Source organism: Thermobia domestica, chromosome 11, assembly GCF_964235325.1.
Source record: "Thermobia domestica chromosome 11, izTheDome1.hap1.1, whole genome shotgun sequence".
Classification (NCBI taxonomy): domain Eukaryota; kingdom Metazoa; phylum Arthropoda; class Insecta; order Zygentoma; family Lepismatidae; genus Thermobia; species Thermobia domestica.
This window is the reverse complement of record NC_137464.1, coordinates 77,700,928-77,845,106: the sequence shown is the minus strand read 5'-3', so window position 1 is coordinate 77,845,106 and position 144,179 is coordinate 77,700,928. Positions and strand designations below refer to the sequence as shown.

General features: G+C 35.9%; 2 protein-coding genes across 2 annotated transcripts; one reads left to right on the top strand and one right to left on the bottom strand.

The window, feature by feature from the left end:
- Positions 1-22,288: 22,288 nt before the first annotated feature.
- LOC145665183 (uncharacterized) lies at positions 22,289-23,791 on the bottom strand. Its single transcript, XM_081732468.1, has one exon. The coding sequence runs from the start codon at positions 23,789-23,791 to the stop codon at positions 22,289-22,291; it is 1,503 nt and encodes a 500-aa protein (XP_081588594.1).
- Positions 23,792-40,095: 16,304 nt separating this feature from the next.
- LOC145664200 (1,5-anhydro-D-fructose reductase-like) lies at positions 40,096-116,040 on the top strand. Its single transcript, XM_081730641.1, has 7 exons — positions 40,096-40,465; positions 53,335-53,508; positions 58,505-58,708; positions 60,138-60,385; positions 98,136-98,298; positions 106,722-106,822; positions 115,250-116,040. The coding sequence occupies exons 1-7, from the start codon at positions 40,394-40,396 to the stop codon at positions 115,278-115,280; spliced, it is 993 nt and encodes a 330-aa protein (XP_081586767.1). The 5' UTR covers positions 40,096-40,393; the 3' UTR covers positions 115,281-116,040.
- The last annotated feature ends 28,139 nt before the right edge of the window (positions 116,041-144,179 follow it).

Here is a 144,179-nt window from a genome sequence, read left to right as displayed (position 1 = left end):
TTTAGTTCAAGTTTGTAGAAACAAACGAGCAAATAAATAATCACACTGTAAGTGTTCAGAGATTTCATAGAAATCGAACCAATAAAAAAAAAAAAAAAAAACGGCATAACCGTGGGGACTCAAAAATTTCTAAGTAATCCTGTGACTGGGACCCGCCAGTTATACTGCAAATAGGACTACATAATTTCCTTGTAATACAATACTGTTTAAATCTGGAGGAACCCATAAGTAAGGGGAAGGACCTCCGCCAGTTATAGCTATGTGTTACAATACTCGTACGTAATTCTCTTTTGCTATAATAGTCATACGTAATTCTCTTTTGCTATAATACTGGTAAATCTAGGCAATCTATATAACACGCAAAAGCACCCGTCAGTTATAGGAGCATGGTACAAATAGGAATACCCATACATAATTTCAATTCGTTTCATTATAATACATTACTGCTAAAATCTGTAGGAACCCATAACTACGGGGAGGGAAGGGGGCCCCCGTTACTTGTAAAAATATACTACAAATACCCATACATAATTTCAATTCGTTTCATTATAATACATTACTGCTAAAATCTAGGATCGCCTATAACTAATGGGCCCCGACAGTTATAGCTACGTGATTTTCCTTTTGCTATAATATAATACTGTTAAATCTAAGCAATCTATCTGGCAGGCAAAACCCCCTCATTGAGGGACATGGGCTCTATCTAGGAGGCAAAACCCACTTAGTTGGAGGGACATCATTTCCTTTTGCTTCATTGTAATACAATACTGCTAAAGTCAAAAGACAGTGTTCAATAACCAATGTATTTAACGGGTCCGTCCTTTCTCTGTCTTGACATTAAAGCCAATGTACGCGTTATGTGGCTAGTTTCCACGCAAATAACTAACATTCAGTAATATTTACTATTAAAACACAATAATGTTGGAAAAAAGCGCTCCCCCCAAGACTAAAACATTTCTTTCTGCAAATACTAGTCTTAGTTCAAACATTTGCGTTCCTAAAAAGATTATCAGTTGTATTACCAAAGCGTAGTAGTATGCCATCTATTGGTAAATGAGCTTACTTAAACAGTTCAAGTCCCATCTGTACAACGTACATATATATATATTAGGTATAACTGATTTAAAGTGATCGGTATAACAGTTAAAAAATCGTAACAAATGAATCAAACATATTGTAATTAAGCATCCTATAATTAAGCAAATAAAACTCTACAAGTAAATGGTCCGTCTTTTATTTGTAGGTTCACACTACAGGTGTTCTGAGCTTGCTTCGCAAACGACCCAATAAAATAAATTAACACGGAACTTCTAATGAAGTGATTGAACAAAAAAAGCAAATGAACCAATAAAATATTTTAATAGTTCGCACCGTAGCTGCTATTAGCCTGTGTACCAAGCATGAAAAATGCAAATAAGAAGCAATCCGTAAAAATAATAATAATAATAATAATAATAATAATAATAATAATAATAATAATAATAATAATAATAATAATAATAATAATAATAATAATAATAACTTTAGTAATCGAAAATCGCAATTACATTTCAAGCGTTTTCAGTATATCGCAAAGCTTATCCTCTTGTCATGATTACAAAAATGGTCGTAGGTTTATTTCCCGGATAATGTTTCTCAGAAACAAATCGTGTATTATTTACTTAATTATAATGAATTGAATAATACATGACATTTAAAAAGTTCTCACCTTAAAAAATCAGAGTTCGATCTGTTAAATCACTCCCAAAAAAGTTCAACACCCAAAAGATCAACACACACACACTATAAACGGTGTAAAAACAATAATAACAAACTTTATTTCATTACTGTATATATATATATATATATATATAAGGATTTCATTATGTCCCTCCCCCCAAGCATCATGTTTTTTCAGCGGGTTTTCAACCCGATTTCATTAATTATAAATAAATAAATAAGATCATCATATCCGCTAACATCGTTTATTCAGTGTTACGGTAAGACATCTGAATTTCTTATTTTCAAGTTCGTCAGCCGCTGGAGAAATCTCATTCAGACAGGGTATCGACATTTGGGACTTGTAGCTATGTACGGTTTTCATCTAATTAAGGAAAAAATGCTTACATGTTCATCAGATATTCTGCCAAAAATCAAATATTGTTACAAAAATACATCTTCTAACGGGAGAAGAAACATGAAATTTCTATCTGTCTTCTTCATCACTGCCGATAACTATCGCTGTAACAACCATCGTTAATGGAAAAATATTTCAGTATGTTGCCAGACAGTTTCTCATGGTCAAGGAGAAAGTGTGTAAGGTTATTCCAGTACATGCGGAAATAAAATTAGAAAGTACATTGACACTCAATGTTCTAACGGATGTCAGGAGAAATCGTGTAAGCCAACGACCCTGGCATTTTACAAAAATAAAACTCTATTCATTCTAAAACAGCCTTCTCTCAGAGACGGAAGAACAATTCACTCGCTCCGTATTTCAAACTTGGCTGTAAACACGGAGTTAACTATAAGGAATAAAAACGATGAATATTAACAAAATAAATAAAGCATTCAATCATACATACACAGACTTCGTATTTCCTATATGTTTTTTTTTTCTCGCCAATTTACATGTGAGAATTGCAATAATTCTCAGTACAATACAATATACACCATTAGTGTTTGGGGGTCCCGGGTTCAGTCTCCCGTACAATACAGCGTTCACCGCTGGTGCTTAGGGTCCCCGTACAATATAACGTTCATTTCTGGTGTTAAGGTTCCCATATTCAATCCCCGTACAATGCACCGTTCATTTCTGGTGTTAAGGGTTCCGGGTTTATTCACAGTACAATACAACATTCATCTTTTGTGCTAAAAGTCCCATATTCAATTCCCATAAAATACAACGTTCACCCCTAGTGCTAATGGTACCACGCTCATTTTCAGTACAATACAGCATTTATCTTTGATGCTAAGGCTCCCATATTCAATTCCCATACAATACAACGTTCATCTCTTGTGCTAATGGTACCACGCTCATTTTCAGTACAATACAACATTCATCTCTGTTGCTAAAAGTCCCATATTCAATCCCCGTGCAATGCAACGTTTATCTCTTGTGCTAAGGGTACCAGGCTCATTTTCAGTACAATACATTGTTCACCAATAGTGGTAAGGGTCCCGGGTTCGATTCCAGTGCGTATCACACATTATAAGTGTTCTCACCTTCTTATTTTTAACAATCATCATCTCCTTTAGCCTAACAGGTGGGACTCAAATATTAATTTAATCACTACTACGAAAGTACGTGATACAGAATGACGTATCAACAGATTTAATTCAAATTTCCATTATTATTATTATTTTTAAAAATACCCAGTATAAAGTCTCTAAAAAGAGGACACGACCTTTTACATGTCAGCACAACTAAAAACAGAAATATAACAACTTTCCAAATCCATGTCATCAACCCATAATGACCTACCAAACCGTTTGACAACATCCATTAAAGAAACATGTTAGAACATCATTATTACGTAAAGTACCGCTAACATTCCAGCTTTCGGGTGTAGAAGTTCGTCTATCACTACTCACTTTCAGATTAAAACTTCTTGGGCGAAAATCTCGCAGGACAAATTTTCGTCGTAATGATTTTTTCAGTGTGCACAAAATGTCGTTGTATGTAGGCCTATATACCCTTGAAATAGTTTATACAGTTAAATCTCTATTAAATCTCTATTAACAGATAGCCACTTTCAGATTAAAACTTCTTGGGCGAAAATCTCGCAGGACAAATTTTCGTCGTAATGATTTTTTCAGTGTGCACAAAATGTCGTTGTATGTAGGCCTATATACCCTTGAAATAGTTTATACAGTTAAATCTCTATTAAATCTCTATTAACAGATAGCCACTTTCAGATTAAAACTTCTTGGGCGAAAATCTCGCAGGACAAATTTTCGTCGTAATGTTTTTTCAGTGTGCACAAAATGTCGTTGTATGTAGGCCTATATACCCTTGAAATAGTTTATACAGTTAAATCTCTATTAAATCTCTATTAACAGATAGCCACTTTCAGATTAAAACTTCTTGGGCGAAAATCTCGCAGGACAAATTTTCGTCGTAATGATTTTTTCAGTGTGCACAAAATGTCGTTGTATGTAGGCCTATATACCCTTGAAATAGTTTATACAGTTAAATCTCTATTAAATCTCTATTAACAGATAGCCACATTCATAATACGAACAGATATTTTGTCCCGGCAAGAATATATATTTATTATTACGGAACATATCCCTCTATTTCACGGGCATTTTCAGATATAGACACGAATACTCTTCCCGTCTTCCCTTCCCCCGCGCAACATGTTCCTAACATTCTATTTTACATTTTCAGAATGAATAGAAACTATTCTCAGTTCACACATACTTAGCACAGAAAGCTTCGCCTTTCTTCATTTTAAAAATAAATCCTAGTGCAGTACAGTAGACAGGAAATTCATTTTAAATGGTTCAGTTGTTCACAAATATTGATGGCACAGACAATGTCGATTTAAGTGTGAAGAAAATACTATATTAAGTGCCCTCTTACCTCTTAAAATCTGAATTTTCGATAACGCTAGGACACTTTCCATTTATTTCTAATGAGAAGTTCATATAATGACTTTCATCATAATTTCAAGGATTCGTGATATAGTAGATTTTTGTCATTAATTTTGAACTCAATTCTATTGGTTATTATTATTATTATTATTATTATTATTATTATTATTATTATTATTATTATTATTATTATTATTATTATTATTATTATTATTTTGACCTCAGAATCTCTTTTTATACAACTATAGGCCTATTGTTATGACGAAGTTTTATCCATAAGAGATTCCGGCCTGAGAGTTTTGACCCAGTGAGATTTGATCCGCGAAAGTGTCTTGCTTAGTAAGACAGTGAAATCGGCTCTTGATCCAAAGTGGGTCGCTATTAACCCAAAAGGTTACCCTTGACTTAAAACTACCTGAAAAATTTTTGGCTCCTACCCCCTCCCCTTACCGAATTATGGTATCATACATGCTCAGAATTGAATATTTTTTTAAATTTTGGTCAGGGTGGTCGAAAAATTTTGAAGTTTCACAGATTGTAGATACTATCTAAATGTAAATGTGTATTTTTTTTCAAAACCATCGATGCGTATTTTCTTTATTTTTTTTAATTTTTTAAAATTTTTTTGCGTGTTGAAAATTTCAAAAAATTGTAGAAAAAATTGGGGGGACACGTCGCTGATTTTTTGGTTTAAAAAATTGTTATATCCTTACGTACAACATATATTTTTTTTTTCGGGGCCTGAAAGTGATGGCAACATTGTCAAAAAGAAATAAAACTGAAAACAAACGTGTTTTTCGCACAGTTTTTCCACCATTTTAGGGCCCTCAAGATGAGGGCCCCTTCAAACAATCCTTTGCCAAAGTTCAGAATTTTCATTTCTCTCGCGTCCCTTCCGCTTCTGTCGTTCTTCGGCTGCTTCGATTGTCTCTCTTTCGGAATAGGAACACCAAAAATATCTCCGTAACAGTGCTTCCACTTCTACCGACTCTTACACACACCTCGCTGGTTCCTCGTATCTATCAGTGTTTGCTTCACTGGCCGCACACAGTGGCGCTCTCTACCGGTAAGGCTCTCTACCGGGAGCTCCTTTTGGGTTAATAGCAACCCAATTAGGACCAAGGGCCGATTTCACTATCTTACTAGGAAAGACCCGTTGCCAGATTACACAAGCAAATTTATCATCACAATAACTAAAAATTATCGAATATCAGAAGAAATTATCGTATTTTTCGTGCACTCACAAAGTGTATATGTATATATGGTAGGGAAAAGTGAAAAAGCAGTTAGGATCATCAATTCCCTTGTTCTCCTTGCCCACCAAAAAGAAAATCGAGTTTCACTGTGATTTTATGGGCATCTTGCTGACCTGAGATTTGTGCACTGAAGCGGTTGGGGATTCAAAAAGGAAAATGTCATTTTGTTTGCTCTTTTGTTTTACAGTCGATATTTTTGTTCCTGCCCATCTACGCAGAAACAGCTGTTCTTCCTTAAGTACAAAGAAAATACCAGTGGAAAATGTTCATTCTATTCAACTTTAAAATTATCGTACGTTTTATAATTATTATTTTCTATCAACCGAAGCTCAAAATTATCGTATGTTTTGATAATTATCGTACAGTCTGGCAATTCTGCTTTTGGATGGGAAAAGTCTTGGCCAGGGAAGATTTTGGCCCGAGAGATTTTGTTCCATATACTATAAAACAGTATGAAATGTTTCTTAAACCTAATCATGCACGCCGCAAGTCGTAATGCTTATTTGGTATTTGTGCAGCTAAGGCTAATTTACGAAATCATTATGGTAGTTTATAAAATTACAAAATCAAGAGACACTCCATACAAATTTGACAGCAACCTTTTAAAGCGTTTTTCTTGGTCCCAAACCAAACGTTAAACACCACGAAAAAGGTTTTCTTTTAATTTGTAGACTTGTTTCTAGGTTTTTAAGTACTTAACGTATTTTACCTATTTTACACGTCAAGCAAGCAAGCAAAAAAAAAAAAAAGTGTAATTACCCAACTCTGAGTGTAAATGACTAGATTGCCATTCTTAAGCATTCCTCTGTTATTATTACAGTTTGTACTTGTACAATTTTATTTTATACTATCTTACAGGTTTATTTAATTGTAAAAAAAAAAAAAAAAAAAGGAATTATGATATTGATAAACAGCATTTGATTGCAGCTTACTGGTATGGGAAAAAAACTGTTGTGTAAGTAAATAGAAAATAAAGTATTTGCGTTATATCATTTATATATTAAAAGTACATTTAAAATAAACATGATTTGCAAAAAGGCAAAGCATAGATCTAAGTTTAAAAATAAATAAATAAACTCTGGTAATGACAGTGATTAAAATAAACATGATTTGCGAAAAGGCAAAGCATAGATCTAAGTTTAAAAATAAATAAATAAACTCTGGTAATGACAGTGAAGGGGATCACGCGAAATATATGCATGGGATATGGATATACGCCGTTAAAGTCAACGTTTACTCGTTCCGATATTAACGCATTTACTCCATTAACGATCTCGGCCTAGGTAATGCCTCAAGTTATTTATTGCAAAAATATAATTAAAAAATATGCTTACATGCATGGGGTATGTTCTAAATATTGCCACCGTTAAAGGTCGTTATGCGTTAATATATTAACAGATTCTCTCCATTAACAAATTCGGTCGAGATAATCGCTCTATTTATCTATTGCAAGAAACATAATTATTTATATATATATATATATATATATATATATATATATATATATATGGGATATGGACTCTATATATAATCACCATTCAATTCACCCTTATCTGTGAAGTTGGTAGTGAATAGATTCGTTTAGCAAGGTCGATCCAGGTAATTGTTCTAGCTATCTGTTGCAAAAAAAAAAAAAAAAGAATTAAAAATTATTTTACCATGTATGAATATAAACAGAGAAAAATGTATGTGGAGTACGTAAAAACGTAGGTTACGTGCGTAAATCTGGATTACTTATACTGTCCGTATAAGTATTCCATCTATAAGTACTTTCTGTACGACTGTATATAGACGGTAATGATCTTATATACAGATAGACGTATATTACATATAGCTGACGTGTGTAACACACGTGTACGTATTTAATATACGGAAGAGTGTTGGATGCCAGACAACCTACAACAGGATGATGTAACATCTAAGCAGGAAAAAGGCAGTACGTATGTAGCATATGGATAATGTATGCGCTGTACAAATTTCCGTATAGTAAACATATGAATTCCGTATATTTCTACCACTTACCCCACACAAGTAAATGCTAGGCATGTATAAAGCATGTTCCTCGAGGTACACTCATGTCCAAAATTACTGTCGCATATCTATAACTACCTTCTTGTAAGAATATAATTTGATAATGATATTGCAGGGTACTTTTAATACTGATACTATATTCGGGAAATGTATATTTGTGGTAAATTTCATAGGAAAATACCTATAAATACGAAAATTAGAATGAGTAAAACAAAATGTTGCTAAATGGACAAGAAAGTTTTATTTTCGTTTTATTGTTCTTATTTACTGCTCTTTTCACATGGAATTTGCCACATACATGTCTTTGCCGATTAGAGATGCGCACGATACAAGATTTGTGGCTGTCTCGTCTCGAAAATGTGCTGTAAAAGTGATGTCTCGACTCGAAAAATGTATATTTCTCTATTGGAAGAGCCGTGTCTCGACTCGAATTTTGTCAGGAAAATTCGGTCTCGACTCGTCTCGTGCGCATCCCTATTGCCGATTATACACATACTTGCATTGTAAAAAATACCGGGCGAATTCGTTATCAAAAAATATTCCTACAACAACATATTTATAGACATGCGACAATAATTTTGGACATGAGTGTACATTGAAATATAGGGCTACATGATAGGTACTTGAATAGAAAAATCATGTGAAATTCACATGAAGGGAATAAGGTTACTTCCGCCCTAAAGTACGTGCCTGACACATATCAAAGAATGTATCGGCTATGTGCATATCATGATCCGAGTATATACTTGACACATTTACCAGCATGTGCCATTACTGTACAACGCATGTGTCAGCAATTCTACCAGCTGTTATAAAGACTAGAGCGAAGCCAAGCCCCAGGCTAATTAGATTATAATCTTTAATAATTATACCAGATTTGATATTTTCTTCTAGTGAATATCTACTGTAACATGCAAAAGTTTGAACATGTAAGTGGTATGGAGAACATGTGAAATGAAAACACGTCACGTATATACATCACCAAGTATAGAAAACAATAGCCGTTCGACTTTCATAAGTAACTTACCTCTGAGAAACAGAAATTTTGTAGACGATGTTCTAATTTATTTTATATTAATTAAAACAATCATCTACACACCTCACGATGAACTACTTACTTCTTTCAAACCGTCTTTTTCCTTGACTAACTGCATCTGCGCGAGCGTAGACAAATGTGGGTCGCAATGCGAAGCAACGTAAGCGCGACCGGACCGTGGTACATGAGGTATGTGCTATTCATGTTCCTCACATTCCAGTAAAGCATGTAAAATACCTTTCAGGCGTCAGAAATTCCTCAAAGAGTATTTACCTAGCGACACATACTGGGAACATGAAATGTACATTCCTCAAGTACCAGGTACGTAAATGATTGGTATGGAAGTTAAATGGCATGTTCCTAGTATGTGCCTGGTTGGGTGGGAACATATCGCTGTCTGGCTAACGGATTTTTCTCAGCATAGCTTACAGATAGCCACCCTTAAAGTCACAGTTATCCACTAAGCTATTAACGGATTGATTCTATTAACGAACTCGGCAGAGGTAGTTGAACAAAGCACGGCGAAACTAATTGTTCTACTATCGACTGTGAAAAAAAAAAATCAGTTACATGTATGGAATATAGGATATGGATTGTCAACTGTTAAAAAAGCCTTTATCCGCGAATATTTTAATGTATTGACTCCACCAACAAACTTGGCCAAGATAACCGCACTAGATATCTATTGCAAAGAACAGAATTAAAAAAAAAATCGCATCCATTCAAAAGTTATGGTGCTGGGTAAAGAAGGGACTGATGGACTAAGAACACAATCTTGTAAGTCTCACTGCATAATCCTAATAAAACACAATATGGTTTGCTCTATTCTTTATTGTATTTTACACAGCTTCTGCTCAAATAAACGAAACAACTTCTGGATCTGACAACTCACAGTACATCCAAACTATAGACTCAGAAACTTTGAATAGATTCCCAAGGTACGTTGGTCATTTTTACTCTTCTTTTCATTCTTCAGACGCAGAGTGAGTGTATCAATTATGTTGGTTCGTGAAAGCGAAAATTTGTTGTTAATACATTCTAAGTTTATCCGTAAATAATGAGCGGCGAACTTCTAACAGCTGAAAGAGGTGATTTTTCACAACAATGGTGTGACATTTCTACACCTTTCGTGTTATTTTGCTAGTACAAAGGTGACAAAGAAGTCTCAAAAGGTATTGCAGACAATTGAGAGAAACCTACCTATTCGGAAGCTGTTTAACCCTGTCTTTCCCTTGTCATATAATCTAAACAGTGTTGGTAAAACACCTAAACTATCATAAATATATTTTCAGCTGAAGTTAGTTAACGTGTTTAGTACCTTTCGAGATCTTCTTCCTGGTTAGCCGGAAGATAAAAATTATAACATTTTAGACCAAATAGTACTTTATAAGGGATTAATTTTACAATATTTCGAGAATGAATAAAAAGAAAGAAGAGAGAAAAAGAAGAAAAGTGGGTGAATATCGATGATTAATCTGAACAACTTACCGAGCCAATCGGATTCAAATTATACTCAATTAATAGAAAAACATGTCTGCTAAGTAAATTGATAAGTAATGAATAGAACCAAAGCGTCCAGTCAAACGAAAAAATTAAATAGAAGAAGCTACAAATTGTCGAAAATTCCAATTAGAGAACTTCATTACTTTTATACTGTATCTATACAATCAATTTCAAGGATATGTATATCGTATATGTCAGTGGTTCCCAACCTAATTCCTATCACGACCCCATTTTATCACATCCTCTTGCCAGTGACCCCCTTATAATTTCTGCTTTGTGATAAGCTTGTGTGGAATTTTTAATATACCTATTGCGGAGATCTCACGTTATTTATCTATTTCTATAAAGGTAGGGGTGTAGCCAAGGGGGGCCCATCGGGGCCAGGCCCCCCTAAATGATTTCCTGCCCCCCCCAAATGACCAGCTTTTAAAACATCATAGTAAAATTATCTCGCTTCATTCATTTAAAAGTAACAACGTTTACTGACAATTAATAATTTACCGTAAAATAGTATGGAAAAATACTGTTTTTCCATACCGATCGAAAAATAGGATACTTTTTTATGACAGCAGATTACACAATTTACTGCGATTTATATTTGACAGTGTGAAGACAAACTTTTTAACAAGGTACTATAAATACAGCCATAAAACAAAGGTACTGAACTGATTTGTAAGTACAGTACGTTTTTATATGCTTTAACAGGTATTTTAAAAGACATAAAGGATGGAAAATTTGGTGAGAAACAACGTTTTTATTCAGTTTGGATTTCATTCGCTCTCTTTTATTTCTACTCAGTGTAATACAATAATTGCTTTTTTTCTTTTTTTAGTCACGAATAATAAATAAATATTTTTGTCAGGAAACCGTAAAGAAATTAAGTGAAATTTCAAAGAAAATTAATCTTGTGTAGATAGGTTCTGTATACAAGGTCTTAAATTTAAATACAAAAATAACCAAGAAAAGTTTTGTTGATTTTTCACCCATCATCTTCGAACATCGATATGTCAACTTCGAAGATCGAAAATAGTCCCCATCAGCATCGACGACCTTCTCCCCACATTCTGAAAGGCCATGAATTCCATCGCGGTAGAACATGGTGGGCCGTGAAACGAAGAAGGTATTAGGTGCATTTTGCACTTTTACTAGGGATTTGAACTGGCGTCCTCTAAGGTGATTGTCCAAAGAATGGAACAGGTGATAATCAGACGGTGCAATACCCGGGGAATATAGTGGTTGCAATATTGTTTCCCATCCAAGGTGGTATTGGTCTTCCGGCACGTGGTGTTTTCGGTTGTTTCATCATCGTCCTTGAACTTGTTAAACCATCGCTGCACAGTCCGCGTCGTCACGACACCCTCACCAAAGGCCTGGCATATCTTCTGTCCCACTACAGCGGCGTTTGACCTTCATTTGAACTCGTTCAGCATACATGCTCTTATGACGCTCTGTGGATGTCCCATGTTCCCTCTGTCCTTACGCAAGTTCACGGTGTATCTGAATTGCCACAACCAGGTAGTATGTTGGATATACCAACACCAACAACTGACCTTCGCCTTATTTCCACTCTCATTCAAGTCATGGTGTGAGGACCAATTTAACACAGACCTCCACGAAAAGTGACAGAACTTTCTTGGTTACCTTTATAGTTATGCACAAAAATGGGTCCCGTTTGGCCCCGGGCAGTAGTTCTTGATTAAGCATAATAAAAACTATCTTGAATATAATTTATGGATAATAATAATAATAATAATAATAATAATAATAATAATAATAATAATAATAATAATAATAATAATAATAATAATAATAATAAGCTAAAATAGTGTTTTTAGTTTTCCAGAAGGAAACCAAAATTTTCCTTTTTCAGGCCTCAAAAACACTAGCAGCAACACATTTGTTTTGTCTTTGTACTTTGTAGCTGCCCCACCTCAAATACTACGGCCCCCCCTACATAAACCTGCTGGCTACACCCCTGTATAAAGGTAGAATCCATTTCTTGTATGGGTCAATCCAAATTAAATCGACCGATTTCCAGGTCAAAAGTTGCTGACAACATTTATTTATTTATTTAATTAATTTTTTAAGATTGTACTACATTCAGGGAGTTGAAAACGGGTATTCATTTATTTTTTAGCCGTACAGGTTTGTTTGTGGCGGCCATTTTGTATGGGCGCATGAGCGTATTTTGCATTTTTCAGAAGATTCTGTTAAACGTTTGAGTTCAAACCAAAACCATATGAACGATAATGGAATGGACAACATTCTGTGTTCTGTGCACATTGAGACGTACTTTAGAACGTCGAAGGAAGAAGCTCTGAACATTGAGGTTGGAAATCTAGAAATGGCCATTTTGGAATGTACATTTTGAAACGAAATAAATGAGACTCACCTTCAATTCTTTGTCTACATAGAGACTAGATAATAGACAACGTCCCAAACTAGTTCTAGATCTGAGAACCATATACTTTATTTTTTGAAAACTTTTAAACTTTGCGGATGTTCGAAAATCGTGTATTTTTACCATCAAATATCTCAGGAAGGACAGAAGTGAAAAAAAAAAATTGCACAAAATAGACGATAGTTGTGCAGTAATAACTGGGTAAAAATGGATCGCTGAGACTTGAGTAGTTTCTGAGTTATAAATTACTGCAGTAATATGAAATTCACAATTTTAAAAGCTGATCAGATGTGCAGGTTTTGTGTTGATATGGTATCTCAGCCATACAATTGGTCTCAATAGAAGAAGTGCAGTCAAACAGTAAAAAATTCGACATTTGCTACTTGTAAAAGAATTATTAATACCAGATCATATCATAGATTTGTACCTCTGATGAAAACACAAATCAGATGTTATGAATACTCGCAATCAGATGAATTAACTGATTGCGGTACTTCAGTACTTCAGTACTTGTACCTAATAATACCGTAGCCTGTATTTACGACAGAAATGGTGGATTGGGGGGCATTGAAGACATCAGTCAGGAAAATAACGATATTTTTGATCACTATTTCCATCCCCATATCCAAGAACCTCTTTTACAGGTCGTTGTTTCAATATCAGTGCCAAACTCTGTATACAAATTAGTCAACTATTTACCTCACTGATGTCTTAACAGCAGCGCTATAGGCAGAAAAGAAATAACAGATGACTTTCGTTTTTTTTTCCTTTTTTGTACAAGATATTTATAAATTATGCACACTTTACCCATTTAACATTACTGTCGTGTTATTTTGACTTTTGCTACAAAGTATATATTCACTCCAATGTTGCTTCATAATATTAAGTCCCAGTGAAGAAAAACCTTGTAACTCAGAAACTACTCGCGTCTCAGCGATGCAATTTTACCCAATTATCACTGCTTAACTATCGTCTATTTTGTGCAAATCTGTGATTTCTCACTTCTGTCCTTCCTGAGATATTTGATAGTGAAAATACACGACTTTTGAAAATTAGCAAGGTTTAAAAATTTTCAAAAAAAAATAAAGCACATGGTTCTCAGATTTGAAACTTGTTTGCGACATTGTATATTATCTAGTCTCTGTATAGACAAAAAAAAAAAAAATTGAAAGTGAGTCTCACTTATTTCGTTTCAAAATGCAAATGGTAATTTCTAGGTTTCCAACCTCAATGTTCAGAGCTTTTTTTTTTTTTTTTTTTTTTTTTGGACGTTCTGAAGCACGTCTCAATGTGCACAGAAAATAGAATATTATCCATTCCATTATCTTTCATATGGTTTTGGTTTGAATTCATTATCTTTAAAACCTAAAAAGTTACAACGTTTAACAGAATCCTCTGAAAAGTTCAAAATACGCTCACGCGCCCATACAAAATGGGCACCACAAACAAACCTGCGCAGCTAAAAAATAAATAAACACCCGTTTTCAACTCCTTGAATGTGGTACAAACTTAGGTAGAAAATTAATAAAAAAAAAAAAAACTAAATTTTGTCAGTAACCATCATTGGTAGATTTCATTTGGATTGCCCCGTATATAGTGGAGACAGTAACTTCCTTAGAAGCGAATGGATTTTTAAAAATGGAGTTACAAATATCGAATCCGATCCGTCATAGTGTTTCAAAATGGAGGCCATTTGTAAATTGAAATTATATATATAACTATTGTAAAAGTGCACGATAATATGTTTACTATATTATTATGTATTTGTGTATTATTGTTATTATTATTTATTCTAATGATACTAGTAATAGTTTCTAGAATTAAGTCAAGCAGTATTTTAATACTTATATTTGGTATATAGATTTTCAAAAATAGCACTAGAGAATATTTTTTAAAATATATTTTCGTAAGTATAGAACCTACAGATGAAGATACAATTTTAACAATAGATTCCGGAAACGTGAGAAGATTCCGGGAACAGACAACCGGTTCGAGAGAACCGTCTCAATGACATACTGATCATATCATTTATATACAAAAATGAAAACACTTTCAATCACACCATGGTATACATATTATACATACTTACCTAATTATTGCAAACCAGGCATCTATTATCATTTCTTGAAAAATAGACAAGTTTTTCTATACATAGATCTACAAAAATTAATACAGAAAAATAGAGCTAGATTTTTTTTTTCTAAATCATTTGAAAAAAGGTCCCCTTGTACTACGAGATCTCCGAGTGTTCTGTTACTGCAATTCTAACATATGGCGAAACATATGGCAACTTCTGACATCTGCAGAACTATTTTCAATGTATACACTTAAATTACAGGTGTATTTAAATTATACAATAAAATCGATAGAGCTTATTATCTTGAGTCTTATCATGAGAGAAAAACACAAGCTTCTAGTTACTCAAATATTTTTGTTCGTCTCCCCAGAACATATGTTTAACTGTATTAAGTAACTTTCTAGTCAGTCCATTGTACAGCTACTGCTCTGTTCTGTACTGATTATATATTCTCGTTTGATTGACATGTTGAATATTGATTAGGTTTCTTTATTGTTAATGGTCTTTGATCTCTTCTCTTATGCTTGTGAATATATCTGCATACAATTATAAAAACACGTCAAGGAATAGATATACGCTCACTGATCTCACTATACGGAATTCAACGCTGTAACTCGATCCATAAGAAGTATGGCAACTATGTTAATGACTAAGGGAGTATCATGAAAAGAAGAACGAAAGGCAATATAATGGTGTATGTAACATGACTATTTAGTGCTCCAGTTGTTTTAATAGATATCCTTCGGTTTGTGTGGTCCCGAATTTGATTCTCAGTAAAGTTAAGATTCTTCTCTGCCAGTGTCGTAAGAGGAAAGTTGAAAGCTTTTGAAATTAACGAAATAATGGATCAAAAGAGCCAAAAAAATACACTGAAAAAAAAATTGAAATTAAATTGCCAAACCTCAATGTAAAATCATTTATCCTTTATGTTGTAAGTTGATACACATTTTCTTAGATTAAATTACAAAATTTGCTGGGTTATTTTACAAATTTACAGTAAATTTATAAGAAAGTATGATATTTTTACTGATAAAAATGTAATTTTACATCATTTCATATTAGTTATTTTACTTTATAGGTGTAAATGATTTACATAGAGGAGTGGCAAACAGATTGCCACCGTTTTTTTTGTAAATTTACCTATGAAATTTTTTACAGTGTATATTCCAATATCATGGTCCAAATTCTAATGTGTAGTTGTTGCCCACGAAACGACACGAGCAATGAGGTTTCCTCGTCTCTTCTCGTAAGTTTCGTCGAATTCTCGTGTCGTCTCAATTCTCGAAGAATTCTTTGGAATTTCGTCTCGATTCTTGAACACCTTTTCTTGTCTAGTTTTGTAAATACATGAATAAACTTTATGTCCTAACTTTCTTCTTAATTTCGTCTAGAAACTATAGAATTTTTATATGGAACATAAGAACCACGAAGGGAGTGATCTAACAACGTTTAAATCATATTTATTATTGGAGTATATTATCTTATGTAGGGATGCGCACGAGACAAGATTTGTGGCTGTCTCGTCTCGAAAATATGCTGTAAAAGCGATGTCTCGACTCCAAAAATGTATATTTCTCTATTGGAAGAGCCGTGTCTCGACTCGAATTTTGTCAGTAAAATCCTGTCTCGACTCGTCTCCAGTGATGCTAACCTGTGGAAAAAATCCCATATCGTGGGAATGTTTGACCTTATTTTCTCGGAAAGGGATAATACTTAGCATATATGGGATTTTTCAAGAAGATCGAAATTTACGGCTTATTCATTTAGATATTGTAAAGAGTGACTAACACAAAAAAATTGAATTTTTAATATTCCAGCATACTTTTAATTAGTATAACGTGGGAAATTCACACGTTAAATGGGATTTTTTGCCTCTCGACATGGGATTTCATATTGTTTCAGGTTGGCATCACTGCTCGTCTCGGGCGTATCCCTAATCTTATGACTAGAGTTTCTTTAAACGTTGATGAATGCTCTTCGTCTTATTCTTACCATCGTTTGATCATTTTTTTCCTGTTATTTATCATGTAGTACTAAAACAATGTTTGAGATCTAAAAGTTATGTGAAATAGTGTTGCACACGAAACTCGAGAAATTTCTCGTTTCAACTCGAAAACAAGACGAGAATTGCCATATTTTTCGTGTCATCTCGTATTTGAAAATTCACTTCTCGTCTCATTGGAATACTACTAGTGTGAGTATGTCTCGCCAGTGGGATTTGTGGTTGACAAACACCATGCAGAGGGTCTTCTCATGACTCTCCTGCTTTCTCACAGTTTCGTCATTCTGCGATTGTCGTTTATTTATTATCACCATCTCCCCTAGCCTTGGTGCATGATCATGAGACAATAAACTAAAGAAAAACAAATCATGAGAGTACTTACTGTACTGTAATGTATTTGTGTTACTACACTTTTGAACGGATATCTGCAGGTCAAATTCAGTAATTATCGGAATTCAAAATAATTGAGATTAGTAAGTGTACATTCAAAATTATTGTACAATAATTTTAAAAAAATAGTACAATACGTTTCCGTGTAATGTGGGTTCCTGTCATCACGGCATGGCGCGTTCTCAGGTTGCGGATCGAAAATCTTTAAGTGTTACGTCCCACAATTACATCGGCTAGGCTAGATGAGACGGTGACGATGAGAAATGAAGGAAATGATGGAATGAAGGAAGTGAGAGGAAACGGGAGAAGTCCGAGAAAACCACGCACATGGTGTTTGTCCACCACAAAATTCACTTGGCGCGAGCTGGGATTGAACCAAGGACCCCATGCACCAGAGGTGAACACTCTACCGCGGCCCCAGGTTGGGGATCGGTGAGAAGGCCTCTAGATATAAAGGTTAGCTGTGAATATATTGAATAAACAATCGTGGATAGCCTTTAAGAGATGGTCCTTCAGCTTGGAGTTTGAAGTGAGGCTAACAACCTCATCTTCTGAGGGGAAAAAAAAATACTTTCTTGAGAAACATTGACAGAAGCCTCGGACCAGGATTGATAACTCGGCATGACCTCAGCTAAGTAAAATGGACACGAGATTTGGAACATGGAATATAAGAAGTCCTTATAGGGCAGGCCTGTTAAAATCTATGACAAGTGAGTCAGAGAAATAAAGGATGGGCCTAGTAGGAATTCAGGAATGAATAATTTTTAAAAAAATAATATGAACGAACACTTTGAGTGGGTTCAAACTATGATCCTTCAGATTCGTAGTTGGATGCTTTAAGCATTAGATCATAACCACTTCACCCTGAATGCAGTCATCGATACAGGCCGGTAGCCAGCCCAAAACTGTAGGGGGGGGGGCTGAAGTTTGTGGGGCCCAATCCAACCATATTATATTTCATCGCCATATTATAGTTCATTTGCAAGCCTACTGCGAAAATTTTAGGGGGGCAGCAAAAATTTAGAGGGGCGGCCCCCTAGACCCCCCTGGATACGGGCCTGCATCGATGTCCTTACAGCAAATAAATTATATGTACTGCTTCGAATCTTCCACGATATTTTTCTTTGTTTTTTAGATTCTTTCGTATTTCTCTTATGTTGTTGTCACTTATCTACAATATGCATAATTTGTATCTATAACACTGCCCTCTTACGTAATGTATTCCAGAGCTTCATTGCCTCTCTTCACAAAACCAAGGGCGCCGATTTCTCTGTAAATTTGGGGGTCCCATTCAGATGGAGAAGGCATATATGAGAATTTTAAGACAAATTATGCATTCAAATTATGTCAAATATTGTATATTCATAAATACAATGCGGGGGCCCACATGAGCTTTGGGGGCCCGGGCCCCCAGCCCCAAGTTATAGTTTTATGACTATAGCTTTTATTAATTAAATTTTCATATTCTCTTACCAGTTAGTGCAGGAAGATCAGATTCACACAAAGGTGTATATTTATTTCATTGATAATAACGTACATACATTTTTCATGTAATAATAAGATATATTCAGCGTATTAGTCATATACTTAGGTACAACATTTAGATTTTTATCTGACTCATTCTTCCAGTTTACATGTAAGGTCTTACAGTACAGGTTACCATACAGTAGGAGGGATGGGGGGAGGGAAGCTTGTAATTGTACTGTTATGCAAGAACGAACTAGACAGGTTATTATCAGTGGCGGCGCTACGAGGGGCGAGGATGGGCGATCGCAACCTTAATATCTTTTCTCGTCCCTCCTTCACCTAGCCATTTTTCTATGTACAACCGGTGAACTTATAATCACGAACTGCTGTTGTAGAATTTGCCACTGAAGTCTATATGACATTGAAATCTTTTAATATTGTTACTATGTGTATAATCGGGAAATGTATATTTGTGGTAAATTTTACAGGAAAAGAATTATCAATAAGAAAATTTGAATGAATAAAACAAAATGTTGCTAAATGGACAAGAAAGGTTTCTTCGTTATATTGTTCTTATTTACTGCTCTTTTGACATGACTTCATACGTGTCTTTGCCGATTATACACATAACTAACGTTATAAGAAATACCGGGAGAAATCGTTATCAAATTATAATCCTACAACAACATATTTATAGACGTGACAATCATTTTGGACATGACTGCATTTTTATAGCATGTAGGCTGTAGGCATACGTGCTTCTAGCATTTAGAATTCACTTTACTGTATTTGTGTGATATGCTTCTTTCATTATTTATTGTTCATTATTAAGTTTATGTTCCTGTGTTGTGCTTACATTAAAATGTGTCCAGAAACGTGCCAATGTCCATTTGCTACCCACAAGCATAAAACTGTGCAGTCAGAAATAAATTAGGTTGGTAGAAACTCAGAATTAAATAATAATAATAATAATAATAATAATAATAATAATAATAATAATAATAATAATAATAATAATAATAATAATAATAATAATAATAAAGCAAAACAAGTGTTATTTCCTCGCCTAATTTTTCTTCCCTCCCCTATTGCCCCCTACTATTACGAGCCTCGCCCCGCCATTGGTTGTTCCTGATGTTCATTAGAATATTATGTAGAAACTAAATGAGCGGAAAACATCATCAACTCTTCGTAAAAGACTGTAGATAACATTATTGTTACACATCGAACATACTCACAAGGGAACATTGCGATTCGGTGAATCCAATTGCTGAAAGTGATTGCTAATACTGGATTCAGCGCAAAAAAAAGGGGGTGTTTATTGGCAGACCTTATGCAGGGTGGGAGATACGTGAGGGCAAAGTGCGAAGATAGAACGTAGGAAATGTCTAGAAATGACATGTTAATTTTAAAACGAGTAGAAGGATTAAGATCAAATGTTGAATATGAGGAATGCATGTAGAAATCCACTGAATAAGCGTAATGTGAATCAATTTGGGACATCTGTGAAGCCGCCATGTTGGAACTAGTGCAAGAAGAATATACGAAAAAGGGGTCGGCTCTTGATGCACACCGTCTATTGAAATCAGTAGTGCCCAACATGGTTTAAGACCTCTGTTTAATTGCAACTGTTATGGACCTTAAGAATGATTGTGTGGTTGATACAGAAGTTGAGACAACAGTGGACACATTTGAAAAACGATAAAGATGGACAATCGGGCTCGTCACAGCTATCTGCGGCATTGAAATTGAACCAGTAGTCGACATTTGTCATGAATGCGCCAGGTGTTGTTTGCAGATATCCAGTTTTATAGAAAGCATATCTAATTATAGCTTGGAACCTTGGCACTATAAACTGGAAGTGACTGAGTGATTGCAAGTTAATGAAGTTGTCCCGTTGTCATGTTTTGAAGCCAGTTGACAGAAGAACGGTGTCTGTTATATATTTTACGAAATTCTTATACAGACGGAAGAAGAACACATCCAACGGTTGTATGAGTGACGTGCAACCATTAGGGAAAAGGAGTTCGGTAAGTTCAACACTATCCGGTTTCTTCACCTACTCTTCATCTTTATTGGTTCTCCATGAATCAACGAGGAGCAGCAGTTTTATCTGCTCTATAGAAGGCCAGGAAACGTCAGTCGTGAACTCTTGATCATATTGTCGTGAGGTTGTCCTTGGTCATATCTATACTTTTACCAGCATGGGAACGAATATTGGATGGATCGGGACGTTTGTTGGCTGGAAAGTGGCCTTATTCACGTTTGTGGTTGTTCCTCATTCACGCCACCTTTACAACAGTATTGCTACATTGCCATAGCGTGGAGCACTTCCTGTTACAGAGGTCTCAAACTGTATTGGCCACAATCGATTTCAATAGACTGTGTACGTCAAGAGCCATATGTCACCTGATCCCTTTCCCATATATTCTTGTTGCGCTAAATCCAACATGGCGGCTTTTCAGATGTCCCCCCATGATTCACATTACGCCTATTCAGTGGAGTTCTACATGTATTCCTCATATCCAACATTTGACCTCAATCCTTCTACTCGTTTCAAAATGAACATGACATTTCTAGACATTTTCTACGTTCTATCTTCGCACTTTGTCCTCATTTATCTTCCACCCTGCATAAGGTCTGCCACTAAACACCCTCTTTTTCTCTGTTTCTTTTGGTGCTGAATCCAGTGCTGGCAATCATTTTCAGCAATTGAATTCACCAAATCTGAATGTTCCGTTGTCAGTTTACTAAAAATTACGAAAATGGTTCTTCAGTTTGTTTTTGAATTACATTGTATATACAATTGTAGTTGTATTTACTCGTAGATCTAAGATTTTATGCTAATTTATCTTTCTGAGTGACAAGATTTTCCTCATTGTAAGTGATCTACCATGCCAGGTCAACCAATATTGCTCACAGCTAAAGTAATATGTATGATCTCTATGAAAGCACAATATTTTAGTACTTAATATACCACCAAATGCATAATATACCACCAAGTACAATTCCTTAAAAATCTTTAAGAGTTATTTATGGAAAATAATGTACAGTCGGTAGCAAAAGTTATTTCCGATCTCTGTATTAACTTTTGCCAATAACTTCTGGAATAAACTGACCGACTTGAGTATGGTTTTCGGTCAAATAAGCCCACTTATGTTTTTTCTACTCAAGGAAATTTTATTCAAGTAAGTTAATTTATTCGAAGGCTATTGGCAAGTTAAATCACAATGCTAGAGAAGAACTAAAGAGACTTTTCACCACATTGAATCTTAAAAATATTTCCTTCTTGTTTTAAAATATTTTTTTATTATTACAAAGCTAGAAAACAAATATTTTCGAGTACAAAAATTATTAAAATAGTAGAAAATACAAAATTAATTCAAGGATAGCTGTCGAGCTTTTAAGAAATGAATATGACCCTCCTTTTATAAGCTTTCTACCCGTATCAACAAATAACATGTTTTGATACATAGACGTGCAAGAGAAGATTTAAGAGGCAAATTACATACCTCATGGTTTGTAATCCTATTATATATATATAAATTTAGAGCTTCTGAAGTATTCTTTTGCTGGACCATTGTGTGTATATATATTCTCCAGCAAAAAGTACAAAGGATAATCCAATGCCTATAAGAAAAATTACAAAGGCACCATCAAGGTCACTGATTGATAGAGGTTGAAGTGATATGTTGATCTGATAATTAGAAGTGACAAACGTTATGTGATGCTGATAAATCAATTCCTTATACAGTTGTTCGTATAATCCTGAGTAACGAAGCCGCTGAGCAAACGTATTGATCATATCCACAAGAGGTGATCCTCTGTGGAAAATAAAAGAGAAATGAAAGAAAGTCGCGTATTCTTTCATCAAACGGTATTTGGAAACATGAGATTTATCAAGATAATATGGATAAATGCCCTTTCCAGTGGCAAATTCTTCACTTATAAATGCTAACTTTGCTTCACTAGCTTCTTTGTTCAACCGTTCAACATCCTGTGTAAGAATATGTCGTTGACTAATAGCTTGTAAAGTTTCATCTGTTGTGTCTGATACGAATCCAACCCAAACATCATTAATGACTCCCCACCATAATGCAGAATCCATGAATTGTTGTATAGTATTAATTTCTGGCTCATAGAAAGGGAAAGTCAAATAAGAAACAAGGTTACAGTTGTATGCAGTGGTTAGTAAAGTTGAGACGACAAATAACCATGTGACTATTGGCGTTGTTATTGATGTCAGTCGACACGGAACTCCAAGTCCCACAACTACACCAAATGAGTACAGAAGTGAATACCAGTATTCTAAAAATGGATCATTATTAGAATACTTAAATAGAAGTAAATTACGATGAAGAATAGAAAATAGATGTAAAGTAACTGAAATAAGTATTATAAATATTACAATAGATATCCAAACGTCTGATGAAAGTGGTGTAAATGCAGACCATAAGAACTCTTTCTGCTTTGGCGCTGGTGTTATAAATTTAACGTAAGATCGTCCCACTGAAACTGAAAGATCGAAATGATCATTAAAGTACTGCGTAATAAATATACCAGGTACTCCTGTATGATAAGTGGTACACAATAAATTAAAGAAATTTGTATCGGAACCATCATCATCAAGAACTTTAATATTCCATGTAAAGTTATGTCTGTGAGAGAAATATTCCATTAACTTATAATCAACACCGTCGATAGGTCCCTTATTAGTAATAACCCAGGGAGGTTGGTTGTACATAAGTAATGTTATAGATTCACCATTTAGATCACGCAACTTTGTATCCTGCAGTTCTTGTAATAACGTTATCGAATCTTTTGTTAAAAAATGTATTTCTTCAAATCCTGAAGGTTTCAAATCACTTCCTAACTTGTGAGACAATACACAACATTCATTAATCTCATTTACAAGCGATGGGGTAGATGATTTTAAAACATAAACAGATGGAAAGAACTTTATCCATTCACAATTAAGGAAAGAATCTTGGTCAAATTTCTCACTATTTTGTAAAATGATATACTTCTTAGGCTTTCTTTGCACAGACATTTTACCTGCTTCATAAATTAAAGAGAATGTTGAGCAAATATCGTCGGTAGACAGAATAAAAGTAACACACTTTAGATTCATTGCATCGGTAAACAATTTTTGTGAGTTTGCGGAATTATTTTGAATATTCGTAGAAAGATTAATAACAAATTGAACATAATTTTGAGTAGTCCACTTAGTTTCCACACTATGATTAGTATTGTTTATATGGTTTACAAAGACCATACAATATTTTTCATGGAATGTAATTAAGATCATATTCAAAAATTGTATGCAGAAATCCTGTTGTGGTTTGGCGCTGAACTGAAACGTGCTTGCTTTTAACAAACTCACTGAATTCGATAGCAGAATAAATATCAGGCGTACTTTCATTTCATACATATCCTAAAATATAAAAACAAATGTCTTAGAGCGGTATGTACATTATTTAGTAGTAAAAATTAAGCAGAAAAAATGCTACAAATGTAGTTAATCTTATTTTATACAAATTTCAAATGTTCAGATATATTTTCCCTTCACGATGGGAAGCAAATCCGAGCCGCAAACTACAAATTTTTAATTTGCAAATAAATATGAGAACAAATGACTGGGTTGCGAGAAAGTGCACACACAGCTTAGGAGCAAGATCATCGGATGCCATAAACTTTCTGAGACAAAAGGTTTCTGCAACAATAATAGAACCCAGAAGACCCAGAGGTATTCAGACCAATGACACACCATACGCGGTAATATGGACAGATCCTTGACTCGGAGTAACCCGTACAGATCCGGTATGAACTGAAGGCGACAAAATATTGTAATACACAAGTGAAGTTTGTGAGTGCTAATGTAATTATAACAAACATGATTCTCTCCCCCTCCCCTCTCTCTCTGTCTTCTCACTAAATCTTTAAATTTCTTTCTGATTTGTTGTTTAAGTTTGCATACATCAAAGCATTGTACAGAAATATAACTACAAGGTTTGTTGAAGTATAAACGCTTAAGAATCACAGAAAAGAAAAGCTATATGTTTTTCTTATGAGGGATCGTCAAAGTTTAATCCAAAGAGCCTGTAAAACCCGCAGCTTAGAACGTGAAAAATGCTGTTGAGCCCAGTATTTTGTAAAAATTTTTGTACAATAGTTTGTATATGTTCAAAAACCCATTGTATTATTTTTCAGTATAGAAACAAGAAATATGAAATCATATTTAAAATATTCAAGACGTGTCACACCGGGAGTCAAATAAATGAATGTACAAGCTGGAGTAGTGAACATCACTAACGCACTATAAAATTTTGCAGTAATTGTGCATAGCTAATATTCGTGCTACTTTCGAATCATCGAGTCTGTTCGGGTTACCAGATATTCCGAGTGACAAGATCTGTCTGGGTCTCCGAATCTGTCCTTGTCTAGGAAACAAGATCTAGACTTGGATAACCAGGACAAAAGTCGTGACAAAGTAAGCCAAGTGACTCGCAACCAACGACGTGTTCCATCACTGTTCTGCAAATGTCTATCGGAAGCTTTCTTGCCAGACTGAAAGCTAAAACTAAACTCAGTCCACGAAACTTTGTGGCCTTCTAGAAGAATTTTAATTGGTTAATTAATTTGTTGCTGCTTCTAGGTCATAGCTTGCCACACTGAAATCTAAATTTGTTCATAATTGTTTCACAATGCTGGGTCAATACTAAAACAAATGTATGTTCTCACCATGAGTCAAAGTCTTTGTTGAGTTATCGAATGACACATAATAACATTCAGTTCCCGTAAATATTTAATTCCAATTAATGCATTGATGTTATACCTAAGGCACGTTCATTAAAACTCTTTTAACAGCTGAAACTACGTGTAATGACCAAGCAAGTCATCTACTATTTTCCAAGTTCAATGGGAATAATGAGTTACCAGACGTCTGTACTAGAAATTATGTTTTGTAACCAGACAATTTGATTGATTGCTGTCACCACCTTTATTTTTCTTCTTTCACGAAAAACAGTTGTAATTGGGTTGTTTTGGTCATTGACAACGTATCTAGTGACAAAGAATAATAAACTATTTTTTGACAAATGGGAGAAAAAGATAATTTGTTATTCTATTTACTGACTGAGGGTAAGGGACTAAGTTTAGGCTGTCTGAGACTAAGTTCAGTTGTCTATTATTCGTCCATGTGTATGATTGATGCTTGCCCGACCAAATAATGCATATTCACAAATATTATGCAGAATACTTCAAGTAAACAATAATAACATTGATACTTAAACGCACGTGTTATACTATATTAGCTGAAATGGGTATTCGTGAGAACGAGTGTCCGCATCACTGAGTGATAAATTACAGTTAGACTTACTTAGATTAAATGCTCATTAAAAAGAAAAGAACATGCAAACTATTGCAATTTATTGTTTTAATGGTTACAATAATCAAGCTTTATTACTTCTATTGTTCTGTTAGATACATGATTTAAATTATGGGTGCTGAACTGATATCAAATTAGCCTGAATAATCCTAAAGTAGAATCTCGAAACTAATAGGATTACAATTTTTTCAGAAGCGTTTAATGAAAAAAAAATTTAAAAACTTAAAATATTCAGATATCTTGAAACTACTATATAATGGAAAACTTGTCAATTTCAATCTCTTTTTATTTATCTATGTGTATGCATGTAAAAGAATACGTAAATCCACTGACTTCACTCGATGATTCAGTTCAACAAATCTCCGGAACTATTAAGAATACAAACCTGAAATTTTGCTTAAATATTCTCTTTGCACGTTAGACTGCAGATGACACGAAAAAAAAAAAAAAAAAAGTGGTCCCTAAGAGATTATAGGAGTCTTAAATGGATTTTTGTTGTTTTTCAGATTTCTGAAACTATTAAGCGTAAAACCTTGAATTTTGCATAAGTGTTTCCTCGCACATTAGGTATTAGATAAGATGAGATTTTTCGAAATGTGTCCTTTAAAGGAAGATAGCGGAGCTTGATTTTTTTTTTCTGTTGTGCAAATCCCAGAAACTATTAGGCATAGAACTTTGGGAATTTGTATATAGATATTTCCAACGTGCCCTTGGCCACAAGAACTTGGAAATTCGTACAAATATTTCCGTGAATCCTAAGCGGAGGTGAATCAGAGTAATACGAAATGACATTGAAACTTTCCTTCAATTTCTACCAGATCTTTGGAACTCCTGAGCATAAACTTCAAATTTTCAACAAATTTATTAATTTAATTCTAGGCTGACGGTAGTACGGAGTTTTACGAAATGTGAACTTAAGGAAGAAGGCTTGGACAGATTTTCGCTGATCAGCAGATCACCAAAAATGTTCGGCGTAGGCAAATAAAATTTTCTACAAATATTTTCCCCAGAGTTTGTACTACCGGTAAGATAGAATTTCTGAAATTGAAAATCTAACAGGGCGAAAAATGAGTTAACCCTATTATCAGTCTAGGAATTTGAAATTTTCTGAGACGAAGCTTTGAGTAATTCTTCGTAATTATTATTACGAATTTATTTTAAAACATTCAGTATAAATCCATGAAATCTGTATACCAGTGATCGCCAAACAGTCGATCGCGTTAACGCTCCAGTTGGCTAACTTTCATTTGTTCACTGAGCTGACGCTAACGACAGGGGGCGCTGACGACAACAACTGCTTGTTTCTTCCGCGCAACTGCAATTGTCAGAGTTACCTCACAATTGACTGTATACGCGTGAGGTTGTGCCCGTTATGTTTTTCATGTGTATATTAGACATTTGCTAACTTGTATAGTTTGATTTCATATTAACTAAAAATGTAACGTTATAGGTAGTAAACAAATGTATTTTTTAAAAAAACTTGGTATTTCTTTCGATTGATAGCTCACAATAGGTTTTAAAAACGGCACGGTAGCTCAGAAGTTTCATAAAAATGGTGACCACTGTTGTATACTATCTATTTTGATATACACAATATGAATATCTCATATAAGAAGGCGATTTTGCTAAGTATCGACATTGGGAAAATTACTTAAGGGTGTTCTTTAGAAATGTAAGCTTGAGAGAGAGAAAAAAAAATGAATAGCAATTTCCACGAAATGGAGAAAAATTTTCTGGTTTCTGGTCTAGGAAGGCGAATTAAGTTTATCGTAATTGACAAAATACGTTTATAGACGCCTCAAAAAAAATATTTCTTGTGGAAAAAGGGACTTAATAAAATTTTGCCCTTTTAACGATTTCTGTGAATTGGAATGAATTCACTATTTCGGCATGTGATTCATTCTTGACTTTGTGAAACGTTATTTAAGTATCTTGTGAATCGGATACCACGTTAAACTGTGGGTGCACGTCTCATTTAGCTCCACTGAAAGCGATGCTAAACTCAAATCAAAAAGTTATTTATGTGCAATTTATTGACCACTTATGAACATAATTTCAGTAAAATCAAACTTACATTAACAAGTATTTTGAAACTACAAATATATATATATATATATATATATATATACAGTGGCGGATCTAAAGGGGGGCTATAGGGGCTACAGCCCCCCCCCTTGACGCTCAGATATACACTGGATAAAATGGGCTTCAATCCTGCTTTACACTGGATAAAACAGAAAAATATATTATAACCGCCACCAGGTTATAGAAGGATTTTTTGTGGACACTCTGTATATTTCGTAAAGACAGTGATTATTATTTTCGATTTGTACTTTATTCTGCGACGCATATAAGTTCTTTCTTCGGTGGGAATTGCTTCTTTCCCACACAATTAGACAAAGAAATCTTTCATCATTTTTTCATATATATATTTAAAACATTGCTTTTGGTGAGAACATTTCAGTTAGTGACGAACCATTTCAGTGTTTCTCCCTGACTCATTATATGCACAGTATATATTCTATAGTTATTGGGAACTGAATTAAGTCCTTTCTTTAATCGCTTATGGAAACATTACAATAGATTAGAGAAATACGGGCTGACCAGATGTCCCAGTGGCCAAAGTGGCACCAGCCTCACAGTTTTTGCAGTTCGTTATCTGTACTTTCTCACGCCAGTGTTATCGCCGTGTCTAGTGCATTATAGGCAGTTGACTAAAATTAACATAAATTGTTTTCTATATTCTGTTTGTATGTGCATACAGGTGAGTTAACTGAGTGATTTTTGAAATGAACTGCCAAAGTTGAATTACGATAAATTTGAATTACTTCAAAATTGAACTTGTGAAATGCACAGTATGAGCGTAGCTCAAAGAAAAGAATAAGAATGGTCTTGATTCGAAGCTCGGACCATGCACGTAGAAGTAACTTACGTTAACCATCCACCTAACAGACAATGACGCACAGGGTTTTGCACTGCTTTACCAGATGGTTCTATGAAATGTAGCTTAATTAACAAAATAGTAACAAATTTTACTGCTTTAAAAAGTGTCCTGAAAAAGGGCAAGTTCATTATTCACATTGTAACTAAGTTACAAGAGGTTTACGTCCCATCTGAACGGCGCATCCACCGAATCAACTTTTGGAATATCCCATTAAGTTAGCTTTCAACGTAGCTAAAGGAAACTATGTGAACGAGCACATAGAGTTTTCCGTAGCAGAATGGATAAAGTCATGGTTCGATAACTAGAAAGTACGTGGTTCGAAACCTGTCTCGGAAGCTGGAGATTTCCTAAATTCTTAATTCCTCAGTTCTCGAGATGTTTCTCTCCCTTCGTAATCATCTGATACTCTAAAAGGTGTTCTCCACCTTAATTCGACAACTGCCTAATGTGATCCTCGCGATTCGAAACCTTCCCTTCTTCTGTTTCACAAAATCACAATTTTCGTCATAATACGAAAGCTGTCCGATCATTTCCCCCCAATTCTAAATCTGTGTATATAAACCACCTCTCTCTGTCTCCATACTTGAATGTCTCTCTCTCTCTCTCTCTCAATGTCGCCCAGGAACTCATATGGCTTGAGACCAAACCTTTGACTTTTGAAACCAAATTTAAGCTCTCTAGCAATGTGCTATCGTAACTCTGAAAGCAGTGCTGTGCGTGCTTTGTTGCTAAAAGCAGTGTCTTTTAGATTTTATTCGGGGGGAAGGAAGGGTGATTTCCCCCAACATAAGATTTTCACTTTTTATTAGTGTATTACTATACATTTGATCAAACAATACGCATTTATGAAACTCAAGGGAGGGGGAATCACACCTTCCTGTCCTGCTCAAGTAACGCCCCTGGAACATTTGCTTGCAATTACTGAAAAGAAATTAAATGAATCATTGAATAACACTCGTTTCTGTCAATAGATATTTTAGAGCTCTGTGCGTGCATTACAGATTTTAGGAAGCACAAAACCTACTACCGTTATTGGTAATTTCCATAGATTTTTAGGGAGCATCTTACTAGCTTGCAATCTTTAAAGAAGGGAAAGAATGAAACTAAAGGTATTTATGAAGCTCTGGGAACATTGTGACTTTTTTTTAAAAAAATTTAGGCTCTTAAAAATATTTCAGAACAAACGAATAAAAAAGACTTTTAAAGCTATAACGTTGTAAACTTGATTCTTGTTTCTTTTTCAGTTGAATGGAAAGAGTGTACTACGCCACACACACACTGCTTTAGACAAAGAGAGCTGGAGGAAGGGGGAGGAGTCCGATTGAATACTAGAAGCAACTATTCGATTGAGACATGTATTTCTGGATGCATAAGGAAACGGGGCAAGAGTTTGTTATTAATTTGGACTTAGAATTTGTGTAACGATTTCTATGCCATGAACTGTACAGAGCTGCGTGATAAACAATATTTTTCTTTTCAAGTGTAGAGGAGTACGCTGCGATTTTACGAAACTATTTGATTTTTACAAAACTATTTTTATACCAAAAATACCGTACTATATTCGGACCAATTTTGATATTTTCGGATAGCTGCTCCAAGAAAAAGACGCTACCTCTACATCAAGAAGAGAAAAAAATCAGTAGAGCGAATAGAGGCATGGCCTTCATCAGAGACTTTATGGGGATAAAACCAGCTGATTACCTAACACTTTTACTGTCGATCTTGTTGAGTTTTGTTCCATTTACGGCTAATCTTATCCCCCAGAATAAACTTATCTTTTGAAGATATATTCCGAATAAAGGGCGTGTGGCCCGTTATAGGGTTGTCAATGAAATATTTAGATTTGAAATGTGAACAAAATGACCTGAGCAATTTTTGATTGAAACATCTATAAAACCCATTCCAGGAGTACGTTACCCCTCATGGGTTTCTACTATTGGTAGGCACAAAAACCGGTTTTTCGATTTTCGGTTTTTAGGAAAACCGAAATTTAGAATAGATTTTTTTAGGGCATTCAGAATAGTGTAGTATTCTGCTTTCCTACCATTTACAACTTCTATGACTCTATTCCACGTCACATCAAAGCTGTCCTGGAGAACGAAAGATGGTCCAATGTCATATTAATTTGGTAAGTTGCATTTTTTTTATTGTTTGTTGTATTGTCAAAAACATCTGTACATGACATATGGTCAAAAATCGTTTGAAAAGCCTAACATTCAATAACAAAATTTCCTGGCGTGGGAGACGCGGGTTCGATTCCCGGCGGGAACCCATCTGGCTCGGATTGCACGTTAATCAGTAGGTCCCATCTCATATAGCCTGGCTGCTGAAACGGACGTTAAACTCGAAATCAACTGAACTCAATAACCAACTATTCCTTCTGGATCTTTCAGTGACAAAGAATTGTTATGCCCCAGCATTGAGTCTAACAGTGTCTCGAATTTGTAAACTGTACTTTTGTTCAGTTAATCGTTAATCCTTTTGTTATATTTAATTGGTTAATGTGTTAGTGATTCGTTACGATTACTGTTTATTTTATTTTCTAAACTTAGAATAATCTGTTTAACTGGCTATTGTATTCTTGATCTGTGCCGGATTATTATATTTTATTTAAACTTTCAATTTAAAAAGAAAATTAATTACGCTATTAGGAGAAGAAGAAATTTGAATTTAAAAAAGAGGCTAAAGTATTTAATTTTTATATATTGAAAACAAAACATTGATAATTAACTGACTGGAAAGTATATTTAACGTAATCTCTAAAACATCTGCAAAGATATGAAAAAATAAGTAAGTTTGAGGAGTTATCACGTAACTAATAATAATAATATAATTATTTTTAAAATTAACCTTAAATTTTGAAGTTGGAATGGAAGTAACTAAAATGTCAAGCTAGAAGTTCGTTCCAGGGGCTTAGGCCCTTTCTTTGTATCGTAAGCCACTAAATAATAACCTAAAATGTATATATGATCTGATTCGTACGTAATTTCAATGATAGTAACTTTTGGATATAAACAAAACTCTATATTTCAGTACCTTAGCAGAGTAGCAACATCTATTCAATGGCTATCTTGTGTAATCGCTAAGTGCATCACAACATAATTCTTGCAATATCATTCTTCTTTCAAAAGTATATTTTTGGAATATCAGCATATTCAACTTTGTAATGAAGGTACTAAACGTCTAATATTGAATACTAAAATAATAATATGAAATGTACAAGGTTATGTTTAATGAATATGAATATTATGATTTTGAATTGAAATGGTTATGTACACTATATAATGAAATGTTAATTTTATAAAGTAAGTATTTATATGAAATAAATTTTGAGCCTTGTGGGAAGTTTAAGGAATAATGATAATGATTTGTTAGGTGCCTAGTCGATATGCTGTCGTTTGTTCATAATAGGAGATCTTTAGCAACCTGTATAAATTTCGTCAATCAGCTGAATGGAGATGACGATTATTCTTTGTACTGATAAACATGAATCTTATCAATGATATCAGTGAGAATGTTCATACTTATAGCCAACTGTTAAGGGAAGAGAATATGAAAGAAGTATACAGAATTTCTTACTTTAATAAATACAGTAAAATTTCGTCATACCGTATATAACACACATTTGGACGATTTGGCAAATAATTTCATAAGTACGTATTTATTTGGTTTAAACTATTGTAATTATACTTGGGCACAAAACAGAATAATAATATTCATGAAATATTTAATCTTATTTCTATAAATTAATACTATATTTAGTCAGTATTGGAGTTTCCACGGAAATTAATAAGTCACGGTGTTTGATGTCCCGTGCGATGTGACCCTAATCAAGCTGTACTTTTATTATCTCTGCACTTACCTGATTCTTCTGATCGTATAAGATATAGTCAGATTCGAATTTATCCACGTATATATTAACGTGGTAGCGACCCAAAAGTAAAAGTTTATCCCAACCTTCAGAAGTATTTTTGTGCGCAAGCTTTACGAAATTCTAGTTTGGTCTTGGAGTGTGACACAATTTTACCTTCATTATAGGGTAATTAATGAACTACTTATGAAATATGAACAAAATCATCTGAAAATTTCGTGAGAAATTCATTAAAAAAAAAACCTAATTCCCAAGAGTAAACTACTCCTTGTGGATTTTTCAGAACTGACTTACGTTTTATTATGGGGCTGTTAATGAAATATTTATTTATGGAATATAAACAAAATCACCTTGGTGGTGTTTGAAGCAATCATCGAGAAAGAACTTGCCGCCAAAAATAAACTATACTTGTAAATTTTTCCGAGTAAAACAACTTGTACCATATTATAGTATTTTGATTTAAGATTTGATGCTGATAAACCAAACTAAGGATAGCTTACTTAAGGATGGAAACTTAAAAAGAAAATGCTATCTTTTAGAATGCTATATTTTAGAAAATGGTATCTTATAGAAGAAAATGCTATCATTTGGAAGAAAATGTTATCTTTTAGAAAATGCTTTCTAGAATATTTTAGAATTGATTTTGTTTATACAAGATGGTGCAAAAAGGTAAACGAAACCGTCTTTCAGACGGAAAATCCACAATGTGTCCCGCATGAATAAATATTTCCCTCCCATCATACAGTGTTCACCTGCGATGCTAAGGGTCCCGGGTTCGATCCCAGTACGTATCACATAAACTTTTACACATTATAAGTGTTCTCAGCTTCTTATTTTTAACAACGAGTTTGCACAGCAAACGATTTATCGAACATCTTATTTTTAACAAATAAAACAATTTCCTACCACTTTATGAGATTTCATAGAAATCGAACCGTTAAATATATTAGGAGAATATCTTTTTTATTCTCTCACATATTGTTCGAACATCTTATTTTTTAACAAATAAAATAATCACACTGCAAGTATTCGAGTAATTTATTACGAGCGGTTAAATTAATAGAAATCGATCCGTAAAATAGGTTCACACTTTATATATACTTTTAAGATCTTTCTTTGTAAAGCGATTTATTCTCTCACATATTGTTCGACAAATCTTTTATTCTCTCACATATTGTTCGAACATCTTATTTGTTCTGACTAATTTATTAGGAGAATATTTTTTTATTCTCTCTCTCACATATTGCTCGTGTAATATATTCAATATTAATTTAATCACTACTACGAAAGTACGTGATACAGAATGACGTATCAACAGATTTAATTCAAATCAAACCAATTCAAATTTCCATTATTATTTTTAAATATAGCCAGTATAAAGTCTCTACACACACGCATACAGACTCGAAAAAAGAACACATGATATTCCATGTCAGCACAACTAAAAAAAGAAACATAACAACTTTCCAAACACATGTAACCATGTCATCAAACCCTAATGACCTAACACAACCGGCTGCCAACACAACCCATTACTTTCTATATTATTTATAAAACATAACGGTACCTGTAGAATAATTCAGTCTCACCTACTGTGTTTGTCTCTTTTTGTCTGTATGTCTGTCTGTCTGTCTGTGTGCGGCCTGGGGACCAGGCGAATGAACCGAGAGTTACCAAATTTTGGTCAAGGATAAATTGGTCCAGACCAAACAGAGGCGTTTTTTTTTAAAAAAAAAAAATTCGAGCCAGGGGTCTCAGGCGGAGGGTGTTTACCGTGCCATGTAAAAGTAGTAGAAAATGACCGATAATCCTGTCGAATTCATAGTTTTCGCGGTCGCTGAGGTCAATGGTGAAACTCCGATCGCATTAACTTCCAAATTCACCCCATTCAGCTGCGGGCCGGAGGTCACCAGGGGGGGAGGTACCGAAACATGTAAAAATAATCCAAAATGACCGATGTTAGTGTCAACTCTAGAATTTTCGCGGTCGCTGAGATGGATGGTCGATGTGGGTCGTGCTTCCACAGGCGTTGATTTCCAAATTCAGCTACTACTGTATGCGGGACTAGGGTCACCGGCGGGGGGGCAATACCGAGACATGTAAAAGTAATTTTAAATGACCCATATTAACGTCAAATCTATAATTTTTGAGATCGCTGAGATCAATGGTGATAGTGCCACAGACGTTGACTTCTAAATACAGCCCCCATCGGCTGGGAACTAGGGGGTCTCAGGGGGCGTTTATCGGGATATGTAAAAGTAGTAGAAAATGGCTGATATTAGTGTCGAATCCATAGTTTTCGCGGTCGCTGAGATGAATGGTGATACTTGATACAGGCGTTGACTTCCAAATACAGCCCCCATCAGATGGGAGCCAGATACTTTTTTTTATTTAAAAAAATGCGAACCAGGGGGTCTCCAGTAGTGCTGTTGAATTTTTGTGACATTTGCGGTTTTCGGTTTTTGAGAAAACCGATTTTCTGAAAACCGAAAACCGCAAATGCGGTTTTCAAAACCGAAACCGCAAAAGCGGTTTTCAAAACCGAAACCGCAAAAGCGGTTTTCAAAACCGAAACCGCAAATGCGGTTTTCAAAACCGAAACCGCAAATGCGGTTTTCAAAACCGAAACCGCAAAAGCGGTTTTCAAAACCGAAACCGCAAATGCGGTTTTCCAAACTGAAACCGCAAAAGCTCTTTTCGAAAGCGAAAGCCGCCCGAGATCGTGTTAGCGGTTTTATAAGGATTGTCCTTTTCAAAGCAGAAACAATGTTTGCTGTTTTTAATTACACCTTTTAACAATTGTGAAAGCATCTATCGATCGAGACAAATGTATTGATGTATATGTGTGTTTTAACTTTTTTTATTTGCTCCAAGACTATTATGGTAATATGTGCAGCACAGTGCGAAAGGGATAGTTCGATGGTTGTACAAGTCACAGCTAAATTAGCTTTTTCCTTAGCTTTTTTTTTTTTAGTTATTTCTTTGACGACACTTTCAGTGTACTTTTCGGCTGCAGGGAAGCAAACTGGACCCCACCTGATTTTCATATATGTTGTAAATTAGACCACCAGGAACACGAATCTGAAGGAATTTTGACATTTCGAATGTCAGAACTCGAGATATTCGAACATAAATTGACGATGGAAGCAAACTGGACCCCACCTGATTTTTATATATTTTGTAAAGTAGACCACAAGGAACACGTATCTGAAGGAATTTTGACATTCCGAATTTCGGAACTCGAGATATTCGAACATCAAGTGAAAACGGAAGCAAACTAGACCCCAACTGATTTTTATATATTTTGTAAACTAAACCACGAGAAACACGAATCTGAAGGAATTTTGACATTCCGAATTTCGGAACTCGAGATATTCGAACATAAAGTAACCAGGAAGCAAAAAGGACACTATTTGATTTTTATATATTTTGTAAACTGGACCAAAATTAGCAATTATCTGAACGAATTTTGACATTCCGATTTCCCGATCTCGAAATACTAGAACTTATACAGTAGTTTTATGTAATATGTATAAAAGTAACGAAGAAAGTTCTGTCGCTTTTTGACCTATCACTTAGAGTATCGATATGTCACCTAAGACGTACCTGGAAGATCAAAAATAGTACCCATCAGTATCAATGACCTTCTGCCAATGTTCGGGATGGGCATGGATTCCTTCGCGGTAGAACTTGATTTGCCGTGAAGCGAAGAAGGTATCAAGTGCATTTAGCACCTCTACTACGGAGTTGAACTGGAGTCCTCTAAAGTGAGTGTCCAAGGAAAGGAACAGGTGATAACCGGACGGTATAATGTCCGGACAGTATGGCGAATGCAATAATGTTTCCCATCCAAGGTGTAGGATGGTGTCCCGGCTCATTCTAGCTATGTGGGGCATAGCGTTGTCCCGTAATGGGGAACCCCTTAGCGATTAAGAAGTGTTGGCTCCAGGGTTTTGAGTTTTTCTTGAACACGGCTCAACTGCTGACAGTAGACAGTTGCATTGATGTTCTTCTCTGACCACCCGGTAGCAGTTCCCGATGCACGATGTCGTGAGCAGTCCACCAAACACACAGGAGGAATTTCTGCTGCATTACTGATTTCAGCTGTTTTGGAACCGGTTCATGGAATTTTAACCAATGATGACGACGCCGTGGAGCTTCGTACAGGACCCAGTTCTTATCACATGTCAACATCCTGTCCAGAAATGGCTCCTTCCTCAGACGAGACAGCAAAGAATCACAAGTGTCTGCACGCGTAGCCTTCTGGCCCGGAAACAAATCATCTGGGACACATAGACCCAACTTGTAGTGCTTCCCAAATTAATGGAGGTGCTGGCGAATGGTTTCTCGACTAACATTGAATGTTAGCACCAGTTCCTCACATGTCTGTTCGGTTCAATTGCTACCTGAAGATCCTCATTTTGTACATGTGTTGGTCTTCCGGCACGTGTGGTGCGTCTTTCGTGAGTGTTTCGTCACCGTTCTTAAACTTGCTAAACCACCCTTGCACTGTCTGCGTAATCACGACACCCTCACCGAAGGCCTGAGGTATCTTCCGCCCCGCTACAGTGGCGTTTGATCCAAGTTGGAACTCGTACAGCATACACGCCCCTATGACGCTCTGTGGAGGTTCCATATTCACTCCGTCCTTAAATACATTTACGTTGTAACTGAACTGCCACAACCAGGTAGAATGTCGGATATACCCACACCAACAACTGACCTTCGCCTTATCTCCATTCGCATTCAACTCACGGTATGAGGGTCAATTTTACACAGAACTCCACAAAAAGCGACAGAACTTTCTTGGTTACCTTTATATATCTCACAGGACATAATATGTTTCGTATAGAGAATATTGTGTTTTTTTCATATAGCGTCTATATTAAACTTTAAGTTTTAATATCTCGAGTTCCTGAGGTCGTTATGTCAAAACGCCTTCAGATTCGTGTTCCTCGTGATCTAGTTTACAAAATATATAAAAATCAGGGGAGGTCCAATTTGCTTCTCTGCATCCTACTTTTCAAACGAAACAGTTTTCCAGAGTATACATTTTGCTTCAAACTGAGTTCTTTCCTGGTTAAGAAACGTAAATTCGCTTCTATAAGAGTCTTTAAAGTTACACTTGAAATTGTCGTTCGGCATTCTTGTAGCTTGTGAAAGCATTAATAATTCAAGTATGTTTGTTACAACATCTACAAACGAATATTCATTCGTATAGAACCTCCAATACATTACATAGAAAACACATGAACTATACAAAGAAAACCATTGTGCATTAGAGCAGATCTTTTATTAGCAAATGATTCTGCACACGCGCACTGCTCAGACAGCCCAGAGCCTGAGCCTGAGCGCGAGTCCAAATTTAACTCAATCGCGATTGAGATTGTCAAAGGAGTAGTGGTTTACGTTGAATATACCATACCAACACTTTATCAACTAAGTCCTCTTAGATTTTTCTCCAATCCCAAAAAGCGGGTGGTTTTTCGTGATTAAGATATGTTTAAGCGGGGGACGAATATATAACCTGAAAATCGGGTGGTACCCGCTAAAATAGGGTAATAATCCAACACTAAGCTCAATAGAAATAAGGTATATCCCTATTTAAAATCACTACACATGCAACTCATGAAATTCAATTTGAAATATCATCCACTTAGACTGACATCTTTTGTATTATTATTACTCTTTCCACATATTTTTAAAAATAGTACTGCCACTCTTTCTTTTGTTAACAAAAAGGCACCACCTCCCTTTCTTAATATAAAGAAAGAGAAAAGAAAGAAAGAAAATCTCTATCGCAATACACAATTTTATTGTTGATTTGTTGCCACTCCGATAAATGTGAATGTTGTGGTTTTGCATGTGTCGACTGGCTTCTTATCGCAAGTCCCAGACACCTGCAATAGTTTATACTAGACGGAAACACCGATCATATTGTATTCTGTATCTTTTTACTTCCCAATAATGATAGCGTGCCTCTTTGAGAAATTGCAAACTTTTTTTTTTTTTTTTTTTATTCTGCCAATTGTAAAAGTATAGAATTTCCCTACACTTTAGGACATTTTAAGAAAAAATACCTTCTTTTCCTTCTGCAAATTTTGATCATTTTTTCCTTACGCCGCCGAGGGAAATTTCCCTCCATTTGGCAACTTTGAGCCGGTGTAGGGAAAGATTCTTTGCTGTTTTCTCGTCGTTACTTGATATTAGTGCTGTAGATTTTTTGTGACATTTGCGGTTTTCAAAACCGAAACCGCAAAAGCGGTTTTCAAAACCGAAACCGCAAAAGCGGTTTTCAAAACCGAAACCGCAAATGCGGTTTTCAAAACCGAAACCGCAAATGCGGTTTTCAAAACCGAAACCGCAAAAGCGGTTTTCAAAACCGACATTTCGGTTTTATGAAATTTCACTTGTTTCAAAAACCGGTTTTCGGTTTTTCAAAAACCGATTTCGACAGCACTAGTCTCCAGGGATCGTTTACCGGTTATGTTAAAGTAGTAAAAAAATGACCGATATTTTTTCCTTGTGTTGTTCAGTTTGTTACATAGATATTTTATGACCCATGCGAAGAATGGATATTTCAGCTATCTCTTACCGTCTTTGTTCTGTGGAGTTCCACACTGAAAACGGAAATAGTTAATTTCTCCCATTTCCGGTTTGAATAGAGGGGAAAATGGAACTTAGCTAATTTAGGGGCGCTGAATTTATTTTCTTTTTAAATTTATCTCTCGATATCTCATTATCATTTTCGCTCTGATAAGCCTACCTGTCAACAGATGGGCGGACAGACGGACATAGCCATCCTATAAGAATTTCGATAGTTAAAAAGTACGCAAAGCATAATTTCGATGTCTAAAAAGCTAAACGAATAAAAGTAACTTAGCAACTATTTCAAAATCTCGTTATCAACTACATTCATAGCAGTCGTTTGTTAATTTGTTACCAAGTGAATTTATCTTGGATGATTTACTTGTAATCGCATGTATGTACTTAGTAATTCTTAGGTATTTACAAGAATGAGGAATATTATTTTTGGCCCAATTACAAAAATGTGATAACAGTTGGTAGATAATTAAAAAAAGAAAAAGAAATGAGTAAATTGCCTCTTTTCACACCTTATCGTAACTGGCAGTGTTCCTTGCGCGTGCGCAGTACACTCGACTATCAATAGGCCTGTTGTTAACTACCTCAAGGTCCTTTTGAGATTGAAACCAGCAGAAAACATTTGATCTAACGCCAAGAAACAAAAGTTGCTTCACGACAAATGAAGAAGAGGATAAATTTTCTACTGTGATTTCTCTGTGATTGATGTGCAATTTGTGTGTTCCGTGCAAGGATCTTATAAAATCCTATTATAACATCCTTGGTTTCGTGTTGCTCTACGTTATAAGTTCATGCCGAGTTGTTAATAGTAACATACAGTAAGTGTGGCTGGTTTGTAGGAGCAAGAATGGATCAACAACGCCAAGTAGAACTCAACAATGGATCTCGGATGCCCATTATTGGATTAGGAACAGCTTTGGTAATTATTTGTTATTCGTGATTGGAAAACAAATTATTGCTATCTTTGAAGCAAAAGTAATAATAATAATAATAATAATAATAATAATAATAATAATAATAATAATAATAATAATAATAATAATAATAATAATAAAAATAAAAAATAAAAAATAAAAAATAAAATAAAAACAAAAACGGTGTGGTTCAAATATAATCTAACCTGTGATGATTTCCGGGAATTCAGAAATCCCGAGGCATTCAGAGACCCGAAAGTCTCCCCGGGATCATATCTCTGATTGTAAATGTGAGTTATTAATACTTTTGATCCACGAAGATCCTCAAGGAGTTCTCAATCACTTAAGTCACACTAGGCTTATATAATATTTAAATGATGACAATAATAGCAGCCGTAGTGAGGAGTGACTTTGACGGATGGGGTCACTGAATGAAAATGAAGGAACTCTTAAGGTTCAGTATTTGGCACAGGTTAACCTGTTACAAGATATAATTTTTTTTAAATACTAATGCATTTTGTATTTAGTAAATTTTCTTAACAGGTTAATCTATGTCAAATACTGAACCCTAAGATTTCCTCAATTTTTGTTCAAAGTCAACCCATCGGTCAAAGTCACCCCTCACTACGGTATAAGAATCAACAATTAGAGTCTAATTTGACACTGGCGCAAATCCCGGAGGGATGAGTGAGACATGTCCCCTCCAATCTTGGAACTAGGGGGACTAACCCCCCAATAATCCGATTTGAAATGTGTTTTTTTATCTTATCTTATATATACAGCGTTTTATTTCTAAAAGTAAAGCTACCGGTACGCTGGGCACCAATATCATAATGGTTAAAATGTTGCATATTTTCAGGATATTATTATTATTATTATTATTATTATTATTATTATTATTATTATTATTATTATTATTATTATTATTATTATTAGCGATAATACTTATAATGTCTAGCAGCATATTATTGCGGTTTTACATACTGCATAAAGATGCTTTAAAAATGATTCTTACATCTGAATTTTATAATACAATAAACATATTGATAATATTTCTTAGTAATTTGTTTCTTGCTGTTTCTTGTTTTGTATACAGGCGAAAGTAAACTTTGTTTTCAAAATGCATCAAGAGTTCCACAAATACTGAATTTTAATAACAACACACATACAGTACATTGTTGACATAATGTTCTTCAGAATACTAATATTGCTGCCAAAATATTCTATCTACAAACCTCTACTAAATTAATGGATAAACTTTGCGGGGAAAAAATCTAGCAGATATTTTCATTTAATCCTCTTCGCTCTTCCTAATAATGAATAAACAAGAATTAATTGGATACGTTAAAATAGGAACTGAACAAAGGCTCCTGCTTTCAGTGTAGTCGAAGTTCAGCGACAGACAAATTTGTTGAGATTATTTCGTTGTGTTGTGGGCGGTCAGTCTTTTCAGAAAAATAAATCTGGTTGGTTCAGAGCTTTTATGGTTTATATTACCGTGGAAAAAAAAAAAAAAAAAAAGACGCTCGGATGTGCCAGCGAGCGAGAGACAGAAGGGCCCAAATATTTCTAGTCCCTGAATACAATTAAGTTAATTCAAGAAGGAACAAAGATTCGCAACTCTTTCTCTAAAAAGAAAAAAGGAAAAGGAAAAGGAATAAAACTTTGATTTTCAATAAAATTATATATGTACTATTTTGTATTTTCGAAGTTTGTCGTTAACCATTTTTAAGACTACGAAATATTCCCTCTCATCAAAAAGGTGCCGGTATTAAATACCGTTGCGTACCGCCAAAAAACACACATACATAGGGCCGTGATCGGGAAAGGAAAAACTTTGTATTTAATCCCCGGTCAGTGTTGCCAACCTGAAGCAGCATAAAATCCCTTCAGAACATCAAACTTTCCCTTTTTGAGTCGAAATGTTTCACAATGCAAATATTTTTTTATGAGCATTGTGAATGCTCTCCTCACGCGCACATAATAACTATGCCTTATATAACGGACTAGGCAGTCTTTTTAACAGTAAATGAAACCGGTATTACAGCATCACATAGGAAAATTATACCTAGAACGCAAGGGGTTAAAGCTAAAATGTTTCATGTGCTTATGCATGGGATGTGGATAACCACCATTAAAATCACCATTACCCATGGAAATATTGACGGATTGACTCCATTAACGAAATTGGCCGAGATAACCACTCTAGAGCCTTTCTGTTTCAAGTGTGCCCTCGGAAAATATGTTAAACACTTCGTGCTCAGCCCCGCCCTTCTCTTAAGGAGGAAATAATTATTTTCTTTGGGGAAAGAAGTGAATAACTTCTGCTGTGTTGCCAACTTATCATTCAGTCATTTGACCTTGGCGAGTGAAGATCGTAGGCTATGGCTAACAAGACTGCACAGCGAAATCCATCAATGTGGCAACCCTGTCCATAAGAATTTCGGCCAAAGCAACTTGTCTCTCCTCTTTCGAGGGAGGTAGGCTACGGGAAAACACACATCAACAGCAGAGGAAAACTTGAAACAGAAAGGATCTAGCTGTCTGCAGGCTGATTTAAAAATCGCGTTCGTTCATAGAGTTACTACCCGTCCCAACTTCGGAGAAAATGTTCCGCGTCCCGACGTGGGTCTGTTGGGACTCAAATGTCCCGACTTTCATGTTTATTGATGAAGTTGATGATTATCATTATTAGTCTTGGAACTTAAGTACTAGGCTAGTCGACAAAGCGTTACCCCCCACAGTGAACGCGGCCTAAGTGGCTACACGGTAATTTTAGTTTCACCAAAGTTGTAAATCATACTATGAGCCAGTCAGGGTTTCCAGGTCTTTTCTTTTCATTTTCCGCGCCAGAAGTGGTAGACCTGGATTCGATTCTAGGCAGGAGCTTATGTGGTTAGGGTCCCACGTTGAGCTGTAGTTCACGTCTGATGTAGTCTCGCTGATATAGTCGAAAGAGACGGAGCAAGAGGCATTTGTTTTTAAAGATATCCTCTGTATCGAAAACAAATATTAGACCCCAATCAATAAATTCCAACATTTACACTACTTTATACTTTACTAGCTATGCACGTGCCTTTGGAGAATGGGGTTCCGGATTCGAATCCTGTGGGAGATCATTGAAAAGTTTCAGCGCATAAAGGTAGTTTAGATTCCACCTTAAACTGTAGGTTCACATCTTGTATAGCTTCGGTGCTGAAAGGACCGCTAAATTCCAAGCCACCAACTATAAAATTTACATCATGATATTTTTAACCAATTCTCTGGTTTAATCTTTTAATTTTTTTCCTCTCATGATTTTGGCTTCTTCTGAAATTCCTACTCTCTACCAATTTTAGCACCTTATTTTCAGTTTCAGAACAAAGTTGATAAAACACGAGCAGTTACAGTTAAAATAAATAAATAAAATAAAATAAACATATCTTTCCCAGGAATATTTCTAAGCTGCATGGAAAGAAATGTCTGGAAACTGAAACATTATGTGTTTGTTTTACAAAACTAAGTTTCGAAATAATTAGGCAACGTAGTTTTTCGGTCATTTCAAAGACTGGAAAGAGAATAAGATGCATTGAATCCCAATTTAAAATTATGGTCTTTGCTGTTTAAAACATTTTCGATATACCTAAGTACCAAACTATTAGAGGTGGCATTTTCCGCCTTTCTACTGTGCACACATTTATGGCTTAGACCATCTAAGGGCAATTGTTCCATCATCTAACATATCCACCCCATAAAATGACGCATAGCCGACCCTGGCCCTTTCGAGCTGTTGCGCCTTAAGGTTTGGTATATATTAGGTATATTGGAAGTTGGCACAACTTTAACAAAGTATTTATTATTATTATTATTATTATTATTATTATTATTATTATTATTATTATTATTATTATTCATAGTGAACATACAATTTGGCTCGATGTAGCTCTACTTAACAGTATTAAATGAAATCATAAAATAAGAATATTCTTACTTTCTTCATTCTGAGAATTCCGTTCCATTCCCTCCCAGTCTGGAACAAATATCGCAGCCACTTCTCTCCACATTTTTATTTTTAAGTCACGATTCATGTAGTTCGGATCTCTTAAATCATATAGGCATGGCCTATTTTGTATTTCGATTATAAACGCCTCTGTGTTAAACACACTAACCATGACTGGATATGTACACAGGACACGTTTTCAAACACAACTGAAAATTTCTCTTTGTGATTACACTTGTGGTTGTCTGTTTGGGGGTGGAGTTCGAGCTTCGGAGATAGGGGCTCAAATTCAAGTTATTTCGTTGTGTCATCTTTTGCCTAAAGCCAAATATTTTGCTTATAGATTACCATGGCACCAGCTAAATGTCAATCAAGTGTATCACGAGAAATCACCCTATTGTGTTACATAGATTTTTCTGTGATTAGCTAATTTTCGGAATTTCCTTCTATTTTTGTGAATTTTCTTTTGTTATACACACACATACTTTATAACAGCAGAGTTCCAATCTCTGCACAAAGCGTCTTCCAAGCAGCTGTTTCTTGCTACAACCCCCTTGCCTGGCAACACGTCTTTCCTTTCTGTCATTCCTTTTGAAATCTTTTAAACAGCAGGCGGTCTATTGTTCCGACCCGCACCAAATACGCTGGAGCCGGCGTTTTCTCAGCAATTTTATTGCTTTAGCGTTCATGTTTAGCCGCTCAGATTTAAATACATGGTCAGCGTATTTCAAGCTTACGCATGAACAATAAATGCGCTTTGCGATCGCTACAAATAGCCGGGGTCTAAGTTTCCACAATATTTTTCAAAGCCTTCAAAATAAGAGGAAATCTCACAATAGCGTCAGGCAGGCTGAAAGCATCGACTGTAAGTCTGAGTAACAGATTAGAATTTCTTAACCTCGGTAGGCGGAGATTGACCGACCGGACATGCAGCGTTTACCTTTAGCCTCACTTTAGCACCGCTACAATGTTTCCTCATTACTTCTGTATAACAAAAATTGTATTAAGGTATTGGAATATGTTAACTATATCTGTTTTTACTTTGCATGCATGTAATATATAGGCCTACACAACTACATATATTTAAATTTGCTGATCTTTATAATATACGTATTACGTTTCCGTTGTACTTCGGGATAAAAACCCACAGAAAATAGAAGAACCCGTATTCGTTTATTTTATTTATTTATTTATTTATTTATTTATTTATTTATTTTTGCGTATTGTTCATGCACAAAGTTTCGTTGCAAATCTTCATGTCCTTTACACACACCTGACATACTGTTACTAGCACTTTTGATATTTCGAGATCAAATGTTTGGAGGGTCCGTGCCCCACCTAACCGTTGTTTCCAATAAAATACGAAACCCGTATTCCATCATTTTACGTCTGCAATATCTATGCACAATGTCGTTGACCTCGGTCCACTTGTTTTTGGGAGTCAACTTTTATATTTTTGGGTGGGGGCTTTTGCCCCTAAAACCTTTTTTCCGCAGAAAATAAAAAGAAAAACACGTATTCGTTTATTTTGTGTAGTATCTGCCTGTCAAATTTGGGCAAAATCGGAGTGTTACGCTTGGAAAGTGTTACTTGTCAGTTTTCTCTCGTATTAAAATTACAATAAATATACTATAATGGCAAAGTATCTTTGATGTGTAAAATTGTGTGTACTTGTATCTCATATATGCTTTGAGTTAATTAACATTAACATATTTCTAATCACAAAAGCGAATTTCGCATTATACAATTGTAGCGAAAAAAGTGTTAATAATTGAATACCCATTCAATCAAATTCTTGATCCAAGCAAGGATTTACGTACCGTTCCAAGTTTTATAATGCAATTGGCACTTTGGTTGTAAGAGCAAGGCAAGATATACTGTTTGCCAGTGGTAGTAAGTTTTCGTATTTTGAGCCTTATTCATTGCACCTGATAAGGACACTTCACTCACGAACTGATCACTGCGTATTTCCAACTCGGATAGTCGTGCAAAAGTATCAAATTTTAAAGGTGTTGGCTATAAAGAAACTGGTTCTTCAAGACACCGAATACTAATATTTTCTCTCTTCATGGGTGTACTGACAATTGAGAAAATAGATTTGACTATTTCTATACACTTCTTCAAATTTTCCTTGGGTAAAATAAGTAGCTTATCTAACACTGCTGTAAAAGTCTTTGAATACAGAGTCTGGTGTATGATGAACTTGCAACTCAGCATTGTCATCTAGACGTTTAGGCACATCACGACGATGATGATGGGGATTGAAATCAATTGCAGCATCAATACCCTAAGAGTCTGTATACTTAATAAATTGTAGTATTTCCATCTCTGGTGCAACACAACTGCTTGATGTTTTAGTACGTTTATGGTACGATAAATATATTCTACGCAACAAATAATCAACGCTTATTTATCTTGTATAAGGTAATTGTCAATAGTGAAGAGGAAAACTTTCGATTACTGAATTGACTCAACAATAGCGATTCCACAGACTTATTTTTGATTGCTGTGCTATAGATATGTACTACATATTTAGTGAACGCAAAGAAATTTTCTGACTCGGAATTAACTATCGTATTTTTCTCATTTTGTGGTCCTCTGTTTCAATATTACAGAAATAATCTTAAATTATCCTAATACTAAATCCCGATAAACATATGAATTTGCCGAACCGTTTTACATCCACATATAATAACGAATGAAACGGTTCATAAAAATATAATATGTATTTACTGGATTGGAAATAAATTTCATCAATAACACTTTTATACGGCTGAACCAAAACGATTAATTATTAATTATTCATGATTAATATGAACTTGAATCTGATTAATCATAAACATGTAGTGTTTGCTTGCATTCCATTTTCCAAAATTTCAATCTGCAATCCCTCAGAAATCTGAACTTTCAGAATGAATTTTGAGTGGAAGTTTTACATTCCCCACATTCCCTTTAGGTTTACCCGTGGTTGCTCTCTCTGCTGTTAAATGATTAACGCTAAGACATGATCACAATTAAACGTGGCGTGGTCGTTTTCACTCCCAACAGCTTCCACTACCGACAGTTTGAATGCCTATCCATTAATACTACACTTGGATTTAAAGTGTTAAATTTCTAATTTAAGGCCTTACAATCATGCCCTTTAGGATAAAGGAGAAGAATGACTGATGAAAGTGCATGGTTATGAAAGAATTGGTGGAACAAAAATGTGGAAGGAATAGGGAGAACCCCATGAACACGATGTTAACCAGCACAAATTCACATGGTCTGACATCACCCAGGGGGTCTCTCGCACTAGAGATCACTACTAAGCAGCAAATATATCACACAAAAAGTGAGAAAAGTTTTATAAAAAAATGGATGTAGAAGTTAAAATATGTTCCCAAACTGGAAGAAGGATTAAATGTAGATCAGTGAAAAAGGCCTAAAATGAGAAATTTTCACGCTTTTTTCCTTATAAATATACTTTTACCATAATAAATCCAGATTGACGGTCATAATTACTGTGAAGTGTACCGTAATATTATTAAACCATTATTCACATACTGTACATTAAGAATACAAATGCAAACGTTTTTTGAAGCTCACTGACCGCCATGGTTAATAAGAAATATATTAAGATACGAGGTTGTCCAGAAAGTGCCAGAAGTTTTGGCCTATCACGGTAGTGGGCGGTGCTAGAGTTTGTCAAAAAAAAAATTGCCATACTCATTACGCATCCAGCTGTGTTAGCGTAAGGACTGTGACGCTCTTACTGTGCTTTCACTGACTTACAATAGAAAATCCCGCCTCTTGTTTGGTACGTTCTGTGATTAGGTTCTTGTTGGCAAAAATGCGCTAGCCAACTGAAATCAATCGCCAAATGTGTGAAGTATACGGACATGGAATAATGAGTGAAGGCCAAGTGAGCCAATGGTGCATTGATGTTAAAAATGGCCGTTCCAATGTTCACACTGAGGATCGTAGTGGTAGGCCTAGCCTTGTGTCTGAAGAACTGGTGACGCAAATCGACGACAAAATTCGTGCAAATCGTCGTTTCACGATTACGGAACTTGCTGAACATTCCCCCCAAATTTCACAGAGTTTGGTTCATGCAATTCTAGTGGAAAAACTTGGTCACCACAAATTTTGTGCTAGGTGGGTTCCGAAAATCCTAATGGATGACCACAAAAAACAGAGAATGGCTGCATCACTGACTTTCCTCGAAGATTAAGCAAACAATGGGAACAAGATGATCGATCGTATTGTTACTGGGAACGACACTTAGGTGAAACATGTCAATTGTGAAACAGTCAATGGAATGGGGACAAACTCTGTCAGCAAAAAAAGATCATGCTGTGTGCTGTGTGGTGAGACCCTCAGGGAGTGCTTCTCGTTAATTTTCTTGAACGTAGCACAACAATTACTTCAGGGAAGTATTGTGTAACATTACGAAAGTTAAGGCCCGCGATTCAAAACAAGCGCCGGGGGAAACTTTCGCGAAAGTGTTTTTCCCGACAACGCAAGTTCACACACGGCCAAACGTACCCGAGAGCTCTTGGATGGTTTTGGATGAGAGGTGTTCGATCATCCACTATACAGCCCGGATTTGGCGCCGAACGACTACCACATCTTTCCAATGAAGACATGGCTCGCTACACAGCGCTTTGATACTGACGCCGAACTGCATGCCGGTGTAAGCCAATGGTTGAAATCGCAGGCGGTAGATTTCTACCGCAACGGTATTAAAAAACTGCCAAGGTATGATAAGTGGCTTAATTTGCATGGTGACTATGCGGAAAAATAGTTTAAGAGTGTACCTTTCAAATGTATATAATACGATTTGATTTGCTCATTCTGTTTGTATTTATTTATTTATTTCAAAACGTGTTATACTTTCTGGACAGCTCTTGTATTTATTTATAACTTTGACAAGAAGGATTTTTTATTCCCAATTACTGGAATCTAAACCTATATACAGGGTGTAACAAAAAGGTACCGCAAAATTTCAGGCATGAATTCCTTATGGGTAAACGAGTAAAAAAGTTCATATAACCATATGTCGGGAAATGCATCGTTACAGAGTTACGGCCATTGAGCCGCCTGACGGTGTAAAATAATCACATTCGGGATCCCCCTCAATGAGACTCAATTTAAACCTCAATTGCTCAGCTTTTAATTAAGCTAGGAAGATAATTTTGGTATCAATGTCGTCCTAAAGGATTAAACTACGTATAAATCACATGCAGATATGATGTATATGTCATCGAGAGAGAGCCTCTATCCATATCACTTGCAGTGAGTGAAGTCTTTGTCAGCAGCCGAATTATCTGCCGCGAGTACGTCTTTGCCAGTGATATCTCCAGCAGTGTGCCGTTAATCTCATTTTCTCATCTGCAAAAATGTTTAAAGATGAGGCTCAGTTCACAGGACAAGGCATCTTCCATTACCATCATGTTCATGTTTGAGTGGACGATAATTCTCATGTGAACAGTCTCAAGAGACATAACAACAGTTCGTTCTCAGTATGTGGTACACTTTATTAGGCCCACACATGCTCCCGCAGAGGCTTACGGGAAACATCTATCGAGATTTCCTGAAAACCCATATTCCGGATACATTGGAGAACTTGCCCTTCGCTCTGCGTTTAGCCGTGTACCTCTAAATGCATATCAATACAAAGCTTCATCCTTCAGAAAGACATTGATCTTCCTAGCTTTATTAGGAACTGAGCTATTGAGTTTAAATTGAGTCACATTGAGGGGCATCCAGAATGTGACTATTTCACACCGTCATGCGGCTTAATGGCCACAACTCTGTAAAGATGCATTTCCCGACATATGGTCATATGAACGTTTTTACTTGTCTACCCATAAGGAATTCACCCCTGAAATTTTGCCGTACCTTTTTGCTACACCCTGTATATCTTCTTGATTACAAAGACTTGCTGTATAAACGTTATTTTATACATAAATAGTCATACTGTTTCAATGAATGATTTCCATCTTCAATGTAATGAAGAAACTTCTGCTGCAATCACATCATAGGTCTACCAATGCAGTATAAACTCAAAACCTTTTGAGCTAACATTCCGATGCATTAAAATACTTACTACCGCGTACACTGGGAAGAAAATAAAATAATTAGATTCATAAGAAATACACTGTTAAAAATGGTTTCTTAAATTCGAGAAAAAATTCCTCGTATTTGAGAACAGCCGTTTCTTATCTGTGCACCGAGTAATACATTCTTAAAAGTGAGATTTCGATTTTCTCAAATCATTTCGAGAAATAATGACTCAAATACGAGGAATTATGTCTCATTTCTGAGGGTGCAATTGGTTTCTTAAATTTGAGAAATAATGCACTTTTTCTTAAAATTGAGAAAGGAACATCTGAGTAAATGAGACATATAACCTCAATTTTGAGAAACACATTTCTCAAAAAAATGTGAGAAGTGTCTTTCTCAAAAGTGAGAAACGATGCACAGAAACGGGGTATACAATTCCAAAAGTATGCACTTTTTGAAAGCTTACAAGTAAGTCTTTCATTATAATTCAGTTAATCGTTCTTGATATCATTGCTATGAGTAGTTAATTATAGTTGAGAAAGAATACATATGAGTGCACAGAAAAAAGAAGAAAACACCTATAATCAAACATATTACATTCAAACATTCAAATGTATACAGGGAAGATTAATCGAAGCATTCTACGAAATAACGCTGTATGGGAAATTCTAAAATATCCCCCCGGCGGGAGTTCATGTGGTTCGGATTTCACGTTAATCAGTAAGTCCATGTCTCATATAGCCTCGCTGTTGAACGGGACGTTAAACTCAAAATCAACTCAACTCTAAAATATCCTGACTTACCTGGTAATTTTAGTGCTCTGCCATACGGCTATAGCCAGAGTTGGCGTGGGTCAATGAAAACTTGACCCACGACCCACCGTAACCCACGACCCACTGACCCACCACCTACCATGACCCACTCTGACCCACGATCCACCGTGACCCACTATGACCCACCATGACCCACCACCCACGATTGCATGATATCGCACCGTTTCGAAGACATATAGAGGAACTACAAGACATTGCACACGATGCAGGGCATGGAAGAGATGAACAGACTATCGATGAGGCTGCGGAACATATTAATACAAGTTTGTATGTTGGAAACAGTCATCAACATACCGTAGGCGTAGTTAAGGGAGGCAAATTGGATTGATGATAGTGATCACTAGGAGCAAAATTTAATTAGTGCAACCTTGTGAATGTCATACCCCGTTTTGGGAGGGGATGGGGACAGGGGGAATTCAGGACGGACTTCTGAGGGGAGCGGTGGGTTGTAATACTGCTAAGAGCTACTTTTAAGAGCTCCAAACTCTGGAATGTGTTTTATTTATGTATAAAATATGGAAGTTTTCTCTTCTGGGGGGGGAGTTGCCCCGATCGCGCCCCCCTGGATCCGCCCCTGGATGGGGATATGGTCCAACATTGATCGTAACATTATTAGAGGAAATATTTAAAATGACTGTCAAATTTTCTGGGCGATCTGCTATCTAGTAAGCATCTTCTCGACCATTCTGTATATCTCAGAAACCGTGTGGTATCACTTGTCTGTTCTTACAGGAATCACTTGCTGAAGTTGGACATACTTTAATGAACCAATCTGTATATAGGTAATACTGATATTTGTTAACCATAACAACAGCGATAACACTGCTAAAGTAGGTTCTTTTCTCAGTTCCTGGAGTATTACAAGAGACTTAAATTCAGCTAACCAAAACAGCCTTGACATTTTCTGACGCAGATAGTGCTGATTTGCTCTGTAATGTAACCCTGTATGTTATAGTAGTGTTTGCGACGTTCATAAAGTGTCTGTTTCACAGAACCAAAATCGGACTATATTATCATTATTGCTTGCTGAGATATTTAATGGCATACTAATATGAATGACATTCATTCAGAACAATTACTTCGAAATAACCGGAAACTCTTTTCTTTATTTTTTCTTTCTTTCTTTCTTTCTTTCTTTCTTTTCTCTCTCTCTCTTTTCTTTTATTGTAAATTGTTTTCTGCATTTGTTCGTCTCATTATTTAACTTTCTATTCTTTCATTCAAAAACGCTTCGTACCGTATTTTCCCGGACTGCGAATGAAAGTATTATACGAGAAGTTATTACACTGTACGTAGTAAAACTGGTTCTGTTAATTCAGCACAATGGCTCTGTATTACCCGAGTTTTGTTAAATTTTTGTATATACCTGGTGTTAGTTTAACTCCATTACACTTTAGAAAGAAAATTGTTAAAAGGGTAGCCGTGGAATCAACTAGCAAGACATTGTTCTTGTTGTTTTATATACAATTTTCGCGTTCCTTCGTTCAACCACTTAGTTCTGTAACACCGCCGCAGTGTTCTTTCCATACCACTGATCACCGTCCCTGTGTCAAACTGGTAATACCTAGCCTCTATTACCCGTAACATCGGACCCTTGATGCAGCACAAACAGTACGCCCAACAATGGGGAACGGTAGACTAGCCAATTGCCAACATATAAGGCCGAACATTTCCCAGCTAACTTAATTGCCAAAATAATGTAGCCCGTACAGAAGAAATATTGTTGCGATTGGGAATGCGAAGTCGAAGTTGTTGGGTAAGTGACAGTAAACATTCACTTTAAACTGCTTTACGTTGGGCCGTTTTTTTGAACTTTGTTTTTGCAAGTATCAACGCCCAATCATGCCGACTGTTAGCCTATGCAGGATATACCAAGTGTGCTGCTAGGGTAAACAGAGGAAACAGACTTAACCTTCCTGTATAACTTTTTAGTAATTTCCTGTGTTTCTTAAAAACTGAAATATGGTTATTTTCAATCAATAATTTATTGCTATTATTGTTGTTATTATTCCAGATTGGTGAAGACGATGTTGTGGAGGATGCCGTAGTGGCTGCACTGAATACCGGTTACAGACACATTGACACTGCCTATGTTTACAAGAATGAACAAGGCGTAGGTCAAGGAATTAGAAGATGGCTCTCATCGAATCCAGAACATTCCAGGGAAGAGATATTTGTCACAACTAAGGTATGTAAACAAAACATTTATATGAGCTAGCAAGAGAAAATCTAAGACAGCTCGCAGCGGCATTGCCACTGCTTACGTGTCAAGTATTTTTGGTGCACCTATATATAACCAATAGCGTATTTAGGGGATCCCCCGGAAAAAAATGTTAGTTTTTCGCATTCTACGTACATCAATAATCCTTCTTACTATGTCTACGAATTCCATTGACTTTCCATTTCATTGTGCGCTTTATTTGGAAATAATACAGTACTTGTTAAATTTTATTCCATGGAAAAACTGCATTCTTTTTTCTTTCTTTCGTCCATTCTACTCTTCTGTTTCTTTTCTTAGTTGTTACTTTCCTTCGTTTCTCCTATCATACTTTCGTCCATTGTTAGCTGTGATTGAAGTCGGCCATCGTCAGTAACCAAACACCAAACTTGCACGGATATCAAGATAACGGGACTTTAGTTATTATAGCAAAGGAATATTTACATCGTTTAGTTATAAAGAAAAGTAAATATTTGAATTTAAAAAAAATCAAGATGGGAAGAATAAGTAGCCCGGGGAATTAGATAGGCCAAGAGGATGCTTCTTTTTTTTCTATGAATGGAATAAAAGGTTAGATTTACTACTAAATTTTTGTGTGTATCTTGCCATTAAAAGTGTAATCAGTATATTTCAGCTTCAACTTGTCTCAGCATTTTCTTTCAGGTTCAAACGTACACAGATAAAACTGAATATTTCCATTGAAAAAAAGAAATGAAATCAATTAAGTTGAAATGAGATTACAAATATTCAACGTGTCTGTTTGCAGGAGCGTCATTTCAGATTTGCTTGGGGGAAGGGGGTAAGATCTTCCACCGACATACGAGTTTCAGGTTTTTCCCTAGTATATTAGTAGACAATCGATTAAATTATATTTAATTTTCAAACTCAGGTGGGCAATTGCCCCCTGCTTTCCCCGTGTTGTGCATATCCCCCCGAAACAAAATCCTAAATACGCCACTGCCGAAAACATACCAATAAAATAATAATAATATGCTGTGAAACTCTTACATATTTCCAGTATCAAATGTACTACAATATTTTATGGGTTTGTTAATAGAAGGAATTTTATCACTTTATTAGTCTGTTGTTTGTCTGGACGAAGTATAACTCTGTAGCGTTTAGGAACTATGTTGGTTGAATTGGAGCTCAGCCAGGGGTGGAGCCACGTGGGGAGATATCGGAACCAGGCCCCTAAATGATTTCCTGGAACCCCCAAATGTCCAGCTTTTAAAATATCACCGTAAGATTGCCTCGCTTCAGTCATTTAAAAATAACAATGTTTACATATAATTGATTTACGGTAAATTATTTACCGATTGGAAAATAGTATGGTATCTCGTCCGTGTAAGGAATGGCAAAATGCACAGCTTGCTACCACATCTGCTACAATCGATTGACTTAGAGCTCCTGTGCGAATCATGTCCAATATGAAGCATGAAAATATTTTATTTTAAAATAATTGGAACTTGCCCCTGTGTTCCTCGAACCACTCCATCACACTTCTGGCCTTGTGACATAGTGCATTATCTTGTCGAAAAATGCCACTACTGTTGGGAAACATGTTCGTTATGAAGGGATATGCGTAGTCTACAAGCAGTGTGCGACACGCCTCGGAGGTCATGGTGCCCAAGGCTGGCCTTAGGTGGTGCGGGTCCCAATCGGAAACATTTTGCGGGGCCCTAAGGTCTGTAGAACATATATATATATATATATTGCAGTCTCCCTGGTGGTCTAGTGGTTAGCGCGTGCACCTGTAGTGTACATAGTCTCGAGCCTGATTCCCGGTGGAAGAGCACACAAGATTTTATTTCATAATCACTCCCTGTCATTAATCATCCTTTATTACTTGAAAAATTCTTGGTGTCATATCTTCTTGCAGATGATTGTGGATATACCCTTAGGTATGCTTGAGGTTAATGTAAAATTTATCTTAAGGTTGATGGATATGTAGGATCAGTAACGGATCCAAGGGGGGGCTAAAGGGGATATAGCCCCCCTTGACGCTCAGGTATATACTGGATAAAATGGGCTTCAATCCTGCTTTACACTAGATAAAACGGCAAAATATGGTTTAGCCCCTCCCTTGATCACATCCTGGGTCCGCCCCTGTGTAGGATATGTAGCTTCTTCTGTAGAATCTCATTTTTACATATAGTTTCAATAATAAACTTTGTAGTACTGATAATCCATATTTACAAATTTCAACTTTCAAAAATGTGCAGAGATAAAAAAAAATGCAATCTTTACTTTATCACACGTCCTGAAAATGAAAATGCAATCAGATTTTTTTTTGTATCATCCTCAGATTTTCTGCTATGATGATGATGATTTACTGCTGACAAAAGTAAATGTAATTTGAGATATAAAATAAAAGGTGTTTATGAAGATAAATCCTCAATAAAGTTTCAATGAAAATATACATGTATGTCATACTAAACATTGCAAACAGCATTTACAAACTTATGTGTATATCGTTATTACGTATTCATATACAGAGTGTTCCAGGAAAAGCCGACAAACTTCGCATGTGTGTTCAGAACCTCAATACAAGAAAATATCTGCAACTGTAATCGAAAACGCTTAATTACGGAGATAGGGATAATAAAAGGGTAAAAGCAACGACCAATTCCAGTAATAACTTTTAATTAGCTTTCTCTCTGTAATTAAACGTTTCCCACCAAAGTCGCAGAGAAACATTCTTCTTGTATTGAGATCCTGAACACTATGATAAGTTTGTCAGTTTATCCCTGGAACACCCTGCGTGTTTACTTATAAGTTTGATTAAGAAAAATGATCAACGGCAAAGACAGTTTCGAAACATAATTCCGTTTCTATGTTGTAGAGTTCTCTTTGAGGACGAACTAACAGTAATATCTCATCATGGACGGGTCCCATTTCACTTTATAACGTTTTCCTATCTGCAAAATGTTCTGGTGAAAACGCTCACTCCTGTTCATTGCTTATAGACCCTAGCAGCTAATTTTTCAGAGAAATAACTCAAATGAAAATGCAGACAGTGAATGAATTTTAAAATAAATATTTCATCCCTGTGCGTCGCAATTTTTCAAGAAGATTCTGTACCAATATTTCATAGTTTTGTTCTTACAAGTAAACGAGTAGAGTAGAGTAGATGACACTAGCGCGGAGCCCCTTAGCCGTGGGGCCCGATTGGGAGCAATCGGTCCAATCGATTTAAAGCCGGCCCTAGTGGTGTCTTGCTCGACCTCCACTAGACACATGGATGCTCACGTAAATGTTCCCTAAGAGCATAGTTAAGCCGCAGCCAGCTTATCTCGGTCAGGACGAATACGCACCCTCCCATCGTCATGATGAAGAAAGTATTGGGATTCATCCAAGATTAGGATTCATCAGACAATGAAACGCTCTGCCACAGCGACAAGATCCAGTGTGTCGTCGGCTGCGGAGGCCCATTGTTAGAAGTATTCGGTGCACTGTGATTCAGACACACTTGTACTTTGACAAGCATTAAAGTCCGATGTTAGCTCCGCCACAGTTCGCTGCCTGTCCTGTTTTACCAGTCTGCCCAGCCTACGGCTCAAAATAATATTAAAAGTTGCAGAAAGATTTTCGAGACATTCGAATCGAGTCGAGATTAATACGAGCAGTCTCGACTCGAAAATTCGAGTCGAGAAATACGTTTGTCTCGACTCGTCTCGAATTTTATAAAGTGTGTCCCGACTCGAATTCATGACCTGCCTACCTGATCCTCTTAAACTTGATGACCCTGACAATGTTTGGTGAACGGTATAAATTGTGCAGTTAATCGATATGAAGTTTATATCATTCCCTATTCCCGTCCCTCTTGGGTCCGAATATTCGTCTCAGGATCTTGTTCTCAAGTACTTTCAATCTACGTTCTTCCCTCAGAGTAAGCGATCATACAGGTCGACAGGCATGATTATCGTTTTATATAGGCCATTTTAAGCTTTAAATTCCTAAACAGAATTCGCGACGACAAAAGATTTTGAACTGACTAATAACATGAATTCCCTGCTTTTAGCCTACATTTAATTTCTTCGTGAATATGATTTTCCTCTGTTAATATTGATCCTAGATATTTGAAACTATCCACTTTATCAAAAGAATTATTTAATATTTTAACGCATCCATAATTTACTGTATTACTGTCCCGACGCACTTCCATGTATCTAGTTTTCTCTGCATTTACTTCTAAACCCATGTCCCTGCAAGCGTTTAATAAGACCTCTGCATTTCTTTCTATTGTTTTCCTATCATCCCCTATTATAGTTACATCATCAGCATACACCATAACCTGGTGAATACCATTCAACTCTAGGCCCTGGTTGCTGTTTTTGATTTTCCTTATACCTTTCTTTAGAACAAAGTTGAATAATAATGGCGACAACGCATCTCCTTGTTTCAGTCCATTTTTGACATAAAAGCTCGTGGATAATAATTTTCCTACCTGGACTTCACTTTGAGATTCATTTGAACATATATTTGAAAAATTAGCTCACTTTAAAAAAAAAAAGTGATTTCAGTAAACAAATATGGTCGGCAACACCACAATTACTTGAGCTGTTGTGTTTTTTTTATTATTATTATTATTTTTAAACGATAATGCTATAAATAAGTCCTATTTTATTAATCGTGAGACGATTAGAAAAGAACATTCAAAATATGTAAACAACGCTTATCATAACGTACATAAAGGTATATTCTGAAATTATTATTATTATTATTATTATTATTATTATTATTATTATTATTATTATTACATTGATTACCATTAAAAATATGTTTTTCTCATAACAACATATAACTATTACTTTAAAATATTGACTTCTACTTCAAATAATAATTTTGTCCTCATAATTTCATTATTGTGTTGTAGAACAACTCTATTTAACTACATATATTTTAATGTTGAGTGCAGAATGATAATTATTCTAATTTTTAAATCTCTGTCTTTCTTATCTTGTAGTTGCCTATGATAGGTATAAGATCGGATTTGGTAGAGAAATGCCTGAAGTTATCATTGGAACGTCTTAAACTTGATTATGTGGATCTGTACCTTATACATTTTCCAGCGGGATTTAAATACAAAGATGAAAATACTTTGATACCGACTGGCAAGGATGGTCTTCCAGATTTAGACATGGAAACAGATTTGGAATCTGTTTGGAGGGTAATTAATATTTTAAATTCAGTTTCATTATCTCGATTTAGTAGAAAATTAAATTTAACTATGTTACTTCCGTTCAATTATTTGGTATTTTTACTATATAGTAAAGTTTTGATTCTTGTTTGATTGTATTGTCATAAAATTTTATAGCTGATATAAGATACTATTTGCTATAGTTAATTCTCGTTCACCGTGAATCTCGTTCACTCTTACAAACGGAATTCTGTACATTTCAGGTAAGTTAAAATAGCTTTTGTGTGCTCGACTTTACCTAATCATAAAATCAATTCTTGAATTTCTGATTATCATAGATGATCTCACGATTTTTAAACAGGTTATAAACGCCGCCTCAATACTTATTAGTTTATTTCATTTTATTTATTTAAAATCATCCCCAAAAGTAAGCTACAGTTAACCCTTACAGATTTTTTCCATAAGAAAGAACTTAATGTCATATATTAGAGACATTATGGTTTATAAAAATAAAACAAAATGACATGAATGGTATTTTACAATATCTATCCGAAGAGTAAATAATCCCTTGTGGATATTCTCATAGAAGTGAATTATACAACATTATAAGAATAATAATGAAACATTTGTTTATGACGTATGACCAAAATTGCCTGAGTTGTTTTTGAGAAAGTAGCCTTAAAAACTCATCTGCAAGAGTAAACAACCCCATTTGATTTTTTCGTAAAGTATAATTTACACAATTATAGAGTTATTAACGAACTATTTATTTATAAAACATGAACAAAATTGCTTGAGTAGTTTTGGAGAAAATCGTCCGAAAAAGTAACCCTAAAGAATAATATGCTCCTCGTATATTTTTTCAGTACAAATGAGTTATGCCCTATTGTCAGGTTATTAATGAAATATTTAGTAAGCATTCGAGGGAGAATTGTATGTGTGTGTGCATCTAGATACGTATGATTCAGCCAAGATTATGCATTTTTAATTATTAATTTCCAGAAAATACATTTTTCAGAAGTTGGAACTTAAGAGCAGTATCTCCTACAATAATTATTGAGGTGCATATTTAAAATCCATTGACTTTTGCAATATAATCTTGATGCAAGAATAGAGCATAATAATCAACTCAAGTAAAAATAAGTTAGATTGGAGAAATTATTAAATTTTACACGTCAAGAGTCTCAGAACACTTCAATTACACACACATGAAAAGTCAACACATGAAAAACTGCAAACAAACATTTCCACTTAATACCAGATGTCAGAAGAATAACATGGTACTTCCTGTGGAAGCGTCTTTGAATTCAATGTTGTTAATAATCATGTTTCAAAGTGAGAATAAACATCAAATAGTAAATGAAAATCAACTGATTCCAACAAATGATATTAATGAAACTTGAGGTAAGCCTCCTTTGTCAAATCCTGATTATCTTAAATTGTTGTCATTTCCTCATAGGCAATGGAAAAGCAAGTGGAAATAGGGAGAACGAAGGCGATTGGACTGTCCAATTTCAATGAAGAACAAGTAGAGAGGATATCCAAGTTGTCGCGAATCAAACCAGCAAACCTGCAAGTTGAACTTCACGCTTATATGCAGCAGAAAGAACTGAGAGAAGTGTGCCAGAAGTATGATATCTCCGTTACAGCATATTCTCCACTTGGCTCTCCAGGAATCCCTGAATTTTTCTCCACTCTTGGTGTGAAGTAAGTTTATAGAAGTACAGTATTATATAAATTCTATGGAAGTAGACTTCACACTAGTACGGCTGTACATATCAAGTATTATTTGCTTTTAAAATATTAACATAAATAAAACACTTTTTAAATTTATACATACATTATTGTGTGTGGATGTAATTCGATCTTATTTGGTTTATCATTTTGAGAGAAATTTAACAGCATTGCATGTAGCAGACTGCATGCTATCTTCTACGTGCTAAGATATGAAAATGCAGAATATTCGTTACGGTTTACGATAATTATTGTAATACAAAACATGTTAAAGCTAATTTGAAAGAAAGTTTTGTTACATAAGATGTTATTAAGCACATGGTGACTGTAAAGTCTATCCATTTTATAGAGGAAAATACGTTGAATTAAACACATAAACATACTATTTCACCTTGGCCAAGGTTTATATAGTCACAGTATACCAATATATGATATACAGGGTGTTCCAGGAGGGAATCGACAAACTTCGCACACATGTTCCTCACATCAAAAAAAGATAAAAATTTATTTTTCACTTTGCTGACAAGTGCCTAGTTTTGGAGATACAGGTGAATGAGGTAAAAAAGAATACAATATTGTCGTAGCCGTATGTTGATCATTTTCAAAATTGACACAGTAACTGACTTGTATGATCTGTCAGGAAAGTAAATGTACACCTATTTTTCGAGTCTGGCATTCCTGCGCTCCATCCGTGGAGAGTATGAGAATTAAATCAATCAAATGTTTACTGAGGGGCAAAAAGAAAAGCTTAATCTGAATAAGACATTGCAGAGGGGCACAAGCTGTGAATACGAATAGTGCATTGTGTAAATAAAGGACGACACCGAAAGAGAAAGCCAGAAACAGCTGTTAAACTTACAAAAAAAGAGTAAAAATTGTCGAAGTGGGAACATAAAACACAAATACAACAAATACGCCGACAACTAAACGATCACTATGCCATGATCTTGGTGTAGTGGTTAAGGTGCTGGCTTACAAATGCAAAGGACGCAAGTTCGAATCTTAAGCGAGGACATTTTTAAAAATTTTTGTTAATAATACATACAACTCATGAGAGATGGTAAAAGAGGTCGTATTTAGTTTTTCGTAGCAATTATTATTGGTAATGTTTAGTACTGATAATACTTTTTGTCTTTGCGTATTGCTTTTGTTCTTGTCTTCATTTCGAAAGAGAAGAATATCCGAACAAATGCCACCAAAACTCCTCATATTTTGAATGTAAACGCCATTTGCAATTAGTAAAGAATAAAAATTGAACGTTCCGAAGTAGCTGCAAAAAGTAAAAGGAAAAACATGGAAGTGGACCATACTCATGGTTATTAAAAATACAATTTCTACATGCCTTACACCTCCCGACCACGTTTCTACGTTAGCAAGTAAGAGGTTTGTGTTTAGGTTAGGCTCGTCAATACGTTTTGCAAAGGGGCCCTGTTTAGCTCTGACGCACCACAGGTGCGAGAAGGGAGAAAAACACTTTTTCTCTCTCCCTCTGTGTGTCTATTTATCTATCTATTTGTATATATATAACGCTATTTGTGAATGCCATAACCACCCTAATTTTCAGCGGATTGAGACGAAACTTGGCACAAACATTAATTGTTGAAATATCTTGATGAGTTCGTTAACCAGAATAATCAGATGAAAATGTTCAAAATGGTGGCCCTTCAAACTCTTAAAAAGTTCCAAGGGAACCAAATTTCGCCCATAAATAGGTATTCAGAAAGTTTGAATAAATTTTCCTCTTTTACTGAAATATTTGTGTGCAGAAACTTATTGAAATATTGGACCCGATTAATAGCCTAAAGAAGGTTCACGCCCTTTCGCTACGGTCAGGTTTTTTTTGTTTTTTTTGTTTTTTTTTTTTTTTTTGCAGGAGGGGGTTATTTTCCTATCGGAACAAGATGATTGTTTGTGATGATATGAAATTACACATTGAAAGTGAAGTAACTTGTGTAACGTGTTATTTGAAAGAATAATATAATAAATGTGCATTCCTCTAACACAGAGAACTGTAAATCATGTATTTCGAGTTCGGGAGCCAGAATGGCGAGGAGTGTTATTTGATTTGCTTTTATTATTATAAATTATTATTATTATTATAAATTAACGAATAAATTAACTACGGCATGCACTTTGGTAGAAATATCATTACATGAACATGTTTGGAACGAACCAATAATCTTATTGCAATGATATTTCCACCAAAGTGCATGCCGTAGTTAATTTATTCGTTGATCTGGAGACAATTTAGTGCCCATTAATAAACTAAATAACATACAATGGAGTAAAATTACAGAAATGATATCGTATTATACAGTAATTTCGCCGTGCAAGTTCAATAGTATAATAATAATAATAATAATAATAATAATAATAATAATAATAATAATAATAATAATAATAATAATAATAAAACATTTTCATCGGTCGTGCGCGGAAAGTGAGAATTAAATCAATCACATGTGAAGTCAATGTAAGAAGAAAAGCCTAAACTGAAAAAGACATTGAAGCGGGTCACAAGCTGGGAATAAGAATAGTGCACGGTGTAAATAAAGGACGACACCGAAAGAGAAATCCAGAAACAGCAGGTAAAAGGAGAAAAAAAGAGTAGACATTGTTGAAGTGGAAACATAAAATACAAACACGAATAGGGATGAGCACAAGTCGAGCCAAAATTCAATTCAACTCGAGTACAATTTGAGTCGAGTCAAAGGTAATTTTCTTGAATTGAGTTCCGAGCCAAGTCGCTGTTTTCGAGATCTAGTTTCGAGTTGAGTTGAGTTTGATAATGGCTCTCTCGCTCGTTCAGCTCGTTTTAACTCGTTTTCAAATATTGGCCTGATCAGACTGGAAAGCAAAAGCCATGAGAAATGTAAGCAGTAATGTGGAATACTTTTAGTGTTGCTCACGACAGAGGTGCGTCAAATCTCGTAATTTTAGTTCATCTCGTGGGGCAATTTTAGTGTATCTCGTCTCGTTTAGATAACGAGAAGACAAGAGTTTATTATTATTATTATTATTATTATTATTGCGAGACAGCCTCAAATGTAATCACCAATATAAGTATATACTGTAGTTCTTAAAATCAAGGCTGAGATCTGCACGGTCGAATTCTTGAGCCCAAGCAGAAGACCAACTCGGGTAGTGATATCAACCGGCTCGGCTCGTATCAACTGAGCGAACAGCTCGAGTCGGCTCGGTTGGGATGAGCCGATGACCCGAGCCGGCTTAGTTGGAACAAGCCATCGACTCAGCTCAATTGAGCCGATGGCTCGAGCTTTCTCGGTTGGGATGGGTCACCTACTCGGCTCATGTGAACCGGTTCGAGCCAGCTAAGTTGAAACTAGTTCATCAGCACGTTTCGACTCAGCTCAACTAAGCCGATGGCTCAAATCGGCTCGGTGTGGTGAGCTGTTGGCTCGGCTCACTTCTCGATTCGGTTCGATATTGAATGAGATGTAAGCCGAGCCGCTCGAGCCGTTGAGAAGCCCAAACCCGGTCCCAGCTGTTTTGAATATGTTTGGATGAAGCCTATAACTTTTAACAATTTTTTGCTCGAGCCCGAATACTTGCCCCTTCGGAACTCAAACCCAGAACGTGACCGATGTCCTTGCCTCCTGAAGACTTCCAGACGACCGAGATCGACAGTCAATTAGCTTTTACTATTCAGATACAAACCGTATATCTTTTAAAGATTATACATGGAGTTGATATAATAATAATAATAATAATATAATAATAATAATAATAATAATAATAATAATAATAATAATAATAATAATAATAATAATAATAATAATAATAATAATAGTTTTAAACTTGCCCTGAAATTTGGCAAAACTTACTTAAAAGTAGAGATTTCGGGGAAAGGGTTCCGTACCTTCAAGACACATCTCTGCAACTACCAACATTTTAAACTAGAACCTTTTATTGAAGTTTCATGTAGAAAGTATGTTTTGAGGAAAATAACTGTAATAAATATAACTGAATATCACGCGACAGTAAGGCATATAATAAACTAATTTTTAGAATATGCAGAAGTAAATATAAAAGCTTTGCTACAAAAATACCTACACAGAGCATAATTCAATGAGCTCTGAAATACAATGTAACGAAATAGCCTATGAGATTCAGTCTACAGAGCAATTGTAAAGAATGGACATACACTATTTCGAGAATCGAGACAAGACGGGAAATGTTTACGATACTTTTCGTCTCGTCTCGATTCTCATCTCCAAAGAGAGACGAAAATTTTGATTTAGCCCTGACCCGTCTCGAATGTAAAATGTTAATTCTCATGTTATTATATTTGTTTTAGAAACGAGATGAGAAACTCCTCTTCTCGTGAGCAACATTAAACCAAACCGAAATATTCTTTCCAAATGTCACGTTTCTCCTTGTAATGGTATGACCTGAGCGATAATTTAGCTTCTAGCTTTTAATCTTCTACGAGATAATAATAATAATTATTATTACTATTATTATTCCTGAAGATTTGATAGTTCAAGTATTGAAACATCCGAGTATTCAAATATCTGAATATAATAAAACGTATGTTATCGCTGATCAATCGCCATCAAAAATTCTAAAGTAAGAAAAAAAAATTGCGACGTGCATTCGCAGAAGCACCTTGACCACTGAACCGCGATCGCTACGCGGTAAACGATCCGTCTTTAGTCTGGTTACGTTAGGTTTCTTTATCTCCGCTTGCAAACTTGTATGTTATATTTTTCGATTCAAAATGTCTTTCGTATTTCTTTTATGAAGTCGGCAAAGTTTATATTAATAACTTGAGTTTTTCTTAAACCACTGGTTCACAAGTTCGTTCTTTCTCCACACGAAACTACAAATATGACAGATTGAATTCTCATACTCCCCATTTCTTTCAAAGCAGTCGCCATTACCTGGTCAAAGACTTATTTCCGCCACGATTCATATTAACCAAAATAAATTCATTTTTCGGAAGCGGAACGTTCACTTTCCGGATTTCGCAAAATTATGGAATTCAGTTATACTCCGGAATTCAGAAGAATTTCGGAACTCGGAAAGAATCCGGAATTTAGAAAATTCCGGAATTGAGAAAAACTCCGACTTTCGAAAAAATCCGGATTTTCCGAATTCCGGAATGTTAACGAAATCAGAAATTTCTAAATTCCGGATTTTTCCGAATTCCGAAATTATTACAAAATTGGAATTTTCCGAATTCCGGAATTTGTCCGGCTTTACTTTCGGGAGTCCGAAAACTAATAATTCCGGAACGGGCTATCCCTAGTTTATACACAACCTTTCAGAACACTAAGCTAGTAGCTGTCTACAAACAAACAAGTAATGCAAAGCATGTTGTATACTGCAATACGTCATGTATTAAAATCCGACACCATGACCCTTTTATTACATTATATGAAGAGCATGTAGGTCTAAATACCTCATGTATTACATATAATGTAGGTTTTACTCTTCCAGCAAAGAAGAAACATGTGATCATAGTATACAACCCACAGAAGTGATAGCTGGCAATACAGTGGTCGTAATCCCTAACGACACAGGAGGTGAGCGTTGCCATCGCCGCTGGTCTAGAGGCTAGCACGTGAGCCTTGGGTGTATGGGGTCTCGGGTTCGATTCTCGGCGGCAGAGCATCTATCATTTTTAACTGTTCTCGATGTTTCTGTGTTCGTGTCCCTGTCGTTATAAGTTATTAGAAAAAGCAAGTTAAACGAGTGAAGCAAGTAAAATTAGCAATAAGTAAGTTACTGAAACGCGTTCGGTGAGTCAGTTAAAAAAATAGTGGACAAAGCACTGGCTTTTCGCGCCGTCCATGCGAGTTCGAATCAATCTCGGCTTGATGTTTTATCCATTTGAGAGAAAGTATTGTTTCTTTTCGCTACAGGATGGATTTTCTCTTTGGTTTCATGTCAAACATGCTCACGTAATGAAAAGACGCTGTAGATAATAATAATAATAATAATAATAATAATAATAATAATAATAATAATAATAATAATAATAATAATAATAATAATAATTATTATAATATGAAATATTAGTAGCTAACTCGTGTGTGTATTGAGCTCCTCCGTGGCTAAGCGGTGTAATTTCATATCATCAGTAACAATCATCTTGTTCCAATAGGAAGATAACCCCCTTATGCAAAAAAAAAAAAAAAAAAAAAAACTGACCGTAGCGAAAGGGCGTGAACCTTCTTTAGGCGATTAATCGGGTCCAATATTTCAATAAGTTTCTGCACACAAATATTTCAGTAAAAGAGGAAAATTTATTCAAACTTTCTGAATACCTATTTATGGGCGAAATTTGGTTCCCTTGGAACTTTTTAAGAGTTTGAAGGGCCACCATTTTGAACATTTTCATCTGATTATTCTGGTTAACGAACTCATCAAGATATTTCAACAATTAATGTTTGTGCCAAGTTTCGTCTCAATCCGCTGAAAATTAGGGTGGTTATGGCATTCACAAATAGCGTTATATATATACAAATAGATAGATAAATAGACACACAGAGGAAGAGAGAAAAAGTGTTTTTCTCCCTTCTCGCACCTGTGGTGCGTCAGAGCTAAACAGGGCCCCTTTGCAAAACGTATTGACGAGCCTAACCTAAACACAAGCCTCTTACTTGCTAACGTAGAAACGTGGTCGGGAGGTGTAAGGCATGTAGAAATTGTATTTTTAGTAACCATGAGTATGGTCCACTTCCATGTTTTTCCTTTTACTTTTTGCAGCTACTTCGGAACGTTCAATTTTTATTCTTTACTAATTGCAAATGGCGTTTACATTCAAAATATGAGGAGTTTTGGTGGCATTTGTTCGGATATTCTTCTCTTTCGAAATGAAGACAAGAACAAAAGCAATACGCAAAGACAAAAAGTATTATCAGTACTAAATATTACCAATAATAATTGCTACGAAAAACTAAATACGACCTCTTTTACCATCTCTCATGAGTTGTATGTATTATTAACAAAAATTTTTAAAAATGTCCTCGCTTAAGATTCGAACTTGCGTCCTTTGCATTTGTAAGCCAGCACCTTAACCACTACACCAAGATCATGGCATGGTGACCGTTTAGTTGTCGGCGTATTTGTTGTATTTGTGTTTTATGTTCCCACTTCGACAATTTTTACTCTTTTTTTGTAAGTTTAACAGCTGTTTCTGGCTTTCTCTTTCGGTGTCGTCCTTTATTTACACAATGCACTATTCGTATTCACAGCTTGTGCCCCTCTGCAATATCTTATTCAGATTAAGCTTTTCTTTTTGCCCCTCAGTAAACATTTGATTGATTTAATTCTCATACTCTCCACGGATGGAGCGCAGGAATGCCAGACTCGAAAAATAGGTGTACATTTACTTTCCTGACAGATCATACAGCGAAAGACACTTCTAAATGGTACAGCCATATGGAGGTTTACGGCTAAAGTGCTCCACCAATTGAGTCCGAAGCATTTGCCGGGGAGTATGCAACCAAATTAGCTGTAAAGGAAGGCGGGTGGCATAAACGCCAGGCACTGAAAATTCCCGTACACTTGGGCGAATTTCCCACTATCGTCTACAGCATCATTTCTCCAAATGAAATGAATCTACTTCTTATGGCAAACATATTACTTGATATTTGTTCTATTTGTGGAGATAAGTTGAAACAAAAAATTGAAGTCCAATCCTGTTGCTGTTGGAATGAACACTCTTTCTGTCGTTTGATCTGAAATGACTTTGCAGAGTCTGAATAAATATCCTGTCACTTCAGGAGGGTAGGAAGAGCGGATACCCCCCCCTCCATCAGTGTGAAAACACATATATTTAATCAAATGCTTAGTGAGAGTGAGCCCATTGGTATAGCACTTTTATGGTATAGCACTTTTCAATCTTTGCTCCCAAGCCATCTTATGTCATAGCTGATGACCTTGGAAAACGAGAGATGCAAATATGATGAAAGAGAGATACAGTCACATGCGCAAATTTAGAACTTGAGACAAAATGATCGGATAGCATCCATATTTTGTCGAAAATTTTGATTTTGTAAATAGACATGTAAAAGCTCACCCGAACCTGAGAGCATCCCACTACCAATTGTTGAATTCAAGTGGAGAACTCAGTTGAGAGTATCAGATGATTACAGAGGGGGAGAAACAACATCAGATATGGGAAACAAACAATGAAAAAAAATGGACTGGCCTGGGCAGGACTTGAACCACCAACCTCATTATTAGGAAGCAACGACTCTACTCACTCATCCACGGAGCCACACAGAAAGCTAGGCAGTCATAAGTCAGACGTAGAACGTTTGTTACTTACGAAACGTTTATTTCTAAGGGGGAAAGCTAAGCAAATTTCTTTCCCTGACACTAACTTAATTACTGTTGTTCCAGCCTGGGAAGAATATTTTCAACCCCTCCATAAATTTTCCTAACAATTTTCATACATTTATATATAGCAGCACAAAACATTTATCTATGTCTGTTCTGCACAATTATACTTACACAAAACAATTACTTCCAATTCTATTAATTCCATTACCAAGTAAACAGAAATACTGGATATGAAATTCTATATCTCTACAATAGTCTTGCAGAAAATATCCAAATTCAATCTTTCTATTTGGAACAGGGAGAGAAGGTAATGCACATTTAATGAGTTAATATTACAAACTGGGAGAACGCAATGGGCAAAAATAAGGAAAAAAAAAAACAGTCTTCAAAAGTTTTCTACTCGCCATATATACTGTTCGACGTGCAAGTATATCAACGGACGGCGTGGCAGAGTGGGTAAAGTGTGCAACTTGTATACAAAGCGACCCGGGTTCCATTCCCGTTGGAGTCGATCCTTGTTTGTTTTTTACTTCAACTAATAAAGTAACCGTTTGTAACTATAAATAAAATATTAAGCCACCATATGTTTATAGTGAATAAAACAATAGACATTTTAAAATCACTTGTAAAATCTTTCGATGTTCCATGTAAATTAGCAAGAAAATTTAATCTATTCCGTAAATATACCGATATCACGATTGTATTATAGTTACGACAGTCAACGGCGCCGATTTCTCTGTAAATTTGGGAGGGGGCATTTATCTATATATATAAAAGAGAACGTACAAAATCCTTTGTCCGCTCATCACGCTAATACGGCTGAACCAATTTCTTTCATTTTTGGGGGGTTATTAGGATTTGGACCCTAGATGGTTTTTATCATATCACTTTAATTTTTAATTACCAGTGTCTTGAGATAATTGACCATTCAAGTGTCCATAACGTACAAATCCTTTGTTATTAGTTCATCATAGGTAAAAATAAACGTATTTATATGCAACCCGCATGACCGTGTCACTCGGCGGGTTAACATAAATGACAGGCGATATACAGCGGAAAATAGCTTGAATCTTCTGTTTAAAATTTTTTAATTGATTTGCTTATTTTTACAGACACTTTTACAATATGCCAGCACCGGGATGACCGCAGCGAAGCGGGGCGGGTTAACATAAATGACAGGCGATATAATGTTAAGATTTACTGCAATCTTCTATGGTTTTTATCATATCACTTGAAAGCGAAAAAGTAAAAATTATCTAAGTAACAAAGTTTATTGCGTTCCGGGGTGACCGCAGCGAAGCGGGGTGAACGCTGCTAGTAAAAAATACATACAACAATACATGTAACAATAAAAAAATACATATAAAAATACATATTCATAAAAATACATGGGGCCCACATGAGCTTGGGGGTCCGCCCCCCATGATCTGCGCCCGTGACGACAGTCGTTGTGTAATAAATGTTCTTGACGCTTCGTGTCTACATCTGTTGACAGTGTGCGATTTACAAAGAAGTTGAGGGGGGAAATCCCCTTTGCTAATACTGGGTGTTGCTATAACCAACGCAGATTTCCCCTCATACCGCTTGTAATTTTCACACTGTTAGAGATGCACGCGAGACACTAGACGAGAGTGAAAATTTTATGCGAGACGAGACTAAACCATGCGAGACGAGACTCGGTTAAGTCTCGCACGAGAAGTCTCGCGAGACTTCTCGCAGTCTCGCAACATTTATGTATTACTTTTAATTGTATATTTAGTGATTTTACATTTATTGAGTTTTGCGTTAATGCCTCCAGGAAAAAAAAGTGATTGAGGCAATAGACATTTTATGAGATTTATTATTATGCAAGGTTGATTTTCATAATTAAAGCCTTCTTTAGTTTCCAAACATCATAAAAAGCTTTGTAAATTGTAAATTTATTACAGCATCGATTTAGGACTTTATTTTGCGACACAAACACACACACGCGGGCGCGCACGAATACATGAACTTCTGTTTTTGGTCTGAAAATGGAACAAGACTCCCTATTGCTGCGAAATGTGATATTTATGTTGTTTCTGTCTTTTTCACATTACTACTAGCGATTAATGTTGGGGGATGACGTTGAAATCCCTTCTCGTCAAAGTTTATCCCCGGCCCGGCTCGCAGAAATAACACATTTTTAGTTAGATGCCTCCGGATAGAATGCCTCTCAGCAAGCGATAGAATGCGGTCTACAACTGAGGTGTTGAAGTAGAAAGTTAGACGAAACCGCGTTCTTGTAAGGTCAGCATTTTACTTAGCTCAAGATCAAAGGATACGTGGTCTGGGTCTTTGTGGCTTGACACCAGTGCTGTCGGGTTAATCAAAACTTTTCAGGTTTTGATATTCTGGCAACACTGCAGTTAGTTCAACTGTATGATCTGGAAATTGATCCAGAAACCTTTTTTCGTATCAAGTATAGTTTGCTGGATATTTTGATTCTCGCAATTGTTAACATATTGCGTTATCTACAAGTCCGTTGACACAAGTAATGTTATTCCTTGGTGGTTGGTGTAAAGGGAGATAGGCGACAATAGATGGCAGCACTGTTCTCCTCAGTAGCGTAGCCAGAATGTGTGTTTGGGGGGGGGGGGCAAGTGCTGTTATAGGTACATATAGAGAAATTACAAACAAAAAAATATAAACATAAAAATATATAAAAAAAATTACAAACATCAAAGTACCAAAGAACATTGTCGAACCTCTTTGGGGGGCGGCCTCTTTGCCCCCCTTCCCTATGCTACTGGACACAAGTAACGTATTTTTATATTTTCTCTGCTACTTTCACAAATTTAATGCTAGAGAGTTTAAACTTTCCGAAAAGAAAGTTCAGACATATTCTAAGGAAACAATCCATGTCAATTTTGGATATTGTGACATTAAAGCATTCCTCGGACTAGAAGCAGGCAAAGACAAGGTTGAAATCCGGTTAAATAAACACGAAGAAATTTACATATATATATAGTAAAAGGATCCGGGTTTGGTTCAATGAGTTCAGAAAAACATATACGGAAATGTTATATTCTTTCTATCCTAATTACATTGGTGACTTTGTTTCGGGGCAAAAATGCGCCCGCATGGCATACTGGAAAATATTGCTGGAGACCTCTAAGCTGGAAAACAATGTTGGATCCAGCAACAATTTATGCTGGTTTTGCTGTAAATTATGCTATTAATTTGACGAAAATTACTGGTCCAGCAATCAAATTCCAGCACAACTTTTCTTTTAATTTGGAGCGGAGGGGACACAAGTTCGGATACCATGTTGAACTCTAGGTTCCGTCTCCTTAGGATGTTATGAACATTCATAACATGCAAAGCAATGGCAAACCACCATGGACTCAACTTGCCAAGAACATAGTAATTATTATGTTTAAAATATAACATCTGAGATAGGTAGGTATTCACAGTAGGTCGGTATTATATATGAGAATGTTAAATACAAGTTAGGAAAATCGTTCAATAGCAATAAATAAATTAGGTAGTGTATTTATTTGCAGCTATTTGTCATACAGATGTAACTTCTCAATATTCTCATTACAGCATGTCATTTACATTCGTGAAATACAGTATATTCCTACGGATATAGAAAGTGTATAAACAGAGTATCCAAAGTCGGATCCTGCTTCAAGACACACTAATTTTTCCCGATCCCCTTAACGTCACGGGAAGAAACACAAATTATCTTTAGAACGGAATGTCGTTACTTAGAGTCTCATTCGAATACATTGAATATGCTTTTGTATATTCATCTCTCTCTCTCTCTCTCTCTCTCGCGCGCTTTGTTTATGTGTGTGTGTGTTGCGGAATATCCCAAGTTGAATACAACATTTGCAAAGTATATGAGCATCATTGTCATCGAATACCAGAAATTGAAAGTCGTGTTTGGGTTGCGAGTTCATGTTAGCTCACTGGTAGAGTACGGGCTTGGCAATGAAGAGGTCTCGAGTTCAAAGCCTGCAGCGATTTATCTTTTTTTTGTTAGTAGAATTGCACTGAATTCGTATACAAGGAGTGGTTTACTTCTAGAAATATTTTCAGAAGCGTTTTTGAAAAAAGCTGTTTTCGGGAGTTAAGGCGGGGACATTAATATTGTGTCCAAGACCCTTCTCAATTTATTACACGCTTCATTCTTCTGGGCATGGAATCTATTAAATGGGTGACAAATCTATCTCCTTCCCCTACCTCCAGCCATGCTCCGGAAACAAGATGCCACAGGTCATCCTGAGTTCTTGGTGGATCTGCCTCAGGCCAACTGTCCCTTAGAGTGCGCTTCACTTCTGCCCACATATTTTCCATGGGATTGAGGTCTGCTCCACGAGGCGACCAGTCAATTAAATCAATCTCAGGCTGCCCTGCGAACCATTCCTGAACCACACGGGAAGTATGTATTGGCGACTGGTCGTGCTGGAACTGAATTACACCATCAGGCTGTAATACTCGTACAGATGGCACCATGATATTACTCATAATGTCTGAGTACTGAGCACTGTCCAAATGTCCTTCAATTCTGTGAAGCTGTCCTGCTCCACGACTGAAAATCCATTCCCAACATGAAATAGATACATGGCCACTGCGATTGCAAGCAGCCACATATCCAGGGTCATATCGGGTGCCTCTCGGACGATACACAAAACGGCGTCCCTCATTTGATGTTGTGAATATGGATTCATCTGAGAAAACTACGTTTTCCCAATTGCGACCCACATTCGCCTGTGCAAACGCGAGACGGTAAATTTTGTGGTCGTCTGAGAGTTTTCTTTCACGGCAGCAACACGGCCACGTAACCCAGCATGATGAAGCCTTCGCAGAGCTGTATGCAGATACCAGCAGCAGATACCAGATCAGGATATTCTTTTCTCCTCATCAGGCAGAACTTGTCCAAGTCTTCGTTACAGAAAACCAGTTGCAAAGACTTGTCGCATGATCATTCTATTATTTGGTCAAGAAGTTGTGGAATCAGATACGTTAATGACGTCTTCAATGAAGGAGTTTAACATCCATCTTGAACCAGCACCTTCGTCGTTGGGAATATAGATATCACAGTTACTGAATCCACTGTCAGTGCCGGGCGCCGAAAAGAGGGGGCACAAATTTCGGAGGAAGTGTGTTACTCATGTTAGGAAGGTGCTGTGCACATGTATAAAATAGAAGGAAAAACGTAATAAAATGTGCTCAAAATCAAGGAAAGGCAGGGTTTACTTTTGAAAATTTTATTGAGCTTCGTGCCAACCATGGTGGCGATTTGCAGTTAGTCTGTCGACATCACTCATATGTACGGAAACAGCGTATACTCTCGTCCCGGGCGCTAATTTTCCATGCCACGGTACTGTTCACTATAAGCAAGAAATTGATTCTACTATTATTAGAAATAGGTATGTTAAAAATCCCACACAAGCTTATTATAAAACAAGTTATAAAAGGGTCTCTGGCAAGAGGATGTGATAAAAGGGGATCGTGATAGGAATTATATTGAGAATCACTGGCGTAGAGTAATTTTAACCACATTTCTTATAGTCTGAAAAAGAGTGCTGTTGGGTTACCTATGGCGAATGGGAGGGGGATACATATAAAATATTGCTAGAAAATGATCGATATTAGTGTCGAATTCATAGTTTCGGGGTCGCTTAGAGAGATAGTGTGACTTTCGATTTCGCTTAGCTCCGATTAAGCTCTCATTAGTAGGGATGGGCACGAGCGACTTTTCTTTGAAACTCGACTCGACTAGAAACAGACATCTTTAAGGTCTACTCTAGGACTCGGCGCGAAAAATTTCCTTCAACTCGACTCGGATTAGAGTCGAGTCGAACCAAAACGAGCCAAATCCTGTGCGTAGTCCTACCGAGACAATACATAGACAATATAATTATTCTAATATCAATTATACTACTATTACTACAAATAATAATAATAATAATAATAATAATAATAATAATAATAATAATAATAATAATAATAATAATAATAATAATAATAATAATAATAATAATAATAATGTCGGTAGTCATGAAGTCTACAAGGCAAAGACATCGTTCATTACTCTAAGCTGTAAGCGTCGGTGGACTACAGATGGTCAACTATTGACCTCTCGCCAAAAATTGGTGGTCCCGCAGCGACGATCCGCGGTGGCCCCAGTTCCATTTTGAAAATTTTACTACCATTGATAGAGACGCGATGAAGCGCCAACGAACCACAAAATTACTCTCCCAAAATATGTTAAATTGCCTATATGTGTGATTTGTTTATATTTAGGTGAGTCAAAAAAACACTAAACAAATACCCCGTGGTGGATGCGAACTATTCATATTACGATTGCTAGGCACGTGTTTTTCTGACTTTCCCACGGAAATGATCATAAAAAGCTTCCTTGTTGAAGGATAAATCATTGAGGTCTAAATTTAGCCAATCAGACAAACCCCAACATCTCGAGTTCTAGGAGGTGGTACCGTGAACCATTTCAGATTTATTGCTTTCTGGTGGGGTACTATCTATGTGCAAAATTTGAGCATAATATCCGACATGTATCTTCGGTGCCTCTTCTCTTTAGTACAATTTTAACCAGAGATGGTGTGGGTCAATGAAAATTTAATCCACGACCCACCATGACCCACTATCACCCAACACACAAATGACCCATTGGCCCACTCTAACCCATCATCCATCGTGATCCACTCTGACCCACAACCAACTATAAACCACTCTGAACCATTGCGACCAACTCCGACCCACCAAAACCCACCGTCATCAACTCTGACCCATGATCCACGTCCTCCTCTCCATTGACTAAAGAGGTTACACTTGTAATAAAACAAGACTGTGAAATTATCACTTATCGGAGTTTGAATTTCAACCTTCAATGGCTCAAACACTCCCTGTTACAATACTGGTGGACCTGACCTTTAAGATATACAAGGGTAAAGTGTTTCTCATCTTCCGAATTAAGTTGCCTTACAGACACATTTCAGTAGAAAATAGGATGAAATTTAAAAGTCTCAAATCAAGGAAAAGTAGACGAACGTAAAACAGAAAGAAAAACTAATTTTCTATATAATTAACCATGCCGTACTAATTGAAAATGCCCATGTAATTAAGTTTAGAATACAAATTTTATGGCCATTTTCTCTCAACTTTATGGCTTGATTGCCTGATGTTCTGAACGCTCCATATATTAAACACTAGCTTCTGCAATTATAAATAGAAAACAGTGGGTATAAAATTCGAAGAACTGTAGTTTTCATTACTCAATTTATTTCTTAACTAATATCAATCGTTTTCGATTATTTTTACAAATCAATCCAGTACCAATTTCCAATATATAGAAAATGCAGCCCCCGCTCATAAAAAAAATTAAAAATGTCAGGACATATTCTGTTTATTTTTAATAAAGAGTTATATGCTGAATTTCAGCTCTTAGTTCAACGGCTTGTGAGATACTCAATTTTTCGCAAAAAGTCGGACTTCTACTCCCCCCTAAGGATATGTATTATAATTGTTAGGTTTGTTTATTTTTGCTACCTTCAGTGAAGCAAAGTATTACTTTAATTAACTTCTCAAATCTACTAGAGGTTATAAATGAATTATACCACTTTCTTTTCACTGTCAACCTTTAATTGACTCACACCAATACACTCAATTAAACAGGAGCCTTTCTGAATCCCAAAACCTATAACAATAACTATGATCCCACTTGGCATTACCATAAGCCACTAAAATATGAAAAGCCACTCTTGTCTCATCAACCTAACATAACAGTGTCCACTCTCGGATCTTCAACCTTATTATCAACAGCCACGCTTGGCACATAAACCCTAAAATATCAATTGCCACACTGGATCTAAATTTCCTTAACATACAAAAGACTTCAGCCACTTATGGCTCCATTTCTACATCAACACGATTACACATTATTTATTTCTACATAGTAACATCCTTCATTTGTTGTTTCTATTTTCCAACACTTTGTCCGATTATTCAAAATCAACACCATGTCCGGCTAATTAATATAACCTAACACTCTCCCGGTATTGCCAAAAACAAATTGTCAAAAGCACAGTCTCATCCCAATATTCTCCCGGGGATTACCGAAATAAAACAGCAAAAGAATTCAAGGTCTACATAACTACAACAAAAGATTATCTCTACTTCAGGGCTACAGTCCATCATTTCATCATTTGATTTCTTTCTTTTCTTTTTCAACTCTGTTCAAGTTCATTAATCTTGCCCCTCATCTTCTGCATCTTCCGATCTCTGCACATAAGCTCGGTAAACATACACACTTTTGCTCTCGTCGTTCCCAATAACTACATATTTCTCCGCCCCTTCATCCCTAACTTAAAAATAAAACTTAATTCGAATATGCTTAATTAGTGAATTTATTACAGTTAAATACCACTCACTAGATGCTACAGCTACAACTACGTAACAAAAAATAAATGTGAAACATGTTCTGAATTATTTTTTGGATTTCTAACGCTAATATTAAACATATTACAATAGTAAAAGAGGATTGTTCATGAAATAGTATATTTGCTCTTGATTTTTAACTTTTTCATAAGGAAAAAATTAAGACATTATTCAAGTTTTAAACTTCGCACGCTACAAATATGTTGCCCTCTAGGCAATGGGACTAATGTGAAATGTGGACTAATGTGGACTAATGGGAAATGCGGCACTGTTAGCGGCGCTGAAAACTTATGATTCGATTCTAATATCGGTTGATGTCGATATTTTTATGTCGCTACGTAACCACCCTGGGTGCTAATGGGAGCTTAATTGGACTTGAGTTCAAAGTAGAACTATTCACCTAAGCGACCACGAAACTATGGATTCGATACTAATATCGACCCGTTTCTAGCATTTTTGATATGTAGCCCGACAGTACTCTTTTCCAGACTGTAAAAAATGTAGGTAAAATTGCTCTAGATATATCAGAATTATGTTGAAACACACACATACAGCCACTTTATATTCTGTATAAATAGAGAGTGAGCGAGTGAGCGAGAGAGAGCGACTCAAGGCATCACCACTTCCACATTGCAAAAGCATATATCAGGAATTGACATAGGCGGAACTAGAGAGGGTCCAGGGGGTGCCGGCTCCCCCTAGAAGCAAAGCTGGCCCTCCCCAGAATTTTTATACTGGATGAAAATAATGTTATTAATTTACCTCAGTTTACGCATAACAACTTTAATTATGCTTGCATTCGACATGTTTAATAGTGTCTATATTCGTCCACCTATCGACTTTTTTTTTAAATATGGATCTATGGTCTTGTGCCTGAATGTAATAAAATACCTGGACCAATGTGATAGTGGGCACTATAGCGACCTCTCGACTTGCGCTGTATGCGATTTTTTTATTTGATAGCTTCATTAATGTAAATTATTTTTGTATTCTTTCAAGTAATTCACTTATTGACGTAGTATTTTTTCTTGTTTATATATGTGTGATAAATCAGTCTTATTGTTATTATTTTATTTATAGCATACTGTAGTAATGTTTGAACAGTTACGATTCTCAGAGCAAATTATTAAGGTACACTAAAAAAACAGAAGGGAAAGAAAAAAGAAGCCGAACTCTTGAACTGCTAAACTGAAGCAATTACGCATATAATACCCATTCAAAAGTCACTATTCAATATCGTTTGTTGCTTTTCCTCCTCCTTCTTAGTATTAGTATTAGTATTATTTATGAACTGAAGTTTGTAGTTACATTCTTAAGGTATAAACTGTAATCAGATGCGCACCCATAAATTTTTGTTCAGAGTGTCGAAAGTTGGGAGGGGTACAATATTGCAAGACACAGACACGGCGTTATTCTGCGTCCGAGTGAACCATAAATAATTTCCAAGTAGCGTAAGTTGTGCACCATATGAACAATTTTTAGATTTTGCTTTCGAAAAGGGAGTGTATTTGTGCTATGCTAAAGAAAAAAATATGTTCCTGATAACCTGATATTTTAGTTTCTTGCTGTAAAAGTTACATGGGCATCGCAGCAATAACAAGCAGTGTTCGTAGTTTGAGGGAAATTTCCCTAATCTAGAGAAATTCTTGCGCTTACTGATTACCCAATATAAATATTTAAATTTTTCTTTGTTCTTCGGAAATAAACCAATAATAATTTCACTGTTAAGTCAAGTATAGTTTTATTAAGGAAGTGCACATATGTATGTCAAGTCACTAAGATTTCATGCGGTCCAAATTGGGTGGACTTTCCATGAGTGCTCCCTGGTACAGACAAAACACAATCATTATATATATATATATATATATATATATATTTTTTTTTTTTTTTTTTTTGAGGGTTCGGGTCCGGTGGACCTCTTCGTGGGTGTCCCCTGGCTGTGATGATATTTCCCAAAGGTTGACGCTAACGATGTAACTACAACAATATGCTTAAAAGCTCATAATGTAATTCAGGAATATCACAAGTGTTGGTACATTTTCTCTCTCTCTCAAAATATTGTGATCAATATTATTATCAATCAATTCTGCTGGTTGAATCTTTGTTTCATTAAATGTTTGTTGTTTTAATTTTTACGATCACATCTGCTTGTCCATCAGGGCCACTTATCATACGTCCTCCCGAAAATTGTAAGGTGTGTAATTTAATATTTAATTGAAAAGATAATGGGAAACATCTTTTATAGGAAAACGAGTCCCTCAAGTCCGTCTACATGTCTTCTCCCGTATTGTTAATCTGCTTTACTCTAATTGTATTTTTTTAAAAAAATATTTAAGTCGTTCGGGAAGTTTGCCAACTATATTTCTACCACTGTTTTGTATACCATTGTTTCAGTTTTTTAGTTAAAAATGTTTTGTGTATAAAAGTTGATTGTATTTCTTTGTTCGCAAAGATTTATGTAATTAAACTGCAACATTAGTAAACGACAATGAAACAATTTTACACTTTACTTTAAATACATAAATGAATAAACATTAGCCCATGACTGATTTTTAAAAAGTTATAGCTTTAAATTATGTCACTGCTTGTATATTTATTTGTGTTTCTATAAGATGTAAGAGCAGGGGTAAAAGTAAAGGGGAACGCGGGAGGACACTGTTCTCCCACTTCCAAAACTATATACGGTGCCCCTCCAATTCCTAAAAAATACAATGGGCAAAAATAGGCACAGGAGACGGCGTGAGGTCATTCGTCCCCCTATCTTTTCAGACCCACTTTTACCCCTGTGTAAGAGTAAACTGAGAGCATGACAGTTAACGTTTACGAATAATGTATTTTCGCTCAGAATTGCTCGAGTAAAATAGTAATAGAACATTATGAGTTTCCATAATTAGATTTTAGGTAGTTATATAGTAGCATCAGAATATAGGGAATATTTTTTAGCAAATTTCTGAAAAATAAATTTTCACTGAAATGTTACACGACAGTGTTGTGTTAGAACTAAATAACTTTGTGTTGATAATGAGTGCGGGGTAAGAAAGACCATATATAACATCATAACAAGGTCTTCTAAAAGATTCTTCTAATTTTTCAGAACAAATGGACCATGCCCCCCCCTAAGAAAATATCCTAGTTACGCCAATGGGAATTGAATTGAAAATCTATGTAAAGACTTTCTGCTGTGGCATGCTTCATAAGGACAATTCCAGTCTGCTCACGTGACCTTTGGGGTTCATTATCCGACATTTTCTCCCTATGGGTATGTGCCTGTCTTTACTGGTATTTCTTTACCTTATATCAGTAACGAATTTAGAAGAAACCCTTTTTTAATAATGTCGGAATTGGGGAAGAGGAGTGAAGTTTTTAAACGAATTAGTCCAAGAAGCGACAGTCCTATTAGCGACAGGAACTGTTATCTGTCCTATGAGCGACCGATTCATTTACATTGAGATGATGGAATATGATATGATTCCATCTCGTAAAATATGTTTGCCTCTGGCGTTATTAGCGCCCGAACAACTTTGGTATGAAATATGTACGTGCTAGTGATACTGTTCGTCAAATATATTTTTCCTCTACTGTGAATGCAAATAAAACTTATTTTAATTTTGAGTTAGATTCGACATAAAACATATCAAATAACTTAACGAGACAACAGGGATATTTCCATGAAAAGTATATTCCTAAAGGTAAAACAATCCAAAAGGTAAACAAACTCTTTTAACTACCGTCCCCCCTATTGTAAGCTATGAAAACGTAAACTAATTGCTTAATTTGCTTTCCTTCCTTCCTTGTTTTGACTTATACATAAAAGCTTGTCGTGAAGCAATCTGAAACAATTCCTTATAACTAGACGTACTGTAAAGTCCTGCGAGAGATTTGTAACTTGTGTAATAATTTCTTCGAATACACTGTGTTTTTAGATTTCTTTGATATCCTCAAATGGTGAACACCTTTTTTCCATGGGCACCCGATGGGAAGGCAGGGGTCGCCCCCCTGGCTTACAAAAATGTATACGTAATATAGCAAACCACGTATATTAAATACCAGATATAGCAGACGTGATACAGCAACCATGGAGATGCCCCTCCCTAGAAAATTTTCTTCGGGCACCCATATCTCTTTGTGATAGTTTTTCCCTTGATAGACTCAATGTATTCATAGAAATTAATTCAAAAATATATTAGGAAGAACGTATAAAAGATTGTTAATATAATGAGAGCATTCTCATGTATTAAATTCAAGTAGAGCGAAATTTTTCATAATACATTTTGTTAGGTTCTAAATCACATTAACATAAAACAAGTTAAAGAGAGAACCTTATCTTCTTCCATTATCTCAGTATGAACGAATCGGTGACTCATAGGGAAGTTAATAGATCGAATCGGTCGCTCATAGGACAGTTAACAGTTCCTGTCGCTAATAGGAGTGTCGCAAGTGGGAAGACACCTTTTAAACATAGATATAATTAACAGTAATTTTTTTTTCGGTAGAAATTCCACACTTTACGGACTTCAGCCCAGAAACCCCCTTCCTGTAACCGCCACTGCTATATATAATAATAACCTACAGTATAATTCTCAAATAAATATGAATAACTTATCTGACAATCACATTTCAGTTGCTATTTTCTTTCATTCTCTATTTAAAACGTGTCTATTATGATGTTTGTGTTTCTCATACAATATTGCTGGATTCCTCACATGTTCTATTCATATGTCTTTCATAATCAAATTTAACAGTGCAGCAAGACCTCTCGAGTATAGACATGCAGAATCCTCTGCAGACGAAATTTTCAACAAATGAAGATTTTATTCCGTGCAGCGCTTCAGGGAGAACCAAAGAGAACATAATGCACAGCGATGCTTCCCCTGAACATCGATGTGAAAACATACTCGGTTGTTTATCATCGTGATCACTAATTCACCTTCGCGGTCGACCTCTAGATCGCGATGTAGCGTACATCTTCGGCATGATCCTACCCATTAGAATCTATGTGTTTCAAATTCACATGGGTGTTTGTTCCAGTGAACAGTGCCAGTATCTAAGCACTGTGTTTGTGCCACTACCGAGGGTGCGACCGCGACCTATACCTCGACATCGATCACGAGGTTTCTTCGGAAAAAATTTATCGATATATGAACATTTTCATATAATGTAACAATGTTAAAATGCCATACTGTGTTGTTACTCGTAGGGATGGACACAAGTGAGTTCGAGCAAATTTTCTTTGAAACTCGATTCGACTAGAAACAGACATCTTTGAGTTCGAACCGAGAACTAGGCTCGAAAAATTTCCTCCAATTCGATTCGAATTGGAGTCGAGTCGAGCCAAATCCGATGTGTATTTTCGAGTACTTTCTTCAAGTATATTACATACACAATATAATTATTATCAATGACACTACTACTACTACAACTTTATTATTATTATTATTATTATTATTATTATTATTATTATTATTGTTGTTGTTGTTGTTGTTATTATTATTATTATTATTATTATTATTATTATTATTATTATTATTATTATTATTATTATTATTATTATTATTATTATTATTATTATTATTAATTATAACAACTCTGTATGTAAACATGAAAGATAGGCGGTTTGTATTTGAAAACTAAGAAACTAGTTAAATGAGAACCTCGGTAGTCGTGAAGTCTAGGAGTCAAGGACATTGTTCACTAGCTTCTGAATTTGGGTTGAGGGTCTAAGTTTAGTATTCGGTCTCGAGCCAAACACTGTTAAAAGTTATAGGGCAGTGTTGAATTCAGACATTTTCACCCGGGGCAGGAATGTCAACTCCTCGGGGGGGGGGGTTGTTTTTCTGTATTTTTGCAAGAAAGCAGCAGCATATTTAACAATTCCATTCACATACACATCTTACCTAATATTGAGACTAATTGCTGATAAATATTCAATGTGAAATTATAATTAAAAAAGAAAAAACAATCGTTTGATTTCATCTAAAGCATTAAATAAAGACTGACAAAAATATTTTAGACTAAACTTTAACTGCTATTTACAGTAGCTATTTTTGTTATTATTTCCTATATTCAGTAGTTATTGTTTGTTACTAATGTAGAAGTTTTTAAAAAGATTTAAATTAACTCAAATATTTTTTGTCCTAAAACAAACACACACAAAAATATATTAACAAAAAGTTATCATTCTTTCTCACACTTATGATTCTAAATCAAGCATATTAGCCTTGGTTTCTTCGCTGCATACACATCAATAGTTTAGTTTACGAAATCTTCAGTAGGATTAGTGCCGTGTCGTGGAAAATCAGCGCTTGGCGCGAGAGTATACGACGGCACCCCCGTATATATGAGTGAGGTCGAGAGACCAGCCGCAAAGGTGAGAAAATTTTAAAAAGTAAACCCTGCTTTTCCTTGATTTTGAGCACTTTTCATTACTTTTTTTCTTTTATTTTATATAATATGTGCACATGTGTTTTATTTCTTTGTTTTTCTTTCCCTCTTTTCTTTTTCCCTCCCGAATTTTACACCCCTTACTTCGGCGCCCGGGGCCGTCGCCCCGCTTGCCCCTCCCCCATGGCACGGCTCTGAGCAGGATCTTCATCACCTTCAATAGCGATCTTTCACTTATATACTAGTATCATATTGATAAATTCTATATAAGTCTCTAATCCAGGAGGGATAACTGTTCCTCCCTGATCCCTCTAAATGACGTCCTCTGAATCTCTCCCTTTAACTTAATTATTTTTAATTAAAGAAAGGTAGGCTATGTTTACTTTAACAATCGTAAAACACATTTATGTCTGTTACTTCCGATGCGAGAAATGGGATTTAGGTGCCCTATTTCAAATAATGCAAGAACTGTACATTTTCAAGAACTGAAGTCTGTTGACATCAGAGATCATATGGAATGATCGAAAGATCTTCCCTATCTTTCCTTTCCTATCTCAACCTGTGCTAGTGCTACCTACAAATATACAATATAGGGCGAGAGTATAGTACCTACTAAAATACAAACCTTTCTTCAACAGTTGGCAATTTCATGTTCTGCCAAACTCGGTCATAGCGTTAAGAAATACAAGTTTTATTGGCTATTTGGTATCCTATCTTAGATGTTACATGTTTAATATTTATATAGAATGGGTCTGCGTCATTTATGTGTATATTGAGAGATTGGATTTCGTCTGCACGTGCACGGAAAGAAAGCAAATAATTATGTGAAGTAATTTCTACATTTTGTGACTGAAATTCTTTGAGTTTCTCCGGGGGGGAATGCATTTTCTTCGGGGGGAGATTCCCCCAGGCTACCCCCTGAATTCAACCCTGGCACTGGCCAAATGTCTTCAAAACTGCTCCGGGTTTAGAATTGTCAACGATTCGACCAGCTCGGCTCACAGCTCATTCACTATCGACCCGAACCGAGAAGTGAGCCGAGCCAACAGCTCACCCAACGACTCGGCTAGAGCCCTCGGCTCAGTTGAGCCGAACCGAGCAGATGGCTCATCCCTACCAAGCCAGCTCGAGCTGATGGTTCACCCCAAGTGAGCCGGCTCGAGCCATCTTCTCAGTTGAGCCGAGCCGAGCTGAGCTTGTTATGAAAAATCTCTTGTGGTTTCGCTATCGAGACGAGACGAGATGCGAGCAGTGTCCCATCTCGTGAGCTACACTAAAAGTATTCCATATTACTGTTTAGCTTTCATTTCTCATGGCTTTTGTTTTCCAGTGTAATCAGGCCATGATTTCAAGACTAGTTAAAACGAACGAACCATTTATCAAACTTGACTGAACCCGAAACTCGACGCGAAAAACTGAATCGGCTCGGAACTCGACTCGAGGTTATTACCTTTGACTTGACTCGAAACTCAATTTGAATTCGAGTCGAGTAGAGTTTTAACTTGACTCGTGCTCATCCCTATGCGTTAGAAAAAATGGTTGCTTATTATTATTCTGTTAAACTAATTATATAATAATAACAATGTTGTTATGCAAAATTAAAAATACAGAATATAGAGAAACATTACACTATAACTAATAAAATGAGAACACATGAACTGGGAAGGAATCAAAACTTGCCAGTAACTCTAAAATCGATACATGCTTTTTAAAGCTAATTTCAAACTCTATAATCAACGGGACTCTAGGATAAGCAAACTGATCTGAAAGAACTCCAATATTACATACCATCAGCAAACTATTTTCTAGTAATAAAGTAGGCCTGCTCATCAGAACACAGTTTTTTCATATTAACCCCTTACTATAAATCGTTAATTATGGCACCCTAGTTGTTGATAAATATTTTCCGCCGGGGCAGTTCAGACTGTTTACTTTTAAATTCTGTCCACTATCATCCTCAGCTCTTAAGAAAAAAGTATTCTTTCAAATGTTCGAACGGTAAAATATTTTTGTTCTCCATCTTTATAAAAACACCAATCAAAGTAAAATAGACTACCAGTATCATTGCACTCCTAATTCACTCACTGAATGTATTGATTTGGAGCTCTCAAAATCTACGACAAAATCTTCCAGGTGCTTGCAATCAGTACACGTGATTTCCCTAAGGCTGTCCTCATCTTCTAAATACAGCAAGTGGCACTAAGAACTTTATAACCAATGCCCTCAATTTCCTTCGTGCAGTTGAAACCGATTTTCCTGCGACCTGTTACACAACGACAATTAGTCTAGTGGTCTACGTGTTGAACTGCTGAGCCAAAGGACGAGGGATCGAATCTCGGAGAAGGCCATGAAAATTTTATTACTTGCACAATTATACATTTCTCCCATAATACAATGAGCATTCAAACAGTTTATGTTTCCGTGGAAAAGTAAGAATTTACTTCAAGTTAAACTTGTGAGCAGTGAAGCAAAACAAATTGGGCTCACGGTTGTCCGAATACCTGACTATTTGAATAAATCATACGACACGCCTTTAGTATGGAGTTAAAGAGCTTTCTGATACATATAAAGAAATCTCACTAACCTAAAATCCTTACGAAATAGGACCTACCGGAAGCTTCAACACCACGTCTGCGTCACTTCGGTGAACGCTGTATCGAAACTTCCTATATAAATTTCACTCACGTGACGTCTAGTTAGTTGATCGTACTTGGTTTGTTAGCTAACTATATTGAAGGGGTATAGACGAAAAATATGCAAAATCCATTTTTCAATTTTGTCAGGAAACAAAGAAAATGTGACGCCTTTATGTTTCAGAATTGTTGTACGTTTTTTTTTTTTGGGGGGGGGGGGGTAGATTTCACTCATCTGCTGTAAATAGTAACTACTGCTGTTAACAGTTGCTTTCTTTAATTTTTCATTTACACATCCTATCCTCTTTCAAGTTCAGTTCTACATGCCATTCCATTTAGTTTCATATATTCTGTTCAATTACATACACATTCCTCAATCCCTTATAATAGGTTCAAATTAACAAAACGGTTCTCTTACTTTCTTTCTAATAATGATGATTTAGATTGCACGAAAGTTAATTTTAAATAAATATGCAACCAATTTGTTAATTACTACGAGCATTGAGCTCTTCCTCATTGTGTGTTAATATATATTCTTTAGTGTTTACATTTTAATAATAATAAATATTTATGCCAAACTTAGATATAATTGCAGTATACGAAGGTTAAGTGGGTAATAAAGCAGTTTAAGCCAATATCTTACTTCAATCTCTATCGTAGATTACAATTATCGTTAAAAGAAATTGAATATTCGTATCCAAAATTGATTTTATCTAGGTAGGATGGATAGGGATGCGCACGAGACAAGATTTGAGGCTGTCTCGTCTCGACAATATGCTGTAAAAGTGATGTCTCGACTCGAAAAATGTATATTTTTCTATTGGAAGAGCTGTGTCTCGACTCGAATTTTGTCAGGAAAATTCTGTCTCGACCCGACTCTGTGCATCCCTAAGGATGGACAGTTTGAAGAACCCAGTATTCCAAAGCTGGCGGGGTAACCAACTACACCATTACGCAACATCTATTTCAGATACAACCATTATTATACACTTCATTTTCACAAGCTTCTTCTTATAATAACTATATCGATTTCCTACTTAAATTCAATTATAGATAATTTTCTTATGTAGCAGCTAATATCCATGCTATACAGTATAAAACAAGTACACATCTATATATATAAAAGAGAACGTACAAAATCCTTTGTCCGCTCATCACGCTAATACGGCTGAACCAATTTCTTTCATTTTTGGGGGGTTATTAGGATTTGGACCCTAGATGGTTTTTATCATATCACTTTAATTTTTAATTACCAGTGTCTTGAGATAATTGACCATTCAAGTGTCCATAACGTACAAATCCTTTGTTATTAGTTCATCATAGGTAAAAATAAACGTATTTATATGCAACCCGCATGACCGTGTCACTCGGCGGGTTAACATAAATGACAGGCGATATACAGCGGAAAATAGCTTGAATCTTCTGTTTAAAATTTTTTAATTGATTTGCTTATTTTTACAGACACTTTTACAATATGCCAGCACCGGGATGACCGCAGCGAAGCGGGGCGGGTTAACATAAATGACAGGCGATATAATGTTAAGATTTACTGCAATCTTCTATGGTTTTTATCATATCACTTGAAAGCGAAAAAGTAAAAATTATCTAAGTAACAAAGTTTATTGCGTTCCGGGGTGACCGCAGCGAAGCGGGGTGAACGCTGCTAGTTCAATGTAAATAAATAAAAATGTAAGATATTACAGATTACTGGCATTGCGATTTAATACGATTTTAAGCAGTACATATTTTCTAAATAATTGTTCAAATTGCTTTATAAGAATCCAGATTATGAGGTACCCTAAGTTTTTGTAATGCAAAAAAATACAATATATATATATATATATATATATATATATATATATAGGTGTATCTTATGGGTCTTCCGGTCTTGATCCCCCCCACCGAATTTTTATGTTTATTCAAATAAAATATTGTAAAGTGAATGAAGTATCTTGTAGAATGTTCACATTTCCAAGAATAAAGTTAGCAAAGCCCCCCGAAATATATATATGAATAATTTTCATTTTGGACGTGTGGTATTAGGTATTCAACTGTGTTCATATTCTCACTTTTAGCGTTTTCGTATATTAATTATGGACATGGCGGGCTAGTAAATGGGACAGGGATTTACAAAGTGACAGTTTGTCGGATAATGTGTTTCCAATCACTTCACAGTAGAAATTTATATTTATAAAAAAGTTCTCATATATTTAAAAAAATAGGAAGAGAAACTTTAACTTTCGTCACGGAGGCTCGAACCGTCGCCCTTCGTTTCAGAAATGTTAGTAGCAGTACCAGTGGCGTATTTACGATTTTGTTTCGGGAGGGGCTTTCCTAACTTTCGGGGGGGGGGCTTTGCCTGGAAATGTGAAAATTCTGCAAGATATTTCATTTATTTTACTGTACTAAGTAAGATTTCGGGGGGCTTAAGCCCGGAAGCCACCCCCTAAATACGCCACTGAGCAGTACTAAACCCGCTTGACCACAGACACAACTTACAAGAGATTGTGTTATAATATTGATAATAGAATCACCACGTTAAATTTAAGTTACAAATATGCATAATTGCAATTATTATGAATATTTATTCAAAGTAGTTTACCTCCTAAAGCATAGAAGAGACTTGCTAAAAAAAATAGGTACAAAGTTGAATAACACAAATAAGCTATTAGTAACATACATTTTCCATAACTCGTAATTTTCCACCTTAAAACAAACCTGAAATCGGGGTTATTTCCTGCTGGTAACTTTTTCGTGGTAAATCATCCGCAGCGGAATGATGTCCATCCTTCAGCCAACAAATAACTAACTCGTGTACTTTGAGCTTGTCTAGCGGTGGGCCATTAACATTGATGAACAACAAGTTAGACAACGTTTGAGCACTTAGTCTATTTCTAATATCAGTCATCTGTAAATTCATAAGGGGAAATCCCCGTTCGCACTCTGTCGTGGAAATTGATAATACTTCTACCCGATTTCTGCAACTCCTCATCGACAATCTGCTTCTTAGACTTAAGTATGATAACGATTTTTCTTGGTCAGTTTTTAAATATTCAGCAAGAAGTATAATTTCTCTATCATCATACAACATCTTTTCCATATCGACCATGTCAGTTGGCTATGTTGACTCATGGAGAACAGAAACTTCATCTACCATGCCTTCGATAGGGAATCTTGTGAATAAATTATCAATTAAAGCCTGATAAATTGATGATTTCTTACTTGTTTATAAATTTAATTTTTGCAATTACACATGAAGGTTTGATGCCATTACCAAGTTCCCTCCCCCGTCTAGAAAGCGAAAGGGAACCGAGGTTCCTGGAGTGTTCAGAGGTGAATGGGAATTTCCCTCCTTCTTCCCCTTCAATTACTACACTGTTGTTTGCCATGTGCCAAATTACGATGAATTTAAATTAAATTATCATAGTATAATTATTTCCTTGTTGAATTATCAATACTTTTCAGTGGAAAAAAGGATGAAATTTGAAAGTTCGAAATCAAGGTAAGTAGACCAACGTAAAGGAAAAAAAGTGTAAAATTTTCCATATAATTATGCGTACAATACAAACTTAAAATTTTCGTGTAATTAAGCTTACAGTACAAATTTTATGCCTATTTTAGTCACAAAGTTTGGGTTGATTGCCCTGTGCTGTAAGCGCTCCATATAATAAACATAAACTTCAGCAATTATTATAGTAGAAAGCAATGTATATATGAAGCCAAGCACTGTATTTTTTGTTTCTGTTTTTTTTTTTTTTACTTAAATAACCGATCGTTTTCGATTATTTTTACAAACCAACTCACTAACAATTTTCCATATATAGAAAGTGCCCCCCCCCCTCACATAAAGGAGAATTTTAAAAAATTCTATTACACATTCTGTTTATTTTCAGTAAACAATTAATACACTGAATCTCAGCTCCGTAACTTAACGGCGTGCGAGATACTCATTTTTTTTCCCACAAAAATTCGAATCCTCACTACCTCCTTAGGATATCATGCATTATAATGAAAGCAATATAACATCCCAGTTTGGATTAAGGCCTAACTATATACCAAAAGTAATTTCATTTGACTTTGCAATTTGACCGTGATGATCAGGCAACATAGTTACATTCAATTTTTTTATATAATAATTTATATATTACAGTGATTCAAAAAATATTTTTTCCAGTAGTTAGCTCCTCTAAAAACTCAGAGATCTCGAAAGCCAAGTACAGTGAAACCTCCCTTAACGGACACCTCTCAATAACGGACACCTCTATAGCCCTTTTTCATCTGGGCCTTGCATCTTTCCCGACAGTTTCTTAAATAACAAAATAATGTTTTTTTTACAATAACATTTTCAACGAGCAATGTTTCCTCTCTTACTTTTTTGGAAAAGTAACATTTTTCTTTTACTTACGACACTGGAACAAGTCTGGGTTTGGGGTTTTCCCGGCTTTCTTTTCACTTTCACTAAGAGGATATTCTTTGGGATTGGGACTGGGTCAATAAACATATGCACTTCCAATAACTTGCCTTTTCATCCAAAGAACGAATATATTAACACATTCTCCAGTAATAATATCATTTAACAGGATTGTATTTCTCCTTCATCCCTCCCAGTAATTCAAATGCGTACTAAATAGAATATTTTCATATTGAATTTTACGTATCTACGCTCATACATATGCATTTACTGTATATTACTGCATACAATTACCATTGTGAGAAATTAAATTTTTATAACCTCTCTGTAACGGACACCTCCCAATAGCGGACAAAAATTCATGTCCCATTGGTGTCCGTTATTCAGAGGTTTCACTGTAGTAGTATAAGTCCTATTGCTATTATTACAATTAAAAATAACAATATCCAAAAGTGTCTGAAGTTCTTTTTTCACTTAGATATACTCACCTCAGGTAAGTAGACAGAAACAAGTGGAAAAGGATGGGAAATGAAGATCTTGAAAGTAAAACGAAGACAAATTTACCAGTCTTCAGAAGATACTGTCTACAATGCAGTGAGCAGAGAGGGTCGGTAGATCATACTGAGTCGGTGGGTCGCAGTGGGTCATGGTGGGTGGTGGGTCGCAGTGGGTCACGGTGGGTAGTGGGTCGCAGTGGGTCCCGGTGGATGGTGGGTCGCAGTGGGTCACGGTGGGTGGTGGGTCACACGCTGTTGACCCACGACCCACTGACCCACTCAGAAAACTTGACCCACTTGACCCACTGACCCACTCCATCTCTGGCAAATAGTAATCGACAAATGCAATATATTATGGTAATTAATGTATTGTTAAGACATAGTAAGAACATTTAGGATCCGACTCAAAGTGTGTATCTATATGGGATCGAAATCTATATGGGATCGAATTATTTTGTTAAACATAAACAAGGCAAACCCGTAAGTGCAGAAGAAAAGCAAATAGTTTATCAAACGATATCAACGTTGTTCAATTCACTTGAAGAAAATTAAGACTTTAAGTAGCTAATTTTCGTGTTCTCATAAAATAGTATATATACATTATTTATTTACTTTGTAGTACTGAAGTTACTATTTGTATGTTCGCATGCTATATAATGTAAGAAAGCGCATCAAGAAATTGAACTTAAGTAGGAAAAGTACCATCTGTTTTCATGGATATGCGGCGTAATGATTTAGGTAATAGATGAAAAAGAAATAATCTCCCATGATGATAAATATGCTTGCTGTTACATACCAGAGCCATCTCTTTATCGTTGATAATTTGACACAATTTATTGTTGGGGGCGCGGTGGCTCAGTGGTAGAACGTTCACCTCTGGTGCTTGGGGTCGCGGGTTCGATCCCAGCCCCCGCCAAGTGAACTTTGTGGTGGACAAACACCGTGCTCGTGGGTTTTATCGGGGTTCTCCCGTTTCCTCCCACTTTATTCATTCCACCATTTCACTCATCTCTCATTATCGCCGTCTCCTTTAGCCTAACCGGCATAACCGTGGGACGTAAAACTCAAAGATTTCATTTCATTTTACAATTTATTGTAGTTTTATCTGTAATCACAATTTGGACAAAAATAACAATGTTCAGTTGTTCTTAAAGGAGGGAGGATTATATAGTATTGGGTATTTTGCCCCATATCGCTGCAATTGTGTGAGAGTGAGACGAGTAATGCACATCCCAGTGGCAGAAATATATGCATGCACGTGCTGCAGCAGAAATATTGCGGGAAACAGAGTAAACAATTTCCTCTTCACCAATCAGCAGTCTTGCCCGCAGTGATACAACGTCAAGTTACGCGGTTTGTTTTTAAAGGGTGCAAAGGACTGTAAAAACGCTTTAGACACGGGGAATTTGCTTAGCTTTCCCCCTTAGAAATAAACGTTTCGTAAGTAACAAACGTTCTATGTCTGACTTATGGCTGCCTACCTTCTTGTGTGGCTCTGTGGATGAGTGAGTAGAGTCTTTGCTTCATAATGATGATTTTGGTGGTTCAAGTCCTGCCCAGGCCAGTCCATTTTTTTTTTCATTGTTTGTTTCCCATATCTGATGATGTTTCTCCCCCTCTGTAATCATCTGATACTCTCAACTGAGTTCTCCACTTGAATTCAACAATTGGTAGTGGGATGCTCTCAGGTTCGGGTGAGCTTTTACATGTCTACTTACAAAATCAAAAATTTCGACAAAATATGGATGCTATCCGATCATTTTGTCTCAAATTCTAAATTTGCGCATGTGACTGTATCTCTCTTTCATCATATTTGCATCTCTCGTTTTCCAAGGTCATCAGCTATGACATAAGATGGCTTGGGAGCAAAGATTGAAAAGTGCTATACCATAAAAGTGCTATACCAATGGGCTCACTCTCACCAAGCATTTGATTAAATGTATGTGTTTTCACACTGATGGAGGGGGGGGGCTATTCGCTCTTCCTACCCTCCTGAAGTGACAGGATATTTATTCAGACTCTGCAAAGTCATTTCAGATCAAACGACAGAAAGAGTGTTCATTCCAACAGCAACAGGATTGGACTTCATTTTTTGTTTCAACTTATCTCCACAAATAGAACAAATATCAAGTAATATGTTTGCCATAAGAAGTAGATTCATTTCATTTGGAGAAATGATGCTGTAGACGATAGTGGGAATTTCGCCCAAGTGTACGGGAATTTTCAGTGCCTGGCGTTTATGCCACCCGCCTTCCTTTACAGCTAATTTGGTTGCATACTCCCCGGCAAATGCTTCGGACTCAACTGGTGGAGCACTTTAGCCGTAAACCTCCATATGGCTGTACCATTTAGAAGTGTCTTTCGCTGTACCCAGTATTGCACCATTAACAGTTCTCCTCTTAGATAACGAAGATTAGTTTGTGTACAACAGTTAGGCCTAAGGTATGTTAAAATTACGAATAGGAAAACAAAATTTTCGTAAGATAATTACTATCGTTGATTAAAAAGAAATCAATGATTCACGATTCTTTTATCAGATAAAGATAAAAAATACATTCATTTTTTACTTTTTAACTCGTCGTGTGCATTAGTGCAATGAGATAGCTTAAATTTTAAAGATATCTCTTATGTAACCAAATTTGACACCGGTAATCTAATCTGGAATTTTTTCACACTAACGAACGTGTTAACCATTCAGACATTCAGAAGTACAATTTTTCATTTATCGTAGCGATGATTTAGGTGAAGGCATTTTTAGCATACTCAACAATTTACTCCAATATAATATACGAAAATAGTGGAAAATGTTCCAAATTTCTAATTCGGTAAAAACGTTTAGATAGAAAAAGTTTCGCATGCTAATATATCTGCCCATGCAAGCAGATGCTATTATACGAGTGATGCAAATAAGCAAAAAAATGTTACTAGCCCACATCCCACAATAGAGATCATTTAGTTATCTTCGGTATTATATTAAATACTCGCCCCGGGCGAGTGGGCAAGTGGTTATTTGCATTCCTGTGTTATACCATGCAGAGTAAAGGGACATTTAACAGCAAACAAACAATGGTTACACATTGTTACATAGAGAATTGCAAACTCATCATGAAACTGTTAGAAAGTTCAGTGATGTTTCTGTTTCATTGTTCGTATCTCATTTCCACGTATTGATTTCTACGTGTTATATTTAATGATCTTTAAATATGATGTATATTGCTGCATGTGTTTTATTGGCCAAATTACCATGAAAGGCCTCAAATGCTTCTTTTACAATTTAAATTAATTCGTGTTTCATTTGCTTTAATAATTAGCTCAGTTGTCCTCTACTTATGTTCACCCTAAGAGATATTTTCTAGAGTTCAAATTTAGATACTATACCATCATTTAAAAAAAAAAATTATCGAGAATTATTGTAAGGGAAAAATTCCTTCTGCTGCTAAATAAAAAAAACTTAAAATTGTTCGTAACTTCAGTTACAAAACATGTAGAAAATCATTAGTTAGTTTCATAAATTATCTTTCCGTAACGGAGAGAGAGAGTTATTCTAGGTACTGTAATAATAAAAAAAAAAGTCACAATGAAAATGATGGAGTCAAGCGCCGTAACTTAGATTTTCTCGGGGGGGGGGGGGGCAAGCATTAATACGCGTATTTGGGCCCCCTAGAAAAGTTGTTTTTCTAATTTTTGGGCCCCCTTTCCATTTTTATCTTACTCTGCATGAGCCTCCGGAACCTGTGGGCCCTCCCGCACGGTTAGGTCTGCGGGGCCGTTAGTTACGCCTTTGGGCCCGTTCCATAGAGAACAAATTAATTCAGGGGACAATATTGACAAATCTCAAAGCCATACGAATAAGTATTATTTCTAGAGCCCCTAATAGCAGACGTTTTTTACTGAAATGGGCCCACGACTCATTCTTGTTTTATTTATTTTGTGTGCTGCTTTATGTAATGTAGTGAACCTGTTTGATGCTTCATTTATAATTTCATGTTCGTATCGTATATGGAGTAAAAAAAAATTGTCTTAAAATGAGCCCCCCTCCAACGGTTGGATCTTCTCTGGGGGCAGTTGCTCCCTGGTCCCCTACAAGTTACGGTCCTGGCTGGAGTGATTATATCGGACGTCTCAAAACAAGCAAAATTCATCCAGTAAATATAGGATGGGAAATGCGTCCTTTCTAAGTTAAGAGTGGACGAAAAGGACGGAAAATGAACTCCAAAGCTATAGCTTGAAAATTATGGAATCTGTACTTAAAATGTACGTGGCTATATGGTAGCGTACACATAGCCTTCGGCGCGGGAGGTTCCGGTTTGATTCCCAGTGAGAACCCATGATGTTCGGATCCTACATTAAGTTGTAGGTATACGGTTCGATCAACTCCAAATCAACTAACAACCAACTAAATATCTGTTTAAAAATTTGCAGTGTTTGTGTAGCCAATTTTATAAAAGATTTTAAGGTGTGGGATGGGGACACATTTTTAAGTATTAACTTCTAACTTTCTAGTAGCAAATATTTCATACCCATTTGTTTGTATTAGTCATTCCAAATTAACATTTTTTTCTCTCATATAACAGCAAATATTGGTGTTAGGGGTTGCGCAACCACACATTTTCTCTTAAAAAAAAATTTACCACCGACAATGACAATAATCAAATTTACATTTTTAAGTTATAATTTTATGCTCATTTACTGCTGTTTAGAAACAAGAATAACGAAAATGAGTGATAATTGGGAGTTTAATTGTTATTTGTGGCCAGAAATATGAATAATTGACACGCGACTTTTCAGCGCCGCGCCGAGGCTATCTGAGACGGGCTAACTGTTTAGAAATTTAATCCAAATCAAGCAAGTTCTCATACAGGGATCAAATTCAGGACCACGCTCATAGAAGGCTCACGTGTTAACTTTCAGAAGGTATACATGTAGAAGAAAAAGACAAAGCTAATCGTTGATCTGGTAAGGGAGTTGAATCCAGCTTTCTGATTTGACGACATTTGGGTGATAATAACAGTAGGAAACAGAACAATTGTTCCACATTTTCGTGTGGAAACGAAAAAAAAAAAAAAGAAAAAAAAACACTTACTAACCAGTAGAACAGAACAGTGATTGACTAACGAAGGTGGCGGAGATTCGAATGTCAGTTTTCCGTTTCCTTAGCAGTTCTTTCTACTCGTTCAGATTAAAATAAATTCTACTATGTTATTACCTTTTAATAAATAAATAAAAAATAGGTCCAAACATGGGACATATCCCAATCAATAAATCTTACTTATTAAAATGATATGAGTGGCTCATGTGTAGTTTTTGAGAAAATCAAGTCAAACGAAATTTGTTTGAAAACCTTTTTAAAAAAAAGCTGTACGAGAACCAGGTCACATATTAAGGTGAAAATGACGCTAAAAGTTTACTCTTACTAAACTCGTCATTAGGACGCTAACAACATGACAATTCAATGAGATTTAGCCCAAAATTTTAATTAAATCGTTAAGTGTTGTTTAACGAAAATAAATTATACCAGTTGACAGATATGATCAAGCTTATTAGTATCTGAGAAAATCCAAAGAAACTAATTTTTGTAGCTTCAAAAAGTATACATGTTTGTTGCCAATATTACCTGGATATTTTTATTCTGAATAGAAAATCTTGTTCATTTATTTATGTACAGTATATGTAAAAAAAAAAATACATTTATACGTAGTGGATTGTACATGTTGTAGTTTGTGTTCTCCTAACGGTGAAAGTCATATTCCTAACAATGACACATACACTTCTAACAGTAACGCAAATACTGCTTGAAAATAAAATGTCGAAATATATTTGGTCATGTCTGTAAAGATCATTGCTACGAACTATCTGCTTATTTGAGGTTTCACAAATCAGATATTTATAAAAGACTATCCGACATACGTGAGACTTCGATTTCGTTTTTCCATCTCTCTGCCGAACACTTTTTTTTTTTTTTTTTTAATATTGTGTCATGCTCATTGTCTTGTGTGAAAATGAAATAATTTATACTGTGTATATACGAGTGTGATTCAGAAAGTAATACCTCCAAGGTGATACCTTTATTTGTGTTTGACAGACAGTACCGATACAGTGAAAAGCTTGCAATGGCAGCTACAAATGATGGCATTATTTTTCAACATAGTCCCCGCCAACGCAACGCGAAACAAGATGGAAAGAATTGTGGTGGCTGCTGGCGACACCGTTGCTAAACTGCTGCTTCTACCTCCGCGTCACAACCGTAGCGTTGGCCCTTAAGATTATTCTTGAGTTTGAGGAAGAGCCTAAAGCCGCAGGGCGCAAGATCCGGACTATAAGCAGAATGAGACAAATGTCAACAACACTTCCCCAGGAGATGGGACAACTTTGAATTTTTTTGGCCGAGAGGAGTGTGACGATACTTCATCGACTGATGCTTCGTTTCCGGGTCGTAATGGCGTATCCACGACTTGTCACCGGCGATGAATGTTCTTGGGTGCACAACCTTCCGCAGTCAGAAATTCAATGACACCCCGCTGTTTCAACCGGACGTCACCACCGGATGCCACGGATTGCTCCATTATTCTGGAACGAGAAGAGATAAGAAAATGAAACAAGTGGCATTCTATAGCTTAAACATCAGTGCGTTCATTATAAACAATTCAGAATGTTTGCAGTACTATTGGCCAAGTAGTGGGCTTGGAGGCATTATTTTCTGAATCACCTTCGTATAAACTTTAGCTGCCTCATCCAATGAGTTATTGCAATGCTACTGTTTTTGGGGGGGGGGGAAACCATATAAAATCATTAGTAGAATAAAATATCCAGTCAAATTTTTGTATCAAAAGTAAGTAACCATTGATGAATAATTGAATAGCCTCAATTTACAACAAACGGAAAGAAGAATTTTTGAAAGTAGACTCATGAAAGACTTTCTTTCACCTACTAATATTAATAATTAGTGGTATTGTATATTGGTTGAGTTTATATTGTAATATAGTTTTTGTTTTTATTAATTAGAAACTCTCGCTCGTTTGAATAAATTTTAAGTACTAATTTATTTTCTTCCTTACAAGGGATGTTCTTGCCCCACCCGTTCTTGAAGACCCCGTTGTCACAACGATAGCCAAACAACATGGGAAAACGGCAGCTCAAGTACTTCTACGACACCTTATTCAGAACAACATCATAGTAATTCCTAAGAGTAAAAGTCCAGATAGAATAAGGGAAAATTTTCAGGTAAATAAAGTTTATAATCTATAGTCCACTACACACAGACCAGTTCGTTAGATCCGATTGATTTAGTAGATTAGTTCCGATGGTATTTTCCTCACTCTTACAAGTCAGCCTGATTTTTAAATTCATGTAAATCGTTTGTACATAAGACTTGTATAATGGATACGTATTGTGTCTCTTGCAAGGTGATATCATAGCTTAAAACGATTTATTACGCGTCTAGTATGTTCGTGCAATCAGCAAAAATACGATGAACGTACTCAATCCAATTTGTGTGAGAGCAGTCGGCGTTTGCATAGTTAAAGTATTTTTATGCTGAATAAAGGGATCAAAGATTAGACCATCTAAATAGCTGGTAGCTTAATTTCATATATGAAAAGAATTGAATTTCAATAGTTTGTATATAGCTTTCACCGTATCAGACGTGTAGAGTATGTAAGAAAACAGTGTTTAAGAATACAATTTAAACATCCTTGATTGCACAAAATCAGTGGTGAACAGTTTTTCTACGAGTAATTCCCCATCTCATTTCATTTTAATATTGATTAAAAGTGAGATGCAACGTGCAATATTGGAGATTCAATAGTGCGTTTCTCGACGAAGTTTAATTACGTGTAAGACGAAAAAACACTATTTTGTTATGATATCGAGTTTTACATTGGTATGATGCTATCTATCCACTTCTATGTATGTCTGTATCTAATGTCTGATTTGTGAACTATCTAGAAAAAAGTTGAAAAGTTATTTTCAGCAAAATTCAATGAATTGTGGATTTTAACCTGAAACCAAAGATAGAGAGAACACTTCCTGAAGAAAATATATACCGACAAACTGCACTTATATATCGAATACTTGTACTTTATTTACGGTTCGAGTCTGGGAATGTTTTTTTTCCACGTTTCTTGATCTTCAGGCTTCTATTTTGATTTACAACATTTTCTTCTACTTTTTCTTCCATCAGTTATGTTTTTCTTCCTACAAAGTAATTTTCTTCTATCTTTGGCGTTATAAAGACAATTTCTTTGCAAGATATGTCCAATCCAGTTGGCCTTCCTACAAAGGTTGCTGGCTAGAAGTACCCTGTTTTCTCCTACCTTTTTAAAATATTTTTGTTGGTTACACTTTTCATCCATTTCGTCTTTTCTACCTTCCTCCAACACGACATTTTGAAGCTCTCTTGATATGTCTTCCCTAATTTCCATAATATCCAAATCTCCTAACCATACAATCAAATACTCCATATATAGCACTTGATCAGCTTCTTTTTTAATCCGATGTTAACCCTGTTTGTTAGGAGTGATCTTTTCTTGTTGAGTGCGTTCTTTGGCTCTGGTAGTTCTTGACCCGATCTCTTTGGTGCAGTCTCTCGTCAAAAGACGTCCCAGATATTTGAAATGATCGAACTCTTGTTACCTTATGCTCTGCGTAACGTAACATGGCCCGGTGCTTTTGGGCACCTTGTATATTGAAAGGAATTTTAACTTTATTGAGAATGTCAGAAAACATGTTTAAATTTTTCGTAGTATAAAAAGTAGGTCGCAAATTTTACGTAATTTGAGTTAAGTAAATTGTTTCAACGAGTATTAAATGACAAATACATGATCAGTAATTATATTTTGTATATTTTGCGTATTTAACCAAATATATAACATTATTTCAGAAAATAAGTTTATATTTTAGCTATTTTTATGGTTTTCAGTTTATTTCTATAGATATTTCGACATAGGGAATCTTCAAAAGAAAACTAAAATTTTTATTTCGTAAATTTTCTTCAAAATTCCAAATTAAGAAAGTCAGCCATAATTTCTTCTTGGTGCATCTCTTTGTTTTCGGAGTAAATTATCTGATTGGATCTTCCGCAATCACAGCTGTGGTTGAGATTTTTCGGTTTTCTTTAATCTCAGCAGAGAAGCCTATCATCCGATAGTTACGTCACGATTATCTTCCAATTAGGGATCATCTTCTCATTGTTCTTTATCTTGCATCATCAACAGCCATTATAGGATATGGACGTGCAGTGTTTGGCGTCTGTATCAATTTGTTATAATAATTATTTAAAACTGTGATTTATTCTTCGTCTTGTCTTGCATCTTCAGCCATTATAGGATATGGTCGTGCAGTGTTCGTCGTCTGTATAAAAATTGTGAAATTAACTAATATTTCTAAAACTGTGAATTGTTCTTCGTTTTGTATCAGTGGGACTTGTATGGAATGGTGCTTCCAGAAAGATTATACGTTCTTGAACAGCGAGGAATTGCTGTAGAAGTCTAATAAGACGGTGGCAAAGACTCAGGTCTTAAGTTTGGTGAGTGGTGACGAGAAGAAGAGGTGAGTTAATAAGCCAGATTTGCAGAAGGAAAATCCGTATGGAGCTCTCGCAGCTATGTCAATTTTTGGGACCACCGTAAATGATTCTTTTTAGAATCAGGTGGAAAGATATTGTGGTAAAATACTATGGTTTATCAGTTTCGGCTCATCGTTGGATAATCAAGTAAGTGTAACTAGGAAAGTCAAAAGGAAATTGTTTAGGAATTCCAACCTCGAAATCAATGTTTTGTGGCATAACATTAGTAGTGTGGTTTTCTTGTGCATGTGTAAAAAAATATTAACATGATGTGCTAAGTGCATTAAGTTTTCCCCAACATCTCTCACATATGGGTCTGGACAATGTGACATCGTGAATTCACTCAATGGAAGGGGGGGGGGAGAAGAAAGCTAGATTATCTCAACACAGAGCGATTGTCATAATATTATGAAAATGTGTGTACAGCCCACACATTTTCCCCCAAAAGAAAGAAATGTTTAGATTCCCTACAACCTCCAAATTGTTCAGTTTTTCGGAAACATAGTACTGCTCGAAATATTTATAATTTGGCATGATGTTTTTCTTTTTTTTTTTTTTTTTTTTTTTTAAGAATCCTAAACGTTATAGTAATTTTGGAAGTGTGTCAGAAGTCACGGCTAATGTCTAGTACAGGGGTACATCAAATTTGCGTACCGATAGCAGGATACTATCGTCAATAGGTTATATATCCGTCATGTTACTCTGATACCCATCGAGGAAGTTTTAAATATACAGTTTTAACGAATGCTAGTAGAAATGTTTTAGTAAATTTAAAGGAAATTAGAATTTCAGAGCGACACTAAAGAAAATAGCCACTACTTCTTTGGTCATAATGTGGTAGTAAAATAAACATAAATACATGAATGAAAATGGTGCTTTGTGAATATGTGTATGATTTTTTTTTCTTAGGTTAAGTTAGTATAGTATAGCTAGGTTAGGATAGGGATTTTAGGTTTAAGTTGTGACAATATTTTCTATGAGTGTTTACCTGTGCTAGTTTGTTCAGTGGGTCCGAGCCTCAAGAGAGGTAGCGAAAAGCGAAAATCCTCTATGCCGGCCACAATTTCAATGCACAGAAGGTTTAGAGCACCAAATTGATAAAGAAAGGGAAAAATTAGCAAACCACAACATTATGTAGTGAAGTTTTAATAGTATGAGGTGTTTATATGTTGTTGATTTTCATTTGTTCTGTGTCGATCTGATGCGAATATTTATAAATGTGGAGAATATAAATGAATATGAATATTTCAGGAATATTTGTGAAAACTAAACAAAAGTAAATAATGTTTCGGCTCTGAAAAGTTAGAAAATCTTTAATGTTAGTTTCTTTCAGCTCAATTCAGATGGGTATGTCAGAACATGCATGTGTAAAGATCCTTTTTATAAAATTTTCTTGTTCAAATCCACTTACATGAAGAATGTCAAATAAAATTTACTAGCCGTGAAAACCTCTTTCTTTTCAAGAACAGAATAAAATTATCTTGTAGTTTTAAGTAATAGAAATCTTGAGTTACAGTTATGTTTTGGTATGTAAATGAAGCATGATCAAAGCAAAGAGCAGTACGTACAGAATAACTTTAATGGGAAAATGAAAATAGCTGTGAATTGAGGGAAGAGACTTTCCTTAGTGTGACCGGGGTTGGAAACAACCGAGTCTGCAGAAATTTTCTTATTTTTATCAGGTTTAAATCAAAATCTCAGGTTTTTTTTTTTTTTTTTTTTTTTTTTTTTTTTTTTTTAGTTGCGCGACAAAATTCTGTTTTGGGGATTTGTAAGAATATTTTTTTTATTCAGCTAGGGCTTTCACAGACAACATTAAGATCTTCATTGTGCTCATTGCCAGCTCCACTCGTAGGTCGATGTCCTGTGTCTGTAGTCGTGGTTCACAACCTATTTCGTGATGGGATGTGGATAATGAACTGCAGACCTGGATACCGGACTGTGAGTTGAAATGGAAGAGACTCTGGAATCTTTACATTTTCGGGCAAGATTTGAGTTCTATTTTCCATAGATGATTGGCTGGGTGAGTGTGTCAGTGACTATTGATAACGAGTCCATACATGCCCAGTAGGTTCGGTGTCACTAGTCAGTGATACATTCAGCATAGCCTGTAGTCTCAAGGAAAGGGAACATCATACAGAAATATCATCAGATTATTTATTTTATTTATACATTATTTCTTTTTTAAGTAAAACTCTTCGAGCTTTCTTTGTCCTACTCTGATCTATAAGGACATGTTTCCACGGAATATACCTAAGAATTCCGACTTTTCGATGTTGATTTCCATTCCATATTGTTTCCCAGAGCAGATTATTTTATCCATCGTCTGTAGTTCTTCATTAGTTTTTGTTATAATAACTGTGCCATCCGCAAACCTGACTTTGTTAATGATCTACCTTCCTATTTTGGAATCTTCAACCTTCATTAATACTTCCTTCATTAAGCATTCTCTGGAAATATTGAATAATTGGGATGTCATACTACATTTTCGTCTGACTTCTCTCTCAGTTTCTATACTATTGTTTTCTCTTTTATTCAAAAGTAACTTCACTCTTTGTTCTGCGTACAGGTTGCAAATGAGACGACGATCCTCCAGTTGACCCCGATTTCTGTAAATATCATCGGAAGTGTAATCCATTTGACCCAGTCGAAACCTTTTTGCCAGTCGATGACAAGAAATCGTTCTGATATATCTAATTCTCATCAACCCAACATTGTCTCCTGTACATTTCTTTTCCGGAATCCAAATTGATCTTCCTTCAATATCTCTTCTTTCTTACTTCCCAGCCGCCTATTCAGCATGCGCTCTATAACTTTTTCAGTGTGGGAAATGAAGCTAATGATTCTATGATCACTGCATTTCTTTGCCTGCTTTTTCTTAGGGAATGCAATTGTTGTGATGTCTAAAAAATTTAGGATTTAGATTTCTAGGCTTTCGGCATCTAAGGCCATTTAGCCCTTCACGTTTTGAGGGATGACGTCCCTCGGCGAGTACACTATCCGGGGAAAGGGAAGGAAGGAAGTGGCCTGGGACCTATAAGTTAGGTACCACCCCGGCATTTGTCTGGTGTGAATGAGGAAAACCCAGGAAACCGTCATTCAGGGTGGTTGGCCTGAAAAAGCGTTTTACACTTTTTTCGACCGAGTGCCCTCACCGGGAATCGAACCCAGGACCGCTCGCACCGAAGGCGAGAGCGTTAGCGACTGCTACACGGGGCCATGTCTAAAAAATTCTTTGAACATTATCCAATCAGGTAGATCTTATTAATAACTTAAGTCAGTACTTGCACTGTATTGTCTCAAGTACGCTAATAAATTTATGTCGTCGTCTCTCCAGTGGCCTCCATCTTTCGCATGTCTTTGATAGCTTGTGATAATTCACTTTCCAATATACTGTGCTCTTTTTCCTATTCATCCACCTTTTCTTCTCCTTTGATCGCAATATTTCTTGAGCGGTTCGTCTGGTCATATAGATCCTTTATGTATTATTCCCAGATCTGAAGGATTCGTTGATCGCATCGTAGTTGTTCGATGCAATTTAAGCGAAAATCCTTATACTTGCATTATGACTGTAAATTTTACGATTTATTTCATATTTTACTTAATCTTGTGGATTAAATAAAATTTCGAAACAAATATTATAAAAGCATTTAGAGATAAAACTTTTAGTGTTTCAGTAAATCAATTCAAAGTAATTTCTATATTGGAAATTTGATTTGGCATTAAGTATTTTATAACCTCTTTATTTAAAATTTTTTAATGGTTACATTTCTAGAACAGTTTCACCTAAAATGTGTCTCCACAAGCAAGGGCACCGATTTCTCTGGATTTTTTTTTTGGGGGGGGGAGGGCATTCAGATGCAGAAGGCACATATGAGGATTTTTAAGACAAATTGCATTCAAATTATGTCAAATATTGTACATTCATAAATGCAATGCGGGTGCTCACATGAGCTTTGGGGAAGGGGGAACTGGGATCAGCGCCCGTGTTCGTTTATCGAGGATTTTTAAAAACTGTTTTCATAACATACTTAGAAAGTGAGTATGTTTCATAACATATGATAGCAAACTTAAGTTATTCTATCATCTTGCTATGTATTTTTGCAATTGTAACAAATCTCTAATAAACCCACTGACACCATATTTATCATATATATATAGGGTAGAAGGGGAATTGGGAAGTATGTTTTTTTCAACCTTTTTTCTTCACAGGTTATAGATGTTTTTCTAGTTTTTAAGAACTAATTGTATGTTGCAGGTTCTTGTGCACTTACTGTGGTAGTGGTAAACTTTCGGTATCTTTACTTTTGATGCTGCAACATCTTTATTGTTTCTGGTCTGATTGGGTAATTGGGTGCAAAACGATTAAAACCATTGCCGGTGCACATAAACCCGTGAGGGTGATTGGGTGTAAATGAAGAAAGCTTAAGCCTTCATTTGATGTATATAACTTGTATTCCACTGAAAAACTAATAGTTTTATGTAGCCTAGGGAAAATATATTTTTGTTTACGCAAAATAAGGAGGAACTTATTTCTAAATCTCAAAGATATTTAAATGCCTTTTCAAGCCTTCCAGTTACTATTTATAGTCCTGTGAATATAATCCGAAATGTATCACATACGAAAATAAAAAATATAAGCGGTCAAAACTTTGGCCGAAAACGTAGAAAAGAAAAAATAGAAAAAAAATAGAACAGGACCTGATATTCAAACAAGCATAGGAAAATTTAATAAGACTAATGCTAAATAACTATAAACTATTACAATAGAACATGTGTTGGAAGTCTGGATTGATAAACAAGTCCTTTTTACAGCACGAGCACTATTGGCATACGAAACGGCCACGGGATGCCTAAGATATTTGAATGCCTTTTCAAGCCTTCCAGTTATTGTTTATAGCATAATATATATTGTCTTGCGAACGTAATCCAAAATGTATCACGTACGAATAAAAACTATAAGCCGTCAAAACTTTGACCGAAAACAGAAAAATAAATAAATAAAATAAAATAAACCCAAGATGACAGGCCCTAGGCCCTATTATTCAAACAAACATAGGAGAAGGTAGTATGACTAACACTAAATAATTATAAACTATTACCATAAAACATGTGTTGGAACTCTGGATTGATAAACAGGTCATATTTACAGCATCAGCACTATTGGCATACGAAATGGCCATGGGAGGCCTAAGTTGAATAAAATAGCTTAATAAGCACAATGTACTATGAAGCAAAAGTGTATACCACAAAAGACAAAGATAACAAATCATTCAAATGAATCCTAACCAAAAAATGTTCACTTAACGCTTTCCGCCCATTTATCCCCAAAAGGGAGGTACAAATTTTAACAAAATTTTAACTGCCTCACAGTGAGGATTCAAGATTGCTGCTCTTCACAGCAGCATCCTTATGATGTTTTTAAGAAGCAGTAAAAAATCTGGCTCAAAACATTAACAGATGCGCGATTATTGTGGCTCAAACCAAAACCGCACAAACCTGAAACTCGGTTTCAAATATGTCATTTCTCAATCAAATCAGTTTCTTTTTCTTTTTTCTTTTTTTGTAGGGGGCGCAGTGGCTCAGTGGGAGAGCGTTTACCTCCGGTGCTTGGGGTCCCTGGTTCGATCCCAGTTCGCGCCGTGTAGACTTTGTGGTGGACAAACACCGTGCTCGTGGGTTTTCTAGGGGTTCTCCCGTTTCCTCTCACTTTCTTCATTCCACCATTTCATTCATTTATCATCATCACCGTCTTCTTTAGCCTAGCCGGTATGACCGTGGAGCGTAAAACTCAAATATTCCATTTTCTGTTTTTTGTGTCATTATTACACCGTCTCAAAATTCATCAAAGCTTTTTTTTCTTATTAACATATACCCACCCAATATTTGGGTGTAATTAAATTCCATAAAAATATACTGAAATGCAAAATATACATTTTTAAAAAGTTTCCGCCGAATTGCCCCCACAACCCAATTCCCCCCTTCTACCCTATATGTTGATTACTTGAAGTGATTGATTAAGTCAATAGACAATGTAATACTGTATTACATAAAACTATTATTTTCTTATTATTTTTTTTAGATTTTCGATTTTGAACTGAGTGAAGAGGAAATGAAGAAACTAAATAAATTGGATAAAGGACCAGATGCAAGATTGTTTCATTTTAAGAACATGTTCAGAGGGTAAACTTCTTTACTTAATTTATTTGAAAGTAGAAATTCTAAGGATTTATAAATTGAAATTGTTTTGTCAGATGTATGTTTTACCTCTCTATTTCCCTATTAGCTATACTTGTAAAGAGAGACAAGAAATTTGATCATTTGTTTGCTAGAACGACACTTTCGGTTACTATGATCAAGATTTCGCGACTAGAAAGAAACAGACTTTCCCCGTTAGTTTCTAAGTTAAAAGAAATAAATTAAATTAAATTAAAAATACAATAATGGTATAGTTGGAAGTAGATCAATACTATAAGTATGACTTCACTAATTGAAAAGATAAGTGTCCTGGGTAAGTATTTCGGTATATATATAGACTGAAAACAAAATCCGTGCTAAGTTCCAAAAATGGAAGAGTTCTGTTTCATGTCAAGATGTGGTCTATGTGGCTAACACTGCTCAGTGAACAACGGGCTATCTAGTATTCACTGTGGAAGTAGTTCAAATAATCGTCAGAAGAATGCGCGTGGATACATGTCCCACCAATTCTGAAGTAAAATCTGGGCTTTTTACTCAACATTTTCATTTTGGCATTTAGCTCGGATTTTACAATCAGTCTACATATAAGAAATATGGTGCAATTCACTAATGAGAAGAAGGAAAGTATGCACTCATGGTAGGCCTATATAATATTACGGAAACATAAAAGACTTGATCGAAATTTTTATAATTTCGAGAATTGGACTCCAATATTATTTTAATGTATGAAAACGTAGTCACCTTGGAAAAACCGAGTGAAACAAATAAGTTATTATTGCACTTGGAGAAGGACACCAGAAACCAAAAAACAATTATATAACAAAAACATTTTTGTTTTGTGAAGAATGTGAAAGCAAGTGTTTTCCCGCACACGTCACTAAAACTATTATTTCATAGTTTAGAATGCACTGGTTCTGAAGGACATGAGACAGGAAAATGAAGCGCATATAAAAATTACTAGTTTCTAAACCAGGGTATTCAGTAATTCAGATTCATCGTCCCATTCAGTCGGTTGAATTCTCGACACGATTCGTCTGGTATTATTAAGTCGGAGACTATCGGGCAGGTGGCGCAATTGTAATTGATTGCCGTAGTAACGCGAATATATTGTCGCCGTTGCTGACTATCATCGATGGGCCAGAAAAGGTAAGTTGTATATTGCATAGTTTTTTCTACTCTTATGGCAGGGCAGTACAAGTCAAGTATATCCTCATAACCGTATGTTTAGACAAACCCGGATTCTAACAAAGCATTTTGATGTTTGTTTACAAGCACATAGCTTATGGGTTCACAATGTATAGCTGTAACTTACCAATGTATTATGTCTCAATGTAACGATTATTATTCATCAATCTTACATAGTACATTTGAATTCTTTGACACACTAGTTTTTTATTCTCGCTGTGGATAACCATTTATTCATTAATAATTGTACTTGATTTAGGATATCCCTGTAAGGTGCTCATTCACTTTGTATTATTAATATTCAATACAATAAAATCATATAACCAAGGTTAATTACCGTGTAATCATTGTGTTTGATCAAGGTAACTCTTTTAACTCCTGTTCTCCTGTATTAGGTTAAGTGATAATCGACCAGTTATCTAAACCTACGGTTATGAGGATATACTTGACTTGTACTGCCCTGCCATAGTTATGCATAAGAGTAGAAAAAACTATGCAATATACAACTTACATTTTCTGGCCCATCGATGATAGTCAGCAACGGCGACAATATATTCGCGTTACTACGGTGATCAATTGAAGGGTAAGGGGAAAAAACAAGGAATGTCCATGTATGTGCTTTTTCGGGTGCTTTGTCCTATCTGTTGGTGACTCTTGGTACTATTGACTGTATATGTCATGCATATGTAGATGAAAAGATGTGCATGTAAAAAGGGGCAAAAGATATAACTAACCCTATTCTTCTTACGCGGTTTTCATTATTAAATCGCAGTTTTCTCGAAAATGCATTTTTGTGACATTCCTTCTTTTTTCCCCTTACCCTTCAATTACAATTGCACCACCTGCCGATACCAGTCGAATCGAGTCGAGAATTCAACCAACTGAATGGGACGATGAATCTGAATTACTGAATACCCTGGTTTAGAAACCAGTAGTTTTCATATGCGCCTCATTTATTTTCCTATCTCATGTCCTTCAGAACCAGTGCACTCTAGACTATGAAATAATAGTTTTAGTGATGTATGCGAAAAAACACTTGCTTTCACATTCTTCATAAAACAAAAATGTTTTTGTTATATATATATATATATATATATATATATATATATATATATATATATATATATATATATATATTTGTTCCTGGTGTCCTTCTCCAAGTGTGATACTATTCCAACAATAACTTATTTGTTTCACTTGGTTTTTCCAAAGTGAATACCTTTTCATACATTAAAATAATATTGGAGTCCAATTCTCGAAATTATAAAAATTTCGATCAAGTCTTTTACGTTTCCGTAATAATAAAATATTCCACCAGCATTCTATGCTGCCTTGTCATATTTTGATTTTTGACAAGTTATTTTTATTGCATAAGAAAGTAAATATAAAGAAGTATAAAAGACATTTATTATAATATAATTAATGCATTTGTTTGAAATTGAAATGTTAACGCTGAAACATTGTTCTCGTTACGAGCCCAAATTCTCAATGAGGCCCATTTCATTCCAAATTGTAACTGTCTTGAATTCTTATGAAAAAATGTATGTTAAAGATTGACTTGGCGAAAACACAGAAACAAAACTTGTTTTGGTCTCTGATGATTTGCAACAGTGTTGCAGTCTCTTAAAAAATCACTACAGATAGTTATTTTTGGAGCAAAGTGAGGAATTGACGTTTTGAAAGTATTAAGAAACCTTTTTTGTTCTTTATTTTATATTATGTTTTCAAATATTCCAAACCATACCAAACAGTGACACTAGAAGTGTAACATAAACCGTAACAAAATTGTTGAACTTGGAAAAAACTTTGTTATGGACAGATTTCGGATATTTCCTGTGCCTAAATGAAAACATATAAGATTTGTTTTATGCTAGGACTAAATACTATGGAAACATGACATTACAGTGAAAATAGTATTCCTTACCAATTTGTACACTACAAGTAAGAATTTAGCATGAAAAAAGTGAAAATTTCGAAATTAAACTATTTTCAAATATTATTAATATGTCAAAACCCCATCTTGAATTTTCATAAAGATTATACAAAGCATGCACACAACATTATTCCCCAATCCTGTGGAGACAGACTTGGTATTATTTTTCTGTGTAAACAGAGAGGAATTTTTATATAGCATCTTATACAAGTTGTGAAATAATACTAAAGTAGTGATCAAAGTTTGAGATTGGCAACACTGTCTTTGATTTAAATTCCACATGCAAGGTGTTATATTACCATAGTAACAATATAAGTAAATATATTGACCAAGAACAGGTTCAGTAATTACTAAGACATTTTATGTAAACACCCACCTGTGTATCACAGTAGTGCTAAAACATCTTCTGTAAGCTTTAATTGGGTTGCTGGAAATCTGTGGAGACGAGCAGAGCGTCCAGTGGGAATAAGGGAATCCATCTTGAGTAGTACACTTCTTACGGGAATTCTACAGACATTGTACACTGAAGGAAGTTCCATGTGGAGTCATGAGAGAGATCGTAACATCTTCCAGTTTGAGTGTGATATGTGCGTTATTTGTCCCACCCACCACAGATTGTCTAACACACACGATACAAAATCACGTACACACAAATCCACCACAGTATCCAGTGCTGGATTAACCCATTTGGAGGTCCGGGGCTAGAAATTAATGTGGCCCCTGCTCAGGGGTGCCCATTCCCCCCAAAGGTGATGTCGCACTCCCCCCCAAAACTAATAATCTCTTCCCTCCTCAAAACTCAAGTCCTCTAAAAACAATTGCCCAGTGTAGCAGTAGTTTTTATAGTACTAGTAATTGTTATTTTTGTTGTTGTTTTTATTTCCTGTAGTAGTATTATAGAATGCTTGTAGTAGTAGTAGTAGTAGGGGCAGTAGTAATTATAAAAATGACATTACTTTTATTAGTAGTCTTGGTAGTGTACAATACTAAATATGTTCCATAAGGATATTGAAGGGTATAAAATCATCTACACACTGTGTATGGCACAGGTATTCTTTTTTTACAATTAGTAGTATTATTTTTTTCTTTACAAAATATTGATATAATTCCCTTGTACATGAAAAGTAAGACGCAAGTTACAAGTTATTGAGTTTGATACCAAAAGAAAATGTTATCCTCGAAATTAGCCTACAAAAAGAAGTGATATCCAACAAAAAACATTCCTGTAAAAGAGCCAAGTACGAGTGGCCTTAAAAAGAATTGAAATCACAAAAATAGGCGCCAAGTTCTGGTGGACAAAAGTTACACTCACTGGCTCACTTCAAATTTAGATTTGAAACTTGGCTGTTGTCTGTATGGTCACCACTAGCTCACAATTATGTCAAACTACTTTATAATTTTCAACAGACAACATAGGCAAGTTTCAAATCTAAATTTGAAAGTGATTCCTTGAGTGTTTGTAACTGTTGTTCACCAGAACTTAGCGCCATCCTTTCATATAGCAACTTGCGTGGTACTTCATTCATAGAGTTTCTAAGTAGGGGGTAGGGGGATTCATTCTCGAGATAAAAAAAAAAAAAAATCGCATCGTGTTCCAATGTTATTCTGACGACAGCAAAATTACTTATTCGACATTAGAGTAAAATTCTTCCCCAATTTTTTTTATTACCCCCAATTTTTTTCTCGATGGCACAACTTGCGCCATTCATCCCTCATGTGGGCGGCCCTTCTCTCTTAAAACGAACCAACCTTTCCTTTCATACGGCTACTTGCGCGGCACTTCATTCATCGAGTATCGAAGCAGGGGGTAAGGGGGTTTACCCCGGAAAATTTTTGAAAACTAGCTTCTCAAAATCGTGTTTTAATGCTATTCCGACAGTAAAATTGCTAGTTCGAAAGTAGAGTAAAATCCCCCCAAAATTTTTCTCAATGGCGCAACTTGCGCCATACATCCCCCCTGTGGGCGGCCCTGCGCCTGCTGACTTCTCCTAATGCATTTCTGTGAAAGTACAATAGGAAAGTTAAGAGATTATGTTTAATATTTTTGGTCATATTTGATTTTATGATGATGGTTGTATCTAAATGATTCTTTTTAGATGACCAGTTGAGATTTTGATCAGAATGGAGGCCCCTGTCCACCAGGAGACACGGGGATATAGTTCCCCTAAGCCCCTCCCATAATCCGACCCTGCGGTATACGAAACTAAAAATAAGAGGTTTCTTTTTATGAGCAGCAGTTCTGGCAATGGAAAGTTCATGTGATGCAATCCAAAAGTGGCTGAACTAAATTCCAGTCACCGGTTTCACATTCACCTACTCTTTCCTTTTAATTGAACGATATTCTTCGACAGTACACTTGTCTAAAAACAGAAATGTATTCTTCGTGAATGTAAAGACAATTTCAACGAATCCTCTTACATCTCTAATTGCATCAACAGGCTATGTTGCTGATTAAATTTAATTGCACAGTGTTTTACTAAACCGCCTACACCATCACAAGGGCCTTTTCCATGCCTAGTAGCTGAAAATAGCCATTTCCTTGTAAAGTTGTCACTCATGCGTTGTAGCTCAAATAACTGAAATCTGCTTTTGAAAAGGGAGATTGCACTCTCAGATACAAATACCTGGGTAGAGAACGCGTGTCCATCACACAGTGCAGATATTTCACCCATGATCAACTGGACAGCACATAGTGCATGTGCACTATCATGAGCCAAGTTATCATTGACTACTGCAAAGCTATATGTGGTACAATAAAAGTATCCAACACATGTGAATATTGAGATTTGGGTCAGTGGTAGTGCGTTCACCTCCGGTGCATGGGGTTCCTGGTTTAATCTCTGCTCGCGCCAAGTTAACTTTGTGGTGGACAAACACCGTGTGCATGGGTTTTCTCGGGGCTCTTCCGTTTTCTCCTACTTTCTTCATTCCACCATTTCATTCCTTTCTCATCATCACCGTCTTCTTTAACCTAGCCAGTATAACCATGGGACGTAAAACTCAAAAATTCCATTTCATTTTTGAAATTTGGGACATTTGCCAACGATAACTTTCGATCTTTTCCTGCAACACAACCATCCAGTTCTCTGCAAAATCAAAAGTGCAAGACCAAAGTATCACTTGCTGATGTACTTGATCTTTTCTTAGCAGCAATAGCCTCTCTTCGAATGCTTCGAATGTGAGCATGACAGACGCCTTGGAATGGAGAACAATGTTGTGTGCATGCTTTGTGTAGTTTTTATGAAAATTCAAGATGGGGTTTTTAAGATATTAATATTTGAAAATAGTCCAATTTCGAAATTTTCACTTTTTCATGCTAAATTCTCGCTTGTGGTGTACAGATAGTTAACGAATAATATTTTCACTGTAATGTCATGTTTCCATAGTATTTAGTCCTAGTATAAAACAAATCTTATATGTTTTCATTTAGGCACAGGAAATATCCAAAATATGTGCATAACAAAGCTTTTTCCAAGTTCAACAATTTTGTTACGGTTTATGTTACACTTGTAATGTCTCTGTTTGGTATGGTTTGGAAAAGTTGAAAACACAGTGTAAAATAAAGAACAAAAAAGGTTTCTTGTACTTTTTGTTCTTTCTTAATACTTTCAAAACGCCAATTCCTCACTTTGCTGCAAAAGTGATTTTTTTAAGAGGTTGCAACACTGTTGCAAATCATCAGAAACCAAAACAATTTTGTTTCTGTATTTTGGCCAAGTCCGTCTTTAATATACATATATTTTCATAGGAATTCAAAGTGGTCGATGGGCACCTGTTGTGTGATTTGAAATGAAACAGCCCATGAGACGCACCAAGATCTGCTGTAATTGACAGCTCCTGTCGTGTTATTTTGTTTAGCCTCCCGGATAAACCCTGTAAGACTTTTTTTCGAGTACCTTTTACCCGAAACACTTCCAGTTCCATTGTACTAGATGCTGTAAGATCGTGATTATGAGTTGAAGACTCAATAGTAATTTTATATCCACGATCTGTTTTAAAGATTTAAACATCTTGAGTGCCGTCATATAGATCGCTCTTGAAATTTAAATAGGTCATAGACTATCTTCTAAATCTTAATAACGTTCTCTTCATATTACAACAAATCTGAATTTTGATTGAAATGCAGTTGCTCAAAGTGTCCACGGAATGGACAATTCTCAAATAAGACTGCACAGTTATACAAAGAATTGCCGTTTTAAAACAAGAACTATTTTATTTGACTTATTTATTTGTGCCTTGAACAACTTTTAGTTTTTTTTAAAACAGTGCTCTGGCAAAGTGAACTACTGTTATTCTACAAAAACCACTTACCAAAATATGGATAATTCCAAGATTTGATACTCACTGTGCTTCCAAAATAAGAACGTGTACAGTAAAAGAATAGAGGTTACCACTTTCTCTGCTTTATCATCCAAAGACTCAGTGGAATGACTGCTCTGACTTATTAATACCATTACAGTGTGTAAAAATGTTATTTAGTTTCTGATTTTTATGCTTATTTATTCTTCACTTTTCTAGAATTTAAATCGTTTTAATTTCAAATTCGATTATTTTTAACACTCAATTTATTAACCAAGCAATCTACCCTAAAGGACTATTTTTCTCCCCTTTTATACTTTAGCAACTTGCCGAATTAAGCACTTTTGTATGAGATCTAATTCTCGAATTAACATTTTCAAGGAAGTTCTAATCACTGTAATTTTAATTGCAATTATTTAGAATTAAATTTAAATAACATTTGACAAACTAGGACGTTAACCTCCCAATTTTTGACTCTATTCTTGTTTAAAAGGGAACAAATTTCTACTTTATCAGATAGCTACTGCATATGCATTCAACGTGAAACAAGTTACAACTAGTTTAGCAATTTTACGTTCCACTATCGAACAAAAATACATTCAAAAATACAGTTTTGGAAAGTGCAAAAAGGCACAACCAAAAGAGTTTCGAAGTGTTCCTTTACTATTTTCTTTGAAAGACAAGCTAATTTTGACATTTTATTTGAAAAAATGAAAGCGCAGCACTTAAAATTTCTATCTCTTAATCACTTTGCATAAAAAAGTATTTATAATATGCAGTAAAAATATTTTTTCGTCAATATTAAATACAGAAAAGAGGAAGCGTATAAGACCTCCGTGCGTTTTACCTATAAATTGACAAATACGATAATTAGCCGTCATTACTGTTAGTACATTTTATTATTCTTGGTATGTCATTTTCTTATTTTCCGCTCAAGTAGAAAGATTTCCTTACACTAGTCTTCTTCATTTATTGTATTTTCTCTTTTTTTTCAGAATAGAAAAACATCCTGAGTATCCCTTTTGAACGTTTTGCGACTGGAATAAGAATTAAACTACAATGAAAGAAGAGAAATTAATTGCTACAAAGAAGTCAATTTCAATCTTTTAAAACATCTCCTTTATCTATCTTTTGTAAAATATCTGTCCAAACTAGTCGAATAAAAAAAAGTTGAACTTATACATGTAAATCCTCTGATTTCATGAAATCTTACCCTATTTTATATTTCTCGACTGTAAGGAGCTTCTTTCTGACGAATGTCATTGAAATAAAATCAAAGTGACTGAAAATATTAGTGAACTACAATGCAGCGGTATATTTAATAAGCTAGTGCAGCGGTCCCCAACCGCTGTGTCGCCTAGTTCTATAGAGTATGTTGCGAAATTTTGAAATGTAAAAATAATGAAGTACTTTATAATTAACAAAAAATTGGCTACTTACCAATGAATCCTCCCTTGAAAAATTTAAAGATTTTGACGTTTCGGAACTCTCAGCTGGTTCCTTCCTCAGTGGTAAGGTAAAAAGAATTAAAACGGAAAGGAGATAAAAGGAGTAAAACCAGGAATACATACCACTATATAAAAGTAACGTACAAAAAAGATCCTGAAGTGAACAGAGCAGAATGAAAAAAAGAATGAACTGAATAAAAAAGAACGTGGTGTCTATGTTAGGCCACTATTGCCAGATCCAAAGTATGCATCAAAGGTAGGTACCCAAGTTCGATCAATGTTGCCAGTATCAAGGTTCAATGTAGCTTTGTAATTATGAATAAAGAACGATTCTTTAATTTTCCGTTGGTTTTTTTTTTTTTTTTTTTTTTTTAATGTTTGAGTATACCGTAACACACAACAAAGCGCGTTTTGTATTTTTGAGCAGACTGGGGTCAAAGTATTAAGGAATGACGTCATACTCTACGAGGTGTTTTGTTCACAATTTTGTCGGTAGCAATTATTATAGTAATTTTGTCGGTGACAATGTAGAGTTTAAAATATTATTGAAATTTATATTAGATGTGCAATATAAGGAAAGGTTATCACCATTTGTTAGTAGTCAAGATATTGAATGGTATTTCAATTTTCCTGCAGTTAGTCATTTAGGTGGACTCTGGGAAGAAGGTGTGAAATCAGTAAAATATCACTTAAAACTTCTTGTTGGTAGTGTAAAACTAACATTTGAGGAGTTATATAAAGTGTTAACTCAAATTAAGACATGTTTGAACTCTAGACCGTTGACTCCATCGTCTAGCGATCCTAATGATTTACTTGTATTGACACCAGGTCATTTTCTAGTTGGGCAAGCATTATTATCTGTATTGAGTGAAGATCGTACAGTACGTAGAATGAGTTTGATATCTAGGTGGAAACTTGTTCAAAGTTTGGTTCTGGAAACGGTGGCAATTGGAATATTTGTCTAGGTTACAGTAGAAGCCTAATTGGTTGTTACAAAAATAAAATTTGAAAGTTGGTAGTATGGTTCTGCTGAAGGATGATTATTTGGCACCGCAACGGAGGAACTAGGTAGAATCACGAAAGTTCAGATGGGCACTGGTGGATTGGTACTCGTGGTAACTACGTACTGCACAAGGAGAATGTAATATAAAAGTGTCGATCTTGCTTTTTAAGGAATTGAATGAATCATAAATTGTAAGTACAGTATGTAAATGTATATGTTGAAGTGAAGACTTCAAGACCGGGGCATGTTAGGTTTTATGTAATTTTTAGTAACTTTTTGTTTAAGTTCGTTATATTAGAACATAACATCTGGTAACATTGAAAAGAAAGGAGTTAGTGTGTGAGGCTTCGATGACGGGCCATGGTTCGGACTTGTGGTGGCACTGAGTTGTTTTTATGTATATTCCAAGCAATAGTGTAACATTATTTTAAGTAATTACAGTCCATTATTTATATAACTTTTGTCATTTATAACCTAAAACCAAAATGAAACACTAACCCAAACAGAAGCGTCCCTGTGCACAATTTAACTCGAATGGTCCGTTCAACTCGGTCTGGACAACTTTGTACCCGTGGGTTTTCTCGGGATACTTCCGTTTCCTCCCCCTTTCTCGTTTCACCAATTCTTCCATCATCATTCACTTGCTTAAATCATCGTCTTCCTTAACCTAAAAGACATAACTTGGGACGTTAAACTAAATACAGTGGACTCTTTTTAATTCAAAGTCCAAGGGGACACGAAAAAACTTCGAATTATCCAACAACATTCATTTTCACATTTATAACAACAAACAAACCAAAGTACTGTGCATCAAAAACATATTCATATGGTGTAGACTTTGCCTTTAAAGCAGCTTATAATTTGCGTGATCGAATACCGCAAACTAACAAACGACATTGACTCCACATAATTCAAACTACGTGTACAATGGAAAATATATTTACGTACAACACTACAACATATATTGAATAGCCCAAACAATTAAACACCAGTAACAATTTGAATATTCTGTTCTCACTTTTAAGAAGTCGTCAACCTCATTTGCTTAAATTTGATTGTTTTTGTACGGTCAATAAATCTTAAATTTCTTGTATTACGTGGAATACGATATTAATAACATTTGGTTGACTTTATGAATAATTCATCTTAAATTTTCAACCAATTCTGAAACAAGATGAGATTGGCACACGTTCTCTATCTTTACTTCTTCCCCAACTCACCTTCATCTTTATCATTACATAGATTTTCTATTTATCTTTTTTATTACTCTTCCTTATGGCTGCATCTGGATAACTGAAAACACGTTAAAACTGTATTTCTCTGTTTACATCTGTCCAACATTAAAAATTTTCAATTGTATTTACTTCGAATTATCCAAAACATAGGTTCAAAAGTTCGACTTATCCACGATTTTTTACTATTGTTTTTAATACAGTTTTCAAGGGGAATGAACTTCTGTTCGAATTATCCAAGTTCGAATTAACGAGACTCCACTGTATTTCATTTTCATTCTCGACACGGTCTGAAAAATCTCATTAACTGGGAAGTTCAGCGTCGTCTTTTCCGTGCTCTGGGAAGAACATCTGCAGGCCTGGTCATCTCTGAACGAAATACTGTTCACACGCAGGCAATAAATAAAATCACTTCTTTGTCCTCCGGGTTACGAAGTCTCAATCGAATCACCGGATTATTATGGGTTCGAATCCTCCGACCCAATGTCGGTCCATAACCTAATCCACATTACCCGACTCACGCGATAACCTGCTTCAACTCTGGCGTGTTCATTCTATCTATGTGACTTTGAACGTTATGTTCGCAATAGGTGAAATCGAGAGTGGATGTTGGGAACAGATAAATCTTCAGAGATAAATAGAAAACGTCCATTTTTTTTTTTTTTTTTTTTTTGGTTATTTGAAGAGAAAATTTTATTTATATTCGTTTGACAGAAAATTCTTTTCCTCCCTATAATTTATCTCAACATCCTATAACGTGTTTTATTCACGTTTGCAATGTGAAACATGCAAGATCTGCTACGTCTATACGGAACATCCACTTTTGCTTTTGAACATTTGTAAACATTTCATAAAGTTACCAGAGAAGCAAACTAGACCCCATTTGATTTTTATATGTTTTGTAAAATGGTCCAAAATGACCAATAATCTGAAGGAATTTGACATTCTGACTTTCCGAACTCGAGATACTAGAACTTATACAGTAGTTTTCATTATGATACAGTCTGGACTTCTAATATTGGATCTTTTTTATAGACATTTGGGAGAAAAATAGCACTCATTTATTCATTCCGTTTTGTCCCGTTTCCATTAGTAGTGTGCAATGCACAGTATGATGATCTACGCTATCTACTGGATTTATTATAATGTATTTCCGATCAGTACGCTCAATGCACACCACCCAATTTGTTAAATTCCCCGTTGTCCCGTAACGGGGAACCCCTTAGCGATTGAGAAGTGTTGGCTCCAGGGTTTTGAGGTGTTTTTTTTTTTTTTTTTTTTTTTTTTTTTAACACGGTTCAACTGCTGACAGTAGACAGTTGCATTGATGTTCTGCTCTGACCAGCCGGTAGCAGTTCCCGATTCACGATGTTGCGAGCAGTCCACCAAACACACAGGAGAACTTTCTGCTGCATTGCTGATTTCAGGTGTTTTGGAACCGGTTCATGGGATTTTAACCAATGATGACGACGCCGTGGAGCTTCGTACAGGACCCACTTCTCATTACATGTCAACATCCTGTCCAGAAATGTCTCCTCCCTCAGACAAGACAACAAAGAATCACAGGTGTCTGCTCGCGTAGCCTTCTGGCCCGGAGACAAATCATGTGAGACCCATAGACCCGACTTGTAGTGCTTCCCAAGTTGATGGAGGTGTTGCCAAATGGTTTCTCCACTAACATTGAATGTTAGCCCCAATTCCTCATATGTCTGTCCACTGTTCGCCTCAGCTACTACCTGAAGATCTTCATTTTGTACACGTCTTCCGGCACGTGGTTCGTCTTTCGTGAGTGTTTCGTCACCATCCTTAAACTTGCTAAACCACCCTTGCACCGTCTGCGTAATCACGACACGCTCACGAAAGGCCTGAGGTATCTTCCGCCCCGCTGCAGTGGCGTTTGACCCAAGTTTGAACTCGTACAATATACACGCCCTTATGACGCTCTGTGGAGGTTCCATATTCACTCTGTCCTTACACAAGTTCACGTTGTAACTGAATTGCCACAATCAGGTAGAATGCTGGATATACCCACACCAACAACTGACCTTCGCCTTATCTCCATTCGCATTCAACTTACAGTGTGAGGGTCAATTGAACACAGATCTCCACAAAAAGCGACAGAACTTTCGTGGCTACCTTTATATATATATCTCACAGGACATAATATGTTTCGTATGGAGAATATTGCTTTTTTCATATAGATAGATAGCGTCTATATTAAACTTTAAGTTTTAATATATCGAGTTCCGGAGATCGGAATGTCAAAACACCTTCAGATTCGTGTTCCTCGTGGTCTAGTTTACAAAATATATAAAAATCAGGTGGGGTCCAGTTTGCTTCCCTGCATCCTACTTTTCAAACGCAAGTTTTCCAGAGTGTACATTTTGCTTCAAACTGAGTTCTGCCCTGGCTAACAAACGTAAATTCGCTTCTATAAGAGTTTTAAAGTTGCACTTGAAATTGTCGTTCGGCATTCCTGTAGCTTATGAAGGCATGAATAATTCAATTATGTTTGCCACAACATCTACAAACGAATATACATTCCTATAGAACCTCCAATACATTACATTAAAAACACATGAACTACACAAAGAAAACCATTGTGCATTAGAGCAGATCTCTTATTAGCAAGTGGCCCTGCACACGCGCACTGCTCAGATAGCCTAGAGCCTGAGCCTGAGCGTGAGTCCAAATTTAACCCAATCGCGATTGAGATTGTCAGAGTTGTAGCGGTTACGTTGAATATACCAACACTTTATCAACTAAGTCCTCTTAGATTTTTCTCCAATCCCAAAAGCGGGTGGTTTTTCGTGATTAAGATATGTTTAAGTGGGGGACGAATATATAACCTGAAAATCGGGTGGTACCCGCTAAAATCGAGTAATAAGCCAACACTAAGCTAAATAGAACATAAGGTATATCCCTATTTAAGGTCACTACACATGCAACTCATGAAATTCAATTTGAAATCTCATCCACTTAGACTGAGATCTTTTATATTATTATTACTCTTTCCCCTTGTTTTTAAAAATAGTACTGCCACTCTTTCTTTTGTTAACAAAAAAGAATTACCTTCCTTTCTAAAAAAAGAAAGAAAGAAAGAAATGAAAAGAAAAGAAAGAAAGAAAATCTCGGTCACAACACAATTTTATTGTTGATTTGTTGCCACCCCGATAAATGTAAATGTTGTAGTTTTGCATGTCTTGACTTGTTTCTTATCGCAAGTCCCAGACACCTGCAATAGTTTATAAGTGAAGGAAACACCGATCATGTTTTATTCTGTATTTTTTTTACTTTCAAATAACGATAGTCGTGCCTCTTTGTGAGAAATTGCAACTCATTTTTTATTATTATTATTATTCTGGCAATTGTAAAAGTATACTCACCAAGAATTTTCCTACACTGTAAGACATTTTAAGAAAAAATACCTTCTTCCCCTCCGCAAATTTTGAGCATTTTCTCCCTGCGCCGAAGGAAATTTCCCTCCAACTGGCAACTGTGAACCGGAGTGGGGAAAGATTCTTTGCTGATTTCTCATCGTTACTTGATATTAGTTCTGTCGAATTTTTGTGACATTTGTGGTTTTCGGTTTTTCAGAAAACCGAAAAGCAAATGCTGTTTTGGAAACCGAAACCGAAAAAGCGGTTTCAAAAACCGATTTCTACAGCACTATTTGCAACCAAACCCTGCGCAAACAAAGCATATTTATTACAGTTTTATCATTATCCTAGATGTCTCAGAACTCTATAGTTTCACTGCAAATTGAATATTTAATTTAACCTATTGGGTCGATGCATAAGTTTGTGTGGTTCTTATATTTTATATTTTATTTTTATTCTGCTGTTCTGTTAATTCAAATACAAATACAACATGGACATTACATTGACATATTTTACGAGTGTAACAATACATTGCATACATTTTACTGTCACTCACATTAACTCAATCACTCAGTGATGTATTCATCTCCACTATCAATGACCTTCTGCCAACGTTCAGGTAGCAGTTCAATGCCGCGTTTGTAGAACTGTTTTGGTTTTGACTGGAAGAAATCTGTCAGCCATTGGTCAAGAGAAGCTTTTCTGTGCTGTTTTTTTCAGCAATTGCTTCATTTCCGTACACTGCACAAATTGTTCTCACAGCTTCTGCTGCACTGAATCCTCGGTTAAACTCGAAGAGTAAAATGTGACGGAAATGATCATTTTTCTCAACTTGACATTCAATATTAGTTTGTTTGAAATATATACAAAATACATTCAAATCAAGAAAACCTGTGTTTCACAACACACAAACTCCGAACTACGGTAAAACAACGGAATAACGATAAACAATCGCTTGACGCCCCCAAAAGAAAACCACACGAACTTTTGCATCGGCCTAGTAATTTTCAAGCATCCTCTATATATTCGAATAGCTCTGAAAAAAATAAATAAAATCCAAACGTTACTTCTATATTCCTGTTGGATTCTGGGAACGGAACTTTATAATCTTAGGTCTTTTTTTTTTTTTTTTTTTACTATGTTTAAATTCCATATTTTTATCTATACTCCCTTTTCTTCTTCTTCTCGACAATGAGATCTCGGAAACTACAGGCTCTAGAAAGATGACGTTTTCACTGATCGATTGGAAATTTTGCGTAGATTGTCCAGTTCTAATTGAATATTTAAAAAAACATGGCAATTATTTCTTTATTACATTTTTTAGAGTATACTGGAAGCGTCGAAATTAAAAAAAAAAACTAAAGCATCATATCCTATGTGTTATACATTCCAACACCACATTGTTGTATATTGGGGTTGTATATGTCTCAGGCGTTTGTTTCATGGCCAAATAATAATGAAAAAGGAAGGATAACCATTTCTCAAGTCTAAGATAAATCTATTTTTGGAGTGTGTTGCCCAATGAACACCATATATAACTGACATTATAATTAATTGTATATGTAATGTATTTGCTTATTACATATTGCATGCAAGAAGAAAGAAAACACTGGTCATACATAAATTAGAAACTCCAGCCGGATGTAGGCTCAAATCTTGCAAACGGTGCGAGATATTGAGAAAAAATAATCGAAAAAATCTTCCCTTCATGATACCCCTTGTCGATTTTTTTTTAATGAAGACGTCTTTCACTTGTGTCTGTAAAGGGACGTACATATGTTGTGAGGAATGACAAGGAGACTTATGCTCATATGCGAATGATGCGCTGCGTAGAGAGCGCAGGTTCAGCTAGTAATTTTAAATATAAAGTTGTGCTCATGTTGTTTGCTGATTTTGTTATGGGAGAGACCAAGGGAGCAGAGAGAGGGAGTCTGTTACCAGACTCGATTATGGAATAAGAAGGTGTCATTTTGGTTGCCTAGCTGCATGGTGTTTGCTGTTGCAATTTTTTATGCGTAGTGTACAATGAAGGTTCAAAACTCTATAACTACAGTGACAACTACATCCTTTCTAACAACGCTCAGTCAGCAAAAAAACTTGTGCTTTTCATTAGTACCAGTTTCATGGTCATTAGTATATATATATATATATATATATATATATATATATATATATATATATATATATATATATATATATATATATATATATATATATATATATATATATATATATATATATATATATATATATCAAATCTGGAACCCCACATGCTAAATGGAAGCACTTTACCACTGAGCCAACATGGCTTTTCATGATGATGGGTCGGTCAACACCAGTAAAAGTTAATGGTGAAATTGGGAGTAGAATCAAGGATCACGCAGTACGAAGTCGCGTGTGTTAAAATCAATAAAACTGAAAGAAAAGAACTTGAGAAACCTGTTTCTTTTTTAATGCTCTTACTTGTTTCCGTAGACGATACATTTTGATGCTTCCTCCTCCCAAAAGAAGAATTCGGTACATAACCAATTTGTTGAGATCTTATGTAAGATTAAAGGAAGTTTTGGGGAATTAAGTTTCATTTCTAACATGTCTGTACAATATTTGTGATAAATTATAAGAAAAATCTGTCGGGGATCACAAATAAAATCCTACTGCAAATTAACAATCAATTTTTGATATCACTCCACTAAGAGGGAGCAGGTTTAAGCGTGTCAACCCCTTCGATACGCCACTGGTTTACAGTGTCGATTTATGCATATACTTGCAATATCTGGTTAATAATTTCAATAACAGTTCTCATGTTAAATGCAATATGAGTCTACTTTTTCCTTCTTTTCTACAAAGTTGTAATACTTCATGTAGTCTTTTTAATATGCAAATACATTACTTTGATTGTTTGTTTTTAACTTGTAACAACACACACCAGACTTTTTGACATAACAACACAGGCCCGTTATTGAATATTTGTAGTGAGAAATAAAAATTGTCAACTTTTATTCTCTGCCAATGTTTACTTAACAAAATAAATGCAAATAGCCGTTACAAAATTCGTTACATGACAACTATTACAAATACAAAATACATTGAAGAAAACTTTTGCATATTTGGATAGTATTACGTATATTACTATTTTTTCTAAAAAATCGCCTTTTTTGAGTCCACAGAAACAACATTCTACATGAAAAAATTCAAAGGGTTCTTTCTATTAAAAATGCACAAACTTATGAAAAGGAAAATATTTTAAGAAAAATACAGGGTGTCTAAAAAGTCATGATTTTAAATGGAAAATTAAACTCTGCTATAAATTTCAATACTTGAATTACTGTAAACTGTGCCAAAGACTAATATCTTTTCAATTTCCATTTCCATCAAGATTAATTAATGTTCTTAAAACAAAAACACCAAGTTATTTTGCAGTTTTTCATTTTTTACTTTGTACAAGGGCATATAGGAGGGACACATATAGCTATGTTTTATTTAAAATTGTTATGTTAATTTCAGCCGAAATTTTTGCATAATGTTAGAATAATTTACATATCTATATGTTAATTAAGAATATATAAGTTGGTTTAGGATAGAAGTATTTTCTTTTCACTTATTTCTGGAATTATGCATAGGATTTGTTTGATAACATGAGGAATGACTCTCTCTCTCTCTCTCTCTCTCTCTATATATATATATATATATATATATATATATATATATATATATATATATATATATATATATATATATATTTGGTCTAGGAATTAATTCGTGCGGGTGGACAAGAGATGGCGCAACGAACGGAGCGTCCCACAGTTCCGTGTATCCACACATGTGTTGCAAACCCCTGTCATCGCGTATCGTTCGTAGTATAGGGCAGTGGATTAAAGCGTCAACAACACCAGTTTGTAGTGAAGTGAACATGGCGCAATTTGTGCCTGATAAAGTGTTTTTGCGGGGTGTCCTGCTGCATTACTTTAACATGCAGAAAAGTGCGACTGAAAGTCATCGTATTTTGGTGGAAGTGTATGGTGACCATGCTCTAGCTGAGCGAACGTGTCAGAAGTGGTTTGCACGGTTTAGAAGTGGTGATTTCGGCTTGGCAGACCAAGAGCGAGCTGGACAGCCAAAACAATTTCAAGACGAAGAATTGACAGCATTGCTCGAGCAGGATTCGTGTCAAACGCAGGAACAACTTGCAGCAGCATTAGGCGTTGATCAAACAACAGTCTCCAAACGCTTGAAAGCCATGGGAATGATTCAAAAGATGTCACATTGGGTTCCACATGAATTGAAAGACAGAGACGTTGAAAGACGAAAAACCATTTGCGAATTGCTGCTTCAGCGACAGAGCAGAAAGGGGTTTCTGCATCAAATTATTACGGGTGATGAGAAGTGGATCCATTACGAGAACCCTAAACGAAAAAAGGCCTGGGTGAAACCAGGTGAACCAGGTCCATCACAACCAAAACGAGATATTCACTGTGCAAAGGTTATGCTGTGCATATGGTGGGATATGAAAGGTGTGGTGTACTATGAGCTGCTGCAACCGGGTGAAACTATGAATGGAGAACGTTATCGACGACAATTAATGCGTTTGAAGGAAGCTCTGGCCAGAACACGACCAGAATGGGAGAACAGACATGATAAACTTATTGTTCAACATGATAACGCTCGCCCACATGTCGCAAAACCGGTCAAAACCTATTTAGAAAATGTCGGATGGGAAGTTTTACCCCACCCGCCGTATTCACCAGACGTTGCTCCTTCGGACTACTACTTGTTCGATTGCATGAACAACGATTTGATTGGACAGCGGTTTACTTCTTCAGAAGATATCGAAACATGGGTCTCTGACTGGATCGCTTCGAAGGATGAGGACTTCTTTCGCCACGGAATCCGTACATTGCCTGACAGATGGGCGAAAGTGGTGGCTAGCGATGGACAATATTTTTCTTAAGGTATTTATGTATTTTGTGTTTGTACTACATCTTCAATGTGTGCGTACCAACCGCACGAATTAATTCCTAGACCAAATATATATATATATTCAGGGGCGGATCCAGGATATGATCAAGGGAGGGGCTAAACCATATTTTGCCGTTTTATCCAGTGCAAAGCAGGATTGAAGCCCATTTTATCCAGTGTATAACTGAGCGTAACTGAGCATATATATAATGTTAGGTTAATTAGCATATAAGATAGGTGAATTAAACATTTTCATTTGGAATATAATAATATATGTAGGGAAGAAAACTGAACTTGGAAAAGCACCACTGAGTATTAAACAAAAGGATAGAGAAAATGTTTCGTAGCAGTTAAAAGCTGCGTACGTGCACACAGGATTGCTATCTACAGCTAAAGAAGAATTGTGGTATGAGATAAATTTTATCTAGGTCATATATTTAAATCATACTTCTAACATAGTTAGGTAGAAGTGAGCAGAGTTGCTGACGTTGCTGCAGATAGAGCTCTGGCGACATATATCCTATTCAAATATCTTTGTGTATTTCTGCTCAGATATTTTAGTAGGTCGGTTAGAATTCTTGGGAATAATAAGGCGTTAGATTTCCTTCAACTGACCAGATTTCACACTAGAAACTTTGAAAGCTTGGGTTAGATCCCGCCAGCAAATCCAGCCTATATTTTTTCTCTTCAAAGCGCGATTTCGACAGTGAAGAGCTGCTGCTCTTCCTCCGAGTGGGTTTTCCCCCCATTGAAAATAATGAATGCAGTCATATCCTAGCGTTATTACATATTTAGAATTGTAGAAATGTAATATAAGATGTAATTTTGGTCAGAGAAGAAGTTTTCGTTGTTACCTTAACTTTAAAACAAAAGCTTATTACTTTACTGTGCCTGTTGATGACATTGGTGTAATTGAGACAACAGCGATACACAGTACCGTGAATGTCATAGCAGTCGACATGTATATATTTACTGATTATTAATTCTAAATTGAATGTCACTGTTGGAATTCGATGTAAATATAATCAGAGGAATATTTGGTATAATGTAATACATAATATAATGTTGATTCATGATAATTATTGTGTAAAAAAGTGAAAAGCCAAGAGCAAGAATGTGTGTGGAGGTTGCGAGAGATCACCACTAGAGTACTCTGGCGAGGAAAGCAAAAGCACATGGACTGGGTTAGGCAAGGAAGGTTGTTTACAAAGAAAATGGATAGTGATGCCGGGGGAAACAATACGTAAACAAGTATTTAACATTTGGATAACAAAGTGTATGGTACACCGTTCTAAAGCTTAGTATTTCCTCTATTCGGTGGTCAAACTCAATACACATGACAAGCAATAATAATCTAAGAATAAATGAAAGATTACATGAAAGTGTACTACCCAGACATTTGGGCGACAAAACAATTAGGGTCCGCGAAAAGGGGCTATACATTGAATTTTTGGTAGGTCAGGAGTGAACCTTTGAAAAATCATGTTCTTTCCTCTGAAAGAAAATGGTTTGACAGGAAAGGAGTGAGTTAGCTGATGTTAAGACGCGATACACAGAGGTCATCCTCTGTAATAGATAGTGCAAGACTCATCGTGACAATGGTCTGTGTTGCGAAACGAGATGTTAAAGAGAGGACAATTTGAATATTTTCGTAATAATGTAGAGACTGAGTTTTGAATCTACAGCTAGGAAAATGACTACTAGCATATAACTCTCAGATGTAGTTCGCCGTGTATTAAGTGCATCATATGTGACCAGATTAGTGTGAACTTTGGAACTGGACCGTGTAACACTGCAGATACCAGATGTCTTAGATTAGATTTAGAAATGCTAACAAAGAGAGGCCAGCGCAGCGAAGAAACAACCAGAACGGCAGTCAGTAGTAGCAATTGATAACATCTAAGAGATTCCAGGATTCCGAGCGAACTTCAGTGAGAAGAGAGAGGACTGAAGAAAGAAGACAATGAAGAGCACATCAAAACGACACGTGCACGAACTATGAACGAAAATATATAAAGGCCAAATTTTCATAAAAAGAAATTAATAATTCATTATTTATTTTTGTTTCGATCGGTCACTTTAATTTAATATTCGTGTGAATATAAAATAATTTTTTATGTGTGTATATCAGTATGTAAAATCTGTATGATATATGTGTGGTAGTGGAGTGTCCACTTTATCACCATTAAAAAAATCAACAAAATCGCATGGAAGTCTTTCTTGTACGGATTCCAGACATCAGTTAAGGTATGGAAAATTTCGCAAATGTTTTTTTTTTCTTTTATAGAATGGCAAGAACATGAACAGACAAGGGTATATGGTTGTTATCTGACCATTTCAATGGAGCATCTGTGTTGAAGTAAAGCCACTGATTACCTGAGGTGTGTGTATTAACAAATTACTTAATCCTTTTAAAAAAGCTCTACCGCATATTTTTTATATTTCTAAAAATTTTAACTAATCACAAGTAATTAATGTAATTCATTTGCATAACTTGTGTTAATTACTCTATTTAAATACTTCTTGGGACTGTCCATTAAGGGCACTCCACCATTGTGATGCGAATAGTTAAGTATTTTAGTTTCAAAATCTGGCTATGCCCAACGCGTTCACTTTAGTGCACCACAAAATCTGGCTTTCCCAGCGTAGGGCGAGATCACTTCAGTGTCACGGGTTGTAATTCTTTTTGAAAGTGGATGCTGTCAATGAAATGTTCCGAGAAATACACCAACGATGAAGTAATAAGCTTTGTGTTCGGCATCAGTTTGTTTACGAATTCGTTTCTTTGTTTTCTTGCTTATTTCGAAAAACACAGCCAAAATTACATGTTTAGTTGTAAGAATTTTTATTAGTTTTTCCATGTGTGCCTGTAGGAAAATTTAAGAAGGGGACAACATTTATTTTGAGTGTTATTTTTATAAGATACAGAAACTAGCACATCTCAGAAAAGTTAGAGAGAGTAATCTTATTTTAAGTTGATGGTGGTCACTAGACTACAGAAAAAGAAAATTGAAGAAGACCTGGTTAACTTTCCGCAGAATCAGCTCGGTGAGTTAAGAGTTAGAGGAGAGAGTGGCGAATATAGAAAATCAGGGAGAAGTTAGTAACGGAAACGAAAATCAGTGAAGTCAGGAAAACGAAAAGGAATCGAACCCTGGGCCATCCAGTCTTGTAAACATGGTGACAATGAATCCATCTATGAATCCACTGTTTGTAATGTTAGAACAGCTGGTAAAAAACAGTGTAAAAGAACTAGTTGATAAGCAGGGAAAAATTGGACAACAGCAAGAAAAATCAGTATAGGAATTAGTGAAAAGGCAGGAGGTAAATAACAGTAGATTAATGAACAGTATAGCTGAACTGAATACTCGGCTGGGTGCAACAGCTGAATCGTTCAATAAGCAATTAGCTGGAGCATGCAACGAATTAAGAGGTTCAATAAGAGCGAACGATGAGAGGGTACAGCAGCTCGAGGCGAGTACCAATAGAAAATTAGATGAGATACAGTTAACTTTAGGACAAGACATTGTGAGAGTAGACAACCAGGTAGAAAGCGTCAGGACTTGTGTAGAACAGGTGACAAGTAGGGTGAAAAGCGTTGAGGGTTCATTTGCCCAAGCGGAGAGCAATATGCAGCATGTAGAATTACAGTGGAGAGAAGAAATGGGTCGATTACGCGAAGAAATTGGTCACGAAAACCAGCTTGAAGAGATGCGGAGCGAATACCGGGATGGTATGCAAGAGATACTACAGAATATTTCTTCTGTTTGCACCAAATTAGAGAAAGAACTTGCTTCTTTAAAGAAATCAGTTCGAGAAATTGATGGCAGAGATGAAATTATAAACAATAACCAACCCGGTACCTCTCGAGACGCTCCTTGTTTTGTCTTTCGAGACGACAAAGAATTCCGCGCATCGTCCTAGAATCCCGCGTCACGAGACAGAATCCCGCCTGTCTCTACGTGCCAGCTAGCATCAGCTGTGGGACTGATGCATCGTGATCTGTCGCTTCCTACATTCACTGGTTTAGAAAGTGAAGTGCAGGCTCATAACTTCCTTGTCGAGTACCGATAGACCGAGAGTACCGGTAGATCGAAAGCTACAGTTTGTCTCGAAATGTTTTAGAAATACATCACTGCAGTGGGCTCAAGTAACTAATTAAGTGCAAGACGTATCAGGATTTTATCATGCATTTCAAACGAACCTTTCTGAGCGAAGAGAAGTTGGCGAACTTACATGCGATCATTCTAACGGCTCGATTTGATGACCGCTCAAATAGACTTCCCACGGAGTACCTTCTAGACTTGCTGCATAAAAATAGTATTTTATCGCCACCATTAGAACCGCAAGTACTTTTGAAAATACTGCCGAGACAACTGCCATCTTGGATTTAAAGGTCTCTGATATCCAAACCTAAAGCAATCGAAGAATTGGTTGGTCTTCTGGCAGAATTACAAGTGACGTATCAAAATAATAGCGGAAAAATAACATTAGAAGGGGGATTAATATGATGTCAATAGAAGAAAGCGATAATGAAACTTCTAGCAGTACATCGTATATACACCGCCCATATTCCCCATGAAAGAATCGCAATAATCAGAATCGTGGTGGGAATACACAGAGAGGTAGAGGGAACACGAGTAGGGAATTTGACAACCATGGAACGACATGGCCACCAAGGGATAGAAATGGTGAGAATAATAACAATGAAATGTCTCAGGGTCGTTCAAACAACCGAGGTTCCTTTAGGGGTAGAGATAATCTCACTTGTCAGAGATCGGAGATCATACTCTGGTGAAGAGCAGGTTAACAACCTGGAATTCAGTAGGAGTAACGGTGCTCCTAATGAAAGTGAAAACCAAAGATCTAGGTCACAGGGCCAAAGAAATATGAGACAAACAGCTTATAGACAGTGAGAAACGTACGCACGCTACAGATGGCTGTTCTCTATCTGATAGTGGTAAATTTTCACCTAGTAGTGTGCGTAATGAACACTGGCGTAAATCCCGGGGGGACGAGGGGATATGTCCCCACAATGTGGGACCTGGGGGCGACAGTCCCCCCAATAATCTGACTTAAAAAGTGCTTTTTGGGATAAGCTTGATGATTTGTGTCCGACTGCCACAAAAGAATGTAAGATGAAATTGATCTCTCTTGGCTTTTCCATTTTTAAAAAAGAATCGTAATCTGTAGTATTTCAAACTGAACTTCGTGCTGTAGTGCGTTTAGTAGTCTCATCAATATGTATTAATTCCACTTGCACTATTTGGGCACAAATTGCAATAAATGCCAGAGGAGCATATGCCCCTCTCCTCATGCTAGAAAGTGGTCTCAGCTGTAGGTACGGGCACAAATTCAGGGGAAATGGGGATATATATGCCCCCCCCCAACATTGGAACAGAAGGCTCTCAAAATAATCTGATTTAAATTGTGCTTTTTGCAGAAAAGTGTGATAATTTGTGTCTGGCTGCCACAAAGGAAAGTGAGATGAATTTTTTTTCTCTTGGCTTTTTCATTTTTAATGAAAATGAAGCCGTGCGACTGTGTGTGACGTAACCTGATATGAAATCTTATCTCCTTTTCTTCCCTAGGCCCTAGCATACGAAGAATATACAGACTATCCAATGTCAGTAGAGCCCATCTTTTCAGTAAATGGGAATTTAATCTATTTGTAGTAACAGCCTAGGCATATAGTCATGCTTCGTAAGCTAACTTACTCTATAGCCTATGGAACACGGGGGCTCAATGCCGTGTTCACAAAAGATCTTCACTGACTTCTATCCTTAGCCAACTGGATCCAGTTTCTACTTTGTATTCCTATTTTTGCGAGATCCATCATAACATTGTCTTCCTATCTGCGCCTAGGTCTTCCGAATGGTCGTTTTCCGATTGGTCTTACCGCTAACACTTTGAAAGCGTTCCTACTTTCTTCCATCCTGGCTATATGTCCTGCCCACCTAAGCCTCCTAGACTTGATGACCCTAACAATGTTTGGTTAACCGTATAAATTATGTAATTTCTCGTTATGAAGTTCCGCCATTCTTCATTCTCGTTCCTCTTGGGTCCGAATATTCGTCTCAGGATCTTGTTCTCGTATACTTTAAGTCTATGCTCTTCCTTTAGAGTAAGCGACCATGTTTCGCAACCATACAGAACAACAGGTATGATTATCGTTTTATATATTTTAGGCTTCAAATTCCTCGACAGAATTTGTGACGACATGAGATTTGAACCGAATAGTAACACGAATTCCCTGCTTTTAGTCGACATTTAACTTCTTCGTGAATATGATTTTCCTCTGTTAATATTGATCCTAGATATTTAAAAGTATCCACTTAATCAAAAGAATTATTCAATATTTTAACGCATCCATAATTAACCGTATTACGGTCCCGACGCACTTCCATGTATTTAGTTTTCTCTGCATTTGCTTCTAAGCCCATGCCCCTCAAGCGTTTAATAAGATCTCTGTATTTCTTTCTATTGTTCTCCTGTCATCCCCTATTAAATTTACGTCATCAGCATATGCCATAACCTGGTGAGAACCGTTCAATTCTAGGCCCTGGTTGCTATATTTGATTTTCCTTATAACGTATTGCAGCATGGCGACAACGCATCTCCTTGTTTCAGGCTGTTCTCGACGTGAAAGCTCGTGGCCAAAAATTTTTCTACCCGGACTTTACTTTGGGATTCATTTAAACATGCCTTAATTGATCTAATTAGCTTTTTAAGTATTCCAAATTCTGTAAGAACGTTGTACAACGTTTCTCCCCTAACCGAGTCGTAAGCCTTTCTAAAATCAATAGTTGATGTACCCGGCTACTGTATTCCCACTTCTTTTCGAGTATTTGCCGAATGGTAAATATTTGGTCGATAGTTGATCCATTTCGTCTAAATCCACACTGATAATCTCCAATGATTTCATCTGCGTATGGGGTCAATCTTGCTAATAGAAGGTTTGAAAGGAATTTATAGGATGTTGACAGAAGAGAGATGTCTCGATAATTATTACAGTCAGTTTTGTCGCCTTTCTTGTGGATTGGAGATTGGAGCAATGTTTGATTCTTTCCACTCTTGTGGCAATTCTTCCGTGTTGTAGATAAGGAGAATGAGTTTGTGTATCTTGTTCTACAATTTTTCGCCTCCAGCTAAAATTAACTCAGCCGGAATTTCGTTTACACCCGGATATTTGTGTTTCTTTAATTTCTTTATAGCGATTACTACTTCTATTCGGTTGGGTTCTGGAATATACGGTTCTGCGGTGTGTATCTCCCTTTCTCCACGCACATTACTTTCTGCTGCGTGTTAAGCAAATCGTTAAAGAAATCTTTCCATCTTTTTAAAATGCTATCTGTATCAGTGAGAACTGTTCCATCAGCTTTCTTTAATATAAGCACGAGGTTGATAGCGTTTCTTAAATTCGTTGATTCCTTTATACATGTCCCGAATGTTTTCATTTTTACTATTATCTTCAAGTTCGTAAATTTTTGCTTTCAGAAAATCGCATTTCTTTCTTTCAAAAGTTTGGGAAGTTTTCTCCCTGATGTCTACGAAATTTTGTGCGGTTATTTCATTCGGATTTTGTAGCCAACGTAATTTTTCTTGTTTTCTCTTTTCTGCTCGTTCGAACCATGGTTTGTTGCTACGTATTTCCGCGTGTCCCAATTTTTCTTTTGAGAGAGGATGCTTCGTAAGCAAATTAAAGAATTCAATTGCTGGAATATTTTTCTCCATAATCTTACGGTTACATCTGTTAACTAAGGAGTAAATGACATGCGTTAGATTTCTGTAACGATTCCTTTAATGTTATTGAGATCAAGGGGGCCGATCCTGGGAGGTAGGAGGCCCAACGAAAAGCTCACGTGGACCCCCTGTATTTTTATGAATATGTATTTTCTCTTGTTATGTATTATTATAAAACAATTTTAACGTGGATCGTGTGGATACCTAATTAGAAACATACCAATTATAAATATGCATGTATTCGGATTTCAGAATGTGTTCACGGCAGTGATTTGTAATACTGATATGTACTACTACTTCATCTACATCGCCTAATATATAATACACTCTACAACAGTTGATCAGATTCATCTACGAGTTTCATCTCCCTTCTCTAGAATAAGCCTCAAATGTGTCCGCCTTCCAATGTTGAAGACAACCAACGGCGTATTTAGGATTTTGTTTCGAGGGGATATGCCCAACACAAGGAAGGAAGTGGCCAATTGCCCACCTGAGTTTCAGAATTAAATATATTTTCATTTATGCATAAATTGATGTTATAATGGCACGAATTGCAGACCGATGGATCCTATATGATATAATACAAAAATTTAGGAGTGAATCTAACCCTTTATTCTATTCATACAAGTAAAACGAAGCATCCCCTTGGCCTTCCTAATTTACCGGGCTAATTATTCCCCCGTTTTGATTTTTTTAATTCAAACATTTCCTTCTTTTAAACATAACTAACAGATATAATTTTTCCTTTGTTATAATAACTCAAGTCGTGTCATGTTGATATCCGCGCAAGTTGTTGTGGAATACCAGTTTCGCTTATCAACTCCTCTTAGTTTTGGTGTTACTGATGACGGCCGACTTGAATCACAACTGACAGTGGTCGATAAAGTATGATAGACGAAATGAAAGAAAGTAACGTCAAGAAAAAGAAACAGAAAAGTAGAAAGGACGAAAGAAAGAACAAAAGGACGCAGTTCTTACATGGAATAAATGGCAAATACAGTATTATTTCTGAACAAATAGCATAAGAAAATGGAAAATCAATGACATTCTTACAAATGGTTAGAAGGATTATTGTTATACGTGGAATGCGAAAAACTAACAAATTTATTTCGGGGGGAGCTTGAGCCCGATAGCCTTTTAAATACGCTACTGATGACATTTCTGTTCCCTGATTCTTCACAGCATTGTTTTTTAACTTCATAAATATTTTGAACACCGCTTGTATATATATATATATATATATATATATATATATATATATATATACAGTGTTCGAAGTGGAAAAAAGCAGAGGCGGTATGTTTCATTATGATTTTGACTCAACATACGGGCTATTTAAATAATGTCTTGATCACTGAAAAACCAGAGGAGGTATGGCATACCACCACATACTGGCTCACTTCGACCACTGTATATATATATATATATATATATATATATATATATATATATATATATATATATATATATATATATATATATAATATGGGAATAATATGGAATCCGTCCCCCCCAATGTTGAAGACAGATTTGCGCCGATGGTAATGAGGATAGTTCTTATCATGAAAAACATAATGAGAGAGAATGCCAAACGCTTGTCAAGCAGTATAAAATCATAGGGTTAGAACGTAATAGCCGAGATTGCATACAATGTGACAAAATTATTAATATACGATATTTTTCGAATAATATAAGTGCGAAAGGTAATAATAACGAATTATGCTTGCTTTTGAGAAGTGGAAAAGAGATTAAATTAAATAAATGTCATTTTGATGAATCAAATGCCATTTTTCGAGATTTTTTGGAAACAGATGAAAGGGAGAATGTACCTACCAACAATGTTATAACATTACCAGAAGTAGAAATGTGTTTATTTGGTAAAAACGTATGTGCTCTTCTTGACAGTGGCGCCTCTATAAGCACAATTAGTAGTGACTTATGGTAACAAGTAAAGGATACCACCCCGCTCCCTGCATTCCTAAAAGCAAACAATATAAAGGTAGTTCGGCTTTTGGAAGATCTATAGCCATAATCCTTGGACATGTAATGCTAGTAATGACATTCAGTAATCAAGAATTCTATACTGTGGGATTAATTGTACAAGGATTAAATTGTCCCTTGGTTATTGGGTCACACTTCTTCGCTTAGAGCAAGGCTGTGTTAGATTATAATATGGGAGTTTTGAGACTAAATTCACCAACTGAGGTTCAGGTTAGTTTTCGAGATTTAGAAATCGAAGAGAGTGAGTTAGTTTTCAGAAGTTTGACTTTAGAGTTTGAAGAAGAAGAGAGATTTTTATATTCATTTCCCAAAGGCGAAATGGGCGAAATGGGCGAAACGGGTATAGAACCCATCTATGCATTTCAGGTGGAAGATGTAAGAAATAGAGAAGGGCATAGTAGGGAGATGACTTCTCTCAGAACCCATCTGGATGATGGAAAATATCCGACAGCTACTGAACTTGCCAATGTAGTGTACAGCCCGCATGAATGAATGGAATAAAGTACAAACTAAAGTCACACCAACTGAGATTTCTAGCCTCGTAGAAGGGTACACTGACCTCAGTGTGGTCGAAAAGCAAAAATTAAGAGAAGTTTTAATTAAGCATAGAGAAGTGTTCGATATAAAACCAGGGTGTTTAAAGGGATATGAACACAGTATAGAATTGCGTGAAAAAGAGAAGCTCAAAGCTAAAATGTATTCACATGCATTGAAGTTTAGGAATCAGGTGACTAATGTGATTAATCGGTGGTTAGCATGGAGAATAGTTAGAAAATCTGAGACTTGCTACACCAGTCCGCTTGTTGTAGTTCCAAAAAAGGACGGAAGTGTTCGTATCTGTTTGGATGCGAGATGTTTGTGAGAGGTTACTGTTAGTCAACGGGATCAACCAGTCCCAGCACTTACTACACTGAGACCTATGTGATAAACGCTGGAAAATTTCATTTGACAATGTAGAGTCGTTTTTGCAAATCCGAGTAAAATCTGACAGCCAAAAGTACTTAGGATTTTTACATAATGGAATTTCTTACGTATTCCAAAAGTTACCTTTCGGCACCAAGCAATCCCTTTCTTCATGTGTGAGAGCGATCGATTCAATCCTCTCAGAGTGCAGAGAGTATTACGGTTATGTTGATGGCGTCATCCTTGGAAGTTCGTCTTTTGACGAACATATTCGTCATATTGACATTGCGTTAGGCAAATTAAAGCAGCAGGCATAATTTTACGCCTGAAGAAATGTGAATTTGCGAGACGAGAAATTAGCGTCTCGGGGTATAAATTGTCCCCAGGTGGGCTAGGAAAGTGCCATGAGAAACTTGAGAAGATAATGACATTTAGGAGACCCAGAAATGTAAAAGAATTGCGTAGTTTTATTGGGTATTGTCAGTTTTATCGCATATTTAGTACAATGTATGTAGAAGTCCTTTTTCCGTTATTTCAATTTCTGAAAAAGGGAGCAAAATTTCAATGGACTGAAATTCATGAGAAGGCATTTCGGAAAATAAGGGAAATCTTTCAGGAAGATGTGGTGTTAAAGAAGCCCCTTCCGGATAAACAACTCATTCTTGAATCGACGCTTCAGACGTCAGCTGTTCTGCGCACTTACATCAAATAGATGATGATGGAAACATTAAAATTATCGAAATAACATAGCGAATTTTTAACGCTGCTCTGGGGAACTATGTCATAACAGAAAAAGAATTTGTTGGGCTAATAGATGGCATAAACAAATTCAAGCACTACTTGATAGGGAATAGGTTCAAGTTTAGATCTGACCACTTATTGATAAAATTTATTTTGTTGTGTAGGATAACTAATCAACGAATAGCAAGGTTCGTGTTAACGTTAAGCATGCTAGAATACGAATTTGAATATGTGCCTTCAAAACAGAATTTAAGTGATCATTTTTCGAGATACCCCCCTAACACAAGAAAATAGTTCGACGTAAATAGAAAACTAGAGATAAAAGAGTCATTAATAACAATCTTGACAGGGATTCCCGAGGAATTGCGCAAGTTGATCACAATCCTTCCAGAAATGCAATCAACTGATTCATTCTGTGGAAAGATAAAGAAGTGTATAGAGAGCGGAGACGTTTGTAAGAAGATAAGAGGTAATAAGCACACTTACGAAATAAGCAACGGGAGATTGTGCAAACGCGATTGTAGCGGTCTGCGCATTTGTATTCCCGAAGTGCTGGTTGAACTTTTGCTGCAGTACTACCATGACGAGAGAGGTCACTTATCTACAAGCAAGCTTTTTCCGCTTCTTCCAGAATATTTCTTTTTCTTAAGATGAGGAACAGCATCAGAAAATATACAGCATCATGTGACATATGTCAAAAAGCATCACCGCTTCAGTGTTACCAACCTGGACCACTGAATCCGGTGCTAGTAGAGAGACCAAACCAATTAATTTCCTTAGATAGACTAGGGTCACTAACAAGAGGGGTTCGTAATGTAAAATTTGTATTAGTCAACATGGATGTTTTTCGAAATTGATCGGCCTATATGCATGCAAGACAGCTACGTCATGTTCGACCATTAGAAAGCTTAGAGAGTTCCTAAAACTATGTCCAAATGTGGATTTTGTGTTAACCGATAATGGCACTCTATTCAAACCTCTCTCTCTCTCTCTCTCTCTCTCTCTCTAACTCTATGGCCTATGGAACGGAGGTTCAATGCTTCGTTCACAAATGCTCTCCACTGACTTCTATCCTTAGCTAACTGCATCCAGTTTCTACTTTGTATTCCAATCTCTGCGAGATCCATCTTAATATTGTCCTCTCATCTGCGCCTAAGTCTTCCTAATGGTCGTTTTCCGATTGGTCTTCCAGTCAAGACTTTGAAAGCGTTTCTACTTTCTTCCATTCTAGTACATTCTTTCTTTCCACCTAAGCCTCGTAGATTTGACGACCCTAACAATGTTTGGTAAACCGTATAAATTATGTAGTTCCTTGTTATGAAGTTTTCGCCATTCCCCATTCCCGTTCCTCTTGGATCCGAATATTCGTCTCAGGATCTTGTTCTCGAATACTTTGTCTACGTTCTTCCCTCAGAGTAAGCGACCATGTTTCGGAACCATACAGAAAAAAAGGCATGATTATCGTTTTATATATTTTAAGCTTCAAATTCCTCGACAGAATTCGCGACGACAAGAAATTTCGAACCGAATAGTAACAAGAATTCCCTGCTTTTAGTCGACATTTAATTTCTTCGTGAATATGATTTTCCTCTGTTAATATTGATCCTAGATATTTAAAACTATCCACTTTATCAAAAGTATTATTTAATATTTTAACGCATCCAAAATTTGCTGTATTACGATCCCGACGCACTTCCATGTATTTAGTTTCTCTGTGTTTACTTCTAAGCCCATGTCCCTGCAAGCGTTTAAAAAGATCTCTGCATTTCTTTCTATTGTTCTCCTATCATCACCTATTAAATTTACATCATCAGCATATGCCATAACCTGGTGAATACCTTTCAACTCTAGGCCCTGGTTGCTATCTTTGATTTTCCTTATAGCGTATTCCAGAACAAAGTTAAATAATAATGGTGACAACGTATCTCCTTGTTTCAGGCCATTTTCGACGTGAAAGCTCGTTGATAAAAATCTTCCTACCCGAACTTTACTTCGGGATGCACTTAAACATATCTTAATTAATCCAATTAGCTCTCTAGGTATTCCAAGTTCTGTAAGAACGTTGTATAATGTTTCTCTCCTAACCGAGTCGTACGCCTTTGTAAAATCAATAAATAGTTGATGTACCGGGGTATTGTATTCCCAATTTTTTCGAGTAATTGGCGAATGGTAAATATTTGGTCGATAGTTGATCGATTTCGTCTAAATCCGCACTGATAATCTCCAATAATTTCATCTGCGTATGGGGTCAATCTTGCTAATAGAATATTTGAAAGGGTTTTATAGGATGTTGACAGAAGAGAAATGCCTCGATAATTATTACAGTCAGTTTTGTCGCCTTTCTTGTGAATTGGAACAATGATTGATTCTTTCCACTCTTGTGGCAATTCTTCCTTGTTGTAGATAAGGAGAATGAGTTTGTGTATCTTGTTCCACAATTTTTCGCCTCCAGCTAAAAATAACTCAGCCGGAATTTCATCTACACCCGGAGATTTGTGTTTCTTTAATTTCTTTATAGCGGTTTCTACTTCTATTCGGTTAGGTTCTGGAATATACGGTTCTGCGGTGTGTATCTCCTTTTCCCCACGCACACTAGTTTTTGGTTGCGTGTTAAGCAAATCGTCAAAGAAATCTTTCCATCTATTTAAGATGCTATTCGCATCAGTGAGAACTGTACCGTCAGATTTCTTTAATATATAAGCACGAGGTTGATAGCCTTTCTTAAATTCGCTGATCCCCTTATACATGTCCCGAATGTTTTTATTTTTACTATTATCTTCAAGTTCCTTAATTTTAGCTTTCAAAAATCGCGCTTCTTTGTTCTAAAAGTTTTGGAAGTTTCCCGCCTGATATCTGCAAAATTTTGTGTAGTTATTTCATTCGAATTTTGTAGCCAGCGTAATTTTGCCTGTTTTCTCTTCTCTGCTAGTTTAATGCATTCCTGGTCGAACCATGGTTTGTTCCTACGTATTTCCGCGTGTCCCAATTTTTCTTTTGCTGAAATTTTAATGCTATCTCTAATCTCAATCCAGGTATCCTCAACACTAGTGCACTCCGAATCTTCTAAAGCCGAGAATTTATTCGAAACTTCAATCTGGTTTTTCTCTCTTCCCTGGCTCTCTTGTAGTTTCTTTAAATTGAATCTCTCCGTTTTCGGACAATGAATATTGCCTTTATTCAACGATAATCTCTCTCGTATTATCGCTGCTACCAGGTAGTGATCAGTGTCACAATCAGCCCCTCCAAACGACCGGACATCAATTATGCTAGATTGCCTTCTTCTATCTACTAAAACGTGATCGATTTGATTATGTGTTTTTCCGTCTGGTGATGTCCAATGTATTTATGAACGTCGCGATGTGGGAAGTTCACGAGTCTAACACCGTTGTCATTACTTTCCTTATACACACTTTCGTTCACTATAATCGGTTTGAAAATATCCTCTCGCCCTACCTTCGCATTGAAATCCCCTAATAGAATTTTTATATGGTATCGCGGGAGTTGGTCAAATATCCGTTCCACTTCTTCGCAAAAGCTGTCTTTTATATCATCATCCTTATCTTCAGTTGGGGCATCTACATTTAAAACAATAATATCACACCACCGTCCCTTAAGAGTAATAAAAGAAAGTCTGTCAGTAACAAATTCAACCCGTTTAATTGCTGGTAACATTCGTTTGTGAACGAAAAACCCTATTCTAACTGGTGACTCTTATTTCCTTCCCCGTAAAAGACCGTAAAATTTCCTGGATTCACAGATCCATTTCCTTCCCACCTAACTTCCTGAACTCCTACTACGTCCATCCTGTATTTCTGTAACTCACTCGTTACGGATTTTGACGCGCCTGCCCTATAAAGACTTCTAATATTCCATGTTCCAAATCTCATGTCCATTTTCTTTTGCGGAGGTCGTGCCAAGTTATCAGTCCTTGTCCGAGGCTGTTGTGAATATTTCTGAAGAAGTGGTTTTTTTTTATAGGATGAGGTTGTTAGCCTTACCCAAACCCCCAAGCTGGAGGACCACAACTAGTCGGCTGTCCGCGACTGCTTATTCAGTATATTCGCAGGTAACCTCTATATCTAGAGGCCTTCTCCTCGATCCGCAACCTGAGGACGCGCCATGCCGTGGTGACAGGAACAGAGATGGAGAAACGAGATGAGAGAATTAGGGCTAAAACACATTACTAGTACGCCTTATTATCCTCAGGGAAATATGGCAGAAGTGAGTGTCAAATCCACAGTGCGAATGTTGAGAAAGTACTGTCACGATAGACAGACTCAATGGCCAAAATTTTTAACAAAGTTGGAGAAGTGTTTGAATTCGGCTAAACACTTGTCAACAAACCTTAGTCCATATGAGGTACATTTTGGACAAACAATTTCAAAAGACATCGCACGATTATTTCAAATTCCAGAGATAGAAGATAGAAAGGACATAGAGTATTATGTAGAGATAGCATCCCGAAATCTAAAGAAAAGTGCAGAAAACAGAAAGAAGGAATTTAAGAAACGTCATGCAACAGTGCAATACGAGGTAGGAGAACTTGTTTTAACTAGGGTATTCCCAAAATCTGAGGCATTTTCAGGAATTACAAGGAAAATGATGTTATTGCATTCAGGGCCATTCATTATCCTGAAGAAGACAGAACACAATGTGTATGTTTTGGGTGACCCCGTGACAAAAGAAAAGAGATGTAGGAAAAACGCCTACAGGAATAAATGAAAGATTACATGAAAGTGTACTACCCAGACATTTTGGCGACAAAACAATTAGGGTCCGCGAAAAGGGGCTATACATTGAATTTTGGGTAGGTCAGGAGCGAGCCTTTGAAAAATCATGTTCTTTCCTCTGAAAGAAAACGGCTTGACAGGAAAGGAGTGAGTTGGTTGATGTTAAGACGCGATACACAGAGGTCATCCTCTGTAATAGATAGTGCAAGACTCATCGTGACAATGGTCTGTTTTGTGAGATAGGCACATTTAAAAAGCAGAATCGCGAGGTTACTCGAGATTAAGTGTATTTTCTTCGTCTCGATCTGAGATATCAATTGTCGTAAATCTGTCTCTGAACTTAACGTAATCGCGATGTATGCTTTACGGGCAACACATGTTGCGAGACGAGATGTTAAGAAAAGGAGAGTTTGAATATTTTCGTAATAATATAGAGACTGAGTTTTTAATCTACAGCTAGGACAATGACTACTAGCATATAACTCTCAGATGTAGTTCGCCGTGTAATATATATATATATATATATATATATATATATATATATATATATATATATATACATATACATATATATATATATATATATATATATATATATATATATATATATATATATATATATATATATATATATATATATATCTGAATAGTGGAATTTTAAGTGCATCATCAGTGTAGTGTGAACTTTCGAACTGGACCGTAGAAGCAGCATATTTCTAGAGACTTTGTGGCAATCCAGATGAGAAACATCCTTAACACTGCATAAACCAGATGTCTTCGACTAGATCCAGAGATGCTAAGAGAGGCCAGTGCAGCGAAGAAACAACCAGAACGGCAGTCAGTAGCAGCAATTGATAGCATCTAGGAGATTCCAGGATTCTGAGCGAACTTCAGTGAGAAGAGAGAGGACTGAAGAAAGAAGACAATGAAGAACACATCAAAACGACACGTGCACGAACTATGAACGAAAATATATAAAGGCCAAATTTTCATAGAAAGAAATTAATAATTCATTATTTATTTTTGTTTCGATCGGTCACTTTAATTTAATATTCGTGTGAAAATAAAATAATTTTTATGTGTGTATATCAGTGTGTAAAATCTGTATGATATATGTGTGGGAGTGGAGTGTCCACTTTATCACCAGTAAAAAATTCAACAAAATCGCATGGAAGTCTTTCTTGTACGGATTCCAGACATCAGTTAAGGTATGGAAAATTTCGCAAATGTTTTTTTCTTTTATAGAATGGCAAGAACATGAACAGACAAGGGTGTATGGTTGTTATCTGACCATTTCAATGGAGCATCTGTGTTGAAGTAAAGCCACTGATTACCTGAGGTGTGTGTATTAACAAATCACTTAATCCTTTAAAAAAAAAGCTCTACCGCATATTTTTTATATTTCTAAAAATTTTAAATAATCACAAGTAATTAATGTAATTCATTTGCATAACTTGTATTAATTACTCTATTTAAATACTTCTTGGGACTGTCCATTAAGGGCACTCCACCATTGTGATGCGAATAGTTAAGTATTTCAATTTCGAAATCTGGCTATGCCCAGCGCGTTCACTTTAGCCCACCACAGGCAGCAAACCTCAACAGAATATTCATGATCCGATCATGGTCCGATTCTAAAGCAAAGATTTTATCAACTATCAAACCTTCACCACTCCCTTCTTCCTCCTCCAACCTGGGTAACAACATTCCGAAGAGATGGATCTTTTGTACCCACAGCACGCAAAGGACCAGGGACAACATCCATTACATTACAACACATGCCCATCT

Bases quoted from the DNA above. Each gene is read 5' to 3' on its own strand.
- LOC145664200 (XM_081730641.1), top strand. From the start codon at position 40,394: ATGGATCAACAACGCCAAGTAGAACTCAACAATGGATCTCGGATGCCC. The intron at 53,509-58,504 runs GTATGTAAACAA...CTTATCTTGTAG, and splicing joins AGATATTTGTCACAACTAAG to TTGCCTATGATAGGTATAAG. The intron at 106,823-115,249 runs GTAAACTTCTTT...CTTTTTTTTCAG, and splicing joins TTTAAGAACATGTTCAGAGG to AATAGAAAAACATCCTGAGT.
- LOC145665183 (XM_081732468.1), bottom strand. From the start codon at position 23,791: ATGTCTGTGCAAAGAAAGCCTAAGAAGTATATCATTTTACAAAATAGT.